Source organism: Cyprinodon tularosa, unplaced genomic scaffold, assembly GCF_016077235.1.
Source record: "Cyprinodon tularosa strain WSP-4 unplaced genomic scaffold, ASM1607723v1 ctg669, whole genome shotgun sequence".
Lineage (NCBI taxonomy): Eukaryota > Metazoa > Chordata > Actinopteri > Cyprinodontiformes > Cyprinodontidae > Cyprinodon > Cyprinodon tularosa.
Window position 1 is genome coordinate 29,627 of NW_024039417.1, and position 112,248 is coordinate 141,874.

A 112,248-nucleotide genomic window follows, 5' to 3' on the forward strand; every position below is an offset into this window, starting at 1 on the left:
CTATTTCGATTATGTTATTCAGCAAATATTTGATAGGCCTATAGTGGAAATTAAACACTTAAACTCATGCAACATTTTTATAAATAATAAAAGCAACTACAAAAAAAAAAAAAAAAAAAAAACATAAATCTAAGTCATGTCTAAATTTAAAGCATGGTGGAATAGGCATCATGCTAAGGGGGTGTCCCTTATACTTCTTTTTACATTGTATTTTAAACAGTTTGCGTATCAATATTGTCTCAGTTTGAATACATTAAATTTACTGAGGTTATTTTGCTTTATGTTTAAATACTCTTGATATGAGAGTTTCAACAACAGAACAGCCGTCATCTGCCCTTCTAATCCAAAAAGTTAATCTAACAGGAAACCTGTGTCAGGCATGTGGTTTCTAGTAATAATAATAATAATTTTACTTTATTGGAGAAATGTAACCTTTGCATTTAACCCATCCCCTTGGGGAGCAGTGTGCATCATGGAGTGTCCAGGTAGCAGTGTGGGTTTAAGAGTCTTTGCTCAGAGACCCACAGTGGCAGCCTGTGGGAGTGGGGCTCAAACTCAGAGCCTCAGGATTCTAAGCTTTATGCCCTAACCACTAAGCCACCACCCCCCATGAAGGGCCAAACCCAGAGGAGAAGAGGAATTTGATGGATTGGGTTTGATTCCTTGCGCTGCTCAGTGGCACATTGGGTAGCACTGTTGCCTTACAGCAAGAAGGTTCCCGGTTCAAATATTATGACTTGCAAACCAGAATTGTTCTACCTTAACAAAATGACCAGGCTGAGAGTTTTACTGGCAGTTTAAGAGTGGCTGTAAAAGAGAGATGAGTTTTAAGCCGTGTAGTTACACGTAATGATGGTAAGAATTTTTCATAAAATAACAGTACTAAATATTATTTATAGTGCATGTAACAGGGCTTCACAGTGGTGCAGTGCTGTTGCCTTGCAGCAAGGTCATGGTTCGAATCCCGGCCCGGAATCTTTCTGCATAGTTTGCATATTCTCTCTGTTCATGCGTGGATACTCTGGCTTCCTCCCACAGTGCAAAAACAGTGTTTGGTTAATTGGCTTCTCTAAATTGTTCTTAGGTGAGTGTTTGTCTCTGTGTTGCCCTGCAGTGGACTGGTGACCTGTCCAGGGTGTACCCCGCCTCTCAGCCGTAGACAGCTGGAGAAAGGCACCAGCACCCCTCGTGAAAATGGATGGATGGGTTTAGTTCCACTATTGTTGCAGGGAAAGGACACATCTTGTAAATAGAAAGTTGAAAGAAAAAAAACGCCATCGAGGAAGGAAACTTAAAAAACCAAAAGAGTAACTATTTTCTCATATTTTATTTTCAGAAATTTCTCCTTTTCAGGTCAAGTTTTACGAACTGCATTCATTTTGAATTGGATTTTGCAGTTCAGATTCTATGCACCTCTAGGGGTGGGCTTCTTCGAGATGGGAGAAAAGATATTAGCAACATTTTTATTGGTCAAGATTTGTACTGGGCTTAAAATTAGAATGATTTCTGAAAATATGAAAAGAATGCAATTTATAAAACTCAAGCTGAAAAAAGAAAAAAAACTAAATATAAAATCTAAAAAATTTCTATAAATTAAATCTGAGAAAACTGCTGCTTTATTAAGATTTTTTTTCACATTTTATTATTTAGATTGATTTTCATTTACATTTGTTTTTAACAATAATGGAACAAAATTTACGTTTTAAATATCTGGGCAATGCTGGAGGGGACTGCATGTTAACAGGAAGAAGAAATGTGGCAGCTCAAAGTAAATCAGGGATTTTAAATGTGAAAGTAGTTCAGAGGCACTGCTATCGATGGTTTATACAATAAAAGTTAACATGTTGAAATCAAGTATGGAAAGCTAAATAGTTTCCAAATTTCTGTCATTTTAAACAGAGCCGTGTGACACAGAGTAATTAAGACTACAGATAGAAAAACTGGCCTTTATTTAGTCTTTTTACATATGGCTTAAGCTTTTCTTTTATTACAAACAAGTTTTACAAAAAGATTCTGAGGACGTCTGAATCAAGCAGAGGAGGAAAACCAAAGCAAGAGGCTGATGACAGCAATGACATGGCTGCAGCTGAAAAACAGCCTGACCGTATAAAAAGAAAAAGAAAAACACAGCAAGAGAACATTCACACAAACAGACGAGACGAACCGATGGGCAGAGGTGACAACATTTTCAGAATTACGGGGGGGGGGGGGAAACAACCAAAAAGCCAAAAATGCAGAGCCAACAAGCGTCCCGTTCCTGTGTCTGACGGGGCTCATTTAAATCACAACAGCTTACACGCCACGTAGAGCTCCAACCGTTAGTCTGAGAAATCAACATCAGAGCGAGTTAAAAGAAGGCCAGCTCATCCTTCGGCCCGGTGCTGCATGACCGTTATTCTCTAAACACAGTAAACACCGTTCGCCATCCACCACAACAAGTTTCTAAACTTTAAATCAGTTTTTTTTTCTACAGGTCTAAGGACTATATTAGAACTCCTTCAGTTGATTCAGATGAATTAAGAGGATTATCAGAAGATCAAACTCGTACGTAGAAATCATCGTCATCACAGATTGCGCTGCATTAAATCTCAGTTTCCAAGGATCCACCAACTGGCACATGATGTGTATAAAAGCGGCTTCGTCTTCAGACGCGTCTCCCCCCCCCTCCTGGTAAAGTCTGTCAACGGTGACCGTCGTTCCAAATCCCTGTCGAAGAAGGTGTTGCATGAACAGGATATGAAGTCTCTTGCATACGGAGGCGTCTCATGTCTCTCTCCTTGCCTTCTTCTTCTTCGCTGGTTTGGGCACTTGGCTCTCCTCGGGCTTTTCTGCGGAAAAAGGGAAAAGAAACTTCATCCAAGTCCTGATGACGAAGTGAGAACATTCATTTAAAGCATTTAGTAAAATCTCAAGGTTTCAGCAGGTCATTAAAAGTCAATATTTTTTAAATTAAGGCCTTAATAGTCATTAAAAGTCATTAAATGTGATTATTGTGGCATTTAAAATGCTTTATTAAAAATTAAAAAAATAAAGTGTATAAAAACAATTTCAGATATATTGCGATACATTTGAATGGAACGAACAGCTTCCGGTTGGGCTTAAAGACGTATGTTCAGAAAAGAAGCTTGAGGCGGAGGAAGAGATTTAAAAGAGCATTAAAATAGAGTTACTCATTCCTGTATAAACTCTGAATCTATTCAAATTACAAGTTGTTGTTTTTTTAAATCTCGAACTAAAAGACCTAATCATTTTTTTTTATTAAATGGTTAAAAGTTAAGGTCATATTCCTGTAAAGCTGTTAGTTTTATCACAAGAATCCAATTAAACCTGATTTATTAAGGTTTTCATTTAGAAAAGGTACAGGTATTTTGCCAGGATAAGAAAAAAAATGTCTGAAGAGTTTTTATTCAAACGGCTCAATGGCGCCACCTGGAGACGGTTTGGCACATCGCGGATGTTCTCACTTTGCTGTGTTGGAGCAGGAGGGTTGCTCTGCTTGGCAGCAGGTTCTCCATCAACAGGCTTCTGTGGCACTTGTGTGACAGGGGGTTTCTGGGGTAGGACGTCCTTCACTGGCCGATCTGCTCTGGCCTGTTCAGAGAGACAGGAAGGGAAAAACTAAATGTCGACATCTTTACTGGGGACAAAAAAAAGCATGAAAAAAAAAAATACAAAAAAAAGGCAAAAACATAAACACAGAGTAAAGATGTGCATCAGATGATATGTGCATAAAACACTTATTGGTGCATTAGGCAGCCATAAGTTGAGATCTCATGAGGTGCATGTATCGACACTCCCTCCATTGGCTATCCATCTGTAATGTTTTCTAAAATTTGATAATAAATGTCTGTTTAAATTGTGTAATTCTAATCCTGTAAATGGAGGTACAGAAAACCATATCAGCCTAAAGAACCAAAAAGCAAAAATAAGCAGGGTACATATCAGACTTGTATCAAAATAATTAATATAGGCCCTAAAAGAAACTGTAACTATACATACTACAGGATTTAAGCATTTGTAATTTTTATTGAATGACTGCTCTGAATTATAGCATGAGATTGGCACTAAAGTTACCAGTAATGTAGGTATGCTAGTTCTACACTACCTGCAGTTTTCTGCCCGATCACCAATCCTACATGCTGATTCTGACAGACGCCTGTAATGTTTTTTTTTATTGCAATGTTACAAAATCTATCTTAAGCCTCTTTCCAACTGAAAATACCGGTTAACGCGCGTTTTTCAGACACGGGTCGACCGGCTAACAATCAGTGTTTGGCTCTCTTCCCATTGGCTAAAAAAAGCTGGGTCTAAACCCCTCGCTGGAAAGCTGCGTGGCCTCTGCTCCACCGTGGTGTTTCTGGTGAGACCATTGTGCTAGGTTAGCGTTGATGATGTCACCAGTGAGACAGAAATCAGGAAAGTAAACAATGGAGATTAACATGGAAGGGAGCCAGTGCGTAGTCGGTGTGCTTTGTCGTTTCGCTCTTTTATCTGTCTAAATCCCTCTCACCAGAGCAGCGCCATGTTTATCGGATGTAAACAGTGGCTGTTTCGGCTTGTTAGAACAAACAAATGGTGTGGTATGTACGTTGCGTTCAATGGTATCCTGTAAATTAGCAGGTCGACCCATCTGGCTTTCCCACAGCATGTTGTTCAGACCAGAGGAGATTTTAACCTGAATTATTTGACCCGGGTCTGCACGCGTCAGTGAGCTGTTCCCACTGACACTAAAAGCAAATTGTTCTGGGTTTAAATGGGTTTTTGGGCCAGTGGGAAAAGAGACAGTATTGAAGGTTAAAAAAAAAAAAAAAAAAAACAGGACCTATGAATCTATATACTTGTTTTATCTACATGAGCTAATGATCTTAAATATAAATGAGGAGCTTAGAGCAGCATGAGAGGCTGATTCTAAGAGGTAGAGGAGATCGCCATCAGCCGATGCGCTGATGTGAAACCCATCTCCCAAAGCCCAAGAGAGGGCCGATCCATCAGCAGGGGGGTCAGTGCAAACTATTTTTTTTTCTCTTCATGTCAATTTTCTTGTCAATAGACAATGTCCATTGTTAATCAGTTTTACAAATATCAATACCCCATATATCACTTTAAGAGAAATGCATATCTTTCTGTCATCCTTTAAAGTAAAAAAAAAGTATAGATTTGTATTGACATTTATTAGTTGGAATTCTGATATCGGAACATTTCTTCCTTGTGAAAATTAACATTTTAGACATTAAAAATTAACTTCCATCCAATTTAAAATTAACATTTCAGATATCTTGAACATAATTCTCACAAGTGCAAATTAAGTTATTTTTCCCCATTCGTGTGTATGGGACAGTCACCTTCGGATAGATGAAATGACATTAATCCCATCTAAAACATACATTCTGGATTTATCAAGATGGAATTAATATCTCCATAAGCAAATTGAGGAAAAGCTTTTAATAAATGTCAAAATGGCCTGATAAAAACTGCTCTGGTTGATCTAGATCAACAACTTCTAATGGGATGACTGGCCTCCAAATGGCTCAGATGTAAGGAAGGTTTCCAGTGTTTTCTAGATCCCAGATAACCTTCAGAGGGGATGTAGCATGAACAGAGCTTCATCAGGCGCTGCCCATGAGCCCCACTGACCTCCACAGCAGCTGCTTTGACGGGCTGGACGGCTGCAGCGTTCTCCTGAACAGGTGGCTGCTTCTTCACTGCGACAGCAGGGGCCACTTCCTTCACCGGCTCCTCAACCTTCAAAGACCAGGGAGGACATTTACACAACTTGGACAAATTCTAGAAATCCATTAGAAACAAGCTCAGTGATTTTGTGCCATTGGTTTCCTGAACCGACATTAACATCCTTTGTGTTAAAGTTCTTTTCCTTACCGGGCCAGGTGCTCCTCCCTCCTCAGGAGTCTTCTTCTTCTTCTTTTTCTTCTTTTTTGTTTTACCGGCTCCATCAGTAGCAGCATCCCCCTTGTCTTTATCATCTTCATTGTCATCCTGTAAATCATGAAGAGAAAAAAAAAAGATTAAAAACCTCAACCTTTAAGGTTTATACTGGGAGGTTGACCAACTAAAATTGTGCTTTATTCTTATAGAGTGAATTTTGTCCCATTATTTTGTGACCAAGAACATGTCATGTAAACTAAAAATTAATTAAACAATTAAATCAACAGGTAAAATTTTGATAGAAACTTTACTACATGTAAAAAAAAAGGTTTTCAAAGTAACTGCAGTTTTTTCTCGTTTTAATAAAAAGCAGATTTCCTATTTTCAAATTCTATTTTTTTTAGTTTCAGTCTTTCATATAGAGTTTTTACAGATAACATTCTCTTCACTTCACTTCAAGGGCCGCTGGTTTTCTTCTCTTGAGTGAAGAGAAGAAACCATTTTCTGTATGGAAGTTGGCAACATTTTTATTGGTCAATTTCAGTGTCAAGACCGAGCATTTGTATTGGGCTGGAAGGGAAGAAAAAAATCTGTAAAACTCAATTTGAAAAAGAGAAAAAAACTGAAAATATAAAATCTGTTAAAAAAAAAGAAAAGAAAGAAAGGTAAAGAATGAAGTTTGAAAAATTACATTAAAAAAAGGAGAAATAAAAAAAAATGCATTAAAATAAAACAGCAAAGTTACCCTTAAAGTCGTAGGGAAGCTGCTGTTCCAAACGTTGCATTTCCGAATTCTACTAAACGAGTGAATAAAGTGAATAGGATTGGTCGATTATCAAGGGAGCGGGATCGTTGTGGCGGAAGGTTCGTAAGCATGTTTGATTGTAGCCGTTTTTTGGAAGCATCCTGCTAACCAGTTAGCAATTCAGTGCTAGTAGGTTCCCAATTGGAACTTCAATTGGGACCAAGTAGCACTAAATTGGTGACTTAGAAACGACACTGTCAAGGAACGCTATGGACAGAGGAAACATGCAAGAGGAGGAGAGTTTAGTGTCGGAGGTCGTGGATGAGTCTCTTTCGTCATACATTTTTTAGAGGAGGAAAGCGGGGACGAAGATCTGGAAGAGGACGCCAGGGCGGCAGAAGCTTGGTTTGGTGTAGAAGGCTTCCAGCCGTACATGTTTGAGCCCTTGCCTCGCAACGCTGCCAGTTCTGTTAGCTCTACGCCTGCTGAAGACACAGACGTCCATCCCCGTGAACACTGGGACGGAACTCAATGGGAAAGGAAATGATTCTTATTTCTTATTTCAACCGTTGCGTATATTAGCTGCAACATATGAATCAAGATGCTACTGAAAAAATGTAATTGACAGATGACCGTTGATATATGATTGGCTGAATTTAGGTGTTCGGGCTGACGTACAACTAACTGGCCTGCATGAGATAACAGAAAAAAAAACCCCACAGATTTTAATACAGGATTATTTTTTAAATAGGAATTTTCTAAATTTTGGGACAATATTGTCTGATAAAGAGTACATTTATATACATGTTTAAGCCAGAATGATTTGACATTTAAAAATGACTTCCCTACGACTATAAAGCCTTTTTAGATTAAGAATTTTTTTCAAACTTTTGCTTCCATTTAAAAAATATGCTTTGCTTGGAACAAATTTTACTCCATACATTAAGATGTAGAAGCTTTCCAGATTTTAGAATAATAAATAAATCTTAGAGCCATGAATCGCTCCCATCTACTTCATGGTTAATTACATTAAACATATTGAAGCTCGCTGCCATCTTTTATCAGGTTACTAAGGAGCCTGCGTGGACTTACAGCTGCTACAATCAGATTAACCCTGGCTGGCTCAGGGAGGGGCAGCTCCTGAGCCTGAGGGGGCTCTGGGGTGGGCTCCTCATAGTTACCCCAGGCTTCAGAGGGGGCGTTCCAATCAGAGCTGGGGTCAGCTGAGCCACCATCTGGAAAAAGAAACATTTAAATAAAATAATTATAAAAACGTCCAGCTGTGTCATGAATATAAAACATATTAGTTTGACTGGTAAGCTAAAAAACAAAAAGGATGCATACTGAGTCCGGACCACTCGTCGTCCACTTTGGGCAGACTGAGCCAAGACAGGTCGCTCACAGGTTGAGGCTCTGCAGACACAACCAGCAGATCACAGAAGAGCAAAATATGCAATGGAAGACTGCGCCATCTAGTAGCGAGTGGAATAAAACTTACGAGGAAGTCCAAGAGACACCAGATTGAGCTCCGCTGAGTTTATGGGCACAGACCAGGACTCTGAAACACACACATTTCACAAGGCTAGTGACACTGCTGCCAGATTTCAGCAAAGACTGAAGTCATAAGCTTTGGAAAATAGAAAATTTGACAGTCTTGGCCAATTGGCTGTCAGACTTATTTATTAATTTATTTTTAAACTACAGGAAGATGCAATCATTAAGCTGGAACAGTTCTTTTCGTGTCTGGACAGCAGAGACCTTTAAATCGTTGCTGCAGACACGTGGTCTTTGCTGTTTGAGTTTTTCATAACATTTATGGAGTAAATTTGTTTCAGTTTTTAACAAAATTTTTTCCCCTGTTCTTATTTTAGTTATCCGTTTTATTCGATTGAACAGTTTTATTAAAATTTTTTTTTTATGGCTAGAAAATTGACATTGCAGCTAAAAAAAACAAAAGACCCCAAAACCAACCCAAGAATTCAGTTTGCTATAAACGTTACTGTTCTGTGGTTCTCTACAGACGAGTATCTGAGAGTAATAATTCGCCCAGCAGAGACCCTGCAGCTTTTTGTTTCACTGTCCGGGTCAACGTGACACAGATCTTCAGCCTCACTTCCAGAGATCTTGCCTCTCAGGTTCTACTTCTGATCAAAAGTCCCAGACTGCGGGTTTATCCTGTGACCTTTATGCTACATTCACACTGCAGGCCTTAATGTTTAACTCTGATTTTTTCGGTGAAATCCGATCTTCATCTGTTGTGTAAACTGCACTCACAGAACTAAAGTGTCCCGCATGTGCAATAGAGGACACAATGGTGTCACTGATAGCGAGCGAGCTGTGTTTATGGAAATAAACATGGAGGGTAGTGCTAGAGCAAATCTTACAACCTTTCATTTCTTTTCCAACCAGAGGCAGTGGATTAAGAACTCGATATTTTCAATGAGTTCCAAAAGAAGAACTGCTCTCCACACTATCGACTACCATGGCTGTTTATTCCCGCTTCTGCGTATAAAGACCAAGAAAAGTGACCTTTGTCAAGTATTAATGACGTACCAGTCATCAGCCTCAGCTTTGTACTGTTCCAATTCACAAGAACAGCAGACCGAAACGGACAAAGTCCCTGTATGTTGTTCTCGCCCCTCCCTCTTTACCAAGCATGCATCAGAGCAGACTTGTCCCTTCTTGAGATTGACAGCTGTCCCATCATGCACTGCAGCAGCAGCTTCCAGGTTAGTGCTCACAGAGCTCAGAGTATTAAGTTAAAAGTTCTCTTTTCTGTTGCTATTCAATAAAAGTACGTTTTAAGATCATTTGAGGCAAGAATATTATACTTTTAAGCGTCACTATATGGCCCATTTACAGATTTATTGCGTAATTTACAACAAAAAAAATCTGAAGTTGAGAGGACCGCGGCAACCAGCAGACCTCCAAGGCTAACAGCAGCCAGGTCTAATCCTAGCCGTCTGTAGCAGCCCTCTCTCTGCATAGACGTATGTGAAGGACCGCTGGCGATTTTTTTGTTTTATTTGGCAAAATGTTCATTTCATTTTTGTTTATCTGACTTTGTTCATTATTATTCCCCCAATGAATGAAAAAAGTAAAAATTTATTATTATCTACAGACTATTAATAACAGGAGGTGAAATGCAGCTCCACCCATATCTATGCTGCGTGCTCCCGTTCTCCCAGAGTCAGGACTTTCCTGTGTTCTTCTCATGAACATACTTGGCGAGGACATGAGTCTGTACTCGCGTTCTTGTGAATTGAGAAACGTCAAATTCACCCACTGAGTTCCTTCTAAGGTAACATTTTTATTTAGACGTAAGGAGATGTATAGGAAACATTTAGATATAAAAAAAAAAAACATCAATTTTGTATTTATTGGTCCAGCAGATATTTTGAAATAAATCGTCTATTTTGTGGTTTAAGAGGGATTTAAAGAAAAAACTATTTTTTCAAACATTTTTAATTGCAGGTCTTAGTTTAATTGTTATCATCCAACAAGACATTCATACCAAAGAATAGAAAGGAAACCTTTTTACCATCAACACCTGCTCTCCAGAGTGAACCCGGCTGCCTCTGGGAGCTCCAGGAGCTCGTCTTTGGAGCCGCATTCTGTGGTGCAGCCTTGACCGCCATATCAGTTGCAGCGGCCGCCACCTCAGCAGCCACGACGCTGTTGGCTAAGATGAAGGGGGGGGGGAGCATCGCAAACAAATAAAACAGACCACTCAAGCAACTAAACACATGATCTACGTCAAACTGTGCTCCCACTGCTATCGCTGAGGGCTGAATCAATGAGGCAAAGCAGGACATGAGTGACAGTAATTACCCTGAGAGGCGACGGCGTCCGCCTTCTCTGCCTTCACTTTCGCAGATTCTCCTGAGAAGATAAAAAAGAAAGGTTAGCGAATGCTATGAGAACCGTCCACAGGAGGCTGCTTTTAAACAGGGTAAACATCCCTCAGGGGAAGATAGAATTCCCGTTGTGCTTATATTTTTAGTGCAGCTCATTAACAACAGACCAGGGGGACATAAGAAAAAAAAACAGTATTATCCTCACCAGCTCTAAGGGGTTTGTTAAGGAAACTTAAAATCCTTCTGTAATAACAAACCTTTTTTCTTCTTTTGGTTGGCAGGGGCAGGTGGCGCTGCGGAGACCTTGGGTTGATCGGGGGGAGCGTTCACAGGTGTCTCCCCTCCTCTAGGACTTGCTGAGCCATCGCTGGAGTTCTTATCTTTCTTGCGCTGCTCACGTTTCTCCTTGTTGCTAACCTTGGTCTCCCATGTGCCTGAAACACACACTGCTTAGTGTTAAAGGACCATTTACGACTGCTCCATTTAGGGGCAGGGGGAGCTGAATTTAAAAAAGCACGGCCAACCCAAATATTACAGAAGAATTTTTTTTTTTTTTTTTATAATTACATTCTTCTTACCTTCTTCCGGTTCTTTCCCATCTCCAGTCGCTGCCTTGCTCTCCTTTACGGGTGCTTTGGCCTTCTTTTTGGACTTCTTCGTCTGTAAATGTGCAATATTGGATAAACTGTACTGTTTGGTATAAAGTAGGGCTGCAACGATTATTTAGCAAATGGATTAAACTGTTGCTTATTTTTTAGAATAATCTATAATCTATAATAATCGGATAGCCAAATGTTCCTTTAAGTGTTTTTAAATTAAACCAGTTCTGAATAGAGCGGATTCACAGAAAAAAAAATGTAGTTTTTAACTTAAATGCTACATGTTTATATATATATATATATATATATATATATATATATATATATATATATATATATATATATATATATATATATATATATAAACATTTTTTTTTTTTTTTTATATATAATTTTGGTATAATCACTGCGCTAAGTGGATCACTCTGTCAGTTAAAGGCATGTTTTAGTCTCTATAATCTAGTTAATGATTAATCAATTACTAAATAAGTTGTTGAATTAATTAGTTCCTTATGTTCCTAACAGAGCCCTTCACTCTTGATCTGCAGGTTTACTAGCGGTTCCTAGAATTTCTAAAAGTAGAATGGGAGGCAGATCTTTTAGTTATCAGGCTCCTCTCCTGTGGAACCAACTACCAGTTTTAGTCCGTGAGGCAGACACCCTGTCTACTTTTAAGGCTAGGCTTAAAAGTTATTTTTTCATAAAGCTTATAGTTAGAGTGGCTCAGGTTATCCTGAGTGATCTCTGTAGTTATGCTGCTATAGGCTTAGACTGCTGGAGGACATAGGGACCCCTTTTTCCTCATTCTATCACTATTCTCGCATTCTGCAGAATCTGTTAGTTCAATCTCGTTCTGCTCTCTCTGCTTTTTCCTCATAGTAGCCTTGCCTCGTCTTTTCCTGTTTGGATGTGACTCCATCCTGGAGAGAAATATCAGCTGTGCTGCTGCCATCAACACCTTTGTTCATAGATGTTCGAGATCAGCCTGTTTTTCAGTGTAGTCCCGTTTCTCTGACTGTGACTGGCTGGATGTGCTCTCCTTTATCCTCCGACATGGGAATTGGCTCAGAGCTCGTCCACCTGGCTGTGTGTTTCCTGGACGGGGTAGCCTTTTACAGCTGCTTTCTATATCTCTGTATCTCCTTGAACCCCAGTCGGCCTCAGCAGATGGCCGCTCACACTAAGCCTGGTTCCCCTGAAGGTATCTTCCTGTTAAAAGGGAGTTTTTCCTCTCCACTGTCGCTACAAGCATGCTTAGTGTGAGGGATTGCCATTGAGTAAATGAGTCGATGCAATCAACTGGTTTTCCTTAGATAGAAAACTTTGAATTAATTTGACTGGATGATCTGGTGAACACTGAAGTGCCTTGAGATGAAATGTGTTGCGAATTGGCGATATAGAAATAAACTGAATTGAACTGATTATTTCAATAATCGATTCATCCAATTAATTGTTTGAGCCCTGTTATAAAAGAACAAAGAAATGAGACACTATGTCAAAGATTTTATTCTGAAGAGCGTAGAATAGTCTAAGGTTAGAATCTCTAAAATGGTTCATAAATCAATGAACTGCACCTCATTCAGATAAAAGCATATTTCTGCCAGCTATCCCTCTGGGATTTCCAGAGCTATAGATATAAAGCTATAAGATTTAATCTCTGAAGAAGAAATCCTCCTATCCAGATTTACCTCTGCAATCTTGTCAGTCTTTGGTGGTGGGGGTGGCTGCTGATGTGGCACTCTCTCCTCACACACTGTGGCTCCTTCCTGTGCTTCAGCCACCGCTCTTCCATTCGGCTGGGCTTTCTAAGAATATATCCAAAGCATAAGGATGAAAATAAAACCGTTAAAAACTATGAATTGACATCCAGTCGATAATACTCATAACACACGCATATATATATATATATATAGCCTACCCCCCCAGCTAGAGGCTAGCCACAGTGTTAGCCAACTGTCACAGCGGTGTTAGCCTGTCAAACTAGCCTTGCTAACACCGCGGGTTTACCACCATTTACTGACCTTTTCCGCCTTCTTCTTCTTTTTCTTCGGTTCTTCTGCCTTTAGCGGCTTGTTGGCTCCAGGTTTTCCTTCAACACCATCGTCCAGAGTACTGGAAGCGGGGCGCTTCCTGAATATAGTCCGACAGAGCGAGGCCCACAGGGCGATGATCAGCAGCAGCCCGCTGCACGCCGCAAGGAGGATTATCCATGGCGGAATTAGCTCAGGCTTCAGCCCCAGATCCACACCGAATTCGGAATGGAGCCACTGCAGGCCTTTGGTCAGCAGTCCGTTCAGGCGACCGGTGAGCAACCGGAGCTGCTGAGAGGCCGCGTCCTGCCACTGCTCCATCCCTCTTTAATTCACAATACGGACGGATTTTTCACGCTGCACGCGTTCAGCTAGCAGGCGATGCTAGCTAAAAATAACGGAACGGCCCCGACATTATGGCGAACAATGAAACCATCGTTCAGTCGCATCGGTAAAGATAGGTACAATGCTGACGCACCGATCCTCCAACAGAGTGATAGGACAAACTATGAGCTAACTAGCTGGTTAACCAACGGTTATCATTATTAGATGGTGTAGCGTTAATCTGGGCAGCCCAATATTTCTAATGTGACCGCGCGTGCAGCGAGTTCACCTCATATGGCTCCGTTATGAATGGAGGAAAAATGTGACGTTCAAGGCGGTATGGAAATTTAACATTCATCCAGTTAAAGTTCCTAGCAGTCGGATACCGCTCCCCCAATACGGATTAATGACGTGTCTGATGGTTTCATTATAATTATTTTTTAAAGCTTTAAAAGAGACAAGTCTTAGATTTACGTGGGTGAGAACGTAAATCTACTGTTAATTGTGGTTGAATCAAAATATTTCTTGTTTCTTAAAATGTTTTGATCGCCTAACCAGATAGTTAAAGAAACCGCCCTAACAGCCCTTGAAAGGGACTCTGAAACCACCTGATTGGCCGAAGCCTGGAATTTTTAGTTTTTTCTTAAGGTATGTTCATATATTTTGGGAAATTCTCGCCTATTTTGCATTCCCAAATGGAAAAGCAAATAACTTAGTAAGCCCAAATTACATGTATGATATATAATTTGAAAGCAAACACTTTCTAGTTTCTGAATATCTACATGGAATTTGGGTGAGTAAAACAACCCAAGATGCATCAGTTGAAACATCACTCAAAGTTGTTTTTTTATTCTCGAAAATAATAGGTCTTTTTTGAACAGCGTAATAAAGACATCATTACTTGTTATGGCTCCTTTGTCATGTTTACATTTTGACATGCTGCTATATCTTTAATTGTGCTTTGGTGCTCACTATGTCCATAAAATGAACTTGATGGTTGATTTGTGGAGAATCTAAGCTTTCCAAAGATGTCTAACATGTCTATATTGGTTAACATTTTACCGGTGGAATTTTCATGCATTATGATTTATTACTTTTAAACACTTATAACGGGTAGGTTTTGAGAGGATATATTAAAAATATATAATCTTGTGACATACAAAAAAAAATGTAAGTCAGAATTAAATTAAATTACATAGGGTGATTAAATCAGGAAAAGATTATCTGAAAGCAGAGTTTAAGTTGTGAAACAAAACAAAAACAAGACAACTTATTTACATCCAAGTTTATTTTGAAATTCCCTACTCCCCCTGTACAAGAAAAAAAAACTTTCCTCAAAGGCAGCAGTGATCTGTCAGAGATAGTACTTTCACAGGGAAGGAAAAAATAATGGTAACCACAGTGCGTATGTTTGTCTTTTAATAATAAGTCTACTGCTGTCATCTTTGGCTAGGATCTTCGGCTGACAGCTTCCTGGCAAACCCAGTTCATGGGAAGCAGAGGTTTAAGCCAATAGAACAGAGCGGTGGGCTTTACATTTTACAATGCCATTGCAGGAATGTTATGGACCTCTTCATTACCACAAAAGAAAAACAGAAAACTATAAAAATCAAAATAAAAAGATGCAGTTTGTGTTCACAACACAAACAAATATTAACTCATGGGGAGACAGAGACCATATGTTCATCTCTTAAAACTGGACAAAAAAATGAATCTACAAAAATGGAACTAGGTAAATATTAAACAGTAAACCTTCCTTTTTATTCCAACACTTTAACTTGAAACTCTACACAAAACCAAAGTTCTTGGTCTTAATGGCTAGCAGGAGTTTCTGTTTAAGGATCTGTTTTGAGGAGTAGAGTGGCACGTAGAGACGCGAGATGCAGGTATTGGCTGTGGGGAGGTGCTGGTCATCTGGAGGCCTGATGGTGATGGAGGGCATTGGCTGGAAGCCCTCTTCGCTGGCAGGCAGAGAGGGGCTGGACGTCCAGAAGTACACCTGAGGATCAACAAATAAGTTAATAAATCAGACTGATTTTCAGACTTTAGGATAACAATAGTTAAGCTTATGTTAATGTGGACTTTGGATATTGCTTGTGAACCGAGAGTCTTTGTGGTAGACATATTGTGTGTCAAGTGTATTTTCTTTTTTCTTTGCTTTTTTCCCCAAATAAGGTAAAATTATGTATCAGTGAAAAATCCACTGCAAAGATCAAACAACACTAAAAATGGGAAAAGGCCAGCTTGACCCAGCTCCAGGGCTATCAAAGCAGCTGAGATGGATGCAATGATCTCATCTAAATCTGCTGCTTTCTGCAGGGCTTCCTCATGCTACAGAAATATATTTAAGCAAATTGGTCCAACTATGAGCTCCTTATCGTCTTTATCCCCATAGACAGTGTTGGGAAAGTTCTCTTTCTACGTGAACTAGTTCAAAGTTCAGTTCACACATTTTAAAATGAACTAGTTCAGTTCATAGTTCACAATTCCAAAAAACGAACTAGTTCATAGTTCTTTTTTTTTCATATATTGCTCAATTACACCATAGCCTACTGTAGAACCACAGACGGCAATTATTTTATCAGTTGTAACTCTGAAACTGTGCGTCAGATTTCATCTTCATATCCAGTTTTGAATCCTTATCCAACCAGGGTTTACATTAGCATTGAGGGGACAGCATTTCCCCATTGTTGCTTTAACGCTTTGTTGCTGTCCATTCAGTATATTCTCAAAAACATCAGGAAAAATGTGCTGCTTGAATGGTCTTTTTTATGAGTAATTATTAAAAGAAAAATAGGAAAGTAGTCTTTAAGGTGCAAATGTTTTTTGTTTTATTTTAATAATTTTTTCCATTTGAAATTCCATTTCAATACATACTAAAAAGGAATACTGGAATCCTGGAAAATTATACCAGGCAGGTTTAACAAACAAGTTACATGGATAGTAAAACCCTCAAGAACAGGGGTCTTCTATGTTTTCCAGACCAAGGACCCCCAAACTGATGGCGAGATGGAGCGGGGACCCCCTAACTATATATATTGTATGAAATTGTGTCCTATAGTCACTCTATTACAGATGGAGTAATGTAAAGAAATTAATTTCTCCCTGGGATTATTAAAAGTTTTTCTGATTCTGATTCCTGGTTGTTGTGAAGGAAACGGTGCCCAGCTTGAAAGAGCTCCTGTGTGTCGCTGAATGTGTGCATTGATGACTGAAAGACATCTTCTGCCTCCATTTATCTGTTTACTACAGTGTGTTGATTTCATCTTAATGAGTATTTAAAGACATTTCAATTAGTGGGGGAAAAAAATGCAGGGGGGACTATAAAAATATCAACTAACCATGCAGACCCTCATGCAGTACCTCCGTAGACCCCCTAGGGGTCGCGGATCCCCTGTTGAAGACCTCCGCTCAAGAAGATTTTACAAACACAAACTGAGGGACCAGGCTGAGGTAGGAATTTAAGGTTACTGAAGTGCGGATTTTTTTACTGAAAGCCGGCGGGCAAACTTGTTGCCATCATCCTCACCAACCACCTGGTCATAAACCTGTTTTAAGTCGCCTCCACGCTATTGTTGCTTCCACGCTGCATTTTGTTTTGATGACGCACACGGCTGTAGGCTACGACACTGGTAGCTGGTGTTGCCAGATTGGGTGTTTTTCCCGCTACATATTAAGGCCTGTTTACAGTGTGATTTAGCCGGGGTTTCGCCTGGAGGGCTCTATAGAAATCTGGCAACCTATTGAACGGAGCTGAACTGAGAGAGCGTGCCGTTCACAGACACCAGAATGAACGAGTTCACAATAACGTTCATCAGGCAATAATGCAGTACGTTCAGTTCACGTTCGCCCAAAATATGAACGAGTTCATGAACTTTCGTTCAATGAACGCGTTCAGGCAGAACACTGCCCATAGAGATAAAGAAATTTCAATCATTTCATTAAGTTTTTCAAATAAAAGAGAAAATTATCATTTAGTATCTCAGCAAAGAAAATGTAAAGCTCCCATCGAATCCCTAACACATCAGAAAAAGGCAAAGTACCACAATTCAATAAATAAATACCTTATGAAATCATTTTTTATGCATTAAAAGAGGAAAAAATACACAATTGAATTCAGTTTATTTCTATAGCGGCAATTCACAACATGTCATCTCAAGGCCCTTACTATTCACCAGATCATACAGTGAAATTGATTCAACATTTTTTATCTAAGGAAAACCAGCTGATTGCATTGATTCATTGGCTGGAAGGCAATCTCTCACACTAAGCATGCTTGTAGCGACAGTGGAGAGGAAAAACTCCCTTTTAACAGGAAGAAACCTCCAGCAGAACCAGGCTCAGTGTGAGCGGCCATCTGCTAAAAAGAAAGTAAAAGTAAATAAATTATTTAATGATTTAATAAATTCATGTTCCTGCACTGAACCACACCATGCATTAATTTGAACAGATCCATAAAAAGTCAAGTAGGCGGGACTAGAGCGACGAACAGAAACCCGGATGTCTGATTTGCTGCTTCTAACTGAGCAAGAAAAGAACTTTGTCCTTTTTTTTTCTTCTCAAGTCAATGTTATCACTAGCTAAAGCAGAAATAACTTAAAACTATGCTGCAAATTATTTACAGCAAATCTAGTCTCTATAACCCTACTTTGGTCTGAAATCTATCTAATAAACTTATAGGAGAGCGTGGTGTGGTCACAAACTTCAGCAGAATCACAGTTAGTCACTGACTGATGGCAGCTCTCAATCCCTCATTAACATTTGAGACCTAATTATGTATATAGAGGCTGGAATCGCTCATCCTATCTGCTGTTAATAATTGGCAACACATTTTAGAAATGTATTTACAACTTTTCAAGTGTTGACATTAGTGTGAAAACCAGGAAGTATTCGTTTTATTTTGCTTAGTAAGAAACAGACAATCAGACGTTTCTATAACGAAGGATCTAGTCCCACCACTTTGCCTTTAATGCAGAGGTCTTCAACAGGTGGTCCGCGACCCCTAGGGGGTCCACAGAGGTACTGCATGGGGGTCGCAAAAGTTTTGGTTGATTAGACTTTTTTTATATATTCCCCCTGCAATTTTTTCCACTAATTGAAATGTCTTTAAATAGATATTAACATGAATTCAACAGACTGTAGTAAACAGATAAATGGAGGCAGAAGATGTCTTTCATTCATCAATGCTCACATTCAGCGACACACAGGAGCTCTTTCAAGCTGGGCACCGTTTCATTCACAACACCTGTCCCATCAACCAGGAATCAGAAATACTTTAATAATCCCAGGGCCAAATTACTTTCGTTACATTACTCCATCTGTAACAGAGTGACTATAGGACCAGTTTGATGTACCACAATTTCATGCAATATACATAATTAAGGGGTCCCTGCTCCATCTCACCATCAGTTTGAGGGTCCTTGGCCTGGAAAACGTTAAAGACCCCTGCTTTAATGCATATGTGACATTTTAAATTAATCCATGGTGTGCAGCAACATGAAATAATCATCATTTCTTAAAATAAATTCTATATATTTAACTGAGACCCATTTAATTAATTATAGATTTATTTTTAATAATAATCATTCCTGTATAAACCCTGAATAAGTACATTATTAAGTCCAATTTCCGCGCAAATATATTGCGGTATAATATATCTGACGAAATTGTTTTTTTAAAATTTTTTAAATAAAGCATTATAAATGCCATGGTAATCACATTTGATGAATTTTAATGCCAATTAAGGCCTTAATTTGGAAAAAAATAATAATTTAATGACTTAATGATTATAATGAATAAATAATAATGATTTACTTATTGTATTGTGGCACTTGTCACCCTCCCTGGTTGAGCACATTAAAGCTTCTAATCATGTTTCATTTAGAAAACGAAGAACTTACCAGATCCTGCCTCTCGGTCATGCTCATCTTTTCTACTATGGACCAAAACCATCGTTTAAACTGGAGAAGTTTATCTGCGTTTTCCCCTAGAGGATGAAATAGAAAAGAAAATGTAAAAGTAGGTAATCCAACGGGAATCAGGTTTACTATGCAGCGCTTTGAGAAATAGACCTGATTCATCGTTGAAAGAAGTGAAGCTGATCAGCATCTGAACGTTGACTTCTCCACAGCCGTTAACCAGCAGCCTGAAGTCTTCGGCCGTCAGGTCCTCCAGGGCGTTTTTAGGAAGAACATCCAGCAAGCCTTTTCTCATCGCCTTCAGAAGGAAAACAAAAACAAACTCAAGTTAAGATTTTGGTAAATTGAACAATGTTAATTAGCCGTCCAACCAAAACATGGATTTCAAAGGTAGCTTTGGTGTTGGGCTTACATGGAGAGGCTGCTCAGCCACCACCAGCATCCGGTGCTCCGCGTATTTCCTCACATACTCGTAGACGTTGTGCGGAGTCACTGGCATGTTGACGCCACCAGACAGAAGCTCGACCTGGACAACACAGAAAAAAAAAAACATTTTTTTTTAAATGATTGAAAATTTAATTCATGGGTTAAATGTCAACCATTTTCTGTTTTTACAGAAAGCAGAATATTTCAAACTGATAATACATATTTAGACTGAATTGTGATTGATTTTTGCAGCTACCCGACACACGTATTCATCAGACTTTATTCAGGTCAGCCAGATTTAACAGGGAAATTAAATAAATCCTTTTTATTTGATAGTATAGAGAAAGAGCTGAAAAGCAAAAACTATTTTGTAACCATGATGACGATGTATTGTTTTACCTCTGACTTAAATAAAAACATTTATTGGGGAAAAAAAACATCCATAAATATCCTAAGAGTGCTGTTAGAGATAAAAGTAGTAAACACAGAAATCCTGAAACATCCAGCCGTTTCTTGGAAATGACATCCTTAAATTCTTTTGTCTCTGTTGTTCCAATAAAACATGAGTATTAAACCCTAGAAAGAGCAGCAGCAGAGTCTGATACCTGTCCAGCTCCTTCCTCCTTGCACAGGTCAATAGCGAAGGCCAGATCCATGGCGGCAAACACGGCGTCTGCTTCACCCGTCTGCGAGTGGCGGATCAGCTGCCTCAAGCTCTCGTACATGACCGGGTCAAAGAAGGCAAAGTCATGCCAGTTCACCTGCAGAAACAGAGAACCTTGTTTGAAGAAGCCGATTTGCATCAGCTGCAAACACATAACAAAAATACGTTTTACCTTTCTGCCAAGCAACACTTTGATGACGTGTCTCGTCAGTGTGATCGGACAGAGTTCGTTCTGCAGCAAGCAGAGCCCCAATATTCTGCAGAGAAATTAAAGCCGTGGCTCATTTTAAACTTTTATAATAAAGTAATACCTCTGCAGTAATGCTAGTTGGATTGTTTCCTTTTTCTCACCTCCCGATATTCCTGAAACAGTTCAGCCTGGCTTCTGTGTTTTTACCCGGTCGAGGGGAGTAGAAGCCTCGCTTGCCGGGTTGGTAGAAAAGAGGAGCGTTGTCATCGCCGTCGTCTGGGTCGTCCAACTCCATGTCGACGACGCTGCGTGTTGAACCATGCCGCTTACGGTTATCCTGCTGCTGTTACCACATAACAAAATTACAAAGCAAAGGAAGAAACACCAAGTTAATGAAAAAATATTGGTTTTTTTCACCTAAAATACCGTATTTTCACGACCATAAGGCGCACCGTACTAAAAGGCGCACTCTCAGTTATGTGTCCCATTTCTGTATTTAACACTCACATAAGGCGCACCGGACTATAGGGCGCGTTTTTTATATACAGGTACATGTCCTCTACTACCTTTAAATACCTCTACTGCGTATTTAAAAATACAGCGGGCCCAAAACTGAGTATGACTGAGCTTTATTCATGTATTTATTACAAAGTATTAATCAAACCTGGGAGCTGGCCATGAGACAGACACATCGCAGATGACACCGCTGTGATCACTCCTAAATTAACTTAAAATCCTGAAACCTGCCGACAGAATTTGTTCGCTTTTATTACCGGTATCCTGGTGCCTGCAGTTTAAATTATTTAGATGAAAAACACCTGCCAGCAGCCACGGTGAACCCGGAGGCTGCCCGGCCTAGAGGCTGCTGATGAAGAGATTTCTGCTGTCAGCGCACCGCTGGTATGTGGGGGTCTGAGCGCCTCCGACAGAAATAGATAATCTGGATGAACTGACTGCAATTATGAAGTTTTCAGGTGCCTTTCTCACTTAAAAACTTATTAAAACTACTTTATTCCCACTGATCACAGCAAATATAGCTGCAAGATTTAGATTATTTAGATGAAAAAACACCTGCCAGCCGCCGCGGTGAAGAGGAGGAGACCCGCCCAGAGGCTGCTGTTGAATTAAGTTTTCAGGTAGAAAAATAGAGCGGGAGCAAAACTGAGTATGATTGTGCTTTATTCATGTATTTATTACAAAGTATTAATCAAACCCATTAAAGTCATCATCCTCTGTTTCTGAATAAAACAGCTGCGCTAAATCAGACATGCCAGTTTCCCCTTCTTCGCTGTCAGAGTCACTTTCCGTGCAGCGCAGCTCCTCAGAAATAATGCCGGCTTTTGCGAAAGCTTGAACAACAGAGCCAGCAGACACGTTAGTCCAAGCATCTACAATCCATCCGCAAACGGTGGCGTAACTTGCCTGGCGCTGCCTTCCACTTATCCTGAAACTGTGCTCTCCGTCTGTCATCCATCGCTCCCACGCCGCTCGCAGCCTTACTTTGAACGGCCGGTTCACACCGATGTCGAGCGGTTGAAGTTCCTTTGTCAGACCCCCCGGGATAACGGCGAGCACAGCGTTTATTTGATTCACCTTTTTTTTTCACATCGGCTGTGAGATGGGCACGCAGCGATGGTGATGCGTGGAAAAAAGCACCTGGTCTCCTCACATACACCTGCCTTTCATCATCTCCCCAGCCCGTTTCATTTGCGTTAATATCATATGTCATCAGAGTGCTGTGTCTGTCTCGCTGTCAGCTCCCAGATCAGCTTCTCTGATTGGTTGATGCGGCGCGTCCAGCAGCAAAACTTCAATTTTTCCATCTCGAGCAGCAGCAGCACGTTGGCAGATGCTTAAACGCTCCTGCTGCTCAAAACGCGCTGCGGGACCCTTTGCTGCACCTATACGCGCGTCAACCATTGACTTTGCATGTAAACTCGCTGCTTCTGCTGCACCTACTGGGTCCGGTTCACACCGATGTCGAGCGGCTGAACAGCGAGCACAGGGTTAATTTGTTTCCCCATGTTTTTCACATCAGCTGTGAGATGGGCACGCATGGAGTCACAGATTAACAGCGATGGTGATGAGTGGAAAAAAAACACCTGGTCTCCTTACATTCAGCCACTCTTTCATCATCTCCTCAATGAGGTGGTCTCAAAAGTCGCAGTTACAACACACATAGGGCGAACCGCACATTTTGAGGGGGAAAAAAGGACGTTTAAGTGCGCCTTATAGTCGTGAAAATACGGTACTTAAATCTTAAAAAAAGAAAGAAGAAAACAAATTACCAACCTGTGCCTTTTCAGAAGCTTCAGGGAGACCCAGATCCAGGATGCTGTCTGCTCCATTTTCCCTAAACAAGAACCCATTTATTAAAAATCCAAGCAGCATACATCTCCTTTGGGTTTGCAGTCAGGGGCGACCCACTGCTTCACGTCACGCCACCGGTTAGGTGGGTTTACCTTCCGTGTGCGATGAGAAGCTCCATGGCTTCCTCCACCCTGGCTCGCAGGGAATCCTCGCTGGCCAGGAGCAGCAGCAGCTGAGCAGGAGACAGCTCCAGCAACATCCCCGTGATTTTACTGGCAAATGCCTGATGATAGAAGCATCACTAACATTAGTGTGGTTGAAGAAAAATCCCATCAATCACTGAAATGAGTGCAAAAGGTATAAAATCTCTTCAGTCCATAAGGTCGGTGGTTTATTACCGGCTGCATTGCATGAACTCGTGGGTAAAGGCGCTCTCCAAGAGCCTGTCTGTGTGCAGGCAGAGGGTCGGGCTCGTCGCTGGGGTTACCCTCAGAGGAAGGCCTGAATGGCCTGGTATCTATAGAGAGCTGCCTTCTAGAATCCCTGTTGAAGGAAACAAAGAAACAGTTGCATCTTAATGAAGAAAAAGAGGACAAAGCAGCAGTAGCATTACAGCTGAAAGGCAGCCCACTCCCCTGCAGCTCCCAGCAAAGTCCCCTCCATGAACCTAACATCTTTTTTTAAATCTGACTCCACCTTTTCACTGAATTAAAGGGTCTGACCAGGTGACGACGTTTATCTTTAGATCTTCAGGGCTGGTTATCCTGTGTGTGTGTGTGCTGCAGTGAGCTTGTCACACATATTTTTTTATTTATGCCCAATATTGAAGCATGGTCTGCGCTATGTTATTCCACGCCACAACGCAAGCGGGACAATCATAAACTAGCTATGGATCTAGATACGGCTGAGGTGGTGAAGAATAGGGATGGGACGATTTATGAAAACTGTCCGAACCGTTCGGTTCGACTGTCCCGGTTCGGTTCGCGTGTGTTTCGTTCGGTTCATGCGCTGCTCCTTTTTCTCATAGGCAAAGCGATTACACTCCAGAGCAGAAGGTGGCGGTACTGCGACCAAAGCCAACAACCAGTAGTAAACAAGAAGAAGAAGCGAAGCAGCTTAGCCGGTGTAGCAGGGAAAAAAATCAGTTGTGGAGAATTGTGTGGGTATGGCAAGTGGGAAAGAACAGGAGTTGGAAGACGCGCCAGCAGCACTTTATAGGTCTGCTGTATGGGACCACTTTGCATTTAGAGTGACCTACGATGACGGCAGAAAGAAAGTTGTGGATAAAAGTGCAACAGTGTGCAAGCACACGTTTTGTTTATGCTAACAGCAACATGACCAACATGTCATGCTAACCCCGAAATCCCACATACTCCGTCAGCGCTCCGCTCCGCTGCGCTCCAGACCGGCTGCTCAAAGCAAAGCCTACAGCCTCCGTCCCTTGGAGATGGTAGAGAGCATGCGCGAGATGATTAAATTCAAAGCAGCAAAACATACGGAAATGATCCAGGGTTTACGCGGATCATTTAAAATAATTACAATCCATTATTTTTTGGGGGATTTTTTCATTAATTTCATACATTTTTATGGGATTTCAGTGTAACAATCAACATGTATCGAACCGAACCGAAAACCGTGACCAGAAACCGTGAATCGAACCGAACCGTGGATTTTGTGAACCGTTCCACCCCTAGTGAGGAAGTGCACTAAATTGGTGACTTAGAAACGAAAAGTTAAGGAACGCTATGGACAGAGGAAACATGCAAGAGGAGGAGAGTTTAGTGTCGGAGGTCGTGGATGAGTCTCCTCCATCATCCATTTTTTATTTAGAGGAGGAAAGCGGGGACGAAGATGTTGTGGAAGAGGACGCCAGGGCGGCAGAAGCTTGGTTTGGTGTAGAAGGCTCACAGCCGTACATGTTTGAGCCCTTGCCTCGCTGCCAGTTCTGTTAGCTCTACGCCTGCTGAAGACACAGACGTCCATCCCCGTGAACACTGGGACGGAACTCAATGGGAAAGGAAATGATTCTTATTTCAACTGTTGCGTATATTAGCTGCGACATATGAATCAAGATGCTATGACCGAAAAAATGAGATTGACAGATGACCGTTGATATATGATTGGTCGAGTTTAGGTGTTCAGGCTGACGTATAACTAACTGGCCTGCAGAAGATAAGGGGAAAAAACACAGATTTTAAGACACGATTTTTTTTTTTTTTTGGGGGGGGAATTTTCTAAATTTTGGGACAATATCCTCGGATAAAGAGTACATTTATATACATGTTTAAGCCAGAATGATTTGATATTTAAATATGATTTCCCTACAACTTTAAATGAATCCATGGTGTCTCCTAGCACAGGAAAATGAAATAATTACCTTCACTTCTTGAAATTAAGTCTATATATTTAACTGAGGGCTGTATAATCAATTACGTACTTATTTCTGGTTTAAATAAATGAATGACACAATTATTTATTAATAAGGCTCTGCTGGCCTCCTTTCACAGACAGACAGGTTCTCTATATGATGATACAAACCAACATTGGTTCATTTCCATTTCTTTCTGACGGAGAAGCCGATGCTGATCAGTGGAAGTAAAGTTTACCTGTCTCGGTCTCTCCGAGATCCCGCTCGAAGTCCTCCACTTCTCCGCTCCCTTTCTCTGTCTCTGTTTCTCAAACGTTGCATCAGATCTGCAGGAGACAAAGGCAGCCAGACAGACAACAAAACAAAACACATGAGTGTTTTACACTTTTGTTGGAACATGGATGAAAAATAATGTTGCAATCAAGTATTTTCAGCATAACTGAAGCACCATCTATCCAAGAAGGATCATGTTCTATAATATGCAATAGTTTCTATGTATTGTCATACTTGAATTGTAATCGTGATGACACGTACTGCTGGCCTGCATGCCCTTGCTGACACTCTGAACGCAGTCCAGGTTGGGCAGCTTATCGTTGGAGAGCAGGGCCAGAGCGATGGCCGTGTAGAAGCTGCGAGCCACGCCGCTGCCCTCTCCTGGCTCGTCTTTGAAGGTGACCTTCACTCGGTGCACAGCCATGGGTGTGGTCGTGCACCGCCTGCCGAAGTGGGCGTTCAGCTGACGCATGGTCTGCTGTATTAGCTGGTCTCTGTCACGGTCCACCTCCAGGGCCAGGTCTCGAGACTGAAGGTTTCTCAGCTTCTCCATCTCCCGTCTGAACTTGGATTCCTTGACCTCGAAGCCGCCAAGCTCTGTGAGAATCTGAGGAGAGAATTTAAAATGCCATGAAAACCTCCACTTTAATTCAATTAATTCAATAAATGAGTGTTCCTTTAAATTGGTTGTATGAAGTAATATGGAACGTACCGATCCAGGCTCAGCTCCTACATCCTCCATGAAGACACGACCAAAGAGCTCAAGTGAGAGGCGCCAGCGGCCGAGCAGCATGTCGTGTGAAATCATCATCCCCATAAAACTGCACTGAGGTCTGAAAGAGGAAAAGACAGATTCTGAAGTGTTTTTTTTCCCATAAAAGAAAACAATTAAATTAGATTTGCTCATGAAGGAAGTTTACCTGAAGGATGGAAGAGGAGGACCGTCGCTCTCTGTGAGGCCGATCTCAGCCAGCAGGCTGCTCTTCAGCTGGGCAGCCAGGTCATGTGGTGAAGGGCCTGGTTTGGAGGTTTCCATCTCCTGCTCCCCCATGATCTGGTTCTCAGAGCTCTGCTGGCCTCCTTCCATACTCATGACGTTCTTTAGGTTGGCGGTGTACGACATCTTAGTTGGCAGGATCTGGTTTACAAAGAGCTGTTCTTTAGTAACGTCAAAAACCTTATTGAGAAAGAAAATCATAATGACAAGTTCAGCTGTGTTTAACACCACATTTAAACTATAAAAACTTAAATAATATAAATACAGTGAGGAAAATAAATCCCCAAATCCCTCCTGCACTGTGTGCAAACCTCCTGAAAAACTACAGGAAACATTTGACATCTGTAAAAGGAAACAAAGCCTGCTTTTCCGAATATTAACATTGGTTTTCTTAGGTGTTCAAATAATTATTTGCAGTTGGATCATACAGATAAATAGCTAAAAGTCATACATTATAATTTTTTGATTTCTTTTCATATTCTGTCTCTCACGATGGACATGCACCTATGATGACAATTTCAGACCCCTCCATGATTTCTAAGTGGGAGAACTTGCACAATAGTAGGGGGTTCAAACACTTTATTTTCCTCACTGTACAAAAGTAAATCAGTCTCAACAGAGGCACTTCAGGAACTTCTTGACAATATTAACTACCGTATTTTCGCGACTATAAGGCGCATATAAACGTCCTTTTTTTCCCTCAAAATGTGCGGCGCACCCTATAGCATGCCCTGTAGTTCGTTGGGCGGAGCTACTCTATCCTTTTTTTGCCTTGCAGCTATATTTGCTGTGATCAGTTGGAATAAAGTAGCCTTCTAATATTAGTTCTGTCGGAGCCGCTCAGACACCCACATACCAGCAGTGCGCAGTGAGTAGGAATCCCATTCAACAGCAGCCTCTGGCCGGGTCGCCTCCTCCCGGTTCACCACAGCAGCTGGTTGGTGTTTTTCATCTAAATAATCTAAACTGCAGGCACCAGGATAATAAAAGCTAACATATTCTGCCGGCAGATTTCTGCATTTTAAGTTAATTTAATAATTGTTTCAGAGGAGTGATCACAGCGCTCTGTGTCATCTGCGATGTGTCTGTCTCACGGCCAGCTCCCAGGTTTGATTAATACTTTGTAATAAATACATGAATAAAGCACAATCATACTCAGCTTTGCTCCCGCTCTATTTTTAAATACGCAGTAGAGGTATTTAAACGTAGTAGAGGACATGTACCTGTATATAAAACGCGCGCCCTATAATCCTCTGCGCCTTATGTGTGTGTTAAATACAGTAATGGCACACATAACTGAGACTGCGCCCTTTAGTACGGTGCGCACTATGGTCGTGAAAATACGGTAAATTAGTTTGCTTTCTGCTCTATTGCTATCAAATATCTGATTTCGGATATTAGCATTGCTTCTTCCACCAAAGGTTTTCTCCTTCTGTCCTTCAAACAAGATGTTCCTAAGAGGCATTGGCTGCTGAATGAGATTAAAATCAGAAGAAAAACTTGAGTAAAAACACATAATTGACAGAATAAACACTGATATTCAATATATTTATAGTTTGATGCTATAGTGTAATTTTTGCAGGAAAAAAACTAAAATATCAACAGCATTGTATCAATAATGTTACTTTTTTTTATTCGTAAACAAACCTAAAAAATAAACCAGAGTTGTGCAATAAATTACATTTACAATATAGTCACAATTGAACAAAAGAAAATTTTCACAACTCAGAGCTGCTGAATCACAATCACATTTAACATGAGCAGGACACCAACTATGTCTCTCCAACCCTTCAGGTGGCGGTAATTCACTAAAAGGGTTTTCTGCCGCACAAAAAAGAAGAGAGTTGGAGCTAGAACGCAGATCTACTACCAACCAACTCTTATAGAACAATGTAGAAGTTATAGAGTAGAACCTACACTTTTTTTTAATCATAGAGGTAAACACTTTTCCACACGACTGTCAGAATAAAGTCCTGCAACAGTGGAATCTGGACAAGAAGCCTTCAAGCTCATGAAAATAATGAAACCTCAGTAAATGAAAATTAACATAAAACCACAATATGGTTAAAAAATAAATAGATGCAATTATTTAGCTCTGAAATAAAGACTGTTAAATTAATTGCTTTTTTTTTTTTTAAAGCTGAAAAACATGTTCCTGAATGCTCTTCATAGCGAGAGACCGTCACAGTTTACTCAGGCTGGTTAAGTAGCAAACTATTTGTTTAGGTAGTGAGCCTGTTGCTTGGTGCTTCATTACCCTTCAAACATTAAAGCAAACATATCAACAGCTGCTTTAGTTTTTCTTGGAAGAGAAGGAAAATTGGCCTAAATGCCAGCAGATGACAGGAAAGACGGTAAGTGTTGAAAATGGATTAATAACTGTGTGTATCACTTTAAGAGCTCAGGAAGCCGTCTGAATAATGTTTACTGTGATTGGTTCATTGTAATCTCAAGCTGCCAATAGCCGTTGCTGTAGTAAGAGCACGTGTTCAGAGCTAGATGAGCAGAAAGTTGACCAAGTAATCGTTAGAATCCGTTTAGAGTCGTGTTTCAAGAGACTGGGAGAGTCTAAATGAATAAAAGTACGTTTGTCAGTACACCAGCAAGATTTGTATATCTGTGCAGCTTAATTATATATAGCAATTTAAAGAGTTAAGATCATGATAATATGGTTTGTGGTTTTATTTGTGTTCTCTTGCTACCACCTGCTGGACAAATTAGCAATAGCTATTTATAGTGAGTGAAAATGATAGTTTCCATACGTTTCTTTTTTTCTGTATTTCTTGTAGACCACTCTCAGCTCTATTAAACAGTTTGGACCTGAAGCTCTCGTCTCATCCTTTACCAGGTGCTTGTGGTGGCTGTACCATTTAGAGAACTAAGATTAAATAAAGGGAGCACACCAGTAAGAACCCAGAAGGAGAGATCTGCAAATCATCTGTGACTGGTTTTGAAACTAATATTCTAAGCCTACATATTTCATGCTCCCAGTAACCTTGTCTTTTCACCATCAGGAGTTCAGTCAATAACATCTAGACCAGCTTTTGGCATCAGAGGCAGAGACGGTCCATCCAAAAGACTGGAATAATCTACCAAGTACTGTGGGTCTCTTATAATGATATTGAAAACATTAGCTTTACAAGGACAGTTTCGTTCCCGTTTATCATGCAAATCCTGTCATCCAAAGAAACGTCACTGCGAGCCTGGCTGCCTAGAGAAGCAGAGAGGTGTGACTGACAGGGGCAGGGTAGAGGGGAGCTCGTGGTTTACCTCCAAGCAGTTCCTATCCGTGCTCGTCTCAGCCAGGCCTTTGGTTGTCATGAAAGACGAAGAGTACAAGCCCTGAGAGGGACGCCCAAAGAGATCCTCCTTTCTTGCATTTGGCTGTTTGGTGGAGAACCAAAACGAAGGTTAAAGCCGTGGAGGACACCCTGTGAGGTGCTCTAAGCCTCTACTTAAACCATCCTTAGGAAGACAAATTAATAATCGGAGTAACGGCATAAAAACACTGGCACACAAGTTAGGATTTAATCTGAAGCCATTTTGTTTGTAGTTTTTCTCCTCAAGATTAACCACTCTTAACGTCATGCTTGTTTTCATTCATTCACTTCAATCTGGAGTTATCTAATCAGCATTAACACTGTCTCCCACTAACAAATACTCCCTCAAATATTCATCGTTTAGCCAAAAACTAATCTACCCAATCTATCAGCTGTAGGCTGCTATCAGCGGTTCTGCTCAGATTCTATTAAAGGAGCTCGTGTTTCACATGGTTTAGTCTGACCTGCAGAAGGTGGGGCTGGTCGGCCAAAGGGATGGCCTCCGCTAGAGGGACGTCGAAGGGGTTGGGTGGGATGCATCCCAAGAAGGTCATGGAGTCAGAGCGGCGGAAGAAGGGGTGATTCTGACCCGTTTCCGTAGGAACCGAATCCTCATCCTTGTCCTGCAGAGTCGAACCTGCGTTAAAAGAGACACAGATGTTAACAGAATTTAGAAAATTTGACATTTTGAATGTAAATGGCTGGTTTAGGTAAAGTTTTCCTCTCACTCTGATTGGTGTCCTCGTCGTTCTCATGCTCAGAATCCTCGTTGTCCAAACCGAGCTCCAGAATCTCTCGATTCCTAGAAATGAATCATAGTGTGCAAAATAATTAAAATCTAAAGAAATTATTTTTCTCTTAAAATAAGTGCATTTTTTCTTGGATTGAACTGAGACATTTTGCCAATGGAACAAGACAACTTCAATTTAAATTAACAAAAAACAATTATATAATTTATTTAGCGTATATTATACAACTATCTTATTTTAAGGGTAAAAAAAACTCATTCCAGCAAATCTTATTTACCTACTCAAATTAAGGGTAAACATAATTTAATTTTTACTTATTTTTGGATGGTTTTTGCAATTTACTTTGTGTCACAGAGCATCTAAATTCCTCCTTATAATCTAAATGTACCTTTTCCTGTCCATCTGCGGAGTGTCCAAGGTGGTCTGCTGATTCATGGCCTTTATCCAGTAAATCAGAGCCTGAAACACGTAGGCCACATGTTTCAGCGAGCAAACATCCAGAACAGGAAGCACATCAGAGTGCTCGTCATTGTGCGAGCGCATAAGAGACAAGGCGTAGTTCAGGAAGTCTCCCCGGGCGGACATCATGCCCTGACGAGCGGTCAGCAGTGTTGCTGCTCTCCTGAAACGCAGAAAGGACAAATCAGCCCTCGGAGCAGCAACCATTTAAACTGAACCAACCCGTCCTCAAACATTTCCAATGGAAACTTTACCTCCGTCCTTCCAGAGTACGGAGGCTGGCCTCCTCCCGGGCGGTCATGCGTTCGCGGCGAGCGGAGTTCTGTGAGGCATGCAGAGGGTGACTGGGGTGGCCGGGGTCTCCGGCAGACGACAGAGCCGAGCCGTACCGCAGCTGAGCCTCGGTGGAATCCATGATGGAAACCATCCAGTTCCAAGTGGGGATCAGCTTCTCTTCAACGTAATTCTGACAGAAAAAATCAAACTCATCTTAAATCAAATGATTATGATGGAGATCAGAGGAAGTGAACCACCACTAGGGGCGAGAATTGGCATGGGTGTTGCGATACGATACGTGTCACGGTGCTTGGGTAGCGATACAATATTATTACGATATTGCAATATCACTATATATTGCAATATTTTTCCCATTTAAAAATATATTTATAAATCAAAAAATGCAAGTGCTGTAAATGTTCATCAGAAGATATTGATCATTTAGTTTTTTGGTATCCATGTTGTTTGGGGTTTGAGTCGGTCCACATCTTCCACTGTGATTGCCTCAACTACAGATATGGTGCTGCGCTGCACAGCTAAAGGGCTCCACAGCGCTTTCTGCCAGAGTGGGGGTGCAGAGATAGTCCATTTTCCCTCATCTTTTTAGGTAAAATGTTTGGTTTTTTAAAATCGATACTAAGAAGTAACAAATCGATATTATATCGGGCAGCCTAAAATTAAGGTATATCAAACAAAAAAAGTTTTTTCCCACCACACTCCTAACCACCACAATTATAACCTCTGGCGGTTTAAAACATGGACCAGCATAAGTGAGGTTCTAGGAAGACCTCATTGGTAATGGGTCCTTTTTAAAGTGAAAATGCCCCATTACCAAAACTTCCCAGGCTGTGGCAGAACCCTCTTCCTCAGTTTGGTTAATTTGCTGGATTCTAATACAACAGACGACAGGATTTCCTCATGGTTCTACTCTGGCAACGGTTTATATAGCCATCATCTTAAAGTCGTAGGGAAGCGGCTGTTCCAGCCGTTGCATTTCCGAATTCTCCCGAGTGTTGCACGACTTTACACTAGTGAATAAAGCAAATGTTATTGGTCGATTATCAAGAGGGGCGGGATTGTTGTGGTGGAAGGTTCGCAAGCAAGTTTGGTTATGGTCGGTGTCTCGGAAGCATCTTGCTAACCAGTTAGCAACTTAGTGCTAGTAGGTTCCCAATGGGAAATTCCATTGGGACCAAGTAGCACTAAATTGGTGACTTAGAAACGACACTGTCAAGGAACGCTATGGACAGAGGAAACATGCAAGAGGAGGAGAGTTTAGTGTCGGAGGTCGTGGATGAGTCTCCTCCGTCATACATTTTTATTTAGAGGAGGAAAGCGGGGACGAAGATGTTGTGGAAGAGGACGCCAGGGCGGCAGAAGCTTGGTTTGGTGTAGAAGGCTCACAGCCGTACATGTTTGAGCCCTTGCCTCGCAACGCTGCCAGTTCTGTTAGCTCTACGCCTGCTGAAGACACAGACGTCCATCCCCGTGAACACTGGGATGGAACTCAATGGGAAAGGAAATGATTCTTATTTCTTATTTCAATCGTTGCGTACATTAGCTGCGACATATGAATCAAGATGCTATGACCGAAAAAAAATGTGATTGACAGATGACCGTTGATATATGATTGGCCGAATTTAGGTGTTCAGGCTGACGTATAAATAACTGGCCTGCAGAAGATAACGAAGAAAAAAAAACACAGATATTTTGAGACAATATCGTCTGATAAATAGTACATTTATATACATGTTTAAGCCAGAAGATTTTAAATATTTAAATATGATTTAAATATTATTTCCCTACGATTTTAAGTTCGCTCTCATTTTTCTACTTTGACTTTTCAGCCTCTATGTTCCCATTCTATTTTTTGTGAAAAGGGTTTTATAAATAAACTGTTCTCATTTATGTTACCTGCAGGTTGACTGCGTCTTGGTAGGAGAGTTTGACGGCAGCGGGATACTGCGAGTAGACGAGGTGATTATACTTCGGAATCAGACTCATCAGGTCTGATATCTGCCTGATGACGATGCTGTAGGCTCGGGCCAGGCTGCTGGCTGACGTCAGGTAGCTACTGGTGTTGCTGGCTTCGAGTGCTGCGGCGGCCGCTGCGGCGCTGGAGCTGATGGCGCTGGAGCGCCGCAGGTTTGTAGGGTCGATGTAAATCAAGCCGGTTGAGCTCGCTGTGTGAAAAACAATGACCAAATTTACACTCCCTTTGTTTATGAAGGCTTTAAAAAACCAAAAGCAAAACCAATGGTTTTTAGCAGTCTACAGACCAGCTGGTGTTGAGGAGCTTGAAGGGCCGCTTCCGCTGGCTCTTTGGCTTGGAGTGTTCCTAACAGCCCACTGCATGGAGCGAGGAGCCTGGGCTGCCGTGTTGGCGTGCGAGGCGCTCGTCGTCCTCTCCAGCGGCTCGTCCAAGAGGAAAGTCTCCTGCTCGACGTCGTCACTCTGGCTGCTGCTGCTGTCCGAGTCACTGGAGTCGTTGGATTGGGAGTCGTCCTCTGAAAAGAAGGCAGGGACACTGCTGGCACCTTTAGCAGAAAGAAAGACGGGGAGAAAGAGAAAGAAGATGAGCTAAGAGGTCAGAAGGAAATCCCTGCATCTTGCTTTCACCTCAGTCTTAAGTCGGCAGCAATGCACATTAGTGAAACACACCACTTCAAAGCAGAACATCACGTATGACAGTAGAAATTAAAAAGCAGAAAGTCAGAACAGATACAGTATCTCACAATAGTCTGTACACCTTTCATACAAAAACAAGATGCAAAGGAATTAACATTTTCCCTTTACAGTAAGAGGACTGAATATTATGCATTTCCAGTAAGATAATGGAGTAGTTTTTTTTACTTGAAATTTTCAAAACCCCTGTACATTGGGAATGGTCCAACCTCTTCAAAATAAGGGAGAAAACACTAAATTCAAGGGAAATGTTCTCTTTGTAGCGCATGTCTATGTTTAAAAGGCAACCTGTTGATATCAGGCTGAGCAAATAGACTCCACCCCTTTAGTCAAGCATTGTGACGCCTGCTGGAAGCTCTCCTGATTAACCGATATTTGGTCTTGCTCACCGAAGTGCAGCTCTGATCCTGTGTTTTGGCAATCTTCCTAAAGGTGTGTAGTCAATTTATTAGACATGTTTTTTATTCATACGCCAACAGCTCACTCTGGTTGCTAAATTTTTTTTTAAGAATTATTACCACGTCTTACTGGTGTATTCTTTTGTGTTTTAAATCTTTGTTTTTGCTCAGTTTGTTAGAACATGAAGCCCTTTGTGCACATTTATAATAACAATGGAGGTAAGGGGCAGTACATGTGGGGTAAACAAGGAAGTAGCCTATTGGGGCTAAGTCAGTTAGCGTCTTCCATGGAACAGAGGCAACAATGAAAAAAATTCTAAGATCAAGTGTGAAAAAAATGCCAAAAAAATATTTAATTCGGAGATGGATAAGACGGGAAGGGTGCTGGGAATACTGTATAAACATTGGTGTCACTGAAGCAGCAGAGTGTTTGGGTGTAGCTGCTAAATTGATGGATGTGGGTAAAGGTACTGGTGAAGATTCTCAGTCATCCAGGTCACAGTCATTCCAAAAAAAGAAAGTTAAAAACAATCCCCTGGATTTTGTTTCCAAGTTTGAAGACATTTTGCTTCCCCTCTATGAAGCTTTTTTAACTCAAAATGTCAGGAATAGCGTTGAGTTCGAGGTTTTATACAGTAGGGCATCAAGTTAAGAAAGGAAAACCAGCATTAAACAGAGGGGGTAGACTCAGGTTTCAGCTTTCAAAAACCTACAATGCGGCCATTGAGTTGATCCCTTCTTGCCATCATCGCAGCTCCAGTCACTGTACATGAGACCGAAGGACCTCACTTAGGCCCCGTCCACATGAAGTCAAAACGAACACGAAACGCTAATATTTTCCAGAACGTTTGTCGTAAAGACGGAGACGTAAAATAAATGTGATCGACCACACGAATGCATGAAAACGTTGCAAAATGTATGCCAGGCCTGTAAGTGGCGCTGCGGTGCCAAAGCAAAAATAGGAGAAAACAGGCAACGAAATGTTGGGCATGCGCAGTAATATTTATACAACAACCAAACCGGAAAACCGGAAAATGGCCCTGCGGGTCCATTTTCGTGGTTCAGTCAAATTGAGGTGATGAACTATGTCGTCTATATTGCTCTGTTCTTCCTGTAGATATTCCAGAAGAAGAAGATCCTGGAGATATTCCAGAAGAAGAAGATTCTGTTGTAAGCCCGACAGCAGGGTGAGTAGCATGAGCAGCAACCATTCAACACAGTACGGCGCCATTGTTGTTGTGATGTGTCGCGCATGCGTGTTTAGAGGCGACGCTATGACGCATGCGTGTAAAAAAAAAAAAAAATGCGGTCAGACCTTAAAGATGGAAACGCGAAAACGGCGTTTCAAAATCTTCCCACTCTGAAGGCTTAGTAAAAAAAAACATTGTTTACAGACCCCGAAACGCCGGCTTCGTATGGATGAGAGGCTTGTTTGGTGAAAAATGTGTGCGCTTAGGCCAGGGTTTGACTTCGTGTGGACGGGGCCTTATTCAGCGAGGCCAACAATCCCCTTTAACGACCCCCTTTCAGACACTTAGACGGGTATGGGGCATTGCAGGCTAAGAAAAGAAGCCAAACGACCCCCATTCCAAAGGGGCGGACACGTTCATCTGTATCAATTTGCATGTTTTCAAAACAAAAACAAGGTTTTGATGGGTTACTGTATAAAACCACAAACTTAATGCTATTCCTGACATTCTGAATTTAAAAAAAATTCCTGGTTGGGAAGCGGAAAATCTTCAAAATTAGAAAAAAGGTCCAGTGGATTGTTTTTAATTTCCTTTTTTTGGAATGTGGGTAATAGTCTTAATATTGATACTAGTGATAGAAATGCTATTTAAGTCTCTGCAGTGAAGATTTTCCTTTTCACTTGATGTTCTGACAGAAGGTTCTAGAACTTGGAGATGCTGTAGATCACTTTATTCAATTAATATCCGTCAATATTTTACCTCAAAGCATTAAAGGGCGGTCAGGCTCAAATTAATAGCTCCATAAACCATCAACTGGCCTCCTGATTGTTTCGTGATGCTGCTGGCAGATGGTGCCATGTCTGTCAAAGGAATTTAGCTCTTTCTCGTATATCCATATAACATGACTTGGCATCTTTATTCCCTGAGAGATTCATTCCCAAATTTGGGGGTCATGGATCTACAAATATGGGGTCTTCAGATTCTTGATAAAAATTTAATGAAATAAAAGAAATGATGATGAGGCATAATTGAATTGCATAATAGTGTTTAAAGATATAAACAAAAACAAACCAAAAAGAATGTTTTTTAATGCCGTTTGTGTTCTTAGAACAGCTCTGGTCAAATGTTTGTATAATTTAACAGCTTGGGTCCATGTGGAGTTATTTTATCTGCTGTTTAAGAGCTTATGAGCCTCTGGCCATCTTTATTTAGAGCAAACCAGGTTTTCCCTCAGGGCCTTCTTTACCATGAGGCAGCATGTTGCACCTACAGAGTACAAGAGCACCTGAGACCTGTTAACACAGAGTCACATGACACCAGGCAGAGAAAATCGACTTCCTTACTTTTGTAATCAGTGGTTTAGATTTGGTGTTTTATGATCTGTACACCAACAACTTTATATTGGATCAAAGGATCATATCTTCAGCGGGGTCTAATGGTAGAAAAGGGATACCCAATCTTGTGAGATACTTTACCTTTCTGCTGATGAAATTCGGGGGTAAACTGATTGTGGTTTTGGTTTTTTCTTCCCACATTAAAACTATACTTAAAGTTAAAACACCAGGGCCAATCTCAAAATCTAAAAACAACAAAAATAAAAACCGTTGCCAGGAGCAACACTATTAGGAAGATATACACACTGAATGTAACCATGATGGGTGGGAAAAAACAAACACCACAAACCATTAAAAAACAAAAAAAGATAATTAGTTTGTTATTTGGGTGGAAGGTCAGCTAGACAGGACTTGTGATGAGAGACAGTATTAGCAAACATGAGGCAATAGTTGTGACGAATGAAACAGGGATCAAACTGAAGGAACTCCCGGAGGAAAACTGTGTATGCAGTTTGCAAACTCACTCTTGCCCTGAAATCTGAGTATGCATTGAAATAAAGAGGAGCTCATACCAAAAATAGGAAAGGCCAAGGAGACCCTACTGCCTGCAAATGAAATAGATGGGGTATTCAGCCAGGGATGTTTTTTTTTTCCTGCTGTATCATTAGCTGTCCCAAACATAAATCCCCACAAACACAAACGCTTTCCTATAATCAGAAAAAATTGATTACATATTCATGGATTGTGTTTGTGAAATCTGGAGCTCTGCTCCAACAGGAAGATTTTAACTGCAGCAGATTACTGTTCAGCGCTAATGGCCGAAGCTAACGGCTAGCCAGAGAGTTACCAGAGACCGATTGACACTTCAATAGTTTCACATTTAGTTTTGGGGAGTGGCAGCCAGTGGTTAGGTCAGGGCATTGCGCTTGGATTTCAAGCCCCACCCCCACAGACTGACAATCTGGGTCTCTGAGCAAGACCCTTAACCCCCACACTGATCACCAGGCGCAGCACAACAGCAGCCCCACTGCTCCCTACGGGGATGGGTTAAATGCAGAGGGTTCATTTGGTTGTTCTGTACTTGTGACAGTGTTATGACAAAGTTTAACTCTATTCTATTAATTTGCAATTCAAATCACAAAACTGTAATAAAAGTTTATTGGAACTTTTTCAATGGGCTTTTAAATGATGGCTTCAGATTGAAACTTTTAAATGTGTCCCAACACACCAGAACCAAACGGTTCCACTAGTAGCAAGTAAAGCTGTGCTAATGGGCGCATATTGGAGTCAGGTGTGTGAAGCAGAGATGGATCTAAGGCCGTGAGATATAAATCCCTATATAGAGCAGGGACTATATAGTGGATTTTATAGCGGACTCAGTTAACTGACCGTTCAAACAGATGGTCACTACTTTCCGCTCGCCGCTGGTCACGTAACTTGGTCAAGCATCTCATGATGCTTTTTACGAAGAGCGCTTGCAAAGATCTCAATCTGGGATATATCTGCTTGTGTAGTGACATGGATGATCACTACTTTTCAGGCTGCATTGTAGGAAATTTCGAGTCCACTACTTTTTCACCCACTAGGCCAGGGGTAACAAAGAAAAAAAATCAGCGGGGTCCGTATAAAGAAAATCTTCAACCAGCAAAGGTCCGGAGACATTTTTAATTATAATCTGTTAAACAGAATTTAACACTGGAATAAAATTAGTTTTTTATGCATCCATGTTATACATAGAATTTTTAAATAAAAAATATATTAAAAAAAATAAATAAATAGAAATTTTTTCCATTTTAAAATCTAAAGTGTTTTTTTACGTAGAGAACAAGCGTCCAGTTTGGTATATAGATAATTTCCTGACTCATATTTTATAAAACATCTGAACTGACTGTTTTTTTTTTCTTTTCTTTTCTATGGCTTAATGAGGGCAGTGGCCTTTATGCTGCCCTGCACGGCTTTAAACCTGGGTTTGAATGGAGACAAAGCCATTCTTAAGCCATTCCAGGCTGATTCGTGAGCTTATATATTCCCAAAAACTAAGACCGTTTGTTTAAATGATTGGATGCAAACTATTGGTACTTCAACATACCAGGAAGCAGATTTCTCATCTCGATCAAAATATTTATTTTATATTACTAAGAGGCTTAAAAGTTTCATCAAATCCAGTCAAAATCCCCAAGAGCGCCTCTCACAACTTCAAAAGGAACTTCTCATTCAGGTATGGATGAAGAGATGCTGAGTTTGGAAGCAGAGAACAAACATAGCTCATATAAAACCTGTATGATCCCAATTATCCCTGTTACAAAAATCCACAACAAAACAAAAAGTATTTGGGCAGAAACTGAGCATATGCTGGCTGGATGATAGTGGGGATTTTTTTTAATATGTCATATTAAATTAAGCTTTCATTTTGACATGTTTTGCTCGTGAATTTAATCATAATATCACGCATGCTCTCCTTGAGCTCGGAGGAAGTCTCAGCAGAGCAAGACGGGAGGAACAGCGGATGCTGTAGGCTTTGCTTTGCGCAGGAGGTCTGGATCGCAGCGGGGCGGAAACCCTCAATAAGAGCCGAAAGTCGGCCTGATCGAAAAGTTCTCGCACAACTGAAGAATCTGCCCGAAAAAGGCAAGATAAATACAGTGTATGCCGGGCTATATGAAGGTAACAGCCCTGTTTGATTTTTGGGCCTTCTCAGCCTAGCCCTCAGCTTCAGCGTCTGTAATATCTCTCATCTGGATTTATGCTGAGAGGTCATCTACTGCAGGAAGGAAATATCTACTTAAAACTTTTAACAAAGCCTCAAAAATCTAACCTATTCTTTTAAATTTAAATCTTTTATTAGTTGTTAAGTAAGATATTTAAACAGAGCTGCTGATCAACCTGCTTCAGAGCCGGCAGTCGCTGCCGTGACGACGCTCCTGCGGCCGCTGGCGTTGTCCTGATTGCTGTGGTTACTTTCGCTGTCGCTCTCCGTCTCAGCGGCTGCCAGCAGGTCCAGCTCCATGTCGCTTCCTGGAAGCAGAGAAAAAGACCAAGTGACGCTTCCTGTAAAGCTTACTGGGATGACATCATAGATTTTCTTTTCACCCCCCTCCAAGGATTAAAAACTAGTTTTAACAATGCAATTTTATTTATAAAGAAAAAAACAAAAAAAAAAACACCACTTCACTCACCATCTTCATCATGCTCATCATGCTGACCTTCAGTTTCAGCATTTTCCTCACCCTGCTCCTCCTGGTCATCATGATGGTCTTCCTCCCCAGCAACTCCTTCCACAACTTCAACCTACGAAACAAATCACAGATCATGTGAGAAATAAACACAAGCACATCAGGAAGAAACAAAAAGTAAAGAAAAAAGGCAGTGATTTTTTTTTCTCCTTGTTAATTGTTAATTTTGTTTCCTTTGTTAATAAACACAGCGACAAACCTCTTCTACATCTGCTGACACGATGTCATCCTGCTCCTCGTCTCTTCCTCTGACGGGCTGAGACTGGCTGCTCCGTCTGGGCTGAGGGTTCCTAATGATATAAGAAGCAACTGTTTGGATGGAGCTGAAAAGATAAAAAAAATAAAACGATCTAAGTTGCAGCAATAAGAAAAAGTCACAGCATTATCCTCTCCTTGAAGGTTCACAGAAATAAACAGCAATGAAACATAATACATCCAGATTTTCATGACCTTTAGCCCACCTGCTGGATTGGTCCGGCGAAGGTCTCGGAGGAAGCGGCTCCACGGAGAAAAGCTCCTCGCTGCCCTGTACTGCATCTATGCTGGTGCTGGCCAGAGTAAAAGGAGCCGTAGGCCTGGCTATCCCCATCCTCACCGGGACGATCAGCGACTCTGCGACGTTGCACAGCTCCTCCACAGCATAGGGAAGCAGAGCCTGGAAAACACGCCGGCATTTCCCGATGGGCTGCGGGATGAAGTTGCTGTGGGGAAGACATTAAAATGAAGAAACTCCAGTTTAACTGGTGCATAAAATGTAGCCAGAAAGATGGAAAATCATTTCTTAGGGATCTTTTGGGTAAAGCAAAACTGAATCTTACTTTTTCTTTTTCGAGGAAGCCATCTCTACGCTGAGGATGACAAACACCCGAGCAACAGAGCGCAGAAACCTTCTAGTAACAGCTACCGCCTCCTCTCTCCTGCCCGGTGTATACTTGTTCTGCAGCTCCTTCACCAGAGTTCCCAGTAGCGTGTCTATGAACTAATAAGAGGGGGGTCAGTTTAGAAGACGCACATTTGGAAAATAAATAAATTTAACCTTTTGCATTTAACAAAACAAACTTAAAAGTATAGGATAGCTTGATTTTTTTTCTACCCAACGTCCTGCTTTACCTATAAATATTTGATATTCCAGAGCTGCTAGATAATAACCCAACAGATTTGCTTTCACCACTAGACAACTGTGGTTGCTGCCAAAAGGTTTCTGCTTGGTATTTATATATGGAGATTTATCAGAAAAGGTTTAGGGAGTACAATTCTATGGACACAGAGATGAAAAGAGAGATGATAAAGGAAGATGGGATAAGAATTAAGGGAAGAGAGAGAAAGATAGAGCAAAGAGAAAAAAAATGCTGTAGCTCCTAGAATTCTGCTTTCTTAACTGCATCAAACAAGGGGGGAAGAAAACCGAAAAGGAAAAAACTAAAAACACTAGTGACAAGAACAGCGAGTATCCCATAGACATCAACTCAGTATCAGCAAAACCAATGATGATTACATAATAGTGTTCAGAGTGGTATTCATCTATAGCAGCGGATTAGTATTTGGTATTCCTGTGTATTCATGGACACCTGGATCTAAATGGTTGTGGTTTACATGCATGTGTATAATGGGTTTACAGGGATTCTTAAGGAGAATAAGCTTAATAGCAGGTGTGAGAGGCCCCAGACTCGCTCTACAGAGCAAAGTGGGGACTAGAATATCTAAAGGAGCCCAAGACAACAGGGATACAGAGAGGGCAGATATAGAGATGGCTGCATCTAACAGAGAAGGGAAGAGGAAAGAAGAAAGGACAGCTTGATTTTTACTTCAAGACTAACGGAACTTACGGTGATGTCAGGAGCACACTTCACAATGAGGCAGTGGGTGAAACAGTCGAGGCGGATGGTGCCACTCTGCTGGTTCAAGTACACCTGTTCTTCAGGCAGGAGGTGGGCGATTCTGCTGCTGGCACTGAGACTAAAACACACCAAAAAAATCAATGATCTGTTCTTCACAATTACCTTAAACCAAAACAACGTAAAAGACTTGACTGAATTTAAAGCTATGGCATTTTTATTTGGAATATGTTGCTTAATACACTTAGAAAACAATCAAAATGGTATCGTATAACTATCGTCTTATTAATTAACCTGAGAATAGAAAAATAAAATCACTTAAATGAATTAAAAGGTGAAAATGCATTTGATTTCTGAAGGAGAATATTTCAAGAGAACAAAAAAGCTTTTATTCAGCTTATCAGAAGTTATTTAATTTATAAACTAATGCTGAATTTACTCATTTAACAAAAATAGGAACCTATTTGCTTACTGTATAAAAACAGAAATATCAAAAATGAACAAACTATTAACATATTCTATTTGCAATCTAATGCTTCATTCACTCTTGTATCCATAAACAATTAATCTGCATTTCATTTGTAATCAGATTAGCATTTAACATGCTTAGGAACTTTGCTAACCTATAGAAGAAAAAAGATAAAAGTTTGTTTGCAGGCGTATCTAATGAACAATGTTTCAGTATTTTGCTAATCAAATCCTTTTCAAACCGGCTGATTCTCTCTAGAAACTCTGATCAAATACATACGGGTCTTTGTTTTCCTGAGAACCGAACATAATCATAGATTTGAGGGCATTCCAGTCCTGTAGGACCCTCTCCAGAGCCAGCTGAGCAAAGCGGGGAGGTTCCAGGTCATGGTCTGGCATATCAGAGTCTAAAAGAAGAATAAAATGTCTGCTTTAGAGAAATAATCCTAAAACAAGTACAGGTTAAAGCAGTCAGCACTGATCTGTCAACAGATAATGAAACTTTACACTGCAAAAAATTGAAATCCAAATGTCATTATTTTTTTCTTGCAATAAGCGAATCTTTTCTTGAATTGAGGAGGTAAGTCTGACACATTGCCAATGGAACAAAACAATTTACATTTTAAATAAGAAAAAACAATTGCCTTGTCTTATTTCAAGTGCATATTATCTACTAATTTTATTTAAAGAGTAAAAAGACTCATTCCATTGGCAAATCATCTAATTTTCCTACTCAAATTAATAGTAAATACACTTAATTTAAGACATTTTTGCCCATGTCTAGCTCGGTTTTGACGTGTAAAGAGGAGATTTACCTTCTGCATTTGGAGCTTTACGGTTCCTGTCTTCTCTGATGCGCGGTGGCCTGTACTGACAGTGCTCGACACTCTGCCTGGCAACAGTTTGAACCAGGAACAGTAATATATGCTCGCCTCTGCAAGAAAAATCAGAAAGGTTTCTACATCTTGAATCCAATATGAGCAATGAGGTGAAAAAGAAAAAATCAACAAAAAAAACCCCAAAATGGAACTAAAGAATGGGTTTCAACAGCACTAAATACAGCAAAGATATTTAGCCTGACTTAAGCTAGCCAGTTCAGCTAACTAAGAACTAGCTGAGTCCTTTGTAGGTTTTAAATCCTGTTAATCCTACAGGATGTACCAAGAACTCAGCTGGCCAGTGGATCTGGATATTTTCCAGCTTAACTGTTGAAAACTAAAAGACCTTCTGTCCACCTGACAGTTATCTTTATTAGCCAAGTTTCCACTGAATGTTGCGAATATTCTTAGTATGAAAAAGCTGCAATTTTAAAAATGCTCATAAATTTCCTTTTATTTTAGTTTATAAGCTAAGATGCATTGTCTGTTTTTGAGGGTTTGTATCAAAAGGTATGTTTAGCCATTTTCACTATATTTAACTAAAATATTAAGTTGAATTATTTGTTTACATCCCTATCTGTACCTAGAGCATAATAAAAAGGAGGCTGACCTGCTGTTTGGTGTAGTGACCAGGTTTGTTGTTGTTAGAAGTCTGTAAAGCAAATCAAGGCGAGCAGCCTTCTGGCCAGCTATTAGTGTTTTGCATTTGCATTTCTCCCAGCAATCACAGTAAGCTGTAGGAGAAGTCCTTTTCAACCTGAGGAAAAAGAAGAAGTCACACAATGAAGATAGGAGCAACAAAAAAAAAAAAAAAATGTTCACGTCCCAACAAAGCTGAAATGAAAGACACTTACTTGCAGTCGTGTCCTTTGTGGCACACCCTTGCACACTCGGTGCAGCAGCAGAGCGAATCAAGTAGGCCACAAGTTCGACACTCAAATATGTCCTAAAAACACAAAACTCTGAATAAGCCAAATGTTCAGTTCAAACAGGAGCAGGAAGTGGCTCCCTGGTAACCCACTGGCAGCAGCTGACCTGGTTAATGTGCTCAGCTCCAGTCCAGGTGAAACTGCAGGTGTCATTGCAGCAGAGGACATAGAGTGGAGAATCATCTGGGTTGGTTCCAGACGGGCAAATCATTTCCATGAACATAGAATCTGCGTCCTCTTTCTCCCCCATGCCTGTGTCACCCACTGTGCTCAATGCAAAAGATAGGAAGTAAGAACATACACCCAACATACAGACTAAAAATTTTCCATTACTGCCATAAAAATCCCTTAACATTAAATCATAGTGATGTCATCGCTATTACACAAAATCTGCTTTTACTCCTGCAGCAGTTATATCTGGAAGGCAATGTGCTTTCGCTATTGTGGTATGAATACAACACACACACACCTGGGCAAGTATGCAGAGAACTACTACCGCTATGAGATCTTTCCTTTTTAAATGACAAACATTAAATCACTGACTCACTCTTGGCTATTTTCTGAGCTGCTTCCAGCACAGTAATGGCAGCAGGGTAGGCTCTTCCGCTGACAGCCAGCATGAAAGGTGTCATTCCTCTGGCATCCCTGTCAAACAGGCACAGTAACACAGGTAAGAACATCAGACAGACCAGTACAGGAAAACAAACAGCTGTCAAGGAGATCATTTATCACCCCATGGATTTTATACGGGTTAAAAAAAATCCTACTTTGCAGAGAGGAGGTCCCATAGGTGTGGCCTGAGAACAACACTATCACACATCAGCTTTAGAATAAGGTGAGCATTGGCCTTCCTGTCCTTAGACTCCACTGCAGATGTCTCGGTTGACGGCCCTGTAGAAAGACAGAACAGGAGTTTAAACGTGCTGCTTATGTAGGAAAAACTTCCCATTTTCAACTCATTTATCCTCATATTTCAGCGTTCAATACTTCAGACTGACCAGGCTAATTAAAGTAACACTAACTTTTACCCACTAGGGGCGTTTGCAACTTCCTGGTTTAGCTTTCTTAAAAGCAACCAATAGCTCTGCACTGTTGCAAAATGAAATGACCAATCTATTTTTATCAGAATCTGCTCTAAGCTCTACGTTATGAAGTTCCTGGCAAATTCAGGGCCACATTCAGACCTCTGGATTAAATCCTTTATCAGAGAACCAGAAATATGTCTGATCAGGTAAGAGTCAGGTCTGGTTTGTTGGCTAACAACTTTTGGCTTAGCTCTCATGTTTACGAGGAGCTCAGACTGCAGTAGAGTGGCGCCCAAGGTCACATGACTCATTCATTTACAGATCTGAGCCTCTAAAGTTGCATAGGAGAGTTTTTGAGAAGGACAGCGTGTACTAAACATTGACCTGAAAAATCATTTAGTAATAATAAATCAGGCTAATACTAGAGTTGAAATATCTGCGAAGATTCTCAGTGGTCCAGGTCATGGTCCAGCTTGAAATGTTCAGTTTAGGCAACTGTTCTAGAAGACATGAGGCTGAATGTCTTCTAGAACACTTCATGTCTAGTTGCCTAAACTGACCTTTTTCAGCTTGACTCGATTCAAAGATTGAAATGCTGCTTTAAAACAATCGCTGCGTCCGAATATCCACCCTAATTCCTATATAGGGCACTATATAGTGGTTACGCCATTTTAAATAAGTCTCTGAACGTCTAAAGCAGGGGTGGGCAATTCCAGTTCCTGGGGGCCAGTATCCTGCAACTTTTAGATCCATCCTTGGTCCAACACACCTGAATCAAATGGCTGAGTTACCTCCTCAGTATGCAGTCGGTTCCTGCAGAGTCCTCCCAATTATCTGATTACTTGATTCAGGTGTGTTGAACCAAAGGCACATCTAAAAGTTGCAGGATACCGGCCCCCAGGAACTGGAATTGCCCACCCCTGGTCTAAAGGATGAAAAAGTGTACTCAAATTTTCCCACAATGCAACTTGAAAAGTTGTGATCATTCATGATCACTAGACGAGAAGATATATCCCAGAATACATTATGGCAGGCATCCCCAAACTCGGTCCTCAAGGCCCCCTGTCCTGCAGGTTTTAGAGGTTTCCTTGCTCCAGCACAGCTGATTTTAATTGAAAGCTGATTAACAGGCTTTTGGTCTACTGCAATCATTATAACCAGCTGTGCTGAAGCAAAGAAACCTCTAAAACCCGCAGGACAGGGGGCCTTGAGGACCGAGTTTGGGGATGCCTGCTTTATGGGATTTGCTGTCACAGCGGCCCGCTGTCAAATAAGATGGAGCAGCACCGTGAGGGGAGGAGTTAAGTGACCAACAGGGAGCAAAAAGTGGTAATCATCTGTCCGAAGGGTCAGTTATCTGAGTTAACTGATCCCTTTTTTATCATTCTATCTCTATTCTCCCACTCTGCAGAATCTGTTAGTTCAATCTCTAACGTTCTGCTTTTTCTCATAGTAGCTTCATCTGGTCTGTTCCTGTTTGGCTGAGACTCCATCCTGGAGAGAAATATCAGCTGTGCTGCTGCCATCAACACCTTTGTTTCTAGATGTTGGAGATCGGCCTGTTTTCCAGTGTAGTCCTGTTTCTCTGACTGTGACTGGCTGGATGTGCTCTCTTCATCCTCTGAGCTGGCTCGCAGCTCGTCTACCTGGCTGTGTGTTGTCTGAATGGGGCCACTGTGGAGTTTGTTGGCAGTTGCCTTTTGTATCTCCGTTTCTTTTTCTATGTTTGCTTCTGTCTCCTTGAACCCCAGTCGGCCTCAGCAGATGGCTGCTCACACTGAGCCTGGTTCTGCTGAAGGCTTTTTCCTGTTAAAAGGGAGTTTTTCCTCTCCACTGTCGCTACAAGCATGCTTAGTGATTGCTTAGGGATTGCATTCAAATCAATGAGTCGATCCAATCAACTGGTTTTTCTTAGATAGAAAACAGAATAAATTTGACGGTAAGATCTGGTTAAGGTGCCTTGAGATGACGTGTGTTGTGAATTGTTGCTATATACAGGTGCTGGTCATAAAATTAGAATATCATGAAAAAGTAGATTGATTTCAGTAATTCCATTTAAAAAGTGAAACTTGTATATTATATTCATACATTACATACAAACTCATATATTTCAGATGTTTTGTTTAATTTTGATGATTACAAATGACAACAAATGAAAATCTCAAATTCATCATATCAGAAAATTAGAATATTACTGAAGACCAATAAAAACAAAGGATTTATAGAAATGTTGGCCAACTGAAAAGTATGAACATGAAAAGTATGAGCATGTACAGCACTCAGTATTTAGTTGGGCCTCCTTTGGCCTGTATTACTGCAGCAATGCGGCGTGGCATGGAGTCGATCAGTCTGTGGCACTGCTCAGGTGTTATGATAGCCCAGGTTGCTCTAATAGTGGCTTTTAGCTCTTCTGAATTGTTGGGTCTGGTGTATTGCATCTTCTTCTTCACAATACCCCATAGATTTTCTATGGGGTTAAGGTCAGGAGAGTTTGCTGGCCAATTAAGAACAGGGATACCATGGTCCTTCAACCAGGTACTGGTAGCTTTGGCACTGTGTGCAGGTGCCAAGTCCTGTTGGAAAATGAAATCTGCATCTCCAAAAAGTTGGTCAGCTGCAGGAAGCATGAAGTGCTCTAAAACTTCCTGGTATGTGGCTGCGTTGACCCTGGACCTCAGAAAACACAATGGACCAACACCAGCAGATGACATGGCACCCCAAACCATCACTGACTGTGGAAACTTTACACTGGACTTCAAGCAACGTGGATGAAGTGCCTCTCTTCTTTTCCTCCAGACTCTGGGACCTTGATTTCCAAAGGAAATGCAAAATTTACTTTCATCAGAGAACATGACTTTGGACCACTCACCAGCAGTCCAGTCCTGTTTCTCTTTAGACGCTTCTGACGCTGTCTGTGGTTCAAGAGTGGCTTGACACAAGGAATGCGACAGCAGAAACCCATGTCTTTCATACGTCTGTGTATGGTGGTTCTTGAAGCACTCACTCCAGCTGCAGTCCACTCTTTGTGAATCTCCCCCACATTTTTGAATGGGTTTTGTTTCACAATCCTCTCCAGGGTGCGGTTATCTCTCTTGCTTGTACACTTTTTTCGACCACATCTTTTCCTTCCCTTCGCCTCTCTATTAATGTGCTTGGACACTGAGCTCTGTGAACAGCCAGCCTCTTTAGCGATGACCTTTTGTGTCTTGCCCTCCTTGTGCAAGGTGTCGATGGTCGTCTTTTGGACAACTGTCAAGTCAGCAGTCTTCCCCATGATTGTGTAGCCTATAGAACTAGACTGAAAGACCATTTAAAGGCTTTTGCACGTGGTTTGAGTTAATTAGCTGATTAGAGTGTGGCACCAGGGGCCATCAATTTTGAACCTTTTCACAATATTCTAATTTTCTGATATGATGAATTTGAGATTTTCATTTGTTGTCATTTGTAATCATCAAAATTAAACAAAATAAACATCTGAAATATATGAGTTTGTATGTAATGTATGAATATAATATACAAGTTTCACTTTTTAAATGGAATTACTGAAATCAATCTACTTTTTCATGATATTCTAATTTTATGACCAGCACCTGTAAATAACCTGAACTGAATTGAACAACAAAGTCCACTATCTAGTCCCCACTCTCTCTAGTGATGGAGGTATTTAGGGGTTATGGTGGACATTTCGACACAGCCAATGTAATATCTTTAGTACCTTCCAGTTATTACCGTATTTTCACGACTATAAGGCGCACTTAAACATCTTTTTTTTCCCTCAAAATGTGCGGTGCGCCCTATGGTGCGGTGCGCCTTATGTGTGTTGTAACTGCGACTTTTGAGACCACCTCATTGAGGAGATGATGAAACAGTGGCTGAATGTAAGGAGACCAGGTGTTTTTTTTTCCACTCATCACCATCGCTGTTAATATGTAACTCCATGCGTGCCCATCTCACAGCTGATGTGAAAAACATGGGGAAACAAATTAACGCTGTGCTCGCTGTTCAACCGCTCGACATCGGTGTGAACCGGACCCAGCAGGTGCAGCAGAAGCAGCGAGTTTACATGCAAAGTCAATGGTTGACGCGCGTATAGGTGCAGCAAAAGGTCCCGCAGCGCGTTTTGAGCTGCAGGTGCAGCACGTCAGGAGCGTTTAAGCATCTGACGCACCGCCAACGCGCTGCTGCTGCTCGAGGTGGAAAAATTGAAGTTTTGCTGCTGGACGCGCCGCATCAACCAATCAGAGAAGCTGATCTGGGAGCTGTATGTGAGGAGAACAGGTGCTTCTTTCCACGCATCACCATCGCTGCGTGCCCATCTGACAGCCGATGTGAAAAAAAGGTGAATCAAATAAACGCTGTGCTCGCCGTTATCCCGGGGGTCTGACAAAGGAACTTCAACCGCTCGACATCGGTGTGAAGCGGCCGTTCAAAGTAAGGCTGCGAGCGGCGTGGGAGCGATGGATGACAGACGGAGACCACAGTTTCAGGATAAGTGGAAGGCAGCGCCGGGCAAGTTACGCCACCGTTTGCGGATGGATTGTAGATGCTTGGACTAACGTGTCTGCTGGCTCTGTTGTTCAAGCTTTCGCAAAAGCCGGCATTATTTCTGAGGAGCTGCGCTGCACGGAAAGTGACTGACAGCGAAGAAGGGGAAATTGGCATGTCTGATTTAGCGCAGCTGTTTAATTCAGAAACAGAGGAGGATGACTTTGACGGGTTCGATTAATACTTTGTAATAAATACATGAATAAAGCACAATCATACTCAGTTTTGCTCCCGCTCTATTTTTCTACCTGAAAACTTATTTCAACAGCAGCCTCTGGGCGGGTCTCCTCCTCTTCACCGCGGTGGCTGGCAGGTGTTTTTTCATCTAAATAATCTAAATCTTGCAGCTATATTTGCTGTGATCAGTGGGAATAAAGTAGTTTTAATAAGTTTTTAAGTGAGAAAGGCCACCTGAAAACTTAATTGCAGTCAGTTCATCCAGATTATCTATTTCTGTCGGAGGCGCTCAGACCCCCACATACCAGCGGTGCACCGACAGCAGAAATCCCTTCAACAGCAGCCTCACACGGCGGCTGGCAGGTGTTTTTCATCTAAATAATTTCCAGTGCAGGCACCAGGATACCGGCAACAAAAGCGAACATATTCCGTCGGCAGGTTTCAGGATTTTAAGTTAATTTAGGAGTAATCACAGCGCTGCGTCATCTGCGATGTGTCTGTCTCACGGCCAGCACGCAGGTTTGATTAATACTTTGTAATAAATACATGAATAAAGCACAGTCATACTCAGTTTTGGGCCCGCTGTATTTTTAAAATACGCAGTAGAACTATTTAAATGTAGTAGAGGACATGTACCTGTATATAAAAAATGCGCCCTATAGTCCGGTGCGCCTTATGTGTGTGTTAAATACAGAAATGGGACACATAACTGAGACTGCGCCTTTTAGTACGCACCTTATGGTCGTGAAAATACGGTAGTAACACCCTCAAATTAGACAAGCTCATTCAACCAGAGCTTCTTAAATGTGGTATGTATTAGCTAAACAAGTTGGACCATTGGTAAAATCTTTAAAATTTGTTTGCGATTTGAGAAATAACTGGGGCATTTAAATTTATAAAAATCAAAATGAAAACCTCTGCATTCTCTCCCTTGGAAAATGAAGGAAGAGTTTCCATAAGCATTTAAAAGTGAGTTTAAAAGTTTAAAAGAAGCCTGATCAACATTAACCACCAGTTCTCCTTTAAAGGTCTGCTTGTTTTTATATAGGAAGTAACAAACCTGGTATGGTGGAAGTGCTGGGGCCCTGGTTAGAACCAGAGGATGCTGTGGTGAGTGAACCAACTGCTGGTGCTAGGATGAAATCAATGTCACCATCTGTGGAAGAGAAGAAGCCGCCTTAATTGATTGGTTCAACCTTTAACGCAATGTCATCTGATTTTTTTTTTTTTTTTTTTTTTTTTTTTTTTTATGCACTCACCAGGGTCCATTGGTGGAGGGTCTGGGACCCAACTGGGCGGGGCAATGGGTGGGGAGACAGGATCCTGATGGTCACTGGATGTTGGACCAGATTCATGGCGGCCCAGACCGGCCGCTCTGAGAGACCTCCGCATCATCTCCCTTAATCGAAGCCTATCGGCAAAACCCCACATAAAATCAGCATTTCTGTGTTTTCGCTATAATCTTTACAAAATATTTAAGGTTTGGGAGGAGGGACTCCTTCCATCGATGTGGTAACTGACCCTCTGCTACTGGAGGAGCCGGTCCGGTTTCCAGAGCTGTTGCTGGACACCACAGAAATGGCGTTGGCGATTGCTTCTACAGCAGAAAGACGCTCTGCAAACGTGTTTCGCTCTGACCTTTCAGCTTCTGAAAAGCAAAAAACTTTATTAAAAATAATAAAAATCAGAAGGATGTAATGTGAGCAGACATTCTAATTTAAAAGTGTCAAAGTTTGCAATTTCTCAATCAAATAGTCTGATGAAAATGCTAATTAAAAGACTAAGCTAACATATATACACGTTAGAATCAAAGTGGCAAAGGTTTACCTTCCTCCTCTTTGGTCTCTTTGTTGCTAACGGGGAAGCAGACGGAAACAGCAGCATGGAGGATGTTACGGTTTCCGTCACATCGATGACCCAGAAGTGCTCCGAGGCTCTGGCTGCCCTGATCCAGAAGGAAGGCCTGCTCCAGGTTCATCAGGTACTGCCGACAAGCCTCGTAGTCGCAGCGCAGGACATGCTGCATCAGCGTCTGTTTCTGCAAGGTTCATTTAAGATGTGTGTAAATGTCTCTGAATTATAGAAAGAACCTTGTTCTACTAAATATCAGAAGTGCCATCTTTTTAAAAGGGGCATATTTACCTCAACAGCCATAATAATTATAGCAGCTTTCTTTTTAATGGTGGAGTTAGACGGCAGATTGACCAGAGAGTGAACCCCCATCCCCAGGCTGTTTATGGGAGGCAGGTCCAACCAATCAGGATCCCGGATTCCACCCATGCAGTCTTTAGCCATAGGGTAGAGTGTGCCATTCCCATCCCGAAGGATGATGGGAGACTCCTGGGGAGGAAATGACAGATTACTGTACAGCTCAGATATCACTGAAGAAAATCTGCAGCTGTTCAGGAGGCCATCTTACCTGCCCGGCAGTAAAAATCGCCACATTGCTCTCATTCTGCCCCAGAAAGGCCAGGTTGCTTGTAGGAAAGTTATTCTCCTGCTCAGCTTTGCCTGTGGCCAGGTCAAAGATACAGTACCTTACCCAGTTACCGGTCTTTAGAACTGCATGGACTCCTGGAAGAGGGGAAAAAAAAAAAAAAAAGATTCATATCTACAAATAGTTAAACAAGAACAAAAGAAATGGAGTGACTGACTGGTTATTTATTCAAGGGATGCCCTAATTTATCTGCATTGACATATCTTTCATCATATTCCTCATTTATAATCAAAAAAACAGGTAAAAGCTGCAAATAAAGATAAAACATAAAACACAAACGCCTGTTAGTCAAAAGCAAGTTAAATAAATTTTGTTTTATGAAGAGGTTTAAAATCGTTTTAAGTTCCAGCAGAGAGAGGGAACCTTAATAATAACCTACTGACAGCAGTTATTAAATCCGGGTACAGTCTGTGTGATTTTTTTTTTTTAAGCGACGCACGTATCTACAGCATGCGTCGATTTCGTCGTACAGTTTGAGTTCACACCTCACAATGTATGTTCTGACACTGTACAACCTGGCGCTCTGATGCTATCTACCTGCTCACACTGTACGTCTGAAAACCACTGCTCCGCAGTGAGATGGCGCTACTCGGACTCGTCTATCCGGAAGCCAAACCAGTAGAAGAGGAATATGAACGTCACTAGAGTAAAATGGCTGCCTTGGCAATTTGTGCAATGCTGTGCTGAAAGTCCTAAAAAGAAAAGGCAACAACGTATTTGGACAAAGACATGGCTGAGCAAACGTGGCTACTACGGTCTGTCAGTTTTACAGAAAGAACTCCAATTCACTCGCACCCCCTCCATGCTTCTGTGTTTACATTTGAGAGGAAGAAGATGTAAACACAGAAGCATGGCCCACTGAGCGATTTGCCCACAAATGGCTGACTGAATATCAAACATGTTTGATTTTATCCCGATGTCACAATTCCTGATCAGAAGGTGGTCGTGAGAGGCTGATCACCCCTCGTTACCCCCTGTACACAACACAATGCACGATCAGGCTGAAAGTGGGCCCGATCGGAAAATTCTCGCACGACTGGAAAGTCGCCCTAAAAAAGGGCAACAAAAATCGTATAGTGTAAGCCCAGCATTACATTTTTTAAATACACACCATAAACACATAAAATATAAAATTATATTTCATAAAAAAATTTATTACTTTTAATATACAATTGCATGTAAATAAACAAGTATTTTATATATATATATATATATTTTATATTAGAGCAATTCATAAATTAAACTAAAATAATCAGCAGATGAAGCCCTGCTTGGGAGCTATCTGGGATATTATTGGGATAATGTGGTGGCATTCTATTTAGAGATGTAAAAACTAAAATGTAAATCTTAAACAACAATGTCAAAAAGGAAAAGACAGGCAGACTGGAGGGAGCAGAAAATTGATGCGTTGTGTTCATGTTGCCCATTTTGAACCGAGTGAAGGTTGAGAAGAGCAGATTGGTCAATCCCGCTACAGAGCGAGCTGCAGTACCATTCTTCTGTAACAGCATCGTTTCTTTTTCATAAGTAATCACTGATGTTTTTTTCCATCTTGATGGGGTTGATACGTTTTGGGCTGGGAGCCTAGACGAGTTTGGAGACGCAGCAATTGTATGGGCATGTAAAAATGTTAGAGAGGACGTCTCTTTTTTAAATGGCGTCCAAAGGAAATTGAAACATATCAGTTATTGGTTTAACGGCTAGATAACTATCAGATATTTTTTGCCTCCATAACTTGGGGCAGCTGGAGGTTCTTGAAGTTCGACAAAATAAATTCAATAAATAAACAGATGAGGCTCACCTTTGGAGTCAACATTCACAGCCAGAATTTCAGCCTTCTCTGGGATACAGAGCTTCTTGGGAGTTCGCTGGAAGCAATCGGGAACTTTTGGAGTCCCACCAGTTTTGACCACCTGTAGTGTCGACAGAGAAGGTAAATCCGCTAAATACGAACATCCCTGTAAGCCAGAGAGTTCAATGCTGCAGAAACGAAGCGTATACCTGCAGCTCATCTATTCTGAGGAGCCTACAGTCCTGTAACAGTGAGGACGGATCGGAGTCCGGAGGAGGAGCAGCACTTTGGTTCGTCATGCTACTCGATGTTCCAGGAAACTTCACAGCCACGTAGGCGCCGTCCACCTTCAACACCTGGGTGGATTCATATTAAAATTAATCATAGAAAGACTTAAAACATTAAAATAGTTGCATTAAATACTCATCTTTTTTTCTGTTATCCAGGAGTCCATAAAGAGATTTTTCAAAACCAATTAATAACCTAATTAATAAACTATTAATAAATATCCATTAAAAAAAAAAACAATATGAAATCTATTAAATCAACCTAAATACATATATTTTTGTAGTCTGTTTTGTAATTTGTTTAGTCATATATTTCAAGATAAATAATTTGGATGTAATCATTTATTTTCGAAGCATGCATTTTTTCAAGCTTTATCTACAGGTGCTGGTCATAAAATTAGAATATCATGAAAAAGTAGATTGATTTCAGTAATTCCATTTAAAAAGTGAAACTTGTATATTATATTCATACATTACATACAAACTCATATATTTCAGATGTTTTGTTTAATTTTGATGATTACAAATGACAACAAATGAAAATCTCAAATTCATCATATCAGAAAATTAGAATATTACTGAAGACCAATAAAAACAAAGGATTTATAGAAATGTTGGCCAACTGAAAAGTATGAACATGAAAAGTATGAGCATGTACAGCACTCAGTATTTAGTTGGGCCTCCTTTGGCCTGTATTACTGCAGCAATGCGGCGTGGCATGGAGTCGATCAGTCTGTGGCACTGCTCAGGTGTTATGATAGCCCAGGTTGCTCTAATAGTGGCTTTTAGCTCTTCTGAATTGTTGGGTCTGGTGTATTGCATCTTCTTCTTCACAATACCCCATAGATTTTCTATGGGGTTAAGGTCAGGAGAGTTTGCTGGCCAATTAAGAACAGGGATACCATGGTCCTTCAACCAGGTACTGGTAGCTTTGGCACTGTGTGCAGGTGCCAAGTCCTGTTGGAAAATGAAATCTGCATCTCCAAAAAGTTGGTCAGCTGCAGGAAGCATGAAGTGCTCTAAAACTTCCTGGTATGTGGCTGCGTTGACCCTGGACCTCAGAAAACACAATGGACCAACACCAGCAGATGACATGGCACCCCAAACCATCACTGACTGTGGAAACTTTACACTGGACTTCAAGCAACGTGGATGAAGTGCCTCTCTTCTTTTCCTCCAGACTCTGGGACCTTGATTTCCAAAGGAAATGCAAAATTTACTTTCATCAGAGAACATGACTTTGGACCACTCACCAGCAGTCCAGTCCTGTTTCTCTTTAGACGCTTCTGACGCTGTCTGTGGTTCAAGAGTGGCTTGACACAAGGAATGCGACAGCAGAAAGCCATGTCTTTCATACGTCTGTGTGTGGTGGTTCTTGAAGCACTCACTCCAGCTGCAGTCCACTCTTTGTGAATCTCCCCCACATTTTTGAAGGGGTTTTGTTTCACAATCCTCTCCAGGGTGCGGTTATCTCTCTTGCTTGTACACTTTTTTCGACCACATCTTTTCCTTCCCTTCGCCTCTCTATTAATGTGCTTGGACACTGAGCTCTGTGAACAGCCAGCCTCTTTAGCGATGACCTTTTGTGTCTTGCCCTCCATGTGCAAGGTGTCGATGGTCGTCTTTTGGACAACTGTCAAGTCAGCAGTCTTCCCCATGATTGTGTAGCCTATAGAACTAGACTGAAAGACCATTTAAAGGCTTTTGCAGGTGGTTTGAGTTAATTAGCTGAATTTTGAACCTTTTCACAATATTCTAATTTTCTGATATGATGAATTTGAGATTTTCATTTGTTGTCATTTGTAATCATCAAAATTAAACAAAATAAACATCTGAAATATATGAGTTTGTATGTAATGTATGAATATAATATACAAGTTTCACTTTTTAAATGGAATTACTGAAATCAATTTACTTTTTCATGATATTCTAATTTTATGACCAGCACCTGTATTTACTAACATATAAATTTGTATATATTGACAATTTTAATCGTCAATTTATTTATTTTAAATATTTATAAAAATGACACGTACATTTATTTATATATTGTACACATTTGTAATTCATTTAAAAAGAGAAATTATGTTTTTTATTTAAAATGCTATTTTATTAAAAAATGTTAAATTATTAAAAGCATCTTTTATAAGATTCACACAAAAAAATATATATTTGATTGATTTAGAGGTTCAGAGCTAGTCTAGTGTCAGGCCCTACTACTCCCCAAAACAAACCAATAATACGGATTTTTGTAATTGTTTCTCCAGATTCTCCGTGTTTTGATCACTGACATAAGTCCAGACTCCAACAATCACACAACGCTTATTAAATTTCAAACCATAGAGGAGTTAATGAATCCTGAGTTTTCAGACACACCCACCTTTCCAACAGGAACATTTTTAACATCTTCCACAAAGACCACCTCCCTGAGAGGCCACTGTTCTTCGTTCACTTTTTCTTCCTCTTTTGGAGCTGGGGTTGAACGTCTGCGCTCTGAGAACACACATGGTGAACTTTTAGTATTTTTTCAAAGCACATTTTGAAATCTATACTTTAATGTGTGTTTTAAATCTGTGTAACTGGATGCGATGCCAGATCAAGCACTCCTCCATCCCCTACTTGTTCCCTCCTGTTACCTGGGAGGGGATTCTCAAGCCCCTCAACCTCCGACTCCCTACAGGGCCAGCTACCAGTATATAGGCATGTCGATATTTTTTTATTTACTGCTCCTATTAGGGTCATTTATGTCTAATCTGAGCCTGATCTAATTTACCTATAGTTTGCTTTCCAAACTTAAACAATCCACTGGATTTTGTTTCCAAGTTTGAAGACGTTTCGCTTCCCATTCAGGAAGCTTTTTCAATTCAAAATGTCAGGAATAGTGTTGAGTTCCAGGTTTTATACAGTAGCCCAACAAAGTCTTGTTTTTGTTTAGAAAACATGCAAACATGCTTTTTTTTTCTTCATTCTGAAAATGTTTTCAAAAGTAAGTAGTTATACAGTAACAATTTGACGTTACAATAGCCAAATACGTTCATAGGTTTTCAGTCTGGGCTATGAGAACTAACATGGAATCAAGGCATAAAAAGCACTAAAACCATAATTATAGCCTTACATGCAAAATGTAATTGGATTATAAATAAAAACCCAGAGGACAATAAATAAATAAAATAATAATCATCACTGTTTACAGCTTTCCATATGCTCCTTATGATAAGACTCAGTAATGGGCAGGCAGATATACTGTGAGCTGGCCATATTTCCTTCACAAGAACACAGGCAGCAAAAAAAAAAAAAAGGAAAAGTTGCTGATAAATCCTGTGCACCATCTGCTCTGAAGTCAAAGGACTAATGATAGCACAGTGTGAGGAAGAAATTGGGCGTATGCCCGGGAGAAAGCAAAGGGGAGACTTGTGAATTTTTGAAAGAGGGAATAGTTATGGGTTTAGATAGCATGAGAGGCGACATACTGTAGGGCAGTGAGGCACTGCTAGCAATGGAAGAGGTATCACTACAGGTGGATGCAGGGGATGGAGGAGGACCCATCTCAGTCTTCACCAGCTCAGGCTTACTTTCCATCCTACGGTGTGAGAAAAGAGGTACATGTTTTAGTTCTGGCTTTTAAAAATCACAACAACTAAAGTTCACTAATCATAAACAGTGGAATGATTTAAAAAAACAAAACAAAAAGGACTGACTTGATTTCCTGGGTCTTTGTAGTCTTCTCCAAGTTTTTCAGGCTCTCCGGCGAGCGCAGCTGGAACCTGCAGCTGTCGTTCATGTTCCAAACAGACTCCAACAAGACGCCCACTTTAGGGATTCCGGCACTGACAGAAAAGGCCACTGCACCGGCATGGTAGAGGGGGTTATTCCTCAAACACACCTAAAGAGGGACACCGTTGGATCATCAGTACAATGCAGCTCTCTAAATCACCAGGAGTAACCCAGGAAAACAAAAGCTGGAGCAAATGTAAAAGCTCACCCACCTGTGTTCCCACAGTGATGTTGGGGATGGAGGAGATGCCAGCACTAGACTTTGGCTTTTTGTTCTTAGCTCTTGCCTTCTCAAGCATCTTCTTTCTTTGACTAAAAGGCACAACGCCCCTGCAGAAAGACCAAAGTCATTTCAGTTTGTGGTTGCAACAAAATGGGAACAAGTTGAAAAAGAAAAATAATTCTGCAAGTGAACTACTAATTTCTACTGGTATCAAACCTACAACCATCCGATTAGAAGACTGGCACGCTACAGACTGAAGCCCGATTGCACCCTGGTTTTAAAAACAAATAAAAGTGAATAAATAAAGCAAAGCTGCTGTCTTCTCACCACCAGTAGAGGCTGTTCTCCAGCTGAGCACATGTGTAAAGTGCACAGCAGTGCAGCGACACCATGCGTTCCCCCTGCAGCTCAGGGAAAGCCTGGGCGCTGTGCTCCAGCTTAGAGGCCACGGTGCTTAGCGTATCATCCACCCAGGTGGCCACCTATCCAAACACATTCAGGTAAAGAACCGGTTATTAAACAAATTATCGTTCTCTTAGCATTATCACTTCATCAGGAGGCCGATTCAATATATGGAGCGTAGACGTCTACCTTGTTGCTCTCTGTTGCTACAGTGGCTCTGATGCTGTTAGCAGACAGTAATGTGATCTTCTCATTAGCCAAGCCCAGGAAGGAAACGCGAGGGTGATGAATGGAAGGATTCTGATGGGAAAAAGACAAGTTAAAAAGATGCTTGGATCCAGCACAAATATACATAGATTCCAGGGGCGCAGCGACTGCAGGTTTCTGGCCGATCACTGAGCTTTAAAAAGTCTGACACGTTTTGATTTTTTTCCTCATAACTGACACTTTGAGGTGTTATAAGATAATAAAACACCTTAAACATTTCCAATTTCTCTTACTAAATACTTTTGAACAGAACCCATAAAACACTAACACTTCATCAGGGTTCATACAGGAATGACTAACTCTAATTTGATGTATTTAATGCTCTTGGGAAAAATTTCACTGCCATGAACAAGTACCCATGATTTGTGTGTGTATGTGTATATACATATATATAAAAATAACAATAACACGGCATCTTTACTTTATCATCTCTACTGTAAACAGACTGCAGCCATGTCCCGAATTCCTCGTTTTCCAGCCACTTTTGTTGAAATTGGCATTTTCCCTGTTCTCTAGTTTTTTCTCCGCCTCAAGCTTCTTTTCCTACCATGAGACTTTATGATCCACTGGAAGCAGCTCCACGCAAATAAATAAATATCCCAATATATCTGACAAAATTGTTTTATAAGCTTTTTTTTTTTTTCAAATAAAGCATTTTAAATGCCATCATAATCACATGTAATGAATTTTAATGCCAATTCATTTCAATTTAAGCCGTTTATTTATATAGTGCCAATTGACATCATGTCATCTCAAGGCACTTTACAGTTCACCAGATCATACAGTCTAATTGATTAAAAGTTTTCTATCTAAGGAAAACCAGTTGATTGCATCAGCTCTTTGATCCGAATGCAATCCTTCACACTAAGCATGCTTGTAGCGACAGTGGAGAGGAAAAACTCAATTTTAACAGGAAGAAATCTAGTGAAGAACCAGGCTTAGTGTGAGCGGCCATCTGCTGAGGCCGGCTGGGGTTCAAGGAGACAGAAGCAGAGACATAAAATAAAACTGTAAAAGGCGGCCCTGTCCAGGAAACACACAGCCAGGCAGACGAGCTCCGAGCCAGCTCCCATATCAGAGGATGAAGAGAACAAATCCAGCCAAATAAGGCCTTAATTTAAAAAAAAAATAATTTAACGACTTAATGATTTTTCTAATGACCTGTGGAAACCCTGTTCATATATCACTGCTCTCAAACATAAATCAAAGTTTAGAGATTTGAAAGAGGGCGACTCTCTGACCTCAGCAGAGGCAGATAAGATCAGGTTTACATAACATTTTTTTATAATAAAAAAAACAAGCTGAAAATTAAAGAAACTGAGGTCAATTGATGGGCTGATCAATCGCGCTCCCCTATTAGATTCATGTTATTCAGTAAATTAGCTGTTCTTCTCCACCTGTGCGTTCCTGTATGGTTCAGGCTCGCTCCATTTCCACTGATAAAGCTCTCCTTTGGAACTCACGGCGACCAGCTCTGAGAACAAGGCTCCAATGCTCACAAACTTCACTCCGTCCTGGAAGAAAAGGAAGAGGTGGCTTTAAATTAAATGGTCAAAATCCCGTACATGTAAAGCACTTTCCAATACATTCAGCCATTCATTCATAATGATGGTGGCAAACTACAATTTAGCCTCAACTGCCCTGGGGCTCGCTGACAGAGGTGATGCTGCTGTACCCTCAGAGGGCCGCCACTAGGGGTGTAAATCACACCCATCATGGCGATTCCATTCAGTATCAATTTCCTGAACCAATGATTTGACTATTTTCTATACTGAAGAATACACTACGATACGATTTGATTCGATTAATTAATCTTTTTTTTTCTTACCTTTCAGGCTTGACAATGATTCAAATTTGAAATAAATCAATGAAAGCTGTAATATCGTTATGTATTTTATTTGAGAAAAAACGGCAAATAACAGAAGTTGCAACGTTGTACTCCACCTATGCCTCTGAAAACCTCTTTTACTGAAAAATAATAATGCCTCTGTGTTTACGCGAGAAAGAGGGTAGTGGCTAAAGGAAGTGAGGTAAGAGGGAAAAATAGGTTTAGCGCCACCGCAGCACGGGAGTCAGAATTACATCCAGGAGCAAATGGATACAAATAGACTGAAGGGGGGAAAAAAACATGAATCGGTACTCGTGCAGGATGTGTCGATGCATCAATACAAAACGATTATTATTTACACCCATAGCCCCCACCTATTAGAACAATGGTGATTCTGATCCTAGAGCTCAAAGCTCTATAGAGACTCATAGCAGCGGCTGTTTCCTCTACCAACAACTTCCCCTTTCTATATACATATATCAAATAATAAATGCGTGGAAAGGGCACTTACATTTTGTAGAGGTTAAAGCTGTATTTTGGTTTTAAAATCCAATTTACATCCGATATACCTAGTTTACAATGATCCCTAACCTTCACCCATTAGTGTGCCACTAGGCAGAGGATGATTACATCTGCAGGTATACAAGGAATAACAAAAAAAATATATAATAATTAAAAAAAACATTTGCTAACTTTATTACAGTGGACCAAGAAATTAAAATGGACATTAGAAGGTGGGACGCTCTAACACTAGATTTTAGTTCGAGAATCGAAATCATTAAAACAAACCTATTACCAAGGTTATTATACCTCTTCATGGCATTACCTATAGAACTCACGGATGGACAGTTATTATATCCCGATTCATATGGAATGCAAAAAAAACCTGATTAAAATAGAAACCTTACAGTAACCAAAAGAGAAAGGAGGTATGGCACTGATGGATCAACTGCCCAAATAACACCCATAATAAATATAAGTGACATAAATTACGAGGCGAAATGGAAAAATATCAAATAAAAAGTCCATGGAAGAGAACTGCGGAGTATAATTGGAGATATAGAGATCACTAAGAAAACACTTGAAAAGTTAATGCTATTACTAGTTTTACCCAAGGCAAAAGGTTACATATTATCCGGAAATGTAAACTAGAGGAACAATTGAGTTTGATTCAGTGGCCAGCCTACAACAAATATTTTACACAGGACTTAAGATTTAAACAATGGACAGAAAGAGGTTTAACAGCTTTGTGTGTAGTCCTTAAAGATGGGTACTTTAAAAGTTCCCAGGAATTACAACAAGAATTTGCCCTTGGAACTCAAGATCGTTTTAGATATCTTCAATTAAGGGACTTCTATAAATAAAGAGATAAAACACAGTAGGAAAATAGAATTGTCAAAATGTTGATGGAGACCTATAAGGGGAAAAATATAGAACAGTGTCCTTAATTTATAAATATCTGTTGGAAAATAGAGGCTGTAACACTTTACATATTAAAACAAAATGGGAAAAAAGAATTGGGAATTCAGATAACGGAAGACGATTGGTCGAATATTTGGAGGACCCAAACTACGACAGTTCAGGCTAAAGAACATTGCGGCTTCAGCCGATGAAACTAGCGTTAGCATGGCTATCAAGCAAGTTTTATCGGAATTACACAGTATTTCTTCACTGAAAGAAGAGCAAAACACTGCTCTGGAGGCTTTTCTCAGAGGAAAAGATGTTTTTGCTCTTCTCCCGACTGGTTTCGGCAAGAGTTTGATCTATCAATTGGCTCCTCTTCGTCGTCGCTCTGTTAGTACGTCATATGCTTTGTTGATCTGATTGGTTTATTTGGCCCGTCTATCACCAACATAGACCAATCAGCTAACCAGTATTTTCGCCCCTTCCCAAAATTACTTCAACGGAAGGTTTCCAGATGGATATGCGGAGCAAATCCATCTGGCGGAGTCAGGTTACTAATGTTAACCATGCACATATTTTCTGCCTTTGTTCTAAAATTACTTGGTTCTGGAATGAAATACATAGAATGATTGTAACAATATTAGGTTACACAGTACCCAACACCGGTTTGGTTCTATATCTAGGCCTTTTGGACAACGTTGTTCTAAATAATGACTGTAACCAGTTACCAGACTGTACCATGAAGCCAGCATAGACTTTTTTCCTCTATGATGAAAATGACATGACATAAAAATCAAACAAGCCTTATCTTTGCAAAAAAGGAACATTTAGTAAAAAAAAAAAAAAAAAAAAAAAACACAATTAATGGAACTGAAGTCATGGCTGATACTAATACAAGAAAAAAAAATTACAAATATATTACCGGTCCATCTCTATTTAGGATGTTCCTTGACATTAGTTTGAAAAGACAAATCTGTTTAAACAGAGTGAGGGGCGCGTTGGTGATGCTGCAGTTAAATCACCACCATACTTAGAGGCTTTAGACACAGGTTTGAACCCCGACCTCTTGGCCTTTATCACCCTTTTCTTCAATCTTATTTCCTTTCTATCTACTTTCAAAAATAACCAAAATGAAGGACAAAAAAGACAAAAAAAATCGTAAGAAAAAAAAACATAACACCGAGATCATAAAGGCAGACTCTACTTAATCAGATGAGTTTGAGTGGAAGAAAGAGGATGCAGGTCCTACCTTGTCGGGCCACCACTGCAGCTCCTCCCCCAGAGACACGGGGCTTTGGACAGGGATGCTCTTCTTGTCGAGGCTGGGCTCGCCCTCGCGGCTGGTCGAACCTCGTTCCGTGTCGAACGAAGCCCCGTCGAGCCACCGGCGCTCGCGTAACCTCAATACAGACTCGCGCTCGCGCAACAGCTCTGAGTCACGCTCTAGGGGAAGAAGGAGAACTGGTATGCAATAAGGTCACACCAGTGGGATAGAAATAAGCCACTCTCTGGGAAAGACCCGTCGAAAAAGTTTTAAGAATAGAGAGAAATGATGCTAAGAATCAGTGATATCAAATCAATCAGCTGCAATGATAAAGATTGAGTGGGAATCTGAAATATACGTCGGGTGAGTCACCCTGCATGCTCATGTTAAAATGTGAGGAGAGAGGGAGAAAGAAAGAAAGCAAGAAGTTTACAGTGTTTTGTTTGGTTTTGTTTAAATAGACTGTCTAATAGGTTCCCTGTTCAGACAGACGGGCCTAGCGGGCCTTTCTCAGAGAGCTCACAGTATTTACTACAGCCATGCAGCACACAACACCAAACATTTGTCATATAGATCAACTCAACAATTGGAATTAATAAAAAAATAATTCACAGCCTCAGGTTTTTTTAGATCATCTTTAAAGCTCCAGCTGCCAACTTCAATTTTATCCAAACCAGCTTTCTCTAGAAGAGCAATAAGACTGAAGAATACCAAGCATCACACTTTATAGCCTTCTAGCCTCGGGCAGCCGTTTAATACTACGACGAGAGGTGACATCAAGCTCCCGTGTGGGAGAGCAGTCACTGAAATACAGGTTTGTACTGCTTTAAATCGAGACAGATTTTAAATCGACCAAATCAGGGATTAGTAACTGTAAACCTAATATTTGTAAACATGTGTTTATTTCTAATAGATTATAGACCCTTATGATGAGCTGTTGTCTAAAGGTTGTTGATAGACGTTACATTTTAAAAGGATAAAACAGGACATCAGCGCTCTGGCTTCCTGTTATCGGCTTTAAAGATCCTGCTAAATGGCTTTCTTCCACTCTGAAGGAACCGTGTCATAGAAGACTGTTTTCTTAGGGGTTTAAATTCCTTATAAAAAACTAAAATCAACCAAACGACTTCTAGCTATGCTGTGTTTCCTGAACTGAAAAAGATCAGACTTGATAGATGCTTAGCAACTGTTAACCATCAAATAAACATAAAAAACTTCAAAATCTACATTTTTTTATGCATTTCTATTAATGGTCTAACCACATATAGCAGTGAGGGAAATCTTTTCATACGACCCCCCCAACTCAGAAATCTCTGTTTAGTGATTTTAAAAGATTGAATAAAACCAAAGAACAAGCTTTAACTTGAAGACCCCCAAACAGAAATCATCCATCACCACCGCTGCCACCAAAGCCTTCTGAGAAGCTTCCTTTAGTCCCTTAGTGAGCTGCTGAGTTACCTCTGGAAGATCCGAGCCGTGACAGAGAGGAGCGCCGAAAAGACGGGTAGCCAAAGTAGCTGATGTCCTCAGAGAACATGGCGTCGGCATCAATAATGACGCTGGGATGAGCTGAGTGGATGTCCGCATCCAACAGGGACATCAAGTCTTCTGTAAAACAAAAACAGGTCCGACTGTAAAATCTGAGGTTTTCTACTGTTTTGATTTTCCTAATTCCACTAAGCAGAAAAAAAAACATGTTTGCCACAATTCTTGCTAAAAAAAAAAAAAGCTGAGCAGTAAAAGAGAACATCTGCACCCACCTCCTGGGAGGTAGGACTCGCTCGCCGTGTCATCGCCGTCATCTCCATCTTCATCATCACGGCTCAGCAGGTTGTTGACAGCGAGGTTGACGTCTAGGTTAGTCCTCTGGAGTTCTCTGATGATAACACTCCTGGATTTCCCCTGTAGGACTACCTGGGCCTGTGGAAAAGGAACTTAATGTCCTTAAAACTGCTTTGCTTGAAAAAATAAACATAAAAAAACACATGGTTTATAAGAAAAGGAACGCACCTGCGTAATTAGCTCCTCTGGAATGACAGATGCTGGTATGACTGGTTGTGGCTGGCTACCCAGAAGCCCAGAGCCACGGTCCCTTCCTGTTCGGATAACTCTAGTCTGGCGCCGGGAGTCGCGAGCCGCCGTTGACGACCTGCCAGACGTACCCCCGCCTCCGCCACCACTGCCTCCGCTTCCTCCTCCTCCTCCGCCGCTGCTGCCGCCTCCTGCGCCGCCGCCTCCGGCTCCTCCTCCGCTTCCACCTCCTCCACTGCCTCCATTAACCCCGGAACTCCAGCGGCTCCTGTCAAATGCAAAGCAAGGTCCCAGTCAAAGTCTGGATGAGCAAAACTGATACAGGAGAAACTAAACTAAAGCAGATCTTTAATCCAGCTATAAAAATCAGACAAACAGAGCTTTAATTAGATGAAAAAAAGATAAATTTATGCTATGCACAACAAATCTAATGGTGCGTATTATTGCTCACATTAGACTGAATATTTGTTGGGTGTTTAGAAGGTAAATCTGCGCTCTGCAAGCTGTGCAGAACAAAAGTATAAGGAGGAAAACCAACAAATACTGGGAAAGGAGGTGGATGGTGAATAGAATAACTGATTCTTTCTGTACAGGTTGTCATCAGTGGGACACTATTCTCCCTCCTGACTCGCTGTGCAGCTGAACACACACCCTTAACCCACTGCCGTTCTGCGAGCACCAACCTTCACAGGACCATATGTCCTGCCAGAACTTACCCAAGGGTGTTGCCTGCCAGTCTGCCCAGTGTGTCAGAACCAGACAGGAACCAGGGTGGATCACTGGTCCTGCCTGGTCTGGAGCTCCTTCCTGTCCCTGAACCACTGCTCAACTTTGAACTGGAAACAAAAGATGGGAGATGGGTTACAAACCTACAGCAGTCCCAGTAGGGCTGATTAAAGGTTTCTATGTGCACTAAGCAACCCTGGGTCAGCTGAGCATAAGGTTGACCCAGAAGAATCGGACCCCTTGGTTCAGGATTCTGTTGCTGCTTAGTAAAACAGGAGGGGTATTTTGGAGACCAACATGGCAACACCCTTGGGAATCAGAATTGTCTGCAACTCATTCCTCTTTCAAGACTTTTCTTTGTTAAAAAAAAAAGTTCTTGGGGCTGCAGCTGTTCTCTCCCAATTCCATTATTTTTAATCATTTTGTTTAGAAAAGATAATCTAGATTTTTTTTTCTAACATTTCTAAAATATGGAGGGATTTTGTCCCAGTAGTGTTGCAGGCAAGGAACACATTTTGTAAATAGAAATAAAATATATATAAAATAAAATACAAAATAAAAAAATGATTAAATTGAAGTTTGATAGAAATGCAATTAAAAAAAACATTTTACCTTTTTATCTTTTTTTTTTTTACATTTGTAAATTTTCTTTTCAGTTTATTTTATTATTAATTTTCTATTCAAATGTTTTCTCTAATTTTAAGGGTTTTTTTTTTTCCTTCCATTTCAAATAGCATTTTACAGATCAAATTATCTTAATTCCTGGCAGCATCTCTACTGGTCCGCAGGGGCCTTGGTAACAACATTTTTTGAGTCAACAGTGAGCGTTTTTTATTGTGCTTTAAGTGAAGACAATATGAGCTGTGAAAATCCGTGTAAAAACAATTACATTTGACAAAGGAAAACCAATTTGGAAAAAACAAAAATACAAATGTAAAGAAAGTTAAAACAAAATCTGAATCAAAGAGAACAGAGAAGTGGGTTAAAACATTTTCATTTCCAGTTTTTATTATTTTTTATTTAACAAAATGCGTTCTTTGCTTGCAGCAAGAATGGAATAAAATTCACTCCTTCACTAAATTGTTAATTAAAAAAATCTATCAATAAGAAAAACACGGGAACCTACACATTTACAGGATATGTGCACAGAAACAGTTCAGATTATACAGAGAAAGAGCTTTAGGACTGGAATGTAAGACTCCATAATAATTTAATTTAATTCAATTTTATTGTCATTAAACTGTTAGAAGTACACAGCAATGAAATGAACTCTCTACGTTTAACCCATCCCCTAGGGGAGCAGTAGGCTGCCATTGTGTGGCGCCCGGGGAGCAGTGTGGGGTTAAGGGTCTTGCTCAGGGACCCAGAGTGGCAGTCTGTGGGAGTGGGGGATCGAACTCACAACCTCAGGATTCAAAGCCCAATGCCCTAACCACTAGGCCGCCACTCCCCTAATATGATAAAAGAACAGAAGCAAGCAGGCTTCCTACGGCTGAACAACCCGTCATAGAAACCTGACCATATTGTTTCTTCCCCCTTTTCCACAAAAGTGCAGCATAAAAAGCTGTGATAAAGAGCAAACTTGTTCAACACAAGCAGTAAATGTTCCTTTGGCAGGAAATTTAATGTAATACATACTGAAAGCCAACCCAGAAAAACAGCCAGTAAAGAGGAATTTAAAAGTCTAAAACGAAGAAAAAAAGACTCAAAGTAAGATCAAACTTGCATGGCTAAAAAACCTAACATGTTTTCAGAGAATAAAACAGCCTTGTTTAGAAAGGCTCAATGCTGTTAACATTGATGCCAACAGCTATCAGAGTCTCCTGTATGCAGGATGTTGTCAAGCCAAGCACAGAAATCCTTAGATGTCACTCTTGGCATATAAAACCATTTTTAAATTTAAAAAAAATTAAGAAAAAGGGATAAAAAATGTATTTTTAGTGCCAAAGTGTTAAAAATAAAAGCCCCTGGGATAAAATCCAACAAAAAGTCTCTCACCCATCGCTGCCATCCGGTTTGCTGAGCTCCAGGCGATCGGGCTGAACAGCGAAGCTGATTCTGCACACTCGTCCGTCCTGAAAGAGGCGAAGTCACCACTCAGTGGAACAAACTTCAATTAACTTCTATTGGTTTTAAAAGGAGGTGTAAACTGTAGCCACAATATACACATTGCATTCAAATAGTGTTTTCTTCTATTCTCTCTCACTACTGACCAGTTTGGTTCCAACAAATCATACAGCCTTTTACAGACAATATTATCGTTTCATGTGTAACCTAAATTCAGACATTGATCAGTCGATTTTAGGGCTTGTGCCAGCTAGCAGTAGCACAGAGATTTTAGACACTTAAGATGCATAATCACATTATATGCCAAAAAAGAATTAAATAATAAATCACTTGATCCGTAGTAAATAGGGTTTTATATATACAGTATATACACCAAGTCTCTGTCCTAATAGCATTTAGCCCTTTTTTATTCAAAATTGAATTTCAGCACCGGGTGCAATAAGCAGACAAATGAATGTGGCACCCGAACAGTGCGGCTTTTACAAACTATGAATGACTATAAAGAGCCAAACAGTCCTGCAATGCCTTGTGGTAAACAGACACTCAGGGTAGCCGTAGACCAACAGATAAAATAAGCCGATCTTCAGAAGCTTGGAGTTCTAAACAATCATACTCAGATCACAAAGAGATTATTCTTCCAAGCAAATGCAAATAGAGACAGCAAAAAAGTACCAATAAAATTCTGGTATTTATAATATACTTTCTACTCATGATAGTAGAGACTAAAAATAGCATTGCCATCACTAGCATCAGTGTTAATAAGGACATTTAATCAAACATTCATGAGGTTAACTTGTGTGAACACCTCTGCTTCACTTCATTGAACACCAATGTTTTTACTGGATTCCCAGAGCTGCTCTAGTATTCTCTCTCATGGGATCAAATGTTATGTGTTTTGTTTTATTTCCTTACATTGGACTTTTCTTCATCGTTTTCACACTGGAAGATGCTAACTGGCTTAGCCACAGTAGGCTACTTACCCGTTTACCCTCTGCGCACATGTACAGTGTTTTATCTGCATTGTTATTGTAAATATACAGAAAGGACTTTATTTACTAACAAACTAATCAAAACCAGGGGGAAAAGTAGCATCGTAAAACACAAAAACACAAGAGCAGGACGCGCTAATCTTTCAGAAAAACCTTGTATGCAACCAGAGGGTGTTACTGACGTATACATTTAAAAACTGTCAAATAATGAGACTCTGCACCTTTAAAGATGTAAGTCAGCCTGGTTTCTACAGGAATTCACTAAAAGTTTGATGTTCAATTTAGATCAAATCCAAATATCTGACTAATGCTAACAGAGTCTTGTTGTCTTACCTCAAGGAGAAATCCAGCATGGTTAGGACCAACAACGCACTGCTTTAAGGTGGCCTGCTCCAGCAGACTAAGATGCGGATGACTACAATTAACAAAAAGAAGAATAAACATCATTGGAGGAATAAAGCATTGACAGGATTCCAAAGTCAGAAAATGCTATTGGGATGTCCTGATATCAGACATATTCTAATAGAGTATGAGTTCTGACATTTTAGTACTTGCCAATACATTGTACCGATACAAGTGCTAAATAAAAGCTTCGTCATATTTAAAGTTTTGATCTTATCGTCTGAAATGCTAAGCTGACAAAGTCAGACTTTTATATCTGACCCACTACAGATTATTTGCAGTAGAATGAGCTTTTTTCCCAACAGGCAAAGGCCTCTTGACAGCTTCAGCTACAGTACAATTAATTGTTTTGACTCCAATCTTTGTTAAATATAGGGATGCACGATATAATCGGCCCCCTATCGGTATCGGCCTTAAAACTGAATATCGGACATCGGCCACCCCACCAATATTTAACCCGATATTTGATCAGCTTCTGAGTTTCTAAAGTCTAAAAAAATAAATAAAATACTACTTCTTCTTCTTCCTCAAAAACTCCTTTATTAGACTTAAAAACTTCTAAAGACGAGGGAAAAAATATTGATACATTAAAATATCACAATATCTTCATATGCTGATATATTGCCATTTAAAAACACCATATCAATCTCTTTTACTAATTAAATATTGCTATATGTCATCTTTATGCTACGAAATCCCCCGAAAATTCACAAAATTTTGCCATATTTTTATATGTTGATATATTGACGCGGTATCGATCTATTTTACTAACAAAATCTCACAAGAATTTGCAAAATATCACGAGAGTTTGTAACAGAACGATGAAATTTCACGAGATTTTGAAAGTAAAATAGATTGATACCGCATTTTAAAAAATCAGTTTGATATCAGCATATGAAAATATATTTGAGTATATTATAAGTGTCAGAAATGGATAACAAAACTGCTATTTTGAATGACTACTTATTTTTGTCCAGCTTTAACATCAGTATCGATATCGGTTATTGGCTACATGAGTTTTAAAATATCGGCATATCGGCCAAAATCCCAATATCGTGCATCCCTAGTTAAATATAGAAACGGTATCGGTTCAGACTATCGGGTAGATTTTACAAGCATAAGTATGAGAACTTGACACCGGTATGGGGCCCGATACCAGTATCGGCACATCCCTAAAATACTACAGTCACACAACTCACCTGTTGTAGCTGTATTTGTTGAGTTTCTCCGAGACTTCACGGAGCCTAGAGAAAAGAGACAACTTCTATCAGACAAAGAATCAGATTCATGTCAAAAGAAAATATCATGTGGTTCATGTGTACTTCAGAGCTCTACCCATAAAACCCAGGAAGCTTCTGACTGGGCATATTATGCAAAAACTGAAAACCAAAGCAGACGGCCCACATTCAGACGGAAATCATCAAGACTGAAATAATAAAAGGAGATAAAATCCAGTCAGGTCTCATTATTACTAAACCATTAGGAAACAAACCAATGAGCTTTAAGCTTTGTTAACGCTTGAAAGTGAAAGAGTTTGCATTAAGATCGACGTCACATGTCCCATCAGCACCTTCCACATGGAGGATAATGGTGGGACATGTGACATCATCATTTGGTAGAGATTCTTTCCACATTCTGCAGCGGGAAGAAAAGAGCCAATCAATGGGAACATTTTCCAAACATATAGAGAAGAAATAAAGCAAACATCTTTCAGTTAAAGCCTGAACCATAAAGTTCCTGCATACTGAAGAAGTAACTACAAGCTAACAGCAGCTCTCCTGTCTTCAGGGCTAAATGGTCCGACTCCCATTCTAGTTCCAAACACTTTAAAAGCTCCCTCCCACATGAATAGCAAGGCAGCTTTCTTTGCCTTTGTTTCCTGATAACCGCACTCATTTCCTGTCAGCATCACTGACTTCGGTTATTAAGAGAGCTGTTAGCAGTTGTGAGATCTGAGATCAGTATCGACACAGAGGTTGTCCCCTAATAACCTGAAATAAAGAAGAAAAAAAAAGTCTTTTTCCTTCTCTGTGTTAAAGGAAGACCTAATTTCTGAACAGAATGAGACAAACTGAAAGCTTCTTGAGCCACTTCTGTCTTCTAAAAACTGCAACACACTGTTTAAAAAAAGCAGACACTGAAAACTAAAAAGAATGTCAATGAGACTTTGGCCGTTTCTCAATATGTGTACTTGTGTGTTCTCATGAATCATCAGCCTCAGTCCTAGTGTTCCCATTTACAAGAACAGCAGACCAAGAACGGACAAAGTCCCCGGATGTTGTTCTAACACACACACCCCCCCAGTACCCAGCATGCATCAGAGCAGACTGGTTCGTTCTTGAGATTGACAGCTGTCCCAGCATGCACTGCAGCAGCAGTTTCCAGGTTAGCGCTCACAGAGCTCAGAGTGTCAAAGTTCTCTTTTCTGTTGCTTTTTTTTTTTTTTCCAATAAAAGTAAGTTTCAAGATCATTTGAGGCAAGAACATTTTACTTTTAAGCGTCACTATACGGCCCATTTAGCGATTTAGTGCCCGATTTAAAAGAATTTCCAAAGCTGAGAGGACCACAGCAACCAGCAGACCTCCGAGGCTAACGGCAGCATGGTCTAATCTTAGCCCATCTGCAGCAGCCCTCTCTCAGCATAGCCGTATGTGAAGTACCGCTGGCTCTGATGGTGATTTTTTTTATTTATTTGGCAAATGTTCTTTTGATTTGTGTTTATTTAAAGTAAGAATTTATTATTCTAGGAGACAGAATAAATAAATTTTAAATATATATATATAAATAATTTGTGTAAATAGCATTTGGAAAAAAAGCTACTCCGTTACTAATTAACTTATAACATCTGATGTTTAAAGTTATGCATTACACACAGGCCAAACTTTAAAATTTGGTGTCAATTCTAATATTTCCAAGACTATTAAAGTAAAAAATTATGTAATTGAAAAACAAAAACCATCCAGAAGAAACACTTTTCAAAAAATTTTCTTTTTAACATAGAATTTATAAAACAACAATTTCTCCTTACTGTATAATAGCAAAAAGAAATAGCGCCAATTTTCGAGGTAAACATTGAATCTGTGTCTTTGTCTAGAGCAAGTTTTTTTATTCATTAAAGTTAATAAACACGGTGGATGGAGTAGCCAAACAATTTACTAAAATAACAGTAGTGATAGTTAAGATATTACTCAAGTGAAATTTAAAAAGGGACAGTCCAGTAAATCCAATACTAAAAGTGTATTTTTGTCAAAAACTTACTCAAGTAACTTTAACTAGGTAAATGTAACCAGATACTATCCACCTCTGCAAGTATGTACAGTTAATCAACAACAGATGGTGGGAAAAGCAATAACTGCTGATATTGTTGTTCTAAATGTTATTAGTTCATTCAATGCATCCAGCCTGACTAAAGCCTCACCCTCAGACTGTAAAAGGGCCAGTTCCTTCTGCCCAAAGTGCTGGAAGTACTGGCAAGAAAAGCATGACGTTTCAAAAATTCCTCATGGTAACAATTTGTCATCTCGCGAAAATGATAAACTCCCACCGGTGACGTATACTGCGCGTGACACACTGCAGTCCAACTCACGCGCGAGCCATGCGCAAACAACAAACATGGCGGAAGGTGGAGAAGACGTGCCCCAAGACCTGGTTCCTAAAAGAGGCTCCAACTCCGTTATCTGGAACTGGTTTGGATTTAAAAAGTCTGATACAGAGCAGAAAGTCGTAATATGCAAAGTTTGCAGACAACCTGTGACAACAAAGGAATGCAACACTACCAATTTATTTCACCACCTAAAACACAAACCGGAATACGATGCTAGTCAGAAGATGTGCTGCGATGCAGCAGAAGCCTCGACTTCGAAAACCTCTGTTAAAAAACCGACTGCCACTCAAACAAGACTTGCCGAGGCGTTTGCTCATTCCACACCATATGACAGCCAAAGCAAGCGATGGAAAGAGTTAACAGAGGGCGTTGCGTTTTGCCTGGCTAAAGATATGTTTCCGCTTCAATCACAGATTGACAGGTATTTCAGTTTTTATATTCTTTTTAAATTTATTGAAATTATTTTTATTTCATTGTTTAGCATGCTGACGATCCTGCTAGTCTTATTTGTACATTCTTGCACAAAGAAGTATTTCAGGTTTTACACGTTTGTTGGAATTTATTGAAATTATTTATTTCTATTTTAGTATTTAGATTGTTCTGTTGTTTTTCCCTTTATTTATGATGCCATTTGCACATTTTTGTAGCCCAACAGCAAAAAAGGTTGTTACAGGTTGATATAACATTTGAATTTTATTTTTAGTGAAGTGAGTGTAATGTATGTTAGAACTTGCACTGGTATTTATTTATCCAATATATTGCATGTTCCAGCAACTGGTAAATTACACATCTATTTATATTAGGAGGTGATTACTGATTAGTTTTAATTTTCAGTGAAATACTTTTAAGTTCTGTTTCTCAATTTATCAGGTTGTATTTACAGTTGCACTACTTTGCAACTTTTATAAGCCAAGTTATATGTGCTGTGTAGCATTTAAATAAATGTGAAATTTGTTCTCATATTTCAGGCTTGTTTGATTGGTTTAATACATTAGGCTGATATTGTGTTTTTGTTTTGTTTTTTATCGTCACTTATTGTTATCATGGTAAAACCTAGAAATTATCGTGATTAAATTTTTTAGTCCATATCGCCCATCCCTACTGCTAATATTTTTCCAATCTTACAGATTTTTTTATTTTTATCATGTAGATTAAACCAAGAGGTGGTGCTAACTTTACCTCCAAGATGAAAAGAGAATATGAAAAACATGCATCAGGCTTCTCATCCTAACGTGGATAAACACCACAGCTACTCCTGAATGAACCAGCCCTGGCCAAAGAGCAGTGCTTTCCTTTTTCATCTTTATACAATTCAGCTCAACCTGTCTAAATGTGTGGTACTGCACAGAAACTGTGTGTGATGCACTGCTCCACATGAGCACCCATGAGCTGGAAAACTGATCACCACGTCACACCCTGAAGCCAGCTCAACCCTTTATAAATAGGCCAATGTTTGGTTGCGACTTTGTTCTCTGGTGGCCTAGAGGCTACACTTCAAAAACCTTTAGGGATGTTAAAAGTGTTTTAACTAAAAAATGAATAAAAAACAGAATAAGGGAAAACATGATAGAGTGCTTTCCTTTCAATAAAGTCAGTAATAACCTCTGCTATTTGGAGCTAAAATAGCCTAACAGGAAGAAGGCTTAGTTTTTCTCTTCCTACAAAATAATAGAATAAAAAACATGGCAACCATATGGTAAATATTACCGTATACAGATTGGACTCCGGTTTCTATTTCACACACCGCCTCCAGAACAATGCACATCACCCCACTGGAATCAGATCTCTCAATTGTGGAGATACTATTTTTTTTCTTTTCATCAAATGTAAATGCTAATATTTTCCATACTTAACTCCACATTTCTTGGCCAGAGCAAATCGCCAAAATGTTAATCTCTATAATTCTGACTTGCAACAGTTTAGCAATCATAAAATGCAAAGCAAATGAACAATCCCAAAAATAGTCATAAAGAACAGACAGTTGCCCACATAGCAGTGCTCTCTCTGTTTGCAGAACGATCTTAAAACTCATCCAGTAAATTCAGGGACTTTAGTCGATGTTTCAATACCATCCTGTTCGACAGGAACCAAACTTTTTATATGAATCATGTGATAGAAGGCGCCTGAATCTGCAGTCATCGCCATTGGACCCCAGGCTTCAAAGGTCTGAAAGTCTGCAGAATAATAATTTGAAGTATAGAGATGATCATATCAGCTGTGATATTTGGCTTCTTTCTTTATTCCTCTCTGTGCTTTCATCGCTCTGCGACCTTTAGCAGTTTGGTCAAAGCACTTGGTCTCCACTGAGAGCAGACTCTTTCCAACTGGCTTAATATTACTACCATGCAACATTCATGTTGATTACATTTGGAATATTACAGACGACACTCAAAATGAATATTGCTCACACCGATGGTGCGGCAACAATTTGCAATTCATGCTTTAACATAGATCTTGTCTAGCTGTTCTTTAGCTTGTTGTGTTTAGCTTTGTACATTCACTTCTTAATAGGTTATAAACCTGTAAAATATTTTAATATTTTAAAAGTTTTAATCAAACTCAAACGATTTTAAGCACAGATTAGACTTCTGCAACCGCAAACATCAAATGTCGCTTGGGTCTGGTCGTGAACCACTTTTGCTGGTATGCTTCTGCACCGTCGGTCTGCAATATTTAGGGATGCACAGCAGCGCAAGGGGGAGCCTATCCAAGGCCTTGTAAGAACTTCAGCGGCGCCAGCGGGAGTTTATTTTCCAAAACAACAATGATGCCTCTGCAAGATATCACGGTCACTGAGATGGATCTAGAGTTGCTAGACATCGAAGAGGAACAGATTCTGTTTATGGAGTTGGCAAAAATAGAGATTAACCTTTTGTCATAGTTGCCCATTGTAGTTATTCCTCGGTTTTTAAAAATGGTGCGCCCTGGCACCATATCGAGAAGGACAACCACACAGACATACCAAGGTCCAATCACAGCTGATTTTTGTCTGCGAACTTCTGCTTGAGATCTGCGCGGGCTTGCGACCACCCGACGCGTAGTCAGGATTTTTTTTTTAGGTGCGCACAGAGACAGATTTGACGGTTGCAGAGGCTATGCGTCAGAAGCATAAATTGGCCTTAAAACTATAAACAGATCCAACTTTTTATGTCATCTTAGAAATATTAAGGGAGCACAAATATTTCTCTTTCCTAGCCACACCCACAACAAAAGAATTCAGTAAGTGAGAGACATGAAATGTAAAAGCAGAAAATAATAAAGAGCCATTTTAAGAATTTCCTGCCATATCAAAAATCGCCTCCAACCTAAATTACTTATGAAACAAAACTCATAATCTCAAAGTAAAAACTGCTGTTGACTTATATAAAGTCATTCTGTCAGTAGAGAAAACAATCTGACCATCTCTATCTAAACATTAAGACACGTCCAAAGTTTCTGTCATGAAGTCATGAGCAGCTCACAGGATTACTTCACACCAGAGCCTAGACCATTCCATTCAAATGTTTGTGATGACTGAGTCAGTAATCACATGCAAACATCTTTCAAACTGGAAGGCTATTTACTGAACAAATTTCTATTCTAATGAAATGACTGCACATAAAATCATAAAGGGACACAAATGCAGCAGCATTTTAGCAGCACGGGACCAGCTTTCAGCCTTTTAAAGCATATCAGTAAAAAATGACAAGCATGTTATAGAGCAGATTAAATGCAAGCTCACGCCTTGAAATGATATGGAGTTTACAGGTGCTGGTCATAAAATTAGAATATCATGAAAAAGTAGATTGATTTCAGTAATTCCATTTAAAAAGTGAAACTTGTATATTATATTCATACATTACATACAAACTCATATATTTCAGATGTTTATTTTGTTTAATTTTGATGATTACAAATGACAACAAATGAAAATCTCAAATTCATCATATCAGAAAATTAGAATATTACTGAAGACCAATAAAAACAAAGGATTTATGGAAATGTTGGCCAACTGAAAAGTATGAACATGAAAAGTATGAGCATGTACAGCACTCAGTATTTAGTTGGGCCTCCTTTGGCCTGTATTACTGCAGCAATGCGGCGTGGCATGGAGTCGATCAGTCTGTGGCACTGCTCAGGTGTTATGATAGCCCAGGTTGCTCTAATAGTGGCTTTTAGCTCTTCTGAATTGTTGGGTCTGGTGTATTGCATCTTCTTCTTCACAATACCCCATAGATTTTCTATGGGGTTAAGGTCAGGAGAGTTTGCTGGCCAATTAAGAACAGGGATACCATGGTCCTTCAACCAGGTACTGGTAGCTTTGGCACTGTGTGCAGGTGCCAAGTCCTGTTGGAAAATGAAATCTGCATCTCCAAAAAGTTGGTCAGCTGCAGGAAGCATGAAGTGCTCTAAAACTTCCTGGTATGTGGCTGCGTTGACCCTGGACCTCAGAAAACACAATGGACCAACACCAGCAGATGACATGGCACCCCAAACCATCACTGACTGTGGAAACTTTACACTGGACTTCAAGCAACGTGGATGAAGTGCCTCTCTTCTTTTCCTCCAGACTCTGGGACCTTGATTTCCAAAGGAAATGCAAAATTTACTTTCATCAGAGAACATGACTTTGGACCACTCACCAGCAGTCCAGTCCTGTTTCTCTTTAGCCCAGGCAAGACGCTTCTGACGCTGTCTGTGGTTCAAGAGTGGCTTGACACAAGGAATGCGACAGCAGAAACCCATGTCTTTCATACGTCTGTGTGTGGTGGTTCTTGAAGCACTCACTCCAGCTGCAGTCCACTCTTTGTGAATCTCCCCCACATTTTTGAAGGGGTTTTGTTTCACAATCCTCTCCAGGGTGCGGTTATCTCTCTTGCTTGTACACTTTTTTCGACCACATCTTTTCCTTCCCTTCGCCTCTCTATTAATGTGCTTGGACACTGAGCTCTGTGAACAGCCAGCCTCTTTAGCGATGACCTTTTGTGTCTTGCCCTCCTTGTGCAAGGTGTCGATGGTCGTCTTTTGGACAACTGTCAAGTCAGCAGTCTTCCCCATGATTGTGTAGCCTATAGAACTAGACTGAAAGACCATTTAAAGGCTTTTGCAGGTGGTTTGAGTTAATTAGCTGATTAGAGTGTGGCACCAGGGGCCATCAATTTTGAACCTTTTCACAATATTCTAATTTTCTGATATGATGAATTTGAGATTTTCATTTGTTGTCATTTGTAATAATCAAAATTAAACTAAATAAACATCTGAAATATATGAGTTTGTATGTAATGTATGAATATAATATACAAGTTTCACTTTTTAAATGGAATTACTGAAATCAATCTACTTTTTCATGATATTCTAATTTTATGACCAGCACCTGTAGTATTTTTCTCAGGGCACGAGTAAAAGAAGAAGAAGAAGAAGTTACTCATAAGGCTTTTAAATCTGTCATTCTCTTAATTACTAATTAACTGTACAGAATCCCCACAAACTTTTTTCCTCCCTTCCTGGCAGGTTTTATGAGGTAGTCATTTGTAGAGATAGATCGACGCATCAGCCGGACAATATTTTTGGCCAATATTAGGGTTATTGCATTGCCGTTCCCTCAATCTGCAATTTAGTATTTATGTTGTGTTTTTTTTACTTGTTAACGAATGTTTTTCTTTTTGTGTTTAAACTGAGACTTGTTATCATTGTGTCCCTTTATAGCAGGGGTAGCCAATTAAAACACAGTGGGGTCCGAATAAAGAAAATCATCAACCAGTAATGGTCCGGAGACATTTTAGTTATAATCTGTGTACTTTACACACCATTTAACACTGAAATAAAATTAGGTTTTTAATGCATCCATGTTATACACTGACTTTTTATATAAAAAATATTTTTTTAAAAGTTCATTTTTCCATTTGTTTTTTTTTTAAGTAGAGATCAATAATATATTGGTTGGTATATAGGCAATTTCCTGTTTCACATATTTGATAAAACTCCTTAACTGATCATTTATTTTATTTATTTGTTTCATATGGCTTAATGAGAGCAGTGGGCTTTATGCTGCCCTGCAAGGCTTTAAACCTGGGTTTAAATGGAGACAAAGCCATTCTAAAGCACATATCAAGGTGCTCAGTTTGAGCCTGCATCCATATTTATTTTTGATTCTGTTCATGGTGGAGAATCCTGCTTCACAGCAGCAGGTTGAGCCAAACATACTCTAAATGTGCAGGGTCATCTTTGAGCACCATTTCACTTTTCTATCACTAGTTCGCCAGTTCTTGCAGCAGTCCACACCACTTTCCTTCACTTTTTCCTCATCTTCTTCTTTCCCACCGCCTGGCTTGCCACAGGTTTGCCTGCTGTGTCTAAAAGTAGCAGCAGCAGCAACCCAGACTGACAGCAGCTCGTTGGATCATTTGTATCACATGTAGCCTGGTCCCAGGGGGATTTACCGTATTAACAGGAGAAGCGGCGCAAATGAAATTCGACACTGCCGTCGGACAACATGCGGTAATTTAGAAATGTTTTAAATTAGGTTGGGTCCGGATTGGCCAGCAGGTGGATCTGGATCCGGACCGCGGTCCGCTAATCCGTGACCTCTGTTTTATAGCATGTAAACTGAAGAAAGAAAAGCAATATTGGCTCTAAGAGTCGGACCGAAAACATCTGCAGCCCATATTGGAAATCGGACTAGATTGAAAATAAAATTCCTTTAAAAAAAAATCAGTTGATCTATAGTGATTTGTTTTTAAATTCAAAAAATAAATATTATTGCAAACTATTCACGAATATAGCAGCACACCTGGAGGCAGCTGTACAATTTCTAGATAAGGGGTTGATTCTTTTTATTTTTCTTTATAGTGGGATTCAGAATGCATCCTATAAACTATATATTTATTTATTCAATTTTTTTTTCACCGTCTCAAATATCCAAAATATTGCAATTAATTATTAAGTCCAGCAAAGTCTGCTATATAGCAATTTAAATTATTTCTATTGTTGTTTATTTCCACCATGTTATAGATGGTGAATGATCCACATTTTACACAAATAACCAATATTTATCCATCATCAACATCCTGTAAGTAAATCCAAACATCGTCTTTATGACAGTTAAGCATCTCAATCATTTATTGTTTAATCTTAACCATTTTACTACTGTATTATTGTGGAGGATTTCAGTCCATGAAGACAATTAAACCACCTGAAAACAGTGGTTTAGCACAGTATATTTAAAAGAGATGTTAAAATATCCCCATTTTAATCTACTATTGTTTTTTTTATATAACTAGTGATGTTTAGAAATCATCCACACCAGAAGTTAGAAAACAGTTAAACAGCTTTTAAACAACATTTATTGACAATATGTGATAAAATTAAAGGACTTGTTTTAAGCGTGTTTCAATCGTTACATGCAGCTCACAGTGTGAGACGAAACCGCAGGGTTTCATCGTACAGTGTGAGTTCACAGCTCACGATGTATGTTCTCACACTGATGCGATCTATCTGCTCGCACTTTACGTCTAAAAACCACGTGGGACTCAGCTCCGCAGTGAGATGGCGCTACTCGGTCTCGTCTATCCGAAAGCCAAACGAGTAGAAGAGGAATATGAAGCGCACTAGAGTGAAACGCGCTGCCTTGGCAATTTGTGCGATTTTGTGTTGAAAGCCCTAAAAATGAAGCGACGACGTATTTGGACAAAGACATGGCTAAGCAAACATAGCGACTACGGTCTGTCAATTTACAGAGAGAACCCCATTTCACTCGCACCCCCGCAATGCTTCTGTGTTTACATCTGAGAGGAAGAAGAAAAAGAAGAATCCTTATTTGCGCACTGAGCGATTTGCCCACGACCGCCTTACGATGTTATACTGAATTTCAAACATGTTTGATTTTCTCACGATTCCACGACAGGAAAGGGTAAAAAAAAAAAAAACGCACAGTGTATGCCCGGCTTTAGGAAGTGAATCAGAACTAAAGTCTCTGAATTGAAAGGAAACAATTGGCTGTGAGGGCAGTGGCATACTGTTCAACTTAACCTGTATGAAGGCTTCGTTTGTCTTTTTAAACTGCAGGAAGATGAGAAACATTCAGATGACTATAATTTGATGCCTATCTGGTATTTTATTTTTGCTGAAACACTGTTTTTACTTTATATTTTATAAGTGATTAGAATTTTGACTTAACTAAGGTTTGGATGGGCTACTTGTATGGGTATTAAAACTTAGTAAGCACTATCACAATACCCAGTTTAGTGGACAAGGCCTACAGTGAGTTTTCCACCTTTAAGCCAGAGTCAAAACGGTAGGTCAGATTTTAAGCTGTGTTATTTTATTTTTTTACATGACACCGACTGTGGAAAGGCTTTGTATTGGCACTATGGGTTGTTGTCTTTTTAAGCCAGATTTAATGTCTCATATTAAAATTGTTCTGTTCTCTACATGATGATCAGGCATTGATCTTGGGGACCCGAATGCCGAGGCGTTTGTCCTGGACAAACCTATCTGGGGATGGATCTAGGCAGCGGTTACATTGAGCTTCACCTTTGCTTTGAAAACACATCGTTCCTCCTGTCAAACCCAAGAAATTGTTGCTGAATTACTGCCTAACCCAATCTCGGTCAGAACTACGGGTGCCTTCGTGTTCATCCCTGTTCTCTCTCAATGAGTCCTAAGAACCACGACCTTTTAAGAGACGTATTCTGTCCAATTGGACACAAAATCATGTTTGGTGTGACCCAGGCTTTACCATTCCAATCTATAAAAGCCATGGGCTGGGAGCCCACCAAATGCCGCATGCAAGCAGTCCTTTACAATTGTGAGATTGTAAAAAGCGGTATTGTAATAAGACATTAGCTACGTTTACATGCGCAAAATTTCCCCGATCCGATCCAAACCTTGGTTGATCGGAAATTCAAAATCTCCGTTTACATGGACACTAAATGAAATGATCCGATCATGACGTGTGTATACATGTACCAAGCGTTGGATCAGATTAAATCTTTTAAGCATGCGCAGAACTTCCTGCCAAACTTGGCAGTTCTGTCTGCGTCTGGTTTTTGGGAGGCCTGACAAACGATGCGCTCGGAGCGAGCGGAAGGAAAAACGGAGAGAGGAGGAAAAAAGCGCCTGGCAGCGAAATGTCCGAGAGAAAATGTAGAGAATGAGCGATTGAACCGGCGTGGGAGAGCGAGTGGGCTGTGGAGAGAGAAAAGAGGAAGAGGAGGAGGATAAATTCCTGCTTCCTGCAGCTTTAAATGAACTTGAGTGTATAAGTCGGCGTTCCTAGACTCCTCCCGCCATGTTGTTCACAACAAGAGCGACTGGTGGTTTCCTGTTGTTGAAAAGGCGGAAAAACGTCACGCTGACGTCGCACACATGCACAGTGAAGATTATTTTACTCTTAAGATCCGAATGGGTGTTTACATGGACGCCAATCAGAATGGCGATCGGCAAAAAACACCTCTCTCTTTCGGAATTAAATTTATTTCCGATCGGACCGAATCGGATTAGAATCTTCAGTCTGACATGTTTACATGAAACATTTTTGATCTGATCAGGCCTTTAATCCGATTAGTTGTGTCCATGTAAACGTAGCTACTGATACTAGCTAACCATTACTCCATAAAAGCAGGCCAGTGTCCTTTAATTAACTCTTTGTAACAATGTGAATAAAATGAGGGTAGAGGTTAGTATGTCAAATATCTGTTTTCAATCAGAGAAACTCTAGCAAATTCCAAAAATTCAATGCCTAAATAAAAAAAAGGAAGGAAAGAAAGAAAAAAAAAACTATTGCTTGATCAAACCTGCTAAGCAAATTTGACCAGATGTTTATGTCAAACATTCCTCCAAAGGACACAGCTGGACCAAGTTCCAATTTCAGACTGAAGCCTGCTTACTCGATTTGACAACTGCAACTTCTGTAATAGATATGAGAAGGGGGGGGGGGGGGGGGGGGGTTGCTCTTAGCAGCACATGGTGACAGATATGCAGGCTGGAACAGCCATGCCCTCTTTAGGAAACAGGTGGACTATGTTACACATTCACTTGGACTCTAAACCAACAGAATAAACTGGCTTCCCCCCCATCAGTAAGCCCACCACTGTACCCCACAGAGGGTCAAAATGCAGATAAAAAACCTCTAATTTAAACTATTCTTTAATCTCAAGGTCACTCTGTAAAAACCCTGAATTCTCACTTCTTTGTTTCTAAGTGGAACAGCTCATTAATCAGCACGACCTGGAAGGGCAGTATAAATAGATTTAGCATAAATCACATGTTGAGTTAAAATACAAAAATCATCCAATCTGTAGAATCGCTTTCATCCAAATACATCTGATTGAAGGGTTACTTCAGATATAAAAGGGAACTAAAAATAAATTGGTACAACTAGAGTGAAGATGCATTTAACATATCTGTATTATTAAAGAACTTTGTTTCTTTATTTAAGTGAAGCTGATTTTTTAATAAAATAATTGTGTGCACAGAAAAACAAACACTTTGAAACAAACATCTCTCCACTTTCATAAAGTCGATAACCAGATTAATGTATATGTAATGTTGCTGCTTCTGCTCCGCCGCAGATTTTTCAGATATCCATCTGAGTACACGACGTTAAGAAACAGAAAATTAAGTCGAGTTCGCTCGGATGTCACTGAGCAAACTTCCAACTAAACAATGAGATAAGATTTTTCCAAACAGAGACTCCAAAGTAAGAATATTTGCCTTTGTTATGCGCGTGGCTGATAGTAACCCAGCCAGTTAGCACAAGTAGCTAACTAGCACCCGTTAGCAGCCGTTAGCTCCTCCATTGATCAATATAATGCACAACAAAGCCAACAGCACTGAGCATTACTCGTGCCCAAAGTGCCTAAATGTATTTTATACCGAAAGCAGGGCATTTAAAAGGTGGTTGTGTTAAAAGTCCAACATTTCCCCCCTCTTACCCCCATCCCCCAACCCGCATTGTCTGTCTCAACTTTGACTGAGAGCCAATCCGTCCAAAGAACCAAGGAACGTCCTGCTAGCCTTTAGCATAGCGGCTAGCTAACGAGGACTGCTCAAAATGCCGGGCCTTTCATCATCCCAAAGGGCTCCGCTTTTATCGTTAAACCTCAAATGCAAACGACGTGACAGTGTCAAAATCCCCGATAAACACAACACCGAGTGCAGCCCAACCCGTACGGCCCATAAACAGTGTTTTAATTTCTTCTTTTTCGTGTACCGCAACAAAATACCTGTCATTGAGCTGATCCTCGGTCCCGGGCAACGGGTGAACAACGAAGTGAATAGATGTCATGGAGTCAGTCCGAAATCCCACACGGATGCGTTAAAGGTGTGGAAACTGTTATCCCTTCAGATTTTGTAGGTGTGGGCGTTCATAGGAGTCTTTTGATTGCGAAAGAAAACCCAAGAGTTTGGATCCCTGCCTCCTCACCCACATGCCGCCATCTTAACTCTAGCGAGCTTCTTGTGTTAGTGTTGATAGGCGCACATGCAAGCAGCTCCGCTGCTTGGAACTCAAACAGGAAATGTGTTCAATTGGATCGGAGTGGCTTTAAAAAACGGACACAGGAGCAGTTTTACAGGGAAGAAATACTATCAGGCACTAAAGCATTGGTTTTAACCAAAGCTTATGTGTTTTGTTACATGTGCATTTAAAGCTACAGTATGTAAGAGCTCTATTGTCAGTAGAAACACAGCTAAATTACATTGACCATGTTTTCTCTTAAAAAGACAAAACATTATTCAATAAAGATTGTTCCTCTGTCCCATAAAGTCAAATTAAATTCAATTTATTTATATAGCGCTAATTCACAACACGCGTCTCAAGGCACTTTACAGTTCACCAAATCTTACAGTCAGATTGACTCACAGTTTTCTATCTAAGGAAAACCAGATGATTGCATTGGCAATCCCCCACACTAGGCATGCTTGTAGCGACAGTGGAGAGGAAAAACTCCCTTTTAACAGGAAGAAACCTCCAGCAGAACCAGGCTCAGTGTGAGCGGCCATCTGCCGAGGCCGACTGGGGTTCAAGGAGACAGAAGCAGAGATAGAAAAGGCAACCAGCTCCAAAGGTGGCCCCCATCATTCAATATGTGAAAATGTTTAATAGTGCATTTAGCAGGATTGTGCTGAGATCATATAGGGTGTTGCAACCTCTTCTATTTTAGCAACGATTTGGCATTAAAGAGTGTCCAGGAAACGCAAAGCCAGGCAGACGAGCTCCGAGCCAGCTCCCATGTCAGAGGACGAAGAGAGCGCATCCAGCCGGTCACAGTCAGAAAAACAGGACTACACTGGAAAAACAGGCCGATCTCCAACATCTATAAACAACGATGTTGATGGGAGCAGCACAGCTGATATTTCTGTCCAGGATGAAGTCACAGCCAAACAGGAACAGATCAGGGGAAGCTACTATGATAAATCGCAGAGAGAGCAGAACGTTAGAGATTGAACTAACAGATTCTGCAGAGTGGGAGAATAGAGATGGAATAAAGCAGAATGATGAAAAAGGAGTCCCTGTGTCCTCCAGAAGTCTAAACCTATAGCAGCATAACTATAGAGATAGCTCACGATTAGAATAACTAGATTTTATTGGGTATTAATTAATCATAAACCCTTTTATATTATAGTTCTCTAAAAAATTATTGCATATTTTTTTCTGTTATGGTTTTAAGCTAGGTTCCATCAGAAAATACTGTTCATCTGGCTTTAGGACTCAACATACCTGGAAGGGATATGAAAAGCCATATACGCTTAAAAATGGGCCTCTATTTCCTATTATATCATGAAAATATATTAGAAACCATATAATGGATTATAATATATAGTTTGCAAACAATCCTGTAGGAACAACTCACACACTTCAAGCAGATGGTTCTATATCAGGGATCTTATTGTGGCCCTTTACAGTTTTCTCAAACATGAAACCATAATTTACTGCTCTGCTTTTCAGTATCTGACTTCAATATAATACAATGGGCTATGAGAGCATGTATCATGAGCAAATATGGCACAGTGGGAAAAGCTGCGGTCTTCCAAACAGAAAACTGAACGTATGATTCCAACTTTTTCCTTCCGCATGTCAGTGTGCACATGGGCAAGGTAATCAACGCCAAGTTGCTATGAATTTCTTTGCATTTGCATGGATGATTAGCAGGGCCGGAGCATGGAATAAGCAAACTTATTGACTGCCTAGGGCCCCAGGGCAAATAGACAGGGCCTCTAAGAATAATTGTTTTGTTTTGTTTAGTTTTTTTATGCATATATAAGAATTTATCTAATATTATACTTGATAATAAAGTTGTGCTTTTTTTTTTACATCAATATATCTTTCAACATTAAGAAATCATTGCTTAAAAATGAAAATGTATTGGTTTCTATTATTTAAGAGCATTCTTTATATTTTTTGTGTTTTTTATTAAATTATGTCTGTTTTATGCATTCTAATTCATTATTTTCAATTCTTAAATCTTCTGTTTTTGTTTTTTGTTTTTTTTTTTTGTTATTTGGGCTATTTTTGCACATTGTTTTTGCAGTTGGAACCAAACTGTAAATAAATTGCATACTACTTTTATTTTTATTAGTGTTGCGCCAATGCCATTTTTTGGCCCCGATACTATACCTGGCTGTGTATTGGTTGATACCGATACCATCTGTGTGAAATTGATGCTTGTGTATATATGAAGAACTGCATACTACTTGGATGTAAAATAATTGCCATCATGGCTTTATCAAGCTGCTGCCTACCTTTGTGAAGCAGAAAATAGACTAATACAAAGCGAATCCAGGAGAACTTTTTATTGCCTACCTGGAATGGGTGACAATAGTTAACAAACTTTTGGCTCTCAAAATGGTATCGGTCCCTATTTGTTGGTACTCACGATAACGATACCAACATTTTACTGCCCCGCCCGATATTGGTATCGGTTCAACTGTAATTATTATTATTATTATTATTATTATTATTATTATTACTTTTGGCAAATAACAGACTGTAGACAGCACTGCCAGATCTACTATGAGTTTATATTTGTTGTATAAGTGAGCTGATTATTTTAATTTTGATTGCATTGGCAGAAATGAAGGGCCCCAAAATCAAAATTTGCTCAGGGCCCATTGAGGCTTGAGCCGACCCTGGTGTTTATGTAAAAGTTAAAAGTTCATATTAAAAGTTCTAAACAAACTTAGACCATTTATTATTTTTGGTTTTAAAAATCTTGTTAGTAGAACCCAGGTAATTGAAGCCGATGTTTCTGGCACAGGTTAATTGTAAACGCAGAAGCAATCCTGCAAGGCTCAGTTGTTTCCTTATTATTGTTTATCTATTTAAAGTCAGGATATGTAGTTTTGTACTCAGCTTTTTATTTCCTTGCTGATGATGCAGTAATTTGCTGCAATGCACCTACTATTTCGTTGGCTTTTGATTGACTGCTGTATGCTTTTGAAAAACTGCACACACAAAAAAAATCCATCCATCCATCCATCCATCCATCCATCCATCCATCCATCCATCCATCCATTTTACGTCACGCTTATCCCAAGCAGGGTCACGAATGGTGCCGGTGCCTATCTCCAGCTGTCTACTGGTGAGAGGTGGGGTACACCCTGGACAGATCACCAGTCTTTCGCAGGGCAGTGAGGCTACCAGCAGGAATAATTACATACATTTTTCTTATTTCTATTTTCATATCTAATTGAGGCACGTCTGTCATTGATTCAGAGCTGTCAGTGGATCTACTCATTGTCTTTCCATGTTGGATGGTATAAACCACAGGGTACAGAGAAATAATGATAAAGTATATTTTCCTCACTTATTGTCTCCTCTCCACTGATGTAAACTGGACTTTCCTAAATGCTCATAGCCTCTGTCACTGGAATGTTCTCACATTGACAGGGAAACAAGACAACCAAATTCAATAAACATTTAATGAACTAGAGTTTTCCAAGACTAGGACCCAGAGTGAGAAAAAAAAGCTCCCATGCTTTTGGTAACTAATGACAGGATCAATCCTCTAAGCTGCAAAACCTTCTATAGCTGAATAAATGTAAAGATCAAGCAGAAATCTGCTAATGCTTGTGTCCAAATAAATTAAATTCAGTTTATTTCTATAGCTCCAATTCACAACATGTCATCTCAAGGCACTTTACACTTCAAACAGATCATACAGTCAATTTAATTCAAAGTTTTCAATCTAAGGAAAACCAGTTGTTTGCATCAACTCATAACTCAAAAGCAATCCCTCACACTAAGCATGCTTGTAGCGACAGTAGGGAGGAAAAACTCCCTATTAACAGAAACAAACCTCCAGCAGAACCAGGCTCAGTGTGAGCGGCCATCTGCTGAGGCCGACTGGGGTTCAAGGAGACAGAAGCAGAGATACAAGCAGCTGTAAAAGGCGGCCCCGTCCAGGAAACACACAGCCAGGCAGACGAGCTCCAAGGCAGCTCCCATGCCAGAGGATGAAGAGAGCACATCCACCCAGCCACGGCCAGAGAAACAGGACCACACCTGAAGACAGGCCGATCTCCAACATCTACAAAAGGCAACTGTAAACCAGCTCCACAGGCAGCCCTGTCCAGGAAACACACAGCCAGGCAGACGAGCTCTGACCCAGCTCCCATGTCAGAGGATGAAGAGAGTTAGTCCAGCTGATATTTCTCTCCAGGATGGAGTCACAGCCAAACAGGAACAGACCAGATAAATCTACTATGATAAATCGCAGAGAGAGCAGAACGTTAGAGATTGAACTAATAGATTCTGCAGAGTGGGAGAATAGAGATAGAATGAAGCAGAATGATGAAATAGGGGTCCCTATGTCCTCCAGCAGTCTAAGCCTATAGCAGCATAACTATAGAGATAGCTCAGGATAACCTGAGCCACTCTAACTATAAGCTTTATCAAAAAGGAAAGTTTCAAGCCTCCAGACAGGGTGTCTGCCTCACGGACTAAAACTGGTAGTTGGTTCCACAGGGAGGAGCCTGATATCTAAAAGATGTGCCTCCCATTCTACTTTGTAGGAACCTCTAGTAAACCTGCAGATTGAGAGCGAAGTGCTCTGTTAGGAACATAAGGAACGATCAGATCTCTGATATAAGATGGAGCTTAGCCATTTAAGGCTTTATATGTGAGAAGGAGGATTGTTCCAGGTTTTATGAAGTTTACTTCTTTATTGATAATTGCTGTATTCAAATCGTGTTATTGCTCTACTGAAAATTCGCCCTTTTAAAGGAGGTCTTCATTCTCAAAAGGACAAACCTGGCTGAATAAAATAGACTAAAAGACTAACATAAGAAACAAATGGCTGACCACTGGAAAAGATAAGGGAGGAAAAACCTCTTTTAAACCTTACACCAAAAAGAGAATACATGCATCTGTTCATGTATCTGTTGAATATATTTAAGCATCTTTATTTGCTTTAAGACAAGTAACAAAATTCTCAAATTGTTTTTTTTTTATCCAGTGTAGATTAATGTAAGAAAAATCTAAATTTGGGCTCTCTTCTTAAAAGACAACAACAAATACACGTTAAATTTATAATTATACCCTAATTTTTGTTTAACTTTTTTATTTTAATCTTCATGGCCTCAGAAAATGTATGCAGTGCAAAGGTTACTTCAAAAATACTTTATTGATCCTAAAGAGATCCTACAGAGATAAACAGGTTTACCTATGTCCAACGCTGCATTTCCAATTCCTAGTCTTAAATATCCGGTCTGACATGAAAGCATTTTTTAACAGTGAACCTCAGAGATGAAGACAATGCGTAATTTAAAACCATCTCCAAATGTTTGCTTTGAGAAAGAATGTTACTACCTTCATGACCAAATCCATTCTTAAATGAAAGGTAACTGTTTAAAACTGCTGTAAGCTTTGGATTCCTTCTGAAAGTGGCAGGAAAACAGAGTCTGGATTTGATTAAGCTGTTATTACTATGAATGAGTACAGAAAAATCTGTGTATTATAAATAATGTGTAGCTTATGAATGTGTTCCCAAGCACAGATTTTGATATAGGAAAGCTTGCTCTCCACACAGGGTGTTCTTTTGCCAAGGGGCGGCACACAGATAATGAAAATTAATATATCCCATTGCCATCCCCTACTAATACATAACTAGTTTAAAAATACCTTTTATTACTTGTTATTACCATTCGATTGGGCTGGAACCTTTTCCTCCTCTGTTTTTTCTATGCGTACTTTTGCTTCAACTAAATTGTCTATGCGGTCTATTCTGCCGCATAAAACCATTATAATGGCAGACAGTAGCTTTGCTGTGGTAGGAGGAGGCTGCAAACTTGGAGGCACCACATGGACGAGACGTGACAGTTAACAGGCTAAACTAAACTGCTATTTCTCCTTTTATGACATTCCTGACAGCACTTGAACCTCTCGCATTTACAATCTAAAATAGGGATGGTAAAATTCTAAGTGGATAATTTCCCACAGATTCTTTGAATCACAATTTAAAATTTGTGTTCATTGGAAGCATCATGTCCTGCAGGGATTAAAAGAAGTTTTATTTTTATTTTTTTATCCATTTTTCCGACAGTTTGTATCTGGACATGTCGTCTGTACAATGAATACATTCATTAAAGCACAATTTTGATTATCAAATCTTGTGGCATTAAAGCAGTGGCTCACCCAGATTTCTAATCATGCATAAACCTCATTTGTATACAGTCTGGAGAAACAAATAAATTTGCAGAGCAAGATAAAAGATGAAAAAACTGCAGACAAAAAATTTTTTTTATTGTTTAAGATAATTCAAATATTAAGATAAAGTCGCACATATAACTATAAAACTTATTCATTTTGTGCTCTAATAAACCCCAAAAGTGACTAAAGCTTGTTTAAGGAACCACTCAGCTGCTAACATTGGTGATTTAGGGCATATGAAACAAAATGGCTGAGATATTTAATAAAATACCACAGAGACTAACATCAACATAAAATGTTAGATGAATCTCAAGCATAAAAGGAAAGAAGAATATAAAGATAAAGGTAGAGCTCCTAAACAGCTATAGTAGCAGAGCTGTAGTAGCAGACTTAATTATGAATCTGAAAGAAATAAAAATCAGAAGCTGATGTTTTTTTTTTTTTTTCAGGAGAATTTTTTTTATTATTATTTGATGCAGGCAGGAACGTATTTCACTTCATTTCTTAAAATTTTTAACAAAAGAGCCGTCAAAGATTTTCTATATGTTCAACACTAGATGGCAGTGCTTACTTTTTCAATGGAAAGAATATCTGTCTTAGAAACTATATTATTTCATTTATTCATGGTGGATATAAGACATTTGGTATGTGCCAATAAGTTCTAAAATACTCCAAGCTTAAGAGGACACCTTAAGATGACACCTGATGACACCATCAGGTGTCACCTTAAGATGACACCTGATGACACCTGATGACACCTGAGGCTAAAGGGGCAATCAGAACCAAAAATAGAAAGGAAATTTAATTTTATTTTTAATTAGTGTTGCACCGATGCCAGTATTGGGCGTGGCCCCGATCCAGCACTAAAATGGTGGTATAGGTGTCAGCGAGTACCAACAAATAGGGACCGATACCATTTTAAGAGCCAAAAGTTTATTCAACTATTGTCACCCATTCCAGGTAGGCAATAAAAAGTTCTCCTGGATTCACTTTGTATTAGACTTTTTTCTGCTTGACAAAGGTAGGCAGCAGCTTGACAAAGCCATGATGGCAATTATTTTACATCCAAGTATGCAGTTCTTCATATATACACACACACACATCAATTTCAAACAGGTAGTGTTGGGAGCTGGAGAAATCCCATCTTTCTCCAGCAGAGTCCGCCGTGGATCCTCTGAGGGAGCCCCCTGCACAGCTGCAGCTCGTCAAGATCATCAGAGGATCCACTACTTAAGCTGTCTTCAGACCTTGCCTCAATGCCGCAGTGTTGTTCCAGTTGGTCAGCGCTAAAGCCTAGATCCTCTTAGTATCTCCATGACTTTGAATCCAGTCTGGATTCTAACTATTATCTCTGTCTTCCAGGAAACCTGTGCCTCCTCTGAGAAAGCTCTGAAAGAGCTAACCTGCCGAGCCGACCCTCTGAGCCAAACCCTGAAGATTCCTCTGAGAAACCTCAAGCAGCTCAGGACTGAGCTGGGACTTCCAAGCCAAGGTCTGTTCTAACAAGACGTGAGACGCTGAAGCAGCTAACGGACTCTGCTGATGAACCCTTCTCCAGAACCAACAGTGACTCTCCCAAAGTTAACCTCAAGAACCCTCAAGACTCCGGTGAACCAGTATCCAGGCCCCGAACCAGAATCAGTACATTCTGTGTGTTTGTGCTTTAATAAACTGTTGAACTTTTCATCCTTGTGTCCGTCAGTGGTGTTCTGCATAACTGGGTCGCCTTCAGTGAACCCATCATGACAGAACACTGCGGCCAAACTCAAGGCCCAGCAGATCACTACATCCGTCGACTAGAGGAACAGGCTGCCCAAATCCATGGACACGGCCTGGCTCTACGTGAGTTAAACACCCACATTGAAAGACAGAATCAAGACAGAATCAAGCTATTCAAAGCTATGCTAACTACGTGAACAGCGCTAATGCTGCGCCAGTACAGCAACCATTTCCGGGTCCAGTCCCTCCTCCGAGGTCACCAGCTGTGACGTCATCAGAGTTCCGTCCTAGTCTCCCAGAAAGATTTTCTGGTAACATGAAAGATTGCAAAGGATTTTTATTTCAATGTCGGTTGATTTTTCAGAACTCCCCTGGCTGTTTTTCCACGGATCACAAGAAGATAACTTTCATTCTCTCTCAGTTAACAGGAAGAGCCTTGGAATGGGCTCAGGCAAGATTTGCCGCTGACGATAGTTTAAATTGCTACTACTCTGATTTCATTTCTGAATTTACCCAGGTCTTCAACCAGGAAACTGACCAAACTATTGATTCTAGAGCTCTTTTCAACCTTAAACAGGGAAACTCTTCGGTGGCTGAATTTTCTATTAACTTCCGGGTTAAAGCGGCAGCTTCCGGATGGAACCAGAGCGCCTTGAAAGGAGCCTTTTTCATGGCATTAAACGAGCACATTAAAGATTAACTCGCAACCCTCGACGAACCTGCTACCCTCGAAGATTTAATTCGCCTCTCCATCAGATTAGATAATAGAATTCGAGCCAGAAACAGTTCTAAGAAGCAGGGTACAATTTCTTCTGCCTCTCATAACGTGACTGTTTGTTCTCCCTCTACAGAGCAGCTGCCCATTCAGAGGCCTAAGCCCCAGTCTCTACCGTTGCCTGTTCAGGCCTCACATTCGGGCGAAAGGGATGTCGAACCCATGCAGTTGGGACACACCAGGCTCACTCCAGAGGAGAGACAAAGGCGTTTTCTAAGCAAACTATGTATCTACTGTGGTGAGAGTGGACACTTCATCGCTTCCTGCCCGGCAAAATCAAAAGCCGGGGCCCGCCAGAGGATCTGAGGAGTCTGGCGGGCCAAATAAACACAAAGAAATCTCCTCGACTGTTACTGCCTGCCACGCTTTTCTGTGCTAATCAAAGCCTCTCTTTTTCTGCTTTCATCGACTCAGGCTGTGAACGTAACCTAATCGACTCTAACCTCGTCCAGCAGCTCCAGATTAAAACCATTCCCCTTTCTCAGCCTCTCAGTGTATCCGCCATAGACGGAAGAAGACTCCATCGAGTTACCCACCAAACTCAGCCCCTCGAACTACTTCTGTCAGGTAACCACCGAGAGACAATAAAATTTTTTGTTTTTCCCTCTGCATGTTCCCCGCTGGTGCTCGGGTTCGAATGGTTGGAGAAGCATAATCCTCACATAAACTGGACTGAACGTCATTTGGAATCATGGTCCACTTCATGCCACGAAACATGCCTTCGTTCTGCTGCCCCCGTGGTGGGGTCTCCTAGAGGTGGGGGGGAGATGGACTCTCCTGACCTTTCTTCAGTTCCCCCTGAGTACTATGACTTAGCCCCTGTCTTCAGTAAGGTCAGTGCGACGTCCCTACCTCCACACAGACCATACGATTGCGCCATTGAACTTTTACCTGGTGCTCCTCTTCCTAGCAGCAGATTGTATAACATTTCCAAGCCCGAAAGAGAAACGATGGAAAAATACATCAATGAATCATTAGCTGCTGGAATAATTCGGCCATCATCCTCTCCATTGGGCGCCGGGTTCTTCTTCGTGGGTAAGAAGGATGGTTCCCTGAGACCTTGTATTGACTATCGAGGTTTGAACCAGATTACAATTAAAAACAAATACCCACTGCCTCTTCTCGCCTCTGCTTTTGAACCTGTACAGGGAGCAACAGTGTTTTCTAAGTTGGATTTAAGAAACGCTTATCATCTCCTTAGGATCCGTGAGGGCGATGAATGGAAAACTGCCTTCAAAACTCCCTTGGGCCAATTCGAATACCTTGTAATGCCCTTTGGTCTAACTAACGCCCCAGCCTGCTTCCAGGCCCTAGTAAATGATGTTCTCAGAGACTTTCTCAACGTGTTTGTTTTCGTGTACATTGACATTCTCATTTACTCCAAGGACCTCGATGAACACAAGAAACATGTCCGTCTTGTCTTACAGAGACTACTGGAGAATAAGTTGTTCGTGAAAGCCGAGAAGTGCGAATTTCATCAATCTTCAGTCACCTTTTTGGGGTTTGTGCTCGAGGGCGGCCAGGTAAAACCTTCAGAGGAAAAGATCAAAGCAGTCTTAGACTGGCCAGTTCCAGAGAACCGCAAACAATTACAGAGGTTTCTAGGGTTCGCTAACTTCTATCGTCGGTTTATTAGAAACTACAGCCAGACCGCCCTTCCATTAACCTCTCTGACTTCTGTTAAACGCACTTTTCAGTGGACTCCTGAGGCTCAAGCAGCATTTGAGAAACTAAAATCCTTGTTTTCCAGAGCTCCTGTCCTCATGCAACCTGATCCTGCTAAACAGTTTATCCTAGAGGTGGACGCTTCAGATTCTGGTGTTGGAGCTATCCTGTCCCAGAGGCTCGATTCAGACCAAAAGATACACCCTTGTGCTTTCTTCTCCCGTAGACTTTCTTCCGCTGAACAAAATTATGATGTGGGTGACCGAGAGCTCCTGGCTATCAAACTGGCGTTGGAAGAATGGAGGCACTGGCTGGAGGGAGCTGAGCACCCGGTTCTTGTATGGACAGACCACAAGAACCTGGCTTACATCCAGTCCACCAAACAGGCTAATCCTCGCCAATCCAGGTGGTCAATCTTCTTTTCTCGGTTCAACCTAATTATCTCCTACAGACCCGGATCCAAGAACGTGAAGCCCGATTCTGCCCGAGGATGGGATTAAACTGATTTCAGATAATAAAGTAAAAGATCTTGGTGTTATTTTTGATCAGGACCTGTCATTTAAATCCCAGATCAAAGAGGTTTCTAGAATTTCCTTCTTTCATCTGAGGAACATTGCAAAAATTAGAAATCTCCTGTCCAGGGGTGATGCTGAGAAACTAGTCCATGCATTTGTTACTTCAAGGCTGGACTATTGTAATTCTTTACTATCAGGAAGTCCACAAACTGTAGTTAAAAGCCTTCAGCTGATCCAAAATGCTGCAGCCAGAGTTCTGATGAAAATTAAAAAGAGAGATCATATCTCTCCTATCCTGGCTTCTCTTCATTGGCTTCCTGTTAAATCAAGAATAGAATTTAAAATCCTCCTTCTCACATATAAAGCCTTAAATGGCCAAGCTCCATCTTATATCAGAGATCTGATTGTTCCTTATGTTCCTAACAGAGCACTTCGCTCTCAATCTGCAGGTTTACTAGTGGTTCCTAGAATTTCTAAAAGTAGAATGGGAGGCAGATCTTTTAGTTATCAGGCTCCTCTCCTGTGGAACCAACTACCAGTTTTAGTCCGTGAGGCAGACACCCTGTCTACTTTTAAGGCTAGGCTTAAAACTTTCCTTTTTGATAAAGCTTATAGTTAGGGTGGCTCAGGTTATCCTGAGCTCTCTCTCTATATTTATGCTGCTATAGGCTTAGACTTTTGGAGGACATAGGGACCCCCATTTCATCATTCTGCTTCATTCTCTCTCGATTCTCCTATTCTGCAGAATCTGTTTGTTCAATCTCTAACCTTCTGCTCTCTCTGCTTTTCCTCAGAGTAGCTTTGCCTCGTCTGTTCCTGTTTGGCTGTGACGTCATCCAAGAAAGAAACATCAGCTGTGCTGCTTCCATCAACACCCTTGTTTGTAGATGTTGGAGATCGGCCTGTCTTCAGGTGTGGTCCTGTTTCTCTGGCCGTGGCTGGGTGGATGTGCTCTCTTCATCCTCTGGCATGGGAGCTGCCTTGGAGCTCGTCTGCCTGGCTGTGTGTTTCCTGGACGGGGCCGCCTTTTACAGCTGCTTGTATCTCTGCTTCTGTCTCCTTGAACCCCAGTCGGCCTTGGCAGATGGCCGCTCACACTGAGCCTGGTTCTGCTGGAGGTTTCTTCCTGTTAAAAGGGAGTTTTTCCTCTCCACTGTCGCTACAAGCATGCTTAGTGTGAGGGATTGTATTTGAGTCAATGAGTCAATGCAATCAACTGGTTTTCCTTAGATAGAAAACTTTGTATCAATTTGACTGTATGATCTGGTTGAACTGTAAAGTGCCTTGAGATGACATGTGTTGTGAATTTGGCGCTATATAAATAAACTGAATTGAAATTGAATTGAATTCTCTCTCTCGTCTCTACTCCGTCGATCATCCCGAGACACCTGAACCTGTCCTTCCAGCTTCATGTACTGTGGGAGTGGTCAACTGGGAGATAACTGACCTCATCAACTCAGCCCTGGGCACTGAACCCGATCCAGGTAACGGTCCATCTAACCGTACATATGTTCCATCTTCTGTCAGGTCCCGTCTTATCCAGTGGATGCATGCCGCCAAATTCTCTGCTCATCCTGGAGTCAGTAGAACAGTAGCTCTCATCTCCAGATGCTTCTGGTGGCCCTCTCTCCACAAGGACGTAAAGGAGTATGTGTTGGCTTGCCCCACATGTGCCCGTAACAAAGCCTCACACCAACCTCCTTCTGGCCTGCTTCAACCACTTCCTGTTCCCTCGCGTCCCTGGTCCCATATCGCCATTGATTTTGTCACCGGTCTCCCTGTCTCTCGAGGTATGTCCACTATACTCACCATTGTTGACCGCTTCTCGAAGTCCTGCCACCTTGTTCCCCTCAGAAAGCTTCCCACGGCCTTCCAGACAGCTCAGCTCCTCATTAAACATGTTTTCCGGCTTCACGGCATCCCTCAAGAGATCCTCTCGGACAGAGGTCCTCAATTCATCTCCCAGGTATGGAAGGCATTCTGCTCTGCGCTCGGCTGCAAACCCTCTCTCACCTCAGGTTACCACCCCCAATCGAATGGTCAGACCGAGCGCATGAACCAACAGTTGGAATCCACCCTTCGCTGCCTCACATCGAACAACCCCGTGGATTGGAGCCAATTTCCCTCAAGGGGATGTCTCGAAAACTCTCCCCAAGATTCATCGGACCCTATAGGATCACTCGAGTCATCAACCCCTCAGCTGTTCGTCTCCAACTACCTCAGTCCCTCCGAATCCACCCTACGTTCCACGTGTCCCAGATCAAGCCTGTTTCTTCGAGCCCTTTGTGCCCACCGTCCGACTCCCCACCACCCGCCCTGGAGGTCGATGGCCATCCGGCCATCACAGTGCGCCGCATCGTGGACTCCCGTCGACGAGGTCGCGGATGGCAGTACCTCGTCGACTGGGAGGGCTACGGACCGGAGGATCGCCAGTGGGTCCCAGGCTCGTACATCCTCGATCCTGCACTCATCGAGGAGTACGAGCGTTCCCGCCCATCTACCTCTTCTGGACCGCCAAGGGGCGGTCGTTGATGGGGGGGGGGTACTGTTGGGAGCTGGAGAAATCCCATCTTTCTCCAGCAGAGTCCGCCGTGGATCCTCTGAGGGAGCCCCCTGCACAGCTGCAGCTCGTCAAGATCATCAGAGGATCCACTACTTAAGCTGTCTTCAGACCTTGCCTCAACGCCGCAGTGTTGTTCCAGTTGGTCAGCGCTAAAGCCTAGATCCTCTGAGTATCTCCATGACTTTGAATCCAGTCTGGATTCTAACTATTATCTCTGTCTTCCAGGAAAACCTGTGCCTCCTCTGAGAAAGCTCTGGAACAGCTAACCTGCCAAGCCGACCCTCTGAGCCAAACCCTGAAGATTCCTCTGAGAAACCTCAAGCAGCTCAGGACTGAGCTGGGACTTCCAAGCCAAGGTCTGTTCTAACAAGACGTGAGACGCTGAAGCAGCTAACGGACTCTGCTGATGAACCCTTCTCCAGAACCAACAGTGACTCTCCCAAAGTTAACCTCAAGAACCCTCAAGACTCCGGTGAACCAGTATCCAGGCCCCGAACCAGAATCAGTACATTCTGTGTGTTTGTGCTTTAATAAACTGTTGAACTTTTCATCCTTGTGTCCGTCAGTGGTGTTCTGCATAACTGGGTCGCCTTCAGTGAACCCATCATGACAGGTAGTATCAATATCGGGCAATACTGCACAGCCAGGTATCGGGGCCAAAAAATGGCATTGTCCCAACACTATTTTTAATACAATATTCCCTTCTGCACCTTGTTTAACTATTCAGCAATTTATTGAATATTTATTTGTAAAACTAAGCAATCAGAGAACACAAAGTGCACTTTTAACATATTTTGTTTATTTGACCAAATTAGTTAAAATTTCTGTGGACACTTTTACATGTAAATCCCTTTATTGTCCCACAATCAGGAAATTCACTCTCTGCGTGGGTTACTTGCAACCAGGTACTTGCAACCTTCTTAGAGCACAAGTTCACTGCTCTAACCACTAGGCCAACACTCCACCTATGTCCTCCCCTTTTTATGTCCTCCTGTTTGATCCGTTGATGATGTAACATCATCTTAAATTTCCTCGGTGCCTGCAAAGAAAATATATCAAAAACTGAATTAAAGGGATACAAAAAAATAACAACTGATTCCTCAGTTTTTTGTAAGTATGCAAACACCATGTAGCCAGAAAAGGTCTAGATTTTTCTTTCTCTCTGTTTACTGAGATTAGTACAGAGATTGGTGAAATCAGGTCAATGCTCTGGGAGTACAAACTTATACCCTCTTTTAACAGGGAAGTCAAACAAACTTCATAAAAATCCGGTTCTATTTTTAGTTTCCAGGGCAGGAGGTTATCAGATGACCTGGGGTGATGTTAAAAATGGCTACGAGGACATAGTGCCAGGAAAGTAAGCAGAACAGCCTTTGGACTCTAGGAAATGCTCAAATATCTGACTGAGATTTTTTATTTAATGGAGACAAGATTGTAGCAACAATTACATATATAAGTGAATATATAAAAAACGAAAATATTGCAAAGCATTGCATCAGCTGCGGACAGTCTGGTCACTACTAGGGTAAAGGTTTTACCAACTGGGGGTAACACGATAACGAGCCACAGAGGAAGATTTTAAAATAACCCCTCTCAGCAGGCAGAGGAATATCATGCAGGTCCCTGGAAATGGGCGGCTTAAAGAACAACCCTGTCTGCTGAGGCTCGGGGCGCCAACCGTCTGCAGCACCTCCACAGAACCAGCCACAGACAGCTGGGCTGCAGGAAAATGCTAGAGCTGCACTGCATGTGTACAGGGATTAGAGACAAACAAGAAGGATCCTCCAAATACCAGTATTGCACATGTAAAATCGCATGTGTTATTTTAGGTACACGAGGATACCCAGAGGTTTAAAGTTCTTGCTCTGAGATAAATGCAGGACGAACCTTGCTTATATCCACATTTTTGTCTTTTTCAAATTAATATGCTTTTTATGAACACCCTACAATACCAGCCACAGGCGACTGCACCCTGTCTCTATGTGTGTGCCTCCATCGCATGCCATGGGGCAGCTTTATGTTCCAGCTCTGTGTGCTGTGCATGAAGATCCAGACAGCTGAGAATTAGCTAATCTACCTGAGGTCACCCTGTCCTGGCTGACCTCTTTCATTTACAAACAGATAGTGATCTACTAAATGGAAAACATGCAAATAGCTCATATTTAAATTAGTAGATGGATTCATAACATCTGAAAATGAATCCTATAAGATCAACTCATTTTTTAAGGAAACACCATAATTGGATGAATTAATTCATTGCTACTTCTGGATTGTTTAAGTCGGAGAATGAAGCAAATAAAAGATGTTCTGGGCTTTAATTACATTAAAGACTGCTTTTCCCACTGTAGCATCTTTCCTTAGTGTCACCATTGAGTCCATCTATTATATATCATGTAATGTGTTACTCCAGTCAAGCTTTAAAAAGGGAGGCACCTGTGACGTGTCCTGTTCAGTTACCCAAACTACCTCAGCTTTTGTTCCAGACCACATTTATTTCTGATATGATAAACAAAATTTGCAGTTTCTTTAAAATTGTTCAATAAGAGATTTCAGACTTCACCTGATATAATCAGTGAGCTAACATTGACGGGTGAAAAAAGGATTTGGTGGAAACAACATTAAAGAAATGACCCATACCACTTTGTATCAGTGGTTAAGACCTGTTAAATGTTGTTTATAATGTTTATCCTTTTCTGAACACAGTCTGCTGCCTACTTTAAGCAGGATACACCCATGCCACAAAGTTTAAATAGCCTCTAAATGGTCTTGCATGCATGTATTCTAGCGCCTCCACAGGCATCAGATCTTGCACATAGGATGTGGTTGGAAAATCTGCATATATGATTCCATTATGTCAGTTTGCCTCATGTATCCATAACACTGTTGAAACTATTATAGCAATGGCATTTCTTCAGGGCAAACAAATGTGTTGTTCATGAACAACACAAAGTCCAGGTTTTTGTCTTCCTTTATCGTATTAGGGGTGAAACAATTAATCAGATTAATAATTATTAATCAATTATTGAAATAATCGTAAACTAATTTAGTGATTGAATAATTGTTAAATGGAGAATAGAGACTATAAAACGTGCCTATAGCTGACAGAGCAATCAATTTAGAGCAGCAATGTGCCAAAATTGTAAAAAAAAAAAAAAACGTGTATGTCAATATGCTCTATTCAGACTTCTCAAGTCAAAAAGTTTAATTTTCATTTGGTTTACTTTTGCAGAAATTCATTTTTGTGGAACTCAAAAAAAAAAAAAAGAAAAGAAAATTAAAAACAATCCACTGGACTTTGTTTCCAAGTTTGAAGACGTTTCAATTCAAAATGTGTATTTGAACATTTTGAATTGAAAAAGCTTCCTGGATGGGAAGCAAAATGTCTTCAAACTTGGAAACAAAGTCCAGTGGATTATTTTTAACTTTCTTTTTTTGTAATGGCTATGACCTGGATGACTGAGAACCTTCACCAACATATGCTCTTTAAGGAACCTTTTGCTATCCCATCATTAATCGATTAAACAAAAAATAATCAACAGATTAATCGATTAGAAAAATAATCTTCAGTTAAAGCTCTAAATCAAACAATAAAAAAATAAAGCGAACAAACAATCTCCTTTAAGATTAAATGATAAATCTAATGGTATTTATTGGGTTTAAAGGGATCCATGACTCTTTGCACATCCTGGCCTAAATGTGTTGTAATTTTCCTATTAATTTATAATTTGATGTTAGTGATACATAAAACTCTAAATGACTCCAAAAATGATATATCCTCTGTTATATTTATGTTGTATTTATTTTGATTGGTGTAAATTTAAATGATGTCACAATGTATCGTTGCCTCAAAGTTTTCATGAGCTGCTATACATGAGATATCTCCCCTGCATAATTATAATAAAGCTATTTATATGCATAAATCTAGCAGAACGCTATGGTGATAGCTGTACTGCTCCACTTGTGAAAGCTAAATCTGTTGGGCTCTTTTTGGCATCAAGACAATTATTCTTATTGCCACATCGCCAGACAGATAAGATATCTGATGAAACAAACAAGTGTGATCAGCTTGTAATCTACTGTTTACAAGTGTTTAATCAAAATCATATGGGAAGAAAACGATCCACTGTTTAAAGTGACGGTGAGGCATATTGAAGTGTATAAGACATCGTTCTAATAAAGCTATCTGAGAAAATGTTTCAATCCCAACGCTAACTGTAAACCTCAGAAACTGGAGCTCTTTGTAGCATAAGCTTCTATATCATTGCTGTTTTGGCTGGACGGAGCTAGTAGTATACACAGGACTCATATGTCATTCAAGCAGAATGCATAGCAGCATAAACAACATAGCAATATACGGGTGATAATATTTTATTTAAATGTATCAAACTTAAACAGCGTGCACATTATTATTATGTACTGTATTTAGGTATAAAAAAAAAGGAATATTTCCTAAATAACGTCTGTTGTTAAAGCTAATCATGGATCCCTTAATTCTATCTTTTTTACACAGATGTATTTTTAAATGTCTTCCAGAATCCATTATATTTTAAAACGTGTACAAGAAAACAAAATTAAACACCTGCCAAATCCAAACCACAATTAGGTGATCACGTTTTGGAGAGGCAGATGATTTTTTTATTTCTTATCTAATTTTATAAATTTCATAACTAAATCAACATCTCGGTTGGATAATGCCACCCTATGCTCGAAGCTGTTGCTGAACTGGAGAGCTCCCTCAGGGACAGACTGCTGCACCCTAAACGCACCATGGAGCGTCATCACAGATCCTTCCTCCCAGCAGCTGGAAGACTTTATAACCACCACTGTACCACCGCTGCTATTTTCAAATATCCATTGCTGTAAAAATGTCCATAGCTGTATATTGGTTATTTATTCTTAAGGTGCACAGTATTTATATTGTTAAAACACTTTACAGTACAGTATTTTATTGTTTATCTTTTAACTCTACACTATTATTTTATTCTTAAACATTTTTTCTAAGGTCCATATTTGTGTGACCATTTTTTCTACATTCTTTTAGCTGCTGTAAACACCAGAATTTACCCACTATAAATAGAAAATCACGGACAATAAAGTTATTCTCTATTCCATTCTTTTCTATGATACAATAATATGGGAAATCACGGAAGAGTCATATTATTGGAGGAGAGCGGGAAGGAGGGGTAAAATACAGTAGTTTCCTGGCCAAATTGGGAGACTTGAAAGCTATAGACTGTGTCAAACAATGGCGTAACTATCTGTAAGAGGAGACTGCAGTTGCTTAGTGGCCCCCGACCTCTTAGGGGCCCCGTCACTGACACCTGGGTGGCCCCCATTGCTATTGTTGACTAGGACTTCTCTTTACAGATGTAATGGTGCAAAATATTTCTCATAAACCCACCTGTTACTAGAATGAATAACCGGACCTTATTTATAACCGAACACATGCCAGATTTCAACATGACAGTGAGCCGTTCAAACAATACATCAATAGCAAAGCAGACAGTGGTACTTTTAATTACTATTAATAACTGTGTATATTTCATTAGGCGGTTGGTAAAAAAATAAACTCATATGTTTCAAACCACAATAAAGAACGATGTATTTGAGTATTTTTATTTTTTTTTTACAATACAACTTGGAATTATGGGTAATCCAGAGCGTAGATTAAAACCATAACCGTTACGTACAATGCGTTAGCAACGATGGATACCAAAAACAGGTACTTAAGTGGATTCCAGAAAAGAAAAAGCATGAGGTGTTGTACTTCATATGGGGCCCACCCAGATGATGTTGCTTACGGGCCTATTGTTGTGTCGTTAAAAAAATAAAAATAAATAAATATTAAACACATTAATATTTTGCCAGCAAATTATAATAAAGTCAAAAAATATTTCAGGCAAAATACTTTTATACATAAAAAGTAATGTCATGTTGGGATGCTTTATTGACTGGATCGGGTTCTTTGAGTGGGTCGTAACCCCCCTAGCCCCCCTTTAATTTACACCACTGCATTATTGAGTCTGATATGAAGGAATTGCTTTCAAGCGACTATTTGTACCCAACAGTGGTTAATGTCGTTTTAGTAATTGAACATTAAACTTACAAGCTAATGTTTTGCTTTTTTTCATTTTGCTAAATGATGTTGCTGATAAATGTCTTTTATAATTGTTCCTTTCTAATGAGTAATGAGAGAAATGTTCCTGCGCGGACAGATAATTAGGTGAGTAATTAAAAATGACAGAGCCTGGATCTGTGTGAGATGAGTGGCTGTTTCCACATGTCCACTGTGTTGTGTACCATGCGGCTTTCACGTCCGCATCAGCTTCCGATCACGCACCAAGAGCCCCTCCTATTGGTCAGCTGCCCAGCACACCTATGCGTTCTATTGGACGCCGTGATAAGCCACGCCCCGAATCTGCAGCCCAGCCACCCACGGGTTCGAGACGATGAATGAGAAACAGTTTAAGGTTGAAAAGTGGGAAGCATCTCAATTCTGCCTACATCTAAACACGACAGAGCTGAGCTAAAGCTGAAACCTGCCTCCCTGAAAAAAAGAATAAATAAAAATAATCCACCAACATAGCTGTAAGTACTATTTTGCTCAAAAATTTTTTTTATTCATATAAATCATATAAAAAAAAAAAAATCAAATTTTTTTTTATTTTTATTTATGGATAAAACGGCTGTGGTTAATGTTATGAAGCTTCCTGCCCATGTTGTTACCCTGACAGTTAGGTGGGAAGGATGGGAGGCTGTAGAGGTCTCTGCCAGAACCATTCCAGTTGTTTTGTAACTGGGTGAAAGGGGACTGAGTGAAGAACACCAGTTGATCATGCTGGTTTCACGTGCTGCTCCCCCGGTAGACTGATAATAGCTGGATCAATAAGCCTATACAACCTGCACAGAATGGATGTCATCCAGGCTCTGTGTTCAAATTGATCAAAGCTGTCCTGTCTGTCACACCTGCAGCATGGAGGTTAAAATGGACCACACAGAGATGTCAAACATCCAGCCTGAGTTCCAGCCTGCTGCAATGGGAGCAAGTGACCTGAGGGCTGTGGGAGCTCTGATCTCCATGACTGAACACTGGAAGACCAGCAACTTAAAGCCAAAGCACCCCAGACCTCCCACCCCCTCCTCAGAAAGCTCAGAGGATGATTATCTGTCCTCCAGTCCTCCTGTTCTGCATGAGTCTTCATTTGTAAGTAAAAGCGAGCCTCTGGACAGTAAATTGCTTCTTCTTTTTTTCCAGTTCAGCATAAGTTACTTTAATTTGGTAGACCAACAGAAAGCAACCATGTCAGGGATAAGGTTAAAGTAAGGTTAGCATGTAAAATGATATTCAAAGCCCAGAGCGCTTTATGGAGATCTGTTTAATCCAAGGGGATTATGTCAATTCAAAAATACTTTATTATATTGTATAAGGTTTGTTTGTTCCTATAGGGGAATCAGATAATTCAGAATTAGAGGGACGTAGTGAAATGTTGAAAAAGATGGTCCAGGTAAATTAATTAAATTAGAAATTAACATTGCATACACCATCCACACAGGGTAGTGGCAGCATTATGCTGTGGGAATGCTGTTCTTCAGGAGGGACCTCAAAGTGGGTTGGAGTTGATGGGAAGATGGGAGCTATGCACTGTAGATAATTTCACTAAAGAGATAAAGGGTTACATTCCAAAATACCTGCTGCTGTATGGAGTGAATTTTGTTCCATTATTGTTGGGAGCATAGTATGTTTTTAAAAATAACCACACAAAATAATGTTCTAATATGATTTGTAAATGGAAATTTGAAGGGGAAAAAAATCAACCCAGAACTTAATTTTAAGACTTTTCAATCCAAAAATGTTCTTTGAGTGACTTATTTTCTTTTTCCTTTTGATTTTTTTTTCAAATGCTCTTTTTCTGAAATTATTCTTTTTTAGATCAATTGTTTAAAATTTTGTTTTTCAGATGAGGAATTTCATATTTTTCAAATATTTTTCATTTCTTCTGCGAGATTTTTCCTGGCGTGAGGAGCACAGATTTCTGTCTGAACTATATGGACGTTAGCAATAACATTATTGGCTAGAGTGAGCATTTGTGCATTTCACCTATTCTTCAAGTGAAAAGAATAAGATCAATAATTCACAATTTGAAAATTTCCATGTGAAAAAGAGAGAAAAAAATTGCAAACATAAAATCCACACAAAAATTTGTAAAAATCTGAAAAAACTACAAAGTTTCATTTGAAACCATTGTTGTTGTTTTTTTAATAAGAACCTTTTTTAATGTTTTATTTCTGGATACATTTGTATTTACAAAATGTGTTCTTTGCAACATTAATGGAACAAAATTCACTCCATACCGCTGCAAATATACTTTCTTTTTAGTAATATCGCCCTTTCTATTGGTGAAACTCTCCATTAATATAAAAAAATCTGTTTATGGTTTTAATGTAACCAAATAAGGGAAGAGTTTGAAGAGTGTGAATAATTTATCAGTGCACTGCAGTAGAAGTGAAACCTTTAACTCTCCTTTTGTAGTGCATGACGCCACCATATAGCCCACCTCCCTGTGAGGCCACCCCTTCAGGCCCGGTGCTGAAACCGCTCCATTCTGCAGAGGACGCAGCTGTTTCCCAGAAGTACCAGTGCACCAGCGTGATCCGCCACACCGCGGATATCAGGGACTGCTCCTGTAACCCTCACCGACTCCAGCAGGAAGACGGGGCCTCAGAGGATTCTAGAACAAACATCGACTGCTCGAGCAGAGACTCTGATAAGAATTCAGCCCAAGAGAAAACCTCCAAAGATGCATCACACCATTCTGAACCCAGCCAGATCCGGACGGGTCGGTTCAAACCAGATGATGGATCAAATACTTCACTTCCAGCTGGAATCACTCTAGTGTCTCCTGTTCCCTTCTTCAGCCGGATTGTTCCTGTCTCCTCTGCATCCACTGCCACCCTGCAGAGCCATAACAGTTCTTCGCCTGCTGCTCCACCGATCAGACATGCCTCACAGGGACAGACCCTGCAGCAGTACTCACTGCCTACCCCCCGGGTTCTGTTTGTAGAAGGTCAGGTGGTCAAAGGCCCCGTGGTGCTGCTTGTCCCCCAACCATCTGTTCCTGCCGTTTACCTTAAGCAAGCGCAGACGACCCCTGCTGGTCCGAGGTTTCTTCCCATCGCCCCGGCCCCTGGGCATGCCGCCTCAGAGCCGAGGCGCGCCCCCATGCAACCAGAGGCCTCACGGGTGCGCAGTCATGTTTGTCCTCGTGAGGACTGTGGCAAGACCTACTTCAAGAGCTCCCATCTTAAGGCCCACATGAGGACACACACAGGTAAGAGACAAAAGTGTATAAATCCACCTTTTTTAGGGCGTTTGATCACAGTCCTCTAAACAGAGAGTAAAATCTACATCATCTTTGTCCCCACAGGTGAGAAACCTTTCAAATGTAAGTGGGACGGATGCGAGAGGCGATTCGCTCGCTCTGATGAGCTCTCTCGCCATCGCCGAACCCACACCGGTGAGAAGAGGTTCACCTGCCCCATGTGCCTCAGCCGCTTCATGCGCAGCGACCACCTGGCTAAGCACGCCCGGCGACACCTGGTGCCCAGGAAGAAACCCCTCTGGGCATTAGGGGTCCCCCCCACTGCAGAGCTCCTCCCTCTCCTAAAGACTCACTGAAAATCCAAAGACTGGAAGTAATCCATAAAACTGATAGGTTTGAATTTGTACAGGTATTTATTTTGTAAGCTGAAGGTACGGGAAGATGCTGCGTGTACAGAAGATGGGATAAACTCTGATCCACCTCGAAATGAGCTAATCTACCTGCAGCTGTTTTTTTTTTTTTTCTTTTTTACTTTTTTTATTTGACCAAAGAATATTTTTTGTCTATTTCTGCCTCATAAAGATGTTATTTTAAATCATGTTTGTTTTTCATTAATTGTTTGGCTATTAACACAGTATTAGAAACTGAACACTATTTAGTTTAGAGATATGCATCTTTTATATTTATACAAAAAAAGGCATTTCTGCCCTCAGTTAACTCAATCAAAACATCCTTAATGAACTATTGATAAAAAAGGATTAAATAGCAAAATCAGTCTTTTTTTTAAAAAAAAGAAAGAAAAAAAAATACATTTTGTATAAATTTTAGGGATGCAGATATTAAACTCTTTGCCGATATCGATACCTGATGTTTAATATTATTGGTATGACCAGTATCGTATTTCCTTAATACAAAGGAGTAATAGGGACAGGATAGAGATTTTTTTTCAGGAATAAAGTGTTAATATTATAAGACCAAATTCATAAAATTAGGAGAACAAAGTCCTAACATCCACCCATTTTCCATCACGCTTTATCCCAGCTGGGATCGCGAGGGGTGCTGGTGCCTATCTCCAGCTGCCTACGTGCGAGAGGCGAAGTTCACGCTGGACGTTCGCCAGTCCATCGCAGGGCAACACAGAGACACACACCTAAGGAGAATTTAGAGAAGCCAATTAACCTAACAGTCATATATTTGGACTGTGGGCAGCGGCGGTTCTAGATGAAGTTTATCAGAAGGGCCAGGGTGGGGCCTTATTTTTTAATGGGGACACAGAACAAAAATGATTATGAAAACCTGGTTGTATCTTAATACGGCTGAGGTTTTAAGGTGACTGCATTTTTTAAAAGTAAATCGTAAAGGTGAATGATTAAATTAAATTGGTCCAAGTCAGTTATCATCAATTACATGCTGCAAAAATTCTCCATCTAATCAGGGACTACGTTTTTAGATTGATACACCAAACAAGAGAAGATTGCATTTGAGAGGATTCTACTTAAAATAAGTGCAATAAACTGCAAATGCAGTGAGGCAATTGCACTTTGCAAGACTTCTTGACATCATGATATTCTAATAACAAAAAGTATATAAATCTCAAAACAAGATGTAAGATTTGAGTGCAGTCCATTCGGTCAATGGATATAATCATGACTTATTTTGTATGACAGCAAAAAATCATTTAAAATGCAAAAACTTCTTAAAATGAGGGGGTTAATAAGATGATTTCCAAAGAAATTTGTATTTTTCCCCTCAAAATAAGATAATTACATATAAACTACTTGAAATAAGATGGATTTTTTTATTTATTTAAATAATCTTATTACATTTGCAAGTTGTCTTACCTACCTGCTCAAATTGAGGCAAAATATTCCCCTTTTCAAGAAATTTGACTTAAATGTCAAATTTTTTTGTAGTGTATGTTTTAAGCACCCCCTGCCTAGAACGCCTATGGCTGTGGGAAGAAGCTAGGGTAACCAGAGAGAACCCACGCATTCTCAGGGAGAACATACAAACTCCATGCAGAAAGACCACAGGCCGGGAATTGAACCCCAAACCTTCTTGCTGCAAGGCAGCAGTGCGACCAACTGCACCACTGAGCAGCCCACATCATAACATTTCGAGAATAAAGTTTTAAAAGTAAAGTTTTTGTAAAGTTGTATTTTATGACAACTCTTAAATGAAGCACTTCCTTCCCTAAAATGAAGAATGTCGAACATCATGTAAAGTCAGTTGGCTCTGGTTTGACAAACCAGGAAATCTTTTAGCACCAGCATCCAATTGGGTAGAATGTCAAAGTAGACCCAGGTTCCCGTTTGGTTGAGCTGGTCGGCCGTCATCTGCTGGTTGGAATCAAAGATTTAATACGACTTCATTCTCAAAATTAGAAAAAATTAAAAATATCTGGCCTGGCCCTAATACTCCGTCGTACCTTATCCTTTGGTCACCATGGAAAAGAAAAAAAGTCTAAAACTGCATCTTAATCACATAACCGACCTCCTCCTCTCCTGAAACAAAACAAAAAAAATTACATGGAAAGAAACATCAGTTGTTCAGTTTTACTTATTAGACTGATATCGATGCATCTAAACATGACCAACAATGGCCGAACCGATAATGCTAATATATCATGTATCCCTATTTAGTTTTAAAGAGGCAGAAAGCTTACAACCTAAAATTAAAAATGACTTAACTTTAAGAAGTTGTTTACTTACAAGAACGTCCCAAACAACTTTATTTCCAATACGATACCGATATATCGGCACGAATCAGGATTACTTTTATCACTTATTTTGTAGATGAGGGGTAACCGATTAAAAATCAGCGTGGTCTGAATAAAGAAAATCAACCAGTAAACGTCCGGAGACATTTTTTATTATAATCTGTTACTTTAAATCCGCGGTTCTCAAAGTGTGTGGCGCGACCCACTGGTGGGGAATTGAGACGTGACAGGTGGGGCGCGCCAAGTTCCGGTGTGTGTGTGTGTGTGTGTGTGTGTGACTATAAATGTAGAACGTGTGAGAGCAAACTGTCCTTATAGCTGTATGTTGCCGCTTTTTAGACCAATCAAACCCACAAAGTAATCATTACTAGCCTACATGCAGTCTAATTAAAAGAACATTAGATATGAGAAAAATTTCACCTGGAACTGAAGTGCCAAAATAATTATTGACGTGACGTCGGCATATTATTTGTAACGGAATAAACTTTCGCGCCCCAGTGTTGCCAACTCAGCGACTTTGTCGCTATATTTCAGACCCCTCCAGCGACTCTTTTTCAAAAAAGCGACTAGCGACAAATCTAGCGACTTTTGGAGACTCTTACGTGAAAGCACGTATCGTTCCTTTTCTTGTCCTCCAGCGGCAGGTGCTGCCGTGGGGCGCCTCCTCCGTCCCAACCCCGTTCTCCCCCGCTATCGCAGGAGTCCCTCTCAGCGCTGCAGTCAGAGCAGAGACACAGCATGTTTAACTTTAGCGTCCAGACTGCAAATAAAGCGCACATGCGCCGGGATTGACGGCGCAGGTTGATCATAAATAACTGAATTTGAAATATTTTATTAGTTTATTATGCAATGAAAAATAAAGTAAGTCTATTTTTTCCTATTCTGTCTGCAGCACCTGCTGATTTTAGGTCTGCTGAGGAGGACCAGTTTATTGAAATGACGTCTGACTCCACCCTGAAGCTCAGGTTTAATGCTCAGACTAATAGTGAATTCTGGTTAGGAGTGGAGAGGGAGCATCCACTCATCGGGCAGAGAGCTGTGTGCATTCTTCTTCCCTTTGCCACATCATATCTCTGTGAGATGGGCTTTTCAGCTGCTGCTTCAATGAAAACAAAATACAGATCTCAGCTGAACATTGAGCATGACTTGAGAGTGGCAGTATCAAGCCTGCAACCCCGTTTTGAGAAACTGTGCAATGCAAAACAGGCTCATTGCAGCCACTAATGCAGGGATAAATAGACCTGTCTTGCCAGATGGATTTCACTTCTTTTCTTTTATTAACAGATTGCAGAGTGGCACTTTAATTTTTTCTATCTTTGAGCTTGATACAAATTTTGACACAGCTGCATTTTTATTTTCTTTATTTTTTAGCTTGCTGTTATTTGATGTAGATAGTTTGTATTTAGATACTACTTGTTACTTCAGTAAAATTGGAACATTTTAAGATTGTTGCATATTTCATTAGCATTGTGTTGGGGCGATGGGGACAGGCGGGGCTTGAAAATTCCCCCTTGTCCAAAGTGGGGAATGACAGAAAAAGTTTGAGAACCACTGCTTTAAATGGAATTTAACACTGAAATAAAATGAGTTTTTTATGCATCCATGTTATACATTTAATTTTTAAATAAAAAAGTATTTAAAAAAAATAGAACATTTTTCCATTTTGAAATCTAAAGTGTTTTTTGAAGTGGAGAACAATC

At 40.4% G+C, this 112,248-nt stretch overlaps 3 protein-coding genes across 18 annotated transcripts; 1 reads left to right on the forward strand and 2 right to left on the reverse strand.

Moving 5' to 3' along the window:
- Positions 1–1,930: 1,930 nt before the first annotated feature.
- Positions 1,931–13,759, reverse strand: LOC119771397 (protein LYRIC-like). Of its 2 annotated transcripts, none has more exons than XM_038267290.1 (13): positions 13,106–13,759; positions 12,773–12,889; positions 11,064–11,145; positions 10,743–10,919; positions 10,460–10,510; positions 10,170–10,310; positions 8,127–8,186; positions 7,973–8,041; positions 7,721–7,863; positions 5,878–5,994; positions 5,635–5,742; positions 3,465–3,591; positions 1,931–2,830 (listed from the first exon to the last, which is right to left on the reverse strand). In XM_038267290.1, exons 1-13 carry the CDS (start codon positions 13,433–13,435, stop codon positions 2,589–2,591), a joined length of 1,764 nt encoding a protein of 587 aa, XP_038123218.1. In that variant the 5' UTR covers positions 13,436–13,759; the 3' UTR covers positions 1,931–2,588. The 2 variants fall into 2 exon arrangements, with proteins under 2 accessions (XP_038123218.1, XP_038123217.1); XM_038267289.1 differs by having other exon boundaries at positions 10,743–10,931.
- A 949-nt stretch (positions 13,760–14,708) lies between these two features.
- Positions 14,709–85,104, reverse strand: ubr5 (ubiquitin protein ligase E3 component n-recognin 5). Of its 14 annotated transcripts, none has more exons than XM_038267293.1 (59): positions 84,848–85,103; positions 71,238–71,282; positions 69,970–70,051; positions 68,579–68,655; positions 66,571–66,690; positions 65,834–66,122; positions 65,584–65,743; positions 65,282–65,431; positions 63,809–64,020; positions 60,725–60,841; positions 59,250–59,360; positions 58,986–59,140; positions 58,648–58,765; positions 58,360–58,544; positions 58,132–58,241; positions 57,042–57,154; positions 54,584–54,730; positions 54,384–54,495; positions 52,505–52,659; positions 52,228–52,425; positions 51,913–52,123; positions 51,607–51,748; positions 51,345–51,496; positions 51,146–51,241; positions 45,106–45,229; positions 44,886–44,983; positions 44,445–44,602; positions 44,264–44,355; positions 44,020–44,166; positions 43,347–43,465; positions 42,812–42,938; positions 42,055–42,184; positions 41,047–41,207; positions 40,690–40,929; positions 40,428–40,551; positions 40,172–40,283; positions 39,879–40,010; positions 37,568–37,600; positions 33,668–33,925; positions 33,303–33,571; positions 31,367–31,578; positions 31,042–31,275; positions 30,633–30,706; positions 30,369–30,541; positions 29,855–29,968; positions 26,508–26,725; positions 26,300–26,420; positions 25,822–26,194; positions 25,553–25,640; positions 23,345–23,489; positions 23,099–23,229; positions 22,929–22,989; positions 20,798–20,979; positions 20,619–20,703; positions 20,388–20,543; positions 19,769–19,882; positions 19,510–19,654; positions 19,339–19,424; positions 14,709–15,437 (listed from the first exon to the last, which is right to left on the reverse strand). In XM_038267293.1, exons 1-59 carry the CDS (start codon positions 84,907–84,909, stop codon positions 15,225–15,227), a joined length of 8,568 nt encoding a protein of 2,855 aa, XP_038123221.1. In that variant the 5' UTR covers positions 84,910–85,103; the 3' UTR covers positions 14,709–15,224. The 14 variants fall into 14 exon arrangements, with proteins under 14 accessions (XP_038123221.1, XP_038123235.1, XP_038123224.1 ...); XM_038267296.1 differs by having other exon boundaries at positions 15,225–15,437; positions 63,809–64,002; positions 84,848–85,104; XM_038267306.1 differs by having other exon boundaries at positions 15,225–15,437; positions 58,234–58,241; positions 84,848–85,104.
- A 19,833-nt stretch (positions 85,105–104,937) lies between these two features.
- On the forward strand, positions 104,938–108,249 carry klf10 (Kruppel-like factor 10). 2 transcript variants are annotated; one of them, XM_038267284.1, is made up of 4 exons: positions 104,938–105,097; positions 105,482–105,713; positions 107,040–107,838; positions 107,935–108,249. In XM_038267284.1, the coding sequence occupies exons 2-4, from the start codon at positions 105,483–105,485 to the stop codon at positions 108,183–108,185; spliced, it is 1,281 nt and encodes a 426-aa protein (XP_038123212.1). In that variant the 5' UTR covers positions 104,938–105,097; position 105,482; the 3' UTR covers positions 108,186–108,249. The 2 variants fall into 2 exon arrangements, with proteins under 2 accessions (XP_038123212.1, XP_038123213.1); XM_038267285.1 differs by lacking the exon at positions 105,482–105,713 and having other exon boundaries at positions 104,955–105,097.
- The last annotated feature ends 3,999 nt before the right edge of the window (positions 108,250–112,248 follow it).

Bases quoted from the DNA above. Each gene is read 5' to 3' on its own strand.
- ubr5 (XM_038267293.1), bottom strand. From the start codon at position 84,909: ATGACATCTATTCACTTCGTTGTTCACCCGTTGCCCGGGACCGAGGAT. The intron at 43,466-44,019 runs GTCAGCCTCCTT...TTTTTCTTGCAG, and splicing joins GTCACTACACCAAACAGCAG to AGGCGAGCATATATTACTGT. The intron at 19,425-19,509 runs GTCTATTTCTCA...TTCATCCTCTAG, and splicing joins TTCTTTCAACGATGAATCAG to GGGAAAACGCAGATAAACTT.
- LOC119771397 (XM_038267289.1), bottom strand. From the start codon at position 13,435: ATGGAGCAGTGGCAGGACGCGGCCTCTCAGCAGCTCCGGTTGCTCACC. The intron at 11,146-12,772 runs GTAAATCTGGAT...GCACATTTACAG, and splicing joins AGACTGACAAGATTGCAGAG to ACGAAGAAGTCCAAAAAGAA. The intron at 10,311-10,459 runs GTAATTACTGTC...CCTTCATCTTAG, and splicing joins GGACGCCGTCGCCTCTCAGG to CCAACAGCGTCGTGGCTGCT.
- klf10 (XM_038267284.1), top strand. From the start codon at position 105,483: ATGGAGGTTAAAATGGACCACACAGAGATGTCAAACATCCAGCCTGAG. The intron at 105,714-107,039 runs GTAAGTAAAAGC...CTCCTTTTGTAG, and splicing joins TTCTGCATGAGTCTTCATTT to TGCATGACGCCACCATATAG. The intron at 107,839-107,934 runs GTAAGAGACAAA...TTGTCCCCACAG, and splicing joins CCACATGAGGACACACACAG to GTGAGAAACCTTTCAAATGT.